Source organism: Oncorhynchus masou, chromosome 8 (assembly GCF_036934945.1).
Source record: "Oncorhynchus masou masou isolate Uvic2021 chromosome 8, UVic_Omas_1.1, whole genome shotgun sequence".
Taxonomy (NCBI): domain Eukaryota; kingdom Metazoa; phylum Chordata; class Actinopteri; order Salmoniformes; family Salmonidae; genus Oncorhynchus; species Oncorhynchus masou.
Window position 1 is genome coordinate 11,216,799 of NC_088219.1, and position 136,163 is coordinate 11,352,961.

Genomic DNA, 136,163 nt, shown 5'->3' on the forward strand with positions numbered 1-136,163 from the left:
CACTGAGGATCGGACGGATAGAGAGGGGTAGGGGGGAGATGGTAGAGGGGGAGAGACGTGAGAGGAGGGATTGGGAGTGAGGAGAAAGGCAGAGAGGAGAGGGGGGGAGAGGAGTTTAACAGAGGTGAGAGGAGAGATGGGGAGACGAGAGAAACAGAGGTGAGAGGAGGAGAGATGGGGAGAGGAGAGAAACAGGTGAGAGGAGGAGAGATTAGGAGAGGAGAGAAACAGGTGAGAGGAGGAGAGATGGGGAGAAGAGAGAAACAGGTGAGAGGAGGAGAGATGGGGAGAGGAGAGAAACAGATGAGGGGGAGAAGAGAGGGGAAAGAGGAATGAAACAGAGGTGAGAGGAGGGTTGGGGACTGAAGGGGTGTGGAGTGATGGGAGAGAGGAAAGAGGGAAATAGAGTGGGAGAGAGATGGAGAAGTGACAGGTGTAATGGAAGATGGGCAGGGGGAGGAGAGGACCTTGACTTTCACTATACTAACCTTACCTAAAATAATGTCTTCTATCTAGGAGGTTAAAAGACACTGTAGCATGTAGACCGTATTTTTGCAGCATATTGTCCCAGTATACAACACAAGACAGACAGGTACACAACACAAGACAGACAGGTACACAACACAAGACAGACAGGTACACAACACAAGACAGACAGGTACACAATACACAAGACAGACAGGTACACAACACAAGACACAACACAAGACAGACAGGTACACAACACAAGACAGACAGGTACACAACACAAGACAGACAGGTACACAACACAAGACAGACAGGTGAACAACACAAGACAGACAGGTACACAACACAAGACAGACAGGTACACAACAAAAGACAGACAGGTACACAACACAAGACAGACAGGTACACAACACAAGACAGACAGGTGAACAACACAAGACAGACAGGTACACAACACAAGACAGACAGGTACACAACAAAAGACAGACAGGTACACAACACAAGACAGACAGGTACACAACACAAGACAGACAGGTACACAATACAAGACAGACAGGTACACAACAAAAGACAGACAGGTATACAACACAAGACAGACAGGTGAACAAGACAGACAGGTGAACAACACAAGACAGACAGGTACACAACACAAGACAGACAGGTACACAACAAAAGACAGACAGGTATACAACACAAGACAGACAGGTACACAACAAAAGACAGACATATACAACAAGACAGACAGGTGAACAACACAAGACAGACAGGTACACAACACAGACAGACAACACACAACACAAGACAGACAGGTACACAACACAAGACAGACAGGTATACAACACAAGACAGACAGGTACAAAACACAACACAAGACAGACAGGTATACAACACAACACAAGACAGACAGGTACACAACACAAGACAGACAGGTACACAACACAACACAAGACAGACAGGTACACAACACAAGACAGACAGGTACACAACACAAGACAGACAGGTATACAACACAAGACAGACAGGTATACAATACAAGACAGACAGGTATACAACACAAGACAGACAGGTACACAACACAAGACAGACAGGTACACAACACAAGACAGACAGGTACACAACACAAGACAGACAGGTACACAACACAAGACAGACAGGTATACAACACAAGACAGACAGGTATAAAACACAACACAAGACAGACAGGTACACAACACAACACAAGACAGACAGGTACACAACACAAGACAGACAGGTACACAACACAAGACAGACAGGTACACAACACAAGACAGACAGGTACACAACACAAGACAGACAGGTACACAACACAAGACAGACAGGTATACAACACAAGACAGACAGGTATACAACACAACACAAGACAGACAGGTACACAACACAACACAAGACAGACAGGTACACAACACAAGACAGACAGGTACACAACACAAGACAGACAGGTACACAACACAAGACAGACAGGTACACAACACATTTACATTTACATTACATTTAAGTCATTTGGCAGACGAGCTCTTATCACCTTATGACATCCACAAGACAGACAGGTACACAACACAAGACAGACAGGTACACAACACAAGACATCCACAAGACAGACAGGTACACAACACAAGACAGACAGGTACACAACACAAGACAGACAGGTACACAACACAAGACAGACAGGTACACAACATCCACAAGACAGACAGGTACACAACACAAGACAGACAGGTACACAACACAAGACAGACAGGTACACAACACAAGACAGACAGGTACACAACACAACACAAGACAGATATGTACACAACACAAGACAGACAGGTACACAACACAAGACAGACAGGTACACAACACATTTACATTTACATTACATTTAAGTCATTTGGCAGACGCTCTTATCCAGAGCGACTTACAAATTGGTGAATTCACCTTATGACATCCACAAGACAGACAGGTACACAACACAAGACAGACAGGTACACAACACAAGACAGACAGGTACACAACACAAGACAGACAGGTACACAACACAAGACAGACAGGTACACAACACAAGACAGACAGGTACACAACACAACACAAGACAGATATGTACACAACACAAGACAGACAGGTGCACAAGACAGACAGGTATACAGTTAAATAAAGGTTAAATATAAAGTGAATAAATAAACACAATACAAGAATACAGCCAGTATACAGCGATAGAATGATAGAACGAGCTGATAAAAGGCTGTTAAAAATGTGACTAACACCGTACCCCACAGTAAACCTCCCCAGTACAGTAGCTGTGTGTATTCCAGGGGAGAGACGAGTAAACAGCAGGGGCACACGGTGATAACAGGAGGGGACGAGGATGAGGGTTCTCTCTCTCTGCACTAAATCACTTCCTACTACAGAGGCGCTGGCAGACCGTGAGCTGGGAGAGTAATGCAGCTTTAACTGTGTGTCCCCCTCCCCCCTCTACTCCCCTGCCTCACCATCTCTCTTTCCCATCCACCTCTTCTCTCCCTATTCTCCCTCCTTCCCTCCACTTCCTCTCTCCCTATTCTCCCTCCTTCCTCCCTCTCCCTATTCTCCCTCCTTCCCTCCCCCTCCTCTCTCCCCTATCCCTCCACCTCCTCTCTCCCTATTCTCCCTCCTTCCCTCCCCTCCTCTCCCTCCCTCCTCCCCCACCACCTCTCCCTATTCTCCCTCCTTCCCTCCCCTTCCTCTCCTCCCTCCCTCCCCCTCCTCTCTCCCTCCTTCCATCCACCTCCTCTCTCCCTATTCTCCCTCCTTCCCCCTTTCTATCATCCCACGCCCCAGTGTTTTGTGTCCTTGCTGTGTTTGGGCTTATCACTGTGGTGATGGAGTTGTCAAGGTATGGGATTGATGGTTCCTTCCTACTGGCCCAGAGAGGAGCTGCACAGAATAACTACAGTATCGCTGAGAGAAAAAGAGAGGGAAAGAGAGAGGAAGACAAAGATTGGATAGCGGTTGGATAGTGGTTTGTTAGTGGTTGGATAGTGGATGGTTAGTGGTTGGTTAGAGTCTGTTTGTGGTGGTTGGTTAGTGTCTGTTTGTAGTGGTTGGTTACTGGTTGGATAGTGAATGTTTAGTGGTTGGGTCCCTCTGTTTGTGGTGGTTGGTTACTGGTTGGATAGTGAATGTTTAGTGGTTGGTTAGTGTCTGTTTGTGGTGGTTGGTTAGTGTCTGTTTGTGGTGGTTGGTTAGTGTCTGTTTGTAGTGGTTGGTTAGTGTCTCTGTTTGTAGTGGTTGGTTAGTGTCTGTTTGTGGTGGTTGGTTAGAGTCTGTTTGTGGTGGTTGGTTAGTGTCTGTTTGTAGTGGTTGGTTACTGGTTGGATAGTGAATGTTTAGTGGTTGGGTAGAGTCTGTTTGTGGTGGTTGGTTACTGGTTGGATAGTGAATGTTTAGTGGTTGGGTAGAGTCTGTTTGTGGTGGTTGGTTAGTGTCTGTTTGTAGTGGTTGGTTAGTGTCTGTTTGTGGTGGTTGGTTAGTGTCTGTTTGTAGTGGTTGGTTAATGTCTGTTTGTGGTGGTTGGTTAGTGTCTGTTTATAGTGGTTGGTTAGTGGTTGGATAGTGGATGTTTAGTGGTTGTTTAGAGTCTGTTTGTAGTGGTTGGTTAGTGTCTGTTTGTAGTGGTTGGTTAGTGTCTGTTTGTGGTGGTTGGTTAGTGTCTGTTTGTGGTGGTTGGTTAGTGTCTGTTTGTGGTGGTTGGTTAGTGTCTGTTTGTGGTGGTTGGTTAGTGTCTGTTTGTAGTGGTTGGTTAGTGTCTGTTTGTGGTGGTTGGTTACTGTCTGTTTGTGGTGGTTGGATAGTGGATGTTTAGTGGTTGGTTAGTGGTTAGACAGTGTCTGTTGGATGCGTGCCCTTTTCGTTTTATGAGGAGATACATGAACTGTGTTTGGGATTATAACAGCACAAACATGTACCTGTTTGGATACACAGATACATAGATCACATAGATATACACAGATTTCTGAGTGGATATTGGCCTGACACATCTACTGCACACAATTTGTTTTGACATTTTTTGGAAGATTTAGGCTTTCTGATAATGTATCAAGAATCATCTAAAAAAACATTTGCCTCACCCAGAATTGTTTTTGATGCATCAGGGCAACGCTGTGCCATAAGCGTACTTAAACATATGTTCAGAACATTTATTAAGGGGAAAATAGTAGAAACATTATTCATCGCTGTCGCTGTCCTTACCATCATTACTTTGTTTAAAGAGATTACGTGACACAAAAAATATGTACTTCTGTAGGAACATATAAAGAAACATATTTAATAAGTTTTGAACATATTTTGTTTTAATACATATTTAAAACATGTAGTTGTATTTTTGTTGCCTCATGGCACCGGTTGTGCAGTTTGGCTACTTTTCAAGGCAATATCATGATCAATGAAAAGCATGTCATTTGACATAAAATGATAGCCTTGCCAACATATACACTGACATTCACAGGCAATGCACACAGGGGCATTATGTGGGTGAAAGAATCTCTCTCCTTCTCCCTGATACTGTTCAGACCAGTGTAGACGACTAATAGACACATTGTGATCTGATTGTGATCAGATCTTATAAGTGTAAACAGACACGATCAGGTCAAGATCATTATGAAGGACCCATGTTAGAGGCAGGCATAAACAGGACTTCTGTTTCCCCACCTGTTTCAGTAATGAGGCAGACAGATGGACCCAGTTCAGTGCTCGTGCTGAGGACTTTTTATTGGTGAAAGTATGGCGCCAAACTGTGTATAGTTTCAACAGCTATGTACATCTACTACGTACAGACAAAATAACAACCCAGACGATAACTGGACAGGGAACATAAATTACACAATAACTGAAGATAAATCTAATTAAGATGGGGCTCAATAAACTCAAAAATATAGCAACTTGTCCCCTCTTTCTCTTGCACAATAAACATATCCAGGAAATAACCCAACATCAACATCAATATTTACGTTTCAACTAATAGAGTAAGACCCTGCATTAAGCAGAAATATACTGGGTTACTATTTATCTCACACTTGGGTCTTGGCCACCTTGACACTACACAATTACCCAGGATAAATCACACTTCAGACCGCAGACCTGGTTTGACACCCCAGCCTGGTCTCATAGACTAGACGTATCATAGTAAATGTAAATCCGGGACACTCAAATTAGTATGATATGTTACTTTGGTATGGTTACATAAGACAGAAGGTTACTTAAGGTAAAAAGGAAAGTAGGGTGGTTGGTTGGGGTGGATGGGTCGGCATGTAATGTGAACGTCTAGCAACCCAGAGGTTGTGTGTTTGAATCTCATCATGGAGAACTTCAGCATTTTAGCTCATTTGCAACTACTACCTACTTTTTTTGGCAACAATTTAGCATGCTAGTTAACCCTTCCCCTAACCTTAACCTCTAATCCTAACCCCGAGCCTAGGCAATGTTTGCCACCAAACCTAGCTAACATTATCCACAACAAATTTGAATTCATAACTTATACACTTTGAAAATTCGTAACACTGTATGAATTGCAATTCCTAACATATAATACAAATTGTAATTCGTAAACATGATGGACATACACAAATGAATACATACCATTAGAAAATTAAAACGCAACATATCATACTATTTGGAGTGTCCCGTGTTTACGTTTACTATGTTACATCTACCCCTGAGTCCATGGTTGGACATCAGGAAGAAATAGTTCGGCTCTTCAATAAACAAGGATTAAACGGGTACATTTTTTAATTAAACAAATATATATTTTTTACATAGAGATAACATTACCAAATGGTAACACTGATAAGAAAGAGTAAGCTTGCGGAGCCTCAATGGTTTGGTGCTCCCAAACCTTTTGGTATGTCGGAGTCTGAAAACAACCCTGAACCCGTTTTCTCTCTTTACAGACTAACATCAGCAGTACCTAAGGATGTGGATAGACACATATTATGCAATAAATAAATGTACTTTCTCATAAACCAATAAACCAATTCCAGTGTCTGGTAATTAAAGTCAGGAACAAGGCAGAGTACTGACCCAGCTCTGTGACACCACCACCTCACTCTCTCTCTCTACATCAACCCCTGCCCTCTCTCCTTCTCTCCCCATCCACTCTCCCTCCTCTCTCCTCTATCAGGGCATGCCACTCCCCCTAGATGAACTCAAGAGTATAATGTTATTTGTACACGTTATCATACAACTATTCATTTGGATAAGCTCTACGTCATAGTGAGCTATATTATGAGTTTAGTTCCAATACATTCTGTTAAGATGTGACTTGATCAGCATGTGACTTGATCTGACACTTAGCCCAGTGGTGACCCCTCATTCAGGGCAGGTGGGGTCCACCTGTTTTCCCCTGCCTTCTGTGGTGGTGGGGCAAGCCAGCAGAAAATACAGAGTGTTGCGCCCCTTGGCTCATTGTTCTGCCAGTCATGGGGACACTACATCACTGCAAAGTCTAAGGGTAGAGCTTGGGTTCTTCCAAAAGAGTTACATTAGAAGTGCCCATTCAAGAAGGCTCAAGGTCATTGGTAGGAGACAGGAGCAGGAATACATAATAGTTTGTTTTATTTCTCCACCCAAAATAAAGTACGTCAAGAAAACGATGGGGGCGAAGCCCAAAACAAACACATATATACTGTTACGCACGCCTCTATGAAGAGGGAACGCAACACCCTGCTACAACTCAACTCTCCGTGAAGTGAAAGAGGTATAAGGATGACAACAGGCAGAATGTGGTACCGTTTACAAGGACTTTATTCCTTTACACGGTAATATGGGGAAAAGGGGCTGGAAAGAACCAAAGCAAGTAAATCTTAAAGCCCCTTCTCTCCTACCTGCCTAACCAATACTTACCTACCCTACCCTCTCCTATCTTACCTGCCTAACCAATACTTACCTACCCTCTCCTATCTTACCTGCCTACCCACTACTTACCTACTTTAGCACCACCTGGTGCCCTAACCAAAATACAGGGGGTGGTCCGCCCAGGTCTTACCTTGTGTGCCTAGACAGTGAATATGCTACGGGTATATGTATGCCCGCGGGTCTCTTGCCTAAGCACTCCCTAGGTGCCTTCCACCTTCCCCCCTGGGAACAAATGAAACAGGAGAACAAATCATTTCTCAAACAAACTAAGAAACAAAGGACATCAAATAAGCTCTATCTGAGCAACAAACTCACAGAACATACCAATGTACCAACAACTAACATAGTAAATTATCCACAGCCATCAGCCTTCTGGTCTCAGCAATGATTCTCTATCACATTCAATCTCTCTGCAATGACCTCCCAGCAATGACTCTCTCCTGAACAGAACACTGGCTTTTATATAGCTTCAGAATGAATGTGTAACTGGAGACAGCTGTGTCTTGACGTGGTTGGTTACGGGGTCAGTTCTCCAATTAGCCATGGAGTCGACCAATCAGCTGCTTGAGGTATTTCAGGAAGCCATTTCCTGAAATAAACACATGCAAATACACAAACTACAACACATAAACTGGGGAACGTAACAATACACATGTATATATATATATATGGTTGTATATATATATAAATAACACAGTGATGTAACCAAAACAAATGAGTGAGGTGTCTAATAACAAGTGCACAAAAACACGTAGCATGAAAGCCAAATCAACAGTGTACAGGTACTCACAAGACCAACGGACATGGGACAATAATTGACAAGGACAATGGGGAACAGAGGGCACATATATACACATACTAATCTGGGGGAATGGCAACCAGGTGTGCGTAATGAGACAAGATAGTCCGGGGTTGGTGGTAATGAACCCAATTCAGTGACGCCTAGAAGGCCGGTGACGTAGACCTCTGGAGCTGGTGAACGGAATGAGCAGCAGTACCGGGGGGATCCGTGACAATATGCCCCCTTTATTTATCCTACGGTTCTGACTTAGTGTACAGGGAGAACCCTGTAAGAACGGCCCATGTTCTGAATTCTGTCGCTGTTCCATTCTGAACAAATAGTTATATCGACCGAGTCCGTCTTAGCTCACTCATTAATGTCTTAATCGAAATTAATAGATTGCCTGTTATCCACTCGTATCCCCTTATGCCATAGTTTGTACATCTCAATTGTCAGTGGAAACCCCCTTTGTTAAAGGCTCCGCTGATAACCAGGTGATGCAGTGGTAAGATGTTGGGACTCTGCTGTTGGGACAGCTTTATGTAGGCCCTAACAGTTTGTGGGCACCGTTTGTCACCGTTATTGTGCAATTCATGTGCTGTTAAGTTTAGTGTTGTGTAGTGGCTTTGCTGGCATGCATCCCACTTTTTGTTGTCTGTCTGTCTGTCTGTCTGTCTGTCTGTCTGTCTGTCTGTCTGTCTGTCTGTCTGTCTGTCTGTCTGTCTGTCTGTCTGTCTGTGGAGAGAATGAAACAGGGATTAGATCATTTAAATGACAGGTCAGGATGTGTTTGGTATTGATTACATAACAAGGTAATCAGAGTGTCAGCCAGGCTTCAGCCCCGAACCATTCACACCAATTAACAATGTGTTTATGTCACTCAGTGAAATGAGAGAGTGCCGAGGTACCGCTCTCTCTCCCCATCTGTCTTCCATTATATCAAGCAGTTCAGAGGGGAAGCAGAGAGACGATAACATGACAGAGAGAGAGAGAGAGAGAGAGAGAGAGAGAGAGAGAGAGAGAGAGAGAGAGAGAGAGAGAGAGAGAGATGTGTGTGTGCACGCTTTCTCCTCTAAGTAGTAAAGCAAATAGCCAAGCTGGAACAACTGTTTCTGTAGCATGAGGCAGCTTGACGTACACACCCTGGACAGGATAATAGTCTATCGCAGGGCCTTATAGCCCCAATCTATCTCCCTATCTCTGAGTGCCAAGCAGAGACGCAGAGGGGTCCCATTTGTTCAGTGGTGTGATTTGGTATGACTTGGCCAGGAATCCAACCTTCCAATCTCAGACACTTTAATCACAAGATCACCGAGTTGGATCTCCTATAAACATTTCTATAATTGTTTAATGACAATTATAGAAAAGTGTCTGAAGAGGACTGTCTGAAGATGAATGGCTGAAGAGGACTCACTGAAGAGGCCTGCCTGAAGAGGAGTGTCTGAAGAGGCCTGCCTGAAGTGGAGTGTCTAAAGAGGCCTGCCAGAAGTGGAGTGTCTAAAGAGGCCTGCCAGAAGTGGAGTGTCTAAAGAGGAGTGTCTGAAGAGGAGTGTCTGTAGAGGAGTGTCTAAAGAGGAGTGTCTGAAGAGGAGTGTCTGAAGAGGCCTGTCTGAAGAGGCCTGTCTGAAGAGGAGTGTCTAAAGAGGAGTGTCTGAAGAGGAGTGTCTGAAGAGGAGTGTCTAAAGAGGAGTGTCTGAAGAGGAGTGTCTGAAGAGGCCTGTCTGAAGAGGAGTGTCTAAAGAGGCCTGTCTGAAGAGGCCTGCCTGAAGAGGAGTGTCTAAAGAGGCCTGCCAGAAGTGGAGTGTCTAAAGAGGCCTGCCTGAAGTGGAGTGTCTAAAGAGGCCTGCCAGAAGTGGAGTGTCTAAAGAGGAGTGTCTGAAGAGGAGTGTCTGTAGAGGAGTGTCTAAAGAGGAGTGTCTGTAGAGGAGTGTCTAAAGAGGAGTGTCTGAAGAGGAGTGTCTGAAGAGGTCTGAAGAGGAGTGTCTGAAGAGGAGTGTCTGAAGAGGACTGAAGAGGAGTGTCTGAAGAGGAGTGTCTGAAGAGGAGTGTCTGAAGAGGAGTGTCTGAAGAGGAGTGTCTGAAGAGGAGTGTCTGAAGAGGACTGAAGAGGAGTGTCTGAAGAGGAGTGTCTGTAGAGGAGTGTCTGAAGAGGAGTGTCTGAAGAGGAGTGTCTGAAGAGGACTGAAGAGGAGTGTCTGAAGAGGACTGAAGAGGAGTGTCTGAAGAGGAGTGTCTGAAGAGGAGTGTCTGAAGAGGAGTGTCTGAAGAGGAGTGTCTGAAGAGGAGTGTCTGAAGAGGAGTGTCTGTAGAGGAGTGTCTGAAGAGGAGTGTCTGAAGAGGAGTGTCTGAAGAGGAGTGTCTGAAGAGGACTGAAGAGGAGTGTCTGAAGAGGCCTGTCTGAAGAGGAGTGTCTGAAGAGTAGTGTCTGAAGAGGAGTGTCTGAAGAGGAGTGTCTGAAGAGGAGTGTCTGAAGAGGAGTGTCTGAAGAGGAGTGTCTGAAGAGGAGTGTCTGAAGAGGAGTGTCTGAAGAGGAGTGTCTGACGAGGCCTGTCTGAAGAGGAGTGTCTGAAGAGGAGTGTCTGAAGAGGAGTGTCTGAAGAGGAGTGTCTGAAGAGGAGTGTCTGAAGAGGAGTGTCTGAAGAGGAGTGTCTGACGAGGCCTGTCTGAAGAGGAGTGTCTGAAGAGGAGTGTCTGAAGAGGAGTGTCTGAAGAGGCCTGCCTGAAGAGGCCTGCCTGAAGAGGAGTGTCTGAAGAGGAGTGTCTGAAGAGGAGTGTCTGTAGAGGAGTGTCTGAAGAGGAGTGTCTGTAGAGGAGTGTCTGAAGAGGAGTGTCTTAAGATGATTGGCTGAAGAGGAGGAGTGTCTGAAAAGGATGCAAATTTATTACTTAAAAATCATACAATGTTTCTGGATTTTTGTTTTAGATTCCGTCTCTCACAGTTGAAGTGTACCTTGAAGTGTACCTATGATAAAAACAACACAACCTCTAGTCCGCACAACACAACCTCCAGTCCACACAACACAACCTCTAGTCCACACAACACAACCTCTAGTCCACACAACCCAACCTCTAGTCTACACAACACATCCTCTAGTCCAAACAACCTCTAGTCCACACAACACAACCTGTAGTCCACACAACACAACCTCTAGTCCACACAACACAACCTCTAGTCCACACAACACAACCTCTAGTCCACACAACACAACCTCTAGTCCACACAACCCAACCTCTAGTCTACACAACACCTATTCTAGTCCAAACAACCTCTAGTCCACACAACACAACCTCTTGTCCACACAACACAACCTCTAGTCCACACAACACAACCTCTAGTCCACACAACACAACCTCTAGTCCACACAACACAACCTCTAGTCCACACAACACAACCTCTAGTCTACACAACACATCCTCTAGTCCAAACAACCTCTAGTCCACACAACACAACCTGTAGTCCACACAACACAACCTCTAGTCCACACAACACAACCTCTAGTCCACACAACACAACCTCTAGTCCACACAACACAACCTCTAGTCCACACAACCCAACCTCTAGTCTACACAACACCTATTCTAGTCCAAACAACCTCTAGTCCACACAACACAACCTCTAGTCCACACAACACAACCTCTAGTCCACACAACACAACCTCTAGTCCACACAACCCAACCTCTAGTCCACACAACCCAACCTCTAGTCTACACAACACCTATTCTAGTCCAAACAACCTCTAGTCCACACAACACAACCCCTAGTCCACACAACACAACCTCTAGTCCACACAACACAACCTCAAGTCCACACAACACAACCTCAAGTCCACACACCACAACCTCTAGTCCACACAACACATCCTCTAGTCCAAACAACCTATAGTCCACACAACACAACCTCTAGTCCACACAACACAACCTCTAGTCCACATACCACAACCTCTAGTCCAAACAACACAATCTCTAGTCCACACAACACAACCTCTATTCTACACAACACAACCTCTAGTCCAAACAACACAACCTTTAGTACACACAACACAACCTCTATTCTACACAACACAACCTCTAGTCCACACAACACAACCTCTAGTCCACACAACACAACCTCTATTCTACACAACACAACCTCTAGTCCACACACCACAACCTCTAGTCCACACACCACAACCTCTAGTCTACACAACACATCCTCTAGTCCAAACAACCTCTAGTCCACACAACACAACCTCTAGTCCACACAACACAACCTCTAGTCCACACAACACAACCTCAAGTCCACACACCACAACCTCTAGTCCACACAACACATCCTCTAGTCCAAACAACCTCTAGTCCACACAACACAACCTCTAGTCCACACAACACAACCTCTAGTCCACACAACACAACCTCTAGTCCACATACCACAACCTCTAGTCCAAACAACACAATCTCTAGTCCACACAACACAACTTCTATTCTACACAACACAACCTATATTCTACACAACACAACCTCTAGTCCAAACAACACAACCTTTAGTCCACACAACACAACCTCTATTCTACACAACACAACCTCTAGTCCACACAACACAACCTCTAGTCCACACAACACAACCTCTATTCTACACACCACAACCTCTAGTCCACAAACCACAACCTCTAGTCCACACAACACAACCTCTAATCCACACAACACAACCTCTAGTCCACACAACACAACCTCTAGTCCAAACAACACAACCTCTAATCCACATACCACAGCCTCTAGTCCACACAACACAACCTCTAGTCTACACAACACAACCTCTAATCCACATACCACAGTCTCTAGTCCACACAACACAACCTCTAGTCTACACAACACAAATTATAGTCAACATCAATGCCACCTTATAGGCTGTCAAGACACCACTTCCTGTCCCACATTATTGACCAACACCAGTAACTGCCACCTGTTCAGAGAAGAATGAAGATTTGAGGTTGTACAGTATCCATCCATCCCAAGGGCTATTGATCTATTCAAAGCTGCCAGAGCATGGTGACAGATACAGGTTCAAGTGTGTGTTTACAAGCGTGTGGTGACGCAAACCGTGGTCTGTTTTATCTGACCTGCAGCTCAATAAGATCCAGCAGTCTGATACACACACACACACACACACACACACACACACACACACACACACACACTGTGTCTTCAGCTGACAGAACCGCAGAGGAACAATATGTCTCCACTTAGTTTTTGGTATTTTATTAGGATCCCCATTAGCTGTTGTGAAAGCAGGAGCTGCTCTTCCTGGGGTCAACACAAAACATGAAACATAATACAGAACAATAACGAACAAGAACAGAACAAAAACAATATATTTAAAAAAGGCACACGTAGCCTTCATATCAACTGGGGTGACCCTGTGTTTAATATTATTAACGGGTGGTTAAACACACTGTTATTTTTTTTAAATGTCTTTGTACTGTTGTTTTATTTCTTTACACACACACACACACACACACACACACACACACACACACACACACACACACACACACACACACACACACACACACACACACACACACACACACACACACACACACACACACACACACACACACACACACACAGTGAGATCAATATCTAATTTCACACCGCCACCACCTTCATTAGGTCTGCCAAGTGACAAAGTGTGTGACCTCCAACTCCAATCAGTATGTGTGTGTGTGTGTGTGTGTGTGTGTGTGTGTGTGTGTCAGTTCGGTGTGTTACTCCCTCTGTGCTGGATTTGCATCACAATGACAAAGTGTCTCTGCCAGAGAGTCTGCTGCACTCTGCAACAACAACCATCCTCATCCACTCCCAGATACCCCCTCTATACTCCTCCTCTAAAGCTTCCTTTAAATTAACACCACACACACTCCTCATATGATGAGGTCGCATACACCCCCCCACCACCACCACCACCACCACACACACACACACACGCAACACCTCAGTTAAAGTGCCACATCTTCTCTCTGTGTTGCAGGTCTCTTTCTGGAGTCACACAGGTACTCTTTCTGTTTGTGTGTGCGCGCGTGCGTGCTTGTGCGTGTGTGTGTATGTGTATGTGTGTGTGTGTGTGTGTGTGTGTGTGTGTGTGTGTGTGTGTATATGTGTGTGTGTGTTTGTGTGCGTGTGTGTGTGTGTGTGTGTGTATGTGTATGTGTGTGTATGTGTTTGTGTGAGACACACATCTATGTGTCATGTCTTTCACCTTGAAGAGTCTGATCTATCCTTCATGCTTCACTGCTCACACAACCTGCCTGATACACGTTGAAGATAATGTGGTTTGATTCCAATATGAAATGTAACAGTTTTTAAATCCGCCCTGGAATCTCCCAGTCACTGGGCTGTTCAGTCCAATAGAAAGCTGCCATCTGCCAATACGTGAAAAGAATGTTTTGCTAAGAGATGGCAACACAGGATGTCTCTGGACGAACGCACGCATGCGCACACGTACACAGACACGCACACAAAGCCCTGTAGATGCTTAATACCATGTGCTGTCAATCACTCAGTCCAGCCAACCAGGAGAGAATATGACAGATAGTGTAGAGAACTCCCATTGGACAACTAGACTGATCCGGCACATTGACCCTGTCACTCACGTCTCTCAACATAGGCTGTGTATAACACACACACACACACACACACACACACACACACACACACACACACACACACACACACACACACACACACACACACACACACAGGTGCTGTAACGCATGCTTAAGTCCAGGTACAAATAGAAATACACTGTCAGACACATTGTTCTCTCTCTCTGTTCTCTCTCTCTCTGTTCTCTCTCTCTCTCTGTTCTCTCTCTATCTTTCTCACTGTTCTCTCTCACACACACTGTTCTCTCTCTGTCTCTCTGTTCTCTCTCCCTCTCTCACTGATCTCTCTCTCACATACTGTGCTCTCTCTCTCACTGTTCTCTCTCTCTCTCATACTGTTCTCTCTCTCTCTCATGCTCTCTTACTGTTCTCTCTCACACACACTGTTCTCTCTCACACACACTGTTCGCTCTCTCTCTCTCTCTCGCTGTTCTCTCTCTCTCACTGTTCTCTCTCTCTTTCTCACTGTTCTTTCTCTCTCTCTCACTGTTCTCTCTCTCACACACTATTCTCTCTCCCTTACTGTTCTCTCTCTCATACTGTTGTCTCTCTCACACACTGTTCTCTCACACTGTTCTCCCTCTCTCTTACTGTTCTCTCTCTCCCACTGTTCTCTCTTATTGTTCTTTCTCTCTCACACTGTTCTCTCTCTCACTGTTCTCTCTCTCTCTCTCAATTTTAAAAATTCAATTCAATTCACTTTATTGGCATGACGTAACAATGTACATATTGCCAAAGCTTCTTTTGGATATTTCCAATATAAAAATAAATAAAAATGAGAATCAAATTGTCAACGGGACAACAGTAACAAAAATAACAAAGTGTCAAAATAACCAGACATTCAACAATAACAATAAGTATAGAGTAGAGGACATGTGCAGGTTGATTGGTCTGTCAGACACTGTCCCTCATCTTATGGTAGGCAGGAATGTACTCTCTCTCTCTCTCTCTCTCTCTCTCTCAATTCAATTCAACGGCTTTATTGGCATGGGAAACATGTGTTAACATTGCCAAAGCAAGTGAGGTAGATAATATATAAAGTGAATATATAAAGTGAAATAAACAATAAAAATTAACAGTAAACATTACACATACAGAAGTTTCAAAACAATAAAGACATTACAAATGTCATATTATATATACAGTGTTTTTACAATGTACAAATGGTTAAAGAACACAAGATAAAATAAATAAGCATAAATATAGGTTGTATTTACAATGGTGTTTGTTCTTCACTGGTTGCCCTTTTCTCGTGGCAACAGGTCACAAATCTTGCTGCTGTGATGGCACACTGGAATTTCACCCAGTAGATTTGGGAGTTTATCAAAATTGGAATTGTTTTTGAATTCTTTGTGGATCTGTGTAATCTGAGGGAAATATGTCTCTCTAATATGGTCATACATTGGGCAGGAGGTTAGGAAGTGCAGCTCAGTTTCCACCTCATTTTGTGGGCAGTGAGCACATAGCCTGTCTTCTCTTGAGAGCCATGTCTGCCTACGGCGGCCTTTCTCAATGGCAAGGCTATGCTCACTGAGTCTGTACATAGTCAAAGCTTTCCTTAATTTTGGGTCGGTCACAGTGGTCAGGTATTCTGCCGCTGTGTACTCTCTGTGTAGGGCCAAATAGCATTCTAGTTTGCTCTGTTTTTTTGTTAATTCTTTCCAATGTGTCAAGTAATTATCTTTTTGTTTTCTCATGATTTGGTTGAGTCTAATTGTGCTGCTGTCCTGGGGCTCTGTAGGGTGTGTTTGTGTTTGTGAACAGAGCCCCAGGACCAGCTTGCTTAGGGGACTCTTCTCCAGGTTCATCTCTCTGTAGGTGATGGCTTTGTTATGGAAGGTTTGGGAATCGCTTCCTTTTAGGTGGTTATAGAATTTAACGGCTCTTTTCTGGATTTTGATAATTAGTGGATATCGGCCTAATTCTGCTCTGCATGCATTATTTGGTGTTCTACGTTGTACACGGAGGATATTTTTGCAGAATTCTGCGTGCAGAGTCTCAATTTGATGTTTGTCCCATTTTGTGAAGTCTTGGTTGGTGAGCGGACCCCAGACCTCACAACAATAAAGGGCAATGGGCTCTATGACTGATTCAAGTATTTTTAGCCAAATCCTAATTGGTATGTTGAAATTTATGTTCCTTTTGATGGCATAGAATGCCCTTCTTGCCTTGTCTCTCAGATCGTTCACAGCTTTGTGGAAGTTACCTGTGGCGCTGATGTTTAGGCCAAGGTATGTATAGTTTTTTGTGTGCTCTAGGGCAACTGTGTCTAGATGGAATTTGTATTTGTGGTCCTGGTGACTGGATCTTTTTTGGAACACCATTATTTTGGTCTTACTGAGATTTACTGTCAGGGCCCAGGTCTGACAGAATCTGTGCATAAGATCTAGGTGCTGCTGTAGGCCCTCCTTGGTTGGTGACAGAAGCACCAGATCATCAGCAAACTGCAGACATTTGACTTCGGATTCTAGTAGGGTGAGGCCGGGTGCTGCAGACTTTTCTAGTGCCCATGCCAATTCGTTAATATATATGTTGAAGAGGGTGGGGCTTAAGCTGCATCCCTGTCTCACCCCACAACCCTGTGTGAAGAAATGTGTGTTTTTTGCCAATTTTAACCGCACACTTGCTGTTTGTGTACATGGATTTTATAATGTCGTATGTTTTACCCCCAACACCACTTTCCATCAGTTTGTATAGCAGAACTTCTTGCCAAATTGAGTTGAAGGCTTTTTTGAAATCAACAAAGCATGAGAAGACTTTGCCTTTGTTTTGGTTTGTTTGGTTGTCAATTAGGGTGTGCAGGGTGAATACATGGTCTGTTGTACGGTAATTTGGTAAAAAGCCAATTTGACATTTCCTCAGTACATTGTTTTCATTGAGGAAATGTACGAGTCTGCTGTTAATGATAATGCAGAGGATTTTCCCAAGGTTACTATTGACGCATATTCCACGGTAGTTATGGGGGTCAAATTTGTCTCCACTTTTGTGGATTGGGGTGATCAGTCCTTGGTTCCAAATATTGGGGAAGATGCCAGAGCGAAGTATGATGTTAAAGAGTTTTAGTATCGCCAATTGGAATTTGTTGTCTGTATATTTGATCATTTCATTGAGGATACCATCAACACCACAGGCCTTTTTGAGTTGGAGGGTTTTTATTTTGTCCCGTCACTCATTCAATATAGTTGGAGAATCCAGTGGGTTCTGGTAGTCTTTAATAGTTGATTCTAAGATCTGTATTTGATCATGTATATGTTTTTGCTCTTTATTCTTTGTTATAGAGCCAAAAAGATTGGAGAAGTGGTTTACACATACATCTCCATTTTGGATAGATAATTCTTTGTGTTGTTGTTTGTTTAGTTTTTTTCCAATTTTCCCAGAAGTGGTTAGAGTCTATTGATTCTTCAATTACATTGAGCTGATTTCTGACGTGCTGCTCCTTCTTTTTCCGTAGTGTGTTTCTGTATTGTTTTAGTGATTCACCATAGTGAAGGAGTCGACTCAGGTTGTCCGGGTCTCTATGTTTTTGGTTGGACAGGTTTCTCAATTTCTTTCTTAGATTTTTGCATTCTTCATCAAACTATTTGTCATTGTTGTTAATTTTCTTCGGTTTTCTATTTGAGATTTTTAGATTTGATAGGGAAGCTGAAAGGTCAAATATACTGTTAACTTCTTGAAACTCCCCATACCGGATCCGGGTTTGTGACTAAAGCCTCAGGCTCATTAGCATAACGCAACGTTAACGATTTCTGAAAATCGCAAATAAAATGAAAATAATGCGTCTGCTCTCAAGCTTAGCCTTTTCTTAACAACACTGTCATCTCAGATTTTCAAAATATGCTTTTGAACCATAGAAATTGACTAATTTGTGTAAGAGAATGCAAAGCTAGCATAGCATTTTGAGTAGCATTTAGCACGCAACATTTTCACAAAAACCAGATAACCAAATAAATAAAATCATTTACCTTTGAAGAGCTTCTGATGTTTTCAATGAGGAGACTCTCAGTTACATACCAAATGCGCAGTTTTTCCTGAAAGCGTCTGTGTGTAGGAGAAATTGTTCCGTTTTCTACATTGCGTCTGGCTACCGAAACGAACCGAAAATTCAGTCACCTACAACGTAAAACTTTTTCCGGATTAACTACATAATATCGACCGAAACATGGCAAACGTTGTTTGGAATCAATCCTCAAGGTGTTTTTTCACATATCTCTTCATTGATATGCAGTTCGTGGAAGCTTGCTTTCCTCTCTGTATCCCATGGAAAAATACTGGCAGGTGACTTTTGCGCACCAATTTCGGCGCAGGACACCGGGCGGACACCTGGTAAATGTGGTCTCTTATGGTCAATCTTCCAATGATCTGCCTACAAATACGTCACAATGCTGCAGACACCTTGGGGAAACGACAGAAAGGGCAGGCTCATTCCTCTCGCATTCACAGCCATATAAGGAGACATTGGAAAACAGAGCCTCAAAAATCCTGCTCATTTCCTGGATGCCATCTCATCTTGGTTTTGCCTGAAGCTCACGTTCTAGGGCACGCACAGAGAATATCTTGGTAGTTCTGGACACGTCAGAGTGTTTTCTTTCGAAAGCTATCAATTATATGCATAGTCGAGCATCTTTTTGTGTCAAAATATCTTGTTTAAAACGGGAACGTTTTTCATCCAAAAATGAAATAGCGCCCCCATGGATGTAAGAGGTTAAGATTTTCTACTGCCAAGTTTACACCTTCACTATTACAGTGGAACGTTTTACCCAGGAAATTGTCTAAAAGGGATTGAATTTGTTTTTGCCTAATTGTTTTTTGGTAGGTTTCCAAACTGCATTCCTTCCATCTATAGCATTTCTTAATGTTACTCAGTTCCTTTGGCTTTGATGCCTCATGATTGAGTATTGCTTTGTTTAAGTAGACTGTGATTTTGCTGTGGTCTGATAGGGGTGTCAGTGGGCTGACTGTGAACGCTCTGAGAGACTCTGGGTTGAGGTCAGTGATAAAGTAGTCTGCACTACTACTGCCAAGAGATGAGCTATAGGTTAACCTACCATAGGAGTCCCCTCGAAGCCTACCATTGACTATGTACATATGTGGGAGGGAATGCTGTCACCTCCAGGCAGGTGTTTGTCCCCCTGTGTGCTGAGGGTGTCAGGTTCTTGTCCGGTTCTGGCATTTAGGTCGCCACAGACTAATACATGTCCCTGGGCCTGGAAATGATTGATTTCCCCCTCCAGGATGGAGAAGCTGTCTTCATTAAAGTATGGGGATTCTAGTGGGGGGATATAGGTAGCACACAGGAGGACATTTTTCTCTGTTAGGATAATATCATTTTGAATTTCTAGCCAAATGTAGAATGTTCCTGTTTTGATTAATTTAATGGAGTGAGTTAGGTCTGCTCTATTCCAAATTAGCATACCCCCTGAGTCCCTTCCCTGTTTCACACCTGGTAGTTTGGTGGATGGGACTACCAGCTCTCTGTAACCTAGAGGGCAACCAGTGGGTCCATCTCCTCTATACCAGGTTTCTTGCAGGATGACAATGTCTGTATTACCGATTTCTTTGGTGAAGTCCGGGTTCCTGCTCTTTAGGCCAAAGGCAGATGACCTCAGGCCTTGGATATTCCAGGATGATATAGTGAAGGCGTTTTGTTCCATAGAGTGTCCAATGTTGTTGGTCGTGCTTTGGCCTCAGGCCAGTAAGTGTGAGCAGAGCCTGCTGAGCATCTGGTACATGCCATTGGCTTGGGCAAGTGTGAGAGTGGGGGTTGGGACTGTTTGCCCGCTCACTACCTGGGCGTATGTGTGGCTTCCATGTTGAGGCCTTCTTTGCGGGGGTGTGGTGCATGGGGTGGGCAGGATTGGCATAGGTCTGATCTGAGGGGGCCTACATGGGGTGTGGGCATGGTTGACGTGGGGGGGGGGTGTTGATTGGTTGGGGTGGGGGTGTGGATGTGTCTGGGGGTGCTGTGGTCTGGATGTAATTCCTCTTGGTGTGGGTCCTCTATGTGTAGGTCCTTTAGAGTTCGGGCAAAGGTGGGCACTGCTGCCTTGTAGAGGTGGACCTGGTCATAGAGACACTGTATTCTCTCCCACTGTTCTCTCTTGCACTGTATTCTCCCTCACACTGTATTCTCTCTCACACTGTATTGTCTCTCTCACACTGTATTCTCTCCCTCACACTGTATTCTCTCCCTCACACTGTATTCTCTCTCTCACACTGTATTCTCTCTCTCACTGTATCCTCTCCCTCACACTGTATTCTCTCCCTCACACTGTATTCTCTCCCTCACACTGTATTCTCTCTCTCACACTGTATTCTCTCTCTCTGAATGTTGTCTCTCACACTGTATTCTATCTCTCACACTGTTCTCTCTCTCACACTGTTCTCTCTCTCACACTGTTCTCTCTCTCACACTGTTCTCTCTCTCACACTGTTCTCTCTCTCACACTGTATTCTCTCTCACACTGTTCTCTCTCTCTCACACTGTTCTCTCTCTCTCACACTGTTCTCTCTCTCACACTGTTCTCTCTCTCACACTGTATTGTCTCTCTCACACTGTATTCTCTCTCACACTGTATTCTCTCTCTCACACTGTATTCTCTCTCACACTGTATTCTCTCCCTCACTGTTCAGAGAGGGCCAGAGGAGGCCAGTGGGGGCTCAGGGTACCGGGGGGGGTCGTGTCAGTATTCTCAGCAATTATGTTTGGATGTATGAATAACCAGGCAACCACTTTCAGCATTTCATTTGCAGCTACAGTTGCAGTCGCAAGTTTACATACACTTATGTTGGAGTCATTAAAACTTGTTTTTCAACCACTCCACAAATTTCTTGTGAACAAACTATAGTTTTGGCAAGTCAGTTAGGACATCTACATCATTTTCCCAACAATTGTTTACAGACAGATTATTTCACTCATAACTCACTGTATCACAATTCCAGTCTGTCAGAAGTTTACATACACTAAGTTGACTGTGCATTTAAACAGCTTAGAAAATTCCAGAAAATGATGTCATGGCTTTAGAAGCTTCTGATAGGCTAATTGACATAATTTGAGTCAATTGGAGGTGTACCTGTGGATGTATTTCAAGGCCTACATTCAAACTCAGTGGCTCTTTGCTTGATATCATGGGAAAATCAAAATAAATCAGACAAAAATTGTAGAACTCCACAAGTCTGGTTCATCCTTGGGAGCAATTGAAAAAATGACTGAAGGTACCACGTTCATCTGTACAAACAATAGTATGCAAGTATAAACACCATGGGACCACGCAGCCGTCATACTGCTCAGGAGGGAGACGCATTCTGTCTCCTAGAGATGAACATACTTTGGTGCGAGAAGTGAAAATCAATCCCAGAACAACAGCAAAGGACCTTGTGAAGATGCTGGAGGAAACAGGTACAAAAGTATCTATATCCACAGTAAAATGAGTCCTATACCGACATAACCTGAAAGGCCGCTCAGCAAGGAAGAAGCCTCTGCTCCAAAACCGCCATAAAAAGCCATATTACGGTTTGCAACTGCACATGGTGGCAAAGATCGTCCTCTGGTCTGATGAAACAAAAATAGAACTGTTTGGCCATAATGACCATGGTAATGCTTGGAGGAAAAAGAGGGAGGCTTGCAAGCCGAAGAACACCATCCCAGCCGTGAAGCACGGGGGTGGCAGCATCATGTTGTGTGGGTGCTTTGCTGCAGGAGGGTCTGGTGCACTTCACAAAATAGATGGCATCATGAGGTAGGAAAATGATGTGGATATATTGAAGCAACATCTCAAGACATCAGTCAGGAAGTTAAAGCTTGGTCGCAAATGGGTCTTCCACATGGACAATGACCCCAAGCATACTTCCAAAGTTGTGGCAAAATGGCTTAAGGAAAACAAAGTCAAGGTATTGGAGTGGCCATCACAAAGCCCTGATCTCAATCCTATAGAAAATTGGTGGGCAGAACTGAAAAAGTGTGTGCAAGCAAGGAGGCCTACAAACCTGACTCTGTTACACCAGCTCTGTCAGGAGGAATGGGCCAAAATTCACCCAACTTATTGTGGGAAGCTTGTGGAAGGCTACCTGAAACATTTGACCCAAGTGAAACGATTTAAAGGCAATGCTACCTAATACTAATTGAGTAAATGCTAAAAGTAGTAACCCAGTTATTCATGCATGCAAACAAAAATACTGAATAGCAGTTTGGTAGGAAATGATACAACAGTGAGATGTAGCCTACTACAGTGAGATGCAGCATACTACAGTGAGATACAGCCTACTACAGTGAGATACAGCCTACAGCCTGCTACAGAGATGTTACAGCCTACTACAGTGAGATACAGCCTACTACAGTGAGATACAGCCTACAGCCTGCTACAGAGATGTTACAGCCTACTACAGTGAGATACAGCCTACTACAGTGAGATACAGAATACTACATTGAGATACAGCCGACTACAGTGAGATGCGACCTACTACAGGGAGATACATCCCACAACAGTGAGATGAAGCCTACTACAGTGAGATGCAGCATACTATAGTGAGATGCAACCTACTACAGGGAGATACAGCCTATAATAGTGAGTTGTAGCCTACTACAGTGAGATGTAGCCTACTACAGTGAGATACAGCCTACTACAGTGTGATACAGCCTACTACAGTGAGATACAGCCTACATTCTACTACAGTAAGTCACAGCAAACTACACTGAGATACAGCCTACAACACTGAGATGCTGCTTACAGCCTGCTACAGTGAGATTCAGCCCACAGCCTACAGCCTACTAGAGTGAGATACAGCCTACTACAGTGAGATACAGCCTAATAAAGTGAAATACAGACTACAGTCTACTACTAGTGAGGTACAGCCCACAGCCTACTAGAGTGAAATATAGTCTACTACAGTGAGATACAGACTACAGTTTACTACAGTGAGATACAGCCTACTACAGTGAGATACAGCCGACGACAGTGAGATACAGCCTACAGCCGACAGTCTACTAAAGTGACATACAGCCCACAGCCTACTAGAGTGAGATACAGACTACTACAGTGACATATAGCCTACTGTAGTGAGATACAGCCTGTAGCCTACTGCAGTGAGATACAGCCTATAGTCTACTACAGTGAGATACAGCCTAAAGTCTACTACAGTGAGATACAGCCTGCAGTCTACGACAGTGAGATACAGCCTGCAGTCTACGACAGTGAGATACAGTCTACTACAGTGAGATACAGTCTACTACAGTGACATGCAGCCTACAGCCTACTACAGTGAGATGAAGCCTATGGCCTATGACAGTGAGATACAGCCTCCCAAAGTGAGATACAGCCAACAGACTAATACAGTGAGATACAGCCTACAACTTACTACAGTGAGATACAGCCTACTACAGTGAGACAGCCTAATACAGTTAAATACAGCCTATAGCCTACTGCATTGAGATACAGTCTCCTACAGTGAGATACAGTCTACTACAGTGTGATTCAGCCTACTACAGTGAGACACAGTCTAAAACAGTGCGATACAGCCTACTACAATGAGATGCAGCCTACAGCCTACTATAGTGAGATACAGCCAACAGCCTACTACAGTGAGATACAGCCTACTATAGTGAGATACAGCCTACAGCATAATACAGTGAGATAAAGCCTACTATAGTGAGATACAGCCTTCTACAGTGTGATTCAGCCTAGTACAGTGAGACACAGTCTAAAACAGTGCGATACAGCCTACTACAATGAGATGCAGCCTACAGCCTACTATAGTGAGATACAGCCAACAGCCTACTACAGTGAGATACAGCCTACTATAGTGAGATACAGCCTACTATAGTGAGATACAGCCTACAGCATACTACAGTGAGATACAGCCTACTACAGTGAGATTCAGCCTACTACAGTGAGATACACCCTACTACAGTGCGATACAGCCTGCAGCCTGCTACAGTGAGATACAGCCTGTAAGATACAGCCTCCTACAGTGAAATACAGTCTACTACAGTGAGATGCAGCCTACAGTCTACTACAGTGAGATGCAGCCTACAGTCTACTACAGGGAGATACAGCCTACTATAAAGGAGATTAGCACTTGGATGTTGTATATAAATACTGGAGTGATGTAGGATTGTTAATACAGCCTGCAGCCTACTACAGTGAGATACAGCCTACTATAGTGAGATAAAGCATACTACAGTGAGATAAAGCATACTACAGTGAGATACAGACTACCATAGTGAGATAAAAGCCTACTACAGTGAGATACAGCATATAGTCTTCTACAGTGAGATACAGTCTAAAGCCTACTACAGTGAGATACAGCCTACTTCAGTGAGATACAGCCTACTACAGTGAGATAAACCCTACAGCCTTCTACATTGACATACAGTCTACTACAGTGAGATACAGTCTTATACAGTGAGTTACAGCCTACTACAGTGAGATACAGCATAAAGCCTACTACAGTGAGATACAGCCAACTACAGTGAGATACAGCCCAGTACAGTGAGATACAGCCCAGTACAGTGAGATACAGTCTAATACAGTGAGTTACTGCCTACAACAGTGAGATACAGTCTACTACAGTGAGATACAGCCTACTACAGTGAGATACAGCCTTGAACAGTGAGATACGGCCTTCTGCCTTCTACATTGAGATACAGCCTACTACAGTGAGATACAGCCTACTACAGTGAGATAAAGCCTACGACAGTGAGATACAGCCAATTACAGTGAGATACAGCCTAGAACAGTGAGATACAGCCTGCAGCCTACTACAGTGAGATACAGCCTCCTACAGTGAAATACAGTCTACTACAGTGAGATGCAGCCTACAGTCGACTACAGTGAGATACAGCTTACTCCGGTGAGATACAGCCTACTACAGTGAGATACAGCCTACTATAGTGAGATACAGCCTACTCAGTGAGATACAGCCGCCTACAGTGAAATACAGTCTACTACAGTGAGATACAGCCTAGTCTACTACAGTGAGATGCAGCCTATTTCCTACTACAGTGAGATACATCCTACAGCCTAATACAGTGAGATACAGCCTACTACAGTGAGATACAGCCTACAGCCTAGTACAGTGAGATACAGCCTAGTACAGTGAGAAACAGCCTACTATATTGAGATACAGCCTACTACAGTGAGATACAGCCTACAGCCTAGTACAGTGAGATACAACCTAACATACAGAGATACAGCCTACTACAGTGAGATACAGCCTACTACAGTGAGATAAAGCATACTACAGTGAGATACAGCCTACAGCCTACTACAGTCAGATACAGTCAACTACAGTTAGAAAAATCTACTAAAGTGATATACAGCCTACAGTCTACTACATTGAGATGCAGCCTACAGCCTACTACAGTGAATTACAGCCTACTACAGTGAGATACAGTCTACTACAGTGAGATACAGTCTACTACAGTAAGATACAGCCTACTACAGTGAGATAAAGCCTACTACAGTGAGATGCAGCCTCCTCCAGTGAAATACAGTGTACTACAGGGAGATACAGCCTACTATAAAGAAGATTAGCACTTGGATGTTGGAAAGAAATACTGGAGTGATGTAGGATTGTTAATACAGCCTGCAGCCTACTACAGTGAGATACAGCCTACTTCAGTGAGATACAGCCTACGACAGTGAGATACAGCCTACAGTCTACTACAGTGAGTTACAGCCTAGTACAGTGAGATACAGCCTACAGCCTAGTACAGTGAGATACAGCCTAGTACAGTGAGAAACAGCCTACTATATTGAGATACAGCCTACTACAGTGAGATACAGCCTACAGCCTAGTACAGTGAGATAAAGCCTAATATACAGAGATACAGCCTACTACAGTGAGATACAGCCTACTACAGTGAGATACAGCCTACTACTTTGAGATAAAGCATAATACAGTGAGATAAAGCCTACTATAGGGAGATAAAGGCTACTACAGTGAGATACAGCCTACTACAGTGAGATAAAGCCTACTACAGTGAGATAAAGCCTACTACAGTGAGATGCAGCCTCCTCCAGTGAAATACAGTCTACTACAGGGAGATACAGCCTACTATAAAGAAGATTAGCACTTGGATGTTGGAAAGAAATACTGGAGTGATGTAGGAGTGTTAATACAGCCTGCAGCCTACTACAGTGAGATACAGCCTACTTCAGTGAGATACAGCCTACGACAGTGAGATAAAGCCTACTACAGTGAGATACAGCCTACTACAGTGAGATAAAGCATAATACAGTGAGATAAAGCCTACTATAGGGAGATAAAGGCTACTACAGTGAGATACAGCCTACTACAGTGAGATAAAGCCTACTACAGTGAGATAAAGCCTACTACAGTGAGATGCAGCCTCCTCCAGTGAAATACAGCCTACTATAAAGAAGATTAGCACTTGGATGTTGGAAAGAAATACTGGAGTGATGAAGGATTGTTAATACAGCCTGCAGCCTACTACAGTGAGATACAGCCTACTTCAGTGAGATACAGCCTACGACAGTGAGATACAGCCTACTACAGTGAGATACAGCCTACAGTCTACTACAGTGAGATACAGCCTACTACAGTGAGACACAGCCTACAGCCTACTACAGTGAGTTACAGCCTACTACAGTGAGATACAGCCTACTACAGTGAGATACAGCCTACAGCCTACTACAGTGAGATACAGCCTACTACAGTGAGATACAGCCTACAGCCTACTACAGTGAGTTACAGCCTACTACAGTGAGATACAGCCTACAGCCTACTACAGTGAGATACAGCCTACAGCCTACTACAGTGAGATACTGTAACGGATTTCCTCCTCTTCGTCTGAGGAGGAGTAAGAATCGGACCAAAGCGCAGCGTGGTAAGTGTTCATGATGATTTTTAATTCAAACTCAGAACACTAAACAGAAAATAACAACGTGAATATACAAAACCGAAACAGTACCGTGTGGCCAAAACACTCACACGGAAACAAACACCCACAAACCAAAAGTGAAACCCAGGCTACCTAAGTATGATTCTCAATCAGAGACAACTAACGACACCTGCCTCTGATTGAGAACCATACTAGGCCGAACACGAAAAACAAACATAAGACTGCCCACCCCAACTTACGGCCTGACCATACTAAAACAAAGAATAAAATAACAGAACTATGGTCAGAACGTGACAGATACAGTCTACTACAGTGAGTTACAGCCTACTACAGTGAGATACAGTCTACTAAAGTGAAATACAGCCTACTACATTGAGAAACAGCCTACTGCAGTGAGATACAGCCTACTACAGTGAAATACAGCCTACTACATTGAGAAACAGCCTACTGCAGTGAGATACAGCCTACTACAGTGAGATACAGCCTACTACAGTGAGAAACAGCCGACTGCAGTGAGAAACAGCCTACTACATTGAGAAACAGCCTACTGCAGTGAGATACAGCCTACTACAGTGAAATACAGCCTACTACATTGAGAAACAGCCTACTGCAGTGAGATACAGCCTACTACAGTGAGATACAGCCTACTACAGTGAGAAACAGCCGACTGCAGTGAGAAACAGCCTACTGCAGTGAGAAACAGCCGACTGCAGTGAGATACAGCCTACTACATTGAGAAACAGCCTACTGCAGTGAGATACAGCCTACTACAGTGAGAAACAGCCTACTACATTGAGAAACAGCCTGCTGCAGTGAGATACAGCCTACTACAGTGAGATACAGCCTACTACAGTGAGATACAGCCTAATACAGTGAGATAGCCTACAGCCTACTACAGTGAGATACTTCCATGCACAGCTGTATTGACAAACAAATAGGCCTGTCAGCACCATGAACAGCACCCTACACACTAAAGCAAGGTTTTGAAAAAACCAACAACAACATTCAGCTAAATTGTTTTAATTTTGCCTTTTAAAAAGACTTGCAGCTTCCATGAACTTCCTGAGTAAATCGATCATTCCATTCGCCATGAAGATCCCCCCTCAAATGCCAGTTGGATTAGTTGAGAAACTGTACACCTGCTCATCAAACATCTCATTTCAAAATCATGGGCATTAATATGGTGTTGTTCACCCCTTTGAAGCTATAACAGCCTCCACTCTTCTTGGAAGGCTTTCCACTAGATGTTGGAACATTGCTCTAGGGACTTGCTTCCATTCAGCCACAAGAGCATTAGTGAGGTTGGGCACTGATGTTGGGCGATCAGATCTGGCTCACAGTCATCATTCCAATTCATCCCTAAGGTGTACGATGGGGTTGAGGTCAGGGATCTGTGGAGACAAGTCAAGTTCTTCCACACCGATCTCGACAAACTATTTCTGTATGGACCTCACTTTGTGCATGGGAACATTGTCATGCTGAAACATGAAAGAGCCTTCCCCAAACTGTTGCCACAAAGTTGGAAGCATACAATCGTCTTGAACGTCATTGTATGCCGTTGCTTTATGATTTACATTCACTGGAACTAAGGGTCCTAACCCGAACCATGAAAAACATCCCCAGACCATTATTCCTACTCCACCAAACTTTACAGTTGGCAGGTAGCGTTCTTTTGGCATCTGCCAAGCCCAGATTAGTCCGACGGACTGCCAGATGGTGAAGCATGATTCATCACTCCAGAAAACAAGTTTCCACTGCTCCAGAGTCCAATGGTAGCAAGCTTTACACCACTCCAGCGGATGCTTGGCATTGAGCATGGTGATCTTAGGCGTGTGTGCGGCTGCTCAGCCATGGAAAGTGATTTCATGAAGCTCCTGACAAACTGTTCTTGTGTTGTCGTTGCTTCCAGAGGTAGTTTGGAACTCAGTAGTGAGTGTTACAACCAAGGACAGAAGATTGTTTTGGGCTACACACTTCAGCACTCGGTGGTCCCGTTCTGTGAGCTTGTGTGGCCTACCACTTTGCGGCTGAGTCGTTGTAGCTCCTAGACATTTCTACTTCACACTAACAGCACTTACAGTTGACTGGGGGCAACTCTAGCAGGGCAGAAATTTGACAACTGACTTGTTGGAAAAGTGGCCTCCTATGACGGTACCACGTTGAAAGTCACTGAGCTCTTCAGTAAGGCCATTCTACTACCAAGGTTGGTCTATGGAGATTGCATGGCTGTGTGTTGGATTTGATACACCTGTCAGCAACAGGTGTGGCTGAAATAGCTGAATCCACTAGTTTGAAGGGATGTCCACATACTACTGTATATAGTGTAGGTCCATTGACTGTGCACAGTGCATATTAGCGAGTTGGACAATCAAGAAACTGGAGTTTGTCTAGCCCCCCCCCCAAAAAAACAAAACAACAACATTTAAACAAAACAAAAAAATTATATATACTGCATTTTTTTTTTTTACTCAAACCACCCACGGGCCAGATTGGACCCCTTTGTTTTGGGTTGTATGTTTGACACCCCTGGTTTAGGGGTCCTCCCTAAACAGAGAAAAGCAGGAATCCACCAAAGGTGCTTAGGTCATAGATTGCCATGCATGAGGGAAGGCTCACATGCGCCTGATCCCCTGTCTCCAGCTGTAGAGCAACTGCATTAGATGGATACTCAAAACCAGCGTTTTCCTTCCCTTCTACATTAAACATTATTTTCTGGTTATTCTTGGACATGTTAGCATCACCATGGAGACTGCACAAGTTAAATCTGATGTGGTAGTCTCCTCTCACTGGTGCTGTCAAGAAACCTGCAACGTAGAGAAAAGTAAAGAAATCTCCACCGTCAGTCTCTTACAGACACTGAAGTAACCTAGTAATATACTGCAGCAACAACCTGCCATATGCGGGGTTCAAACCCTATGGCACCACAGCACCACCGTTTGGACAAAATGGACTTGTTTCCCTTGGATGAGCTACTTCTGTACTCCTTAACATGCCTGCCAAACAGGGGCCTCCCGAGTGGTCTAAGGCACTGCATCACAGTTGCTAGCTCTGCCACTAGATCCTGGTTCGAGTCCAGGCTCTGTCGCAGTCGGCCGCGACCGGGAGACCCATGGGACGCGCACAGCTGTCTGGGTTAGGGGAGGGTTTGGCAGGGATGTCCTTGTCCCATTGCGCACTAGCGACTCCTGTGGTGGGCTGGGCGCATGCACGCTGACACGGTCTCCAGGTGTATGGTGCTTCCTCCGACACATTGGTGTGGCTGGCTTCCGGGTTAAGCGGGCATTGTGTCAAGAAGCAGCGGCTTGGTTGGGTTGTGTTTTGGATGACGCATGCCTCTCCGTACGGGAGTTGCAGTGATGAGACTATAACTATAACTGTTACAATTGGATACAGAGAAAAAGGGGTAGAAGTTTAAACAAAATGTTTTTATTTAAAAACATGCCTGCCAAATATCACAACTCAAAATAAAACAGATCATGAAATACACTTTTGATGGATATTTTTCTTATGTTGACTACTTTAAAACTGGATCTTCTCCAGAACCATTGGATCGATTGGCACCACATTCGGTTTATAGCAACTATGGACCCACGTCTTTAAAGCACATTATTTTCCCAGACTATTGTTCAAACAACATGGCAGCTGTAAGCCATTGAGCTTGCATGCATGTTTTTTCCTGTCCAACAGCGCCACCATGGGGTCAAACACAATCATACTCTACAGGTTCGCTAGACTCACATCCCGGAGCACGTGTGCCAAAGTCTATGACTGAGTCAAACAGATTAAGATATCTAAATATGTGTTTGGGAATAAATGTTGTTCTAATATGAATAACCATGTCTGATTTATATTAATTTATGTGCCAGGTCACACCCACTTTAATATTTTTTTGACCATAGCTGCCATGTTATTTGAGGTACTAGCTTGGAAAATATTGCGTTTAGAGACCTTGGTCCATAGATGTTATGTAGTGCATTCAGAAAGTATTCAGACCCTTCGACTTTTTCCACATTTTGTTACATTACAGCCTTATTCTAAAATTGATTCAATTGTTGTTTTTTCCCTCATCAATCTACACACAAAATGATGACAAAACAAACAGAAATACCTTATTTACATAAGTATTCAGACCCTTTGCTATGAGACTCAAAACTGTTTCCATTGATCATCTTTGAGGTGTTTCTACAACTTGATTGGAGTCCACCTGTGATAAATTCAATTGATTGGACATGATTTGGAAAGGCACACACCTGTATATATAAGGTCACACAGTTGACAGAGCATGTCAGAGCAAAAACCAAGCCATGAGTTTGAAGGAATAGTCTGTAGAGCTCTGAGACATGATTGTGTTCCCAAGAACACATTAAAGAATCTCAAATCTAAAATATATTTTGATTTGTTTAACACTTTTTTGGTTATTACACAATTCCATATTTCTATTTCATAGTTTTGTAGAAAATAGTAAAAAATAAAGAAAAACCTTCATTCTTAAATGACAAGCCAAAAAACTAGGCTAAATAATAGCTAACGGCAACAAATACAATTGGGTTTCTCTCAGCATTGATGCTTGAACCCCTAAATATTCTCCTCGTGCCAGCATGTGGCCAGTGTAGTGTAGTGATGTTGCCGATGTTGGTGAAGAAGTTACTGTACTTCAGAGTAGTGTCAGTGTTGAAGGGCCCGTATCAGTCAAATCAGTATAGAATGCCACCTTTGGTCTCTCTGTGAACACAAAATAGTAAACGTCTTATGATTTGTACTGGCAACTATGTTAGCATGAAGCACACAACCTGCACCATATACTAAAGGAACTAGTTCAATCTACATAGTAAGCACATGAGGAAGGACTCAAGGCCTATTCTGAGAGAAAACAGCAATATGGTGAAGGATGGTGTTGTGTTGAGTGCATGTATATATTACCTGCATTCACACTCTTCAGCTCATCCCCCTGGCTCTCATTAGCATTCAGTCGGTTGTCCAGGACTGACAGTGCTGCTGTTCGGGGTGGAATAATGGGAATCATTTTTGTAAATTCATTTTAAGGCTTTTAGAATGAATCAAATTCACTTTTTGTAATTTTAGTGCACAGTCGTTTTTTAATCGTGTTGTCTGAATGCATTGGAAATACACTGAAAACATCCAAAATACATAATCAATACAACTTAAGTCCACAATGTGAAGTAAAAAAATGTTGACATTGTGGATAAAGAGGAACTGGACCCAGTGATTTAGCCTAGTTTTTTGGCTTGTTCCTCAAGAAATGCTGTTAGCCATGACAGGAGCCAAAGGTGAGTTGACTTGTGGGTGTGGTTTGATGTGTGTATTCCATCTGTCAGAACATTGCCTGCAGCTGTTTCCCCACAATCAATCACAACAACAACAAAAACTCCTGCAGGTTGAGTTCAGTAACTACAGGAAGATGTAGTGCGAGATGCCGGAAAAACTTTGAATTGGTTCGTAGCCGACAGAGTAACTTTGTAAAACATGTCAGAGTGGTCATACCTTCCTGTGTGGTGGTTATGGGGTTACCATGGTAACATGTCAGAGTGGTCATACCTTCCTGTGTGGTGGTTATGGGGTTACCATGGTAACATGCCAGAGTGGTCATACCTTCCTGTGTGGTGGTTATGGGGTTACCATGGTAACATATCAGAGTGATCATACCTTCCTGTGGGGTGGTAATGGGGTTACCATGGTAACATGCCAGAGTGGTCATACCTTCCTGTGTGGTGGTTATGGGGTTACCATGGTAACATATCAGAGTGATCATACCTTCCTGTGTGGTGATAATGGGGTTACCATGGTAACATGCCAGAGTGGTCATACCTTCCTGTGTGGTGGTAATGGGGTTACCATGGTAACATGCAAGAGTGGTCATACCTTCCTGTGTGGTGGTTATGGGGTTACCATGGTAACATATCAGAGTGATCATACCTTCCTGTGTGGTGGTAATGGGGTTACCATGGTAACATGCCAGAGTGGTCATACCTTCCTGTGTGGTGGTAATGGGGTTACCATGGTAACATGTCAGAGTGGTCATACCTCCCTGTGTGGTGGTAATGGGGTTACCATGGTAACATATCGGAGTGGTCATACCTTCCTGTGTGTTGGTTATGGGGTAACCATGGTAATATGTCAGAGTGTTCATACATTCCTGTGTGGTGTACCATGTACAACAGGAGTTCCCTGATCCTGATGCAGAATACTGTTATGGGATTTTTATGAATAATGACTAAATTATGTATACATTTAACTTAGAAATATAACTAAACAGAATACTACTCTGTTACTGTATGAATGTATGAATCTTATTATAATCATAATACTGAATATAAGGTGTATAGTTTTAGTCAAGAATTAGAACAAGGACTTTCTGTTCCTTGTTAGAAACGAATGGAGGTATCGTCAGACCGTCTGGAATACTGTGTTCCTTAAAGGACATTCTGTCCCTAAACAGGGAGGGGAGAGACCTTGGGCTTGTAGTAGATTGTTTAACAGGTGGCAGACAATGTGAGAAGGCTTGTGAACTATATTGCCATTGTAACTGAGAAGAGGGGCATTTATGACAAAATGTGAGGTATATAAACCAATGTACATGGTATTATGACCAGAACGTTCCGTTAATAAACATTTAACTATTGTACTATTGTAGACTGAGCCTCTGTCTATCTTCATTTCTATCAGTATCCTACAAATCCTGATATAGCAGACTGAGTAGGTTAATTGAATTGGTTAATGAACACAATAACTAAATTCTCATGACAAATACACAGCCTCCCCATATTGTCTGATATCATTCAATTCAATAATGAAAAAAATACAATAAGTTGTGTCTATTAAAAATGTTATGCCGTGTACCAGTTAGAGACATCAGTATCAAGCTTGTCTGTCAGTCTGGACTTCATCACATCGTCTTGCAAGTCTCCAAGTGCTGGCACCATCGAAGCATCTGTAGACATACACAGTCACTGTTCTATTACCAATGGCAGTGAGGGTAGGTGATATCTGACAAACAAACATATACCATGTTTAAAGTTTGAACAGGTCAGACGAAACCTACCTAATTCTGGGTCTCCCCATGGACAACCGTTGGTGAGCAGGAAAGAGGTGAGACTGGAGGTAAGGTCTTTGCCAGCACCCCATTGATGAGCATAGCAGCATACATCAGCTCCTGGCCCCTCATCAAAGATACTGGTCACACACACACACACACACACACACACACACACACACACACACACACACACACACACACACACACACACACACACACACACACACACACACACACACACACACACACACACCTAGCCTGGTGAACCCAGCTTGATCGTTTACCATTCTAGTGAAATGCTAAACACAGCGATCAAGCTGGGTCCACCAGGCTACGTCATGAGAGTGAATTGGGACCAAACTGAAAACTGTTTCAACCTTTGACCAGGTCAAATGACACCAACCTGATTCAAGTGTCATTCCTGTTCCATTTCTAGGAATGCCCACAGCGAGGGCATGTCTGCGTAATGCTGAGGGTCCCCTTGCTGGTCAATTCGACCATGAAGGCCTGATTCATGCAGACTCCTCTGAACAGTTGATGTTGAGATGTGTCTGTTACTTAAACTCTGTGAGGCATTTATTTGGGCTGCAATTTCTGAGGCTGGTAACTCTAATGAACTTATCCCCTGCAGCTGAGGTAACTCTGGGACTTCCTTTCCTGTGGGGGTCCTCACGAGAATCAGTTTCATCATAGCGCTTGATGGTTTTTGCAACTGCACTTGAAGAAACTTTCAAAGTTCTTGACATCTTCCGTATTGACTGACCTTCATGTCTTAAAATAATGATCGACTGTCGTTTCTCTGCTTATTTGAGCTGTTATTGCCATAATATGGACTTGGTCATTTCCCAAATAGGGCTATCTTCTGTATACCACCCCTACCTTGTCACAACACAACTGATTGGCTCAAATGCATTAAGAAGGAAAGAAATTCCACAAATGAACTTTTAACAAGACACACCTGGTAATTGGAATGCATTCCAGGTGACTACCCCATGAAGCTGGCTGGGAGAATGCCAAGACTGTGCAAAGCTGTCATCAAGGCAAAGGGTAGCTCCTTTGAAGAATCTTAAATTGAAAATACATTTTGATTTGTTTAACACTTTTTTGGTTACTACATGATTCCATATTTCTACTTCATAGTTTTGTAGAAAATAGTAAAAAATAAAGAAAAACCCTGGAATGAATAGGTGTATCCAAACATTTGACTGGTACTGTAAATATATTTTTTAATACCTTAAAGATCAAAAATATGCTGCTCAACAGATTTCATGTATATGGCTGCCAGCCACCGTTGTGCTACAACCATATAATTATAGTGCAGGGGGAACTGGGGAGAGAGGGTTGGGGGCTAAGGAGGACAGGGAAGGGGGAACAATTTATAGAGAGGGTCTTCTGGGTGGGGAGTGACCAAAGGGTGGGCTCCCCTGTGTGGCCTTTTTATTTAACATCCATAGGCTTATCAACACAAAAGATAACAATTACATTTTTGAAAAACAACGGCAACACTCGCTATTCTCTCATTGAATTGGCAAGGCCTTAATATTTCTATCACGTCTTCCAGCCGTCTTGATATTCTAGCAAGAAACCATATGGATGTAGAAATGCTCCAAGGACAAACACCTGTTCTAAAAAGACACACATAGAATAGAGAACAAGTTGTACAAAAGGGCTGCTTTTTCATCAGCCTAAAAAAAACTAAGTGTATAACGATACATAAGAAACTCAAAATCACCACCCTTGGTAAAGACGAAGACCAAGAAGGCAGAATCCCTTTCTTTAAATGTATCCATAATGGAAATAAAATGGCCTTTATTTATGTGTAAACTCCAAATTAATCTGATCCTATGTTTATTCTGTGGACAACATATTGTTATAATTAACTGAATTTCAACTGGTTATAGGACAGACATGAATGCCATTCTGGACATGCGGGACAGATCTAATAAGACCAATTACAATCTAAGGCTCTCCAACATATACAGTACTATACTCTCTGATTAAAACCTCATTGATGCCTGGCGAGCTCATAACCCCAAAGCAAAAGGGGACACGTTCTATTCAAACAGGCACTAATCATTACCCCCAATCATTTTCGTACCATCTACTCCTCATACGAGCCTCTGATCATCATACTTATTACTGCCAGATATCAAACCCTGGTCCTCCAGTACCCCCAACAGTACACAGTTTCCCAACCCTGGTCCTCCAGTACCCCCAACAGTACACAGTTTCCCAACCCTGGTCCTCCAGTAATCCCAACAGTACACAGTTTCCCAACCCTGGTCCTCCAGTACCACCAACACTACACAGTTTGCCAACCCTGGTCCTCCAGTACCCCCAACACTACACAGTTTACCAACCCTGGTCCTGCAGTACCCCCAACACTACACAGTTTACCAACCCTGGTCCTCCAGTACCCCCAACACTACACAGTTTACCAAGCCTGGTCCTCCAACACCCCCAACACTACACAGTTTGCCAACCCTGGTCCACTACACAGTTTCCCACCAACCCCCAGTAACACTACACAGTTTACCAACCCTGGTCCTCCAGTACCCCCAACACTACACAGTTTACCAACCCTGGTCCTCCAGTACCCCCAACACTACACAGTTTACCAACCCTGGTCCTCCAGTACCCCCAACACTACACAGTTTACCAACCCTGGTCCTCCAGTAACCCCAACACTACACAGTTTCCCAACCCTGGTCCTCCAGTAACCCCAACACTTCAGTTTCCCAACCCTAGTCCTCCAGTAACCCCAACACTTCACAGTTTCCCAACCCTAGTCCTCCAGTAACCCCAACAGCACACAAGTTTCGTTGTAGCCCTTGACAAACACACCTCATTCAACTCATTGAGGGTCTGATGATTAGTTACAATACAACTGTGCACCGTTGGGGGTACTGGAGGACCCAGGTTGGGAAACAGTCCTAAAAGAGCCACAAGATGGAGCTTTAATGATACCTTACTATAAAATCATACTTTCTGTGAACAATTTTAAACTGAATTGAATGAATTCATAATGATTAACAAAAATTCAGTTGATGATTCTCTTATTTTATGGGACACCATTAAGTGTTTTATTCAAAACCATATGCAGATACTTTTTTCAAAGAGACAGCAAGGAGTCATCATGTCAGGTAGTCCTGAGGCATAGTCCTAGGGCTCAGGTCCTCCGAGAGAGAGAGAGAAAGAAAGAGAGAATTAGAGAGAGCACACTTAAATTCACATAGGACACCGAATAGGACAGGAGAAGTACTCCAGATATAACAAACTGACCCTCGCCCCCCGACACATAAACTACTGCAGCATAAATACTGGAGGCTGAGACAGGAAGGGTCAGAAGACACTGTGGCCCCATCCGAGGACACCCCCGGACAGGGACAAACAGGAAGGATATAACCCCACCCACTTTGCCAAAGCACAGCCCCCACACCACTAGAGGGATATCTTCAACCACCAACTTACTACCAACAATGCTATCCATTGAGTTAGACTCAACCATTGTAATTCACCCAGTCGTCTACTGGCTAAAAGCTTAGCAGTAATGATCAATTAGCGGATATTGCATCTTTTGAATCTGAAATCAGGCGAGTTTCTATCAGAACCCAAATTAAATCAACCAAAGTCTCCTGTTTCTATAAAGAACTGTACACCTCTGATTGTAAATCCACACCAAGCAATAGAGTACTTTTTAAATTATAGAAGAACTCCTCTTCTCTCAACTTAGGAAGCCGGCTTGCTGGGAGCCCATGGATAACATGAAGAACGGCAAATCACCTGGTTGTGAGAGTATTACTTATTAAATCCACTGTTCATCATTTCAACTAACACAGCCGTTCAAAAAGGTTCATTTGGAAGGGATGTGAATAAAGCATGAATTTCGCTTTCATTTAAAAAAGGGATGACACCCATTGCTCTCACAATCGTCCTCCATCTTTGATAAACACAGATTAACTGTTTTCAAAAAATGTATGTTGTCCCGTCTCGAAACCTACCCAAATTGGTACTTCTGGACCAGAGGTGGTTTGTTAAAAAACTATTATCCTCAGATAACCTGCGTCGTCTTTTACATATCTGACATGCTTCATCAGAAACCAACGCTCCATGGGCAGCTCTCTCTCTGGAAGCAGAAAACGCTATTGATAAACTAGAACAGTCATACCTTTGGTCAGTTTTGAAACATATTGGACTTGGCTCCAATTTCATTAATGATTCTTCCACCCCTGAATGAATATATAGAGCAATTTGGTGTCTCCTATTGCCCTGGAAGAAGTGGTCTCCACTGATATATCTCAAACTATGTAATGTGGTGTCTCCCATTGCCCTGGAAGAGGTGGTCTTCACTGATAAATCCTTAATGTGATTGCCCTGGAAGAGGTGGTCTTCACTGATAAATCTCTTAATGTGAACTACGCTTTCATCACATTATTGCTCACACAAATTCTATTTGGCGCAAAATTGAAAAACAATGTAGCTGGGAATCAAAATGGCATGCTCATACTCCAATTCTTCACAATAATGCTTTCTAATCTGGATGGCAGCCTTTTGCATCCCCCCCAATGGTCCAAATGTGGAATCCGTAACCTTGCCGATATCATGGACACTAATGGTTTGAGAACATTCCAAGATTTGAAAGACACATACACATTACCAGGCAACTCCTTTTGTCTCTGTATTTACAACTTGGGTCAGCTATGTTGCAACACTCACTAGAGTTCCAAAATGCCTCTGGAAGCAACGTCAGCACAAGATCTGTTCGTCGGGAGATTCATGGAATGGGATTCCATGGCCAAGCAGCCGCACACAAACCTAAGATCACCATGTGCAATGTGAAGCGTCGGCTGGAATGGTGTAAAGCTCGCCGCCATTGGACTCTGGAGCAGTGGAAGCGCGTTCTCTGGAGTGATGAATCACGCATCACCATCTGGCAGTCCGACATAAATCTGGAATTGGCGGATGCCAGGAGAACAATACCCACCCTAATGCATAGTGCCAACTGTAAAGTTTGGTGTAGGAGGAATAATGGTCTGGGGCTGTTTTTCATGGTTCGGGCTAGGTCCCTTAGTTCCAGTGACAGGCTCTTTCCTGTTTCAGAAATGGTTTGTTGAGATTGTTGAGGAAGAACTTGACTGGCCTGCACAGAACCCTAACCTCAACAAACACCTTTGGGATGAATTGGAATGCCAACAGGGAGCCAGGCCTAGTCGGCAAACAGCAGTGCCCGACCTCACGAATGCTCTTGTGGCTGAATGGATGCAAGTACCCGCAGCAATGTTCCAACATCTAGTGGAAAGCCTTCCCAGAAGAGGAGAGGCTGTTACAGCAGCAAAGGGTGGGGACCAACTCCACATTATTTCCCATGATTTTGGAATGAGACATTTGACAAGCAGGTACATTCAAACAAACATGTACATTCATATCCATACTCTACCTGCATTCTCCCTCTCCTCCCTGTTTCTATTGGTAAGAATCATGTCTTTCTTCTCATCCAGCAAGAATAGCTGGATCTCTTCTCCCATCTAGTGGCACAGTGCAGTCAGACCATCCCAAATAGAACTCTACCCCTTGGCCGTAACCCATTGATATAAGCAGTGTAGTAGTGGTGGTGATTTGCACCAGTTATTTTTTTTTCACTTTACAGATCTGCAAACATTGAAGTGTTTCACACTCAATTTGAGTGTGAAATACCAAATATCAGCAAAACACATGTATCATGAATCTAACTTGTTAGATTAGAGTTGTACAGTTTAAGCACAAAAATGTTTAAAGTACTTCACAAATATTTGATTGATGGATGCGGTCCTCTCCTGCTTCATTTGGACTCGCACTTCCTTCCACTTTCATCATTGGTGACAACACTTCATCCCCAAAAATCAATCTGTCTTTGGTGTGGCTGCCAAGGGTGCAGCAGGTAGCCTTGCAGTTAGAGGTGGAGGGTTGCTAGTTTGAATCCCGGGTCTGCCGCGGAAATAATCTGGCGCAAAGTGAGCTGCCTGCCGTTCTGCCATTGGGTCAAGGCACTTCCCCACCCCCCCACAATAACAGCTCTGCACACCCTCTCCTAAAACCTGTAGGTATGGGTCTTTCAAAGGGGTTGATAAAGACAGAAGTAAAATGCCAGTTGGACCTAAAAATCGGTCTTCTCAAATGTATTCCAAACATCAACACAAGAGTTGTACAACTTCAAGACTGTAACCATCAAGAACTATGACAAAACAAGCAATGCTAATGTATATTTGTTTTAATAAGCAACAGCCAAGCCCTTTGACAGCATTGATTCTCTTATGACAAAAAAAAACAGCACTCAAAACACTTCATCTCGGAAATCAGACATTGTGACTCGCTTTTGTTTGGCATGTCCCTACCTGGCTATGTCTTAATAGTGTTAACTAGCTTCCTTCCCTTGTGTCCTTTCCTCTATGGCCACTGATCTGGCAGGGCATGATAGGTGACCGCAACACGGAGGAAACCTCTACACGGAGGAAACCTCTACACGGAGGAAACCTCTACACGGAGGAAACCTCTACACGGAGGAAACCTCTACACGGAGGAAACCTCTACACGGAGGAAACCTCTACACCTCTATAAATTGACGAGCGGCAATGAAGGAACGGAATCAAGGTTGTGAAGAAGAAAAACACAGTCCAGTGTAGTGTTTTACAAGGTCAGCCATAGTAGTACGGCACCCCTGGAGCTCAAGGGCACATCGACAAATGTTTCACCTTGTCGGCTCAGGTACTCGAATCAGCGACCTCTTCGGCCGGTTACTGGCCTAACTAACCGCAAGGTTACTTGACGCGCTCTAAAAAGGAAAGGAGGCAACGACAGAGTGTTGCGAGACAGCCATATAGTGTCTGTGTCCCAAATGGCGCTCTACTCCCCCTTGTATAGAGCACTACTTTTGACCCGAGCCTGATGCTGGCCCGGGTCAAACGTAGTGCATTATATAGGGAATAGGGTGCCACTTGGGACAGATATGGGTGATTACAGTAAACCTATAGATATGAAACAGTTCTGAGGTCATCTATTAAAACAAACAGTTAAAAACAAACTGACGTGACACTTAAGCCCTTTAAAGCCGATGAACACATGAAAGAGGAGGAGTGCGAGAGAGGGAAAGGAGGATACGGGGGAGAGGATGGAAAAGGTCAACAACAGTAAGATAAACAACAAACGGAGTTAACACTATAAAACCCAACAACACTATTCTACACACATACATAGGTATAACCATCAGAAATGAAAAACACATGTACACAACAGTTATGCTGAGAGCGCGTGTGTGATATCCTGACATCCAAAACAACTCCATTTAGATTCAAACCTGACATCGGTTAGAGGAAACTTCTGTAAAACAGATCTAACAATAATTTATTTATGTTACAATAAAAATGAATAATAAATGTAGGGTTTAAATGTGATATTGACACATGGTTTGAATACATGGCTGTGTGTCTCTGTACGTGCAGGCGTCTGCACCCACAAAATGCCAAACCAAACCCCAACCTTGAAAATTTTGCATAATCTGCCAAGCAGTGTTCTGTTAGTTAGGATATCTGACCATTTAAGACATGGTTCCCATTCAAAAAACACAGCAAAGGTTGGGTCCAGACCATTTAGGCATTATAATCTTATTATAGTCTGTTATTTTCAGATCATTTCTGTGAAATGGAATTGACCTCAACCCTTAACCATGAGTTATTACATCTAAAATCTACTTCCTTCACAAGCACAAACCACCTTCTCTCTCCCTCTTCTCCTCCTCCATATACATAATGTCTTCCCTACTTTTCTAGATAGAACCTTCCTCTGAGCTAAGCACTAACAAGATGTCGTAGAAATCAGAAGAGAAGTGGGCTTGTCTGCCTGCTAAACCCACCCCAGAGGTGTTGGAGCTAAACCCACCCCAGAGGTGTTTGACAATCCAGGCAGGTCATTGTCCCAAATGTCACCATAAATGAACTAAATAGGGCACTGGTCAAAGGCAGTGCACTAAATAGGGAGTAGGGTGCCTTTTGGGATGCTCCATAACAGGAACTAGTGAACAAGGGATTGCATATTTAATATTCGTAACGTGAAGAAAACGCTTTAAAAAGCAAAGTTAAAGGCACGTCAACAGTCTAAAATACTAAAAACATAAAAACCGTTGAAATGACAGTTTGAATTGACAATGGTTAGGAGGCATAATGTGATGCAGGACACATGTTGCTCTGGAGACGATCAGTTCGACCATGCTACAACAAAACGACTCAGTAAAGTAAGACATTATTCAGCGAAGGCAAGGTATCACACCTGAAGCCTGGTAGCTTGACAGACATGATCCTGGTCGCTGCGAGAGTATATTCTCCTAAAGGCACACTGTAGTGTAGAGTCAGTCATATAGGATAAACTACCTCAGTCAAATCTCTATCACACACTACCAGGCATCCCTTTAAAAACCAAACATTGAAGTAAAATACATCCACAGAACATGCACACAGCACCGTCTGTGATAATATACACCCACAGGCAGTGTGACTAGGGCTGCATCAAATAAAACAGAACGGAGAACTTGTAGAGTTGTGGTGTGTGTCATCTGAGGAATACAAATCTTTTCAAAGCACAGTCCTTTCTGGAGTGTCACTGGGAGTGTGTGTGTGTGTGTCAGTGGGCTCCTTTTGTCAGGCACAAAACATAGATAGATGAAGTAGACATATCTTGGTATTAAGGAACAAGAGTCACAACCAATGTCCCGCCTCCCTGCGTGTCTTCCAATGGCATTTAGCCTACCCCCTGTTTCATCCAATGGCAGTTGGATCACACTTCCTCAAAAAAAGCCATCTGAGCCATGTAGGCAGAGTTTCTCTGAAAGAACAAAGAACAAAAATGTTTGAGAAAGGGAAAAATACTCCTCATAAAGAGGGCCCTGAGTTTTTCCTGGTCAGGTCATGTGGTCAAAATAGCATTTGAAAGGTATGGAGTTGGTTTTCTGTTGCCTCGGTTACACTAAACTGTAAAGATGAAATTAGTGTCTTAACAAACAAAAAAAGACTGCAGTGTTTAACAAACTCAATTCAGTAGTTTTGTGGTAAGTAACACCATCTAGTACTGTCTTCGTCATATCAAGGGTTCAACTGTCTCCGGGTTTAGATATGTTGCTGGTCGCTAGGAGACCGTAACAGAGGTCTCTTATCAACGGGACTAAAAACAACATTCTAACTGGTCAGGGGGAACAGCTGACAGAGATACTGCATGTTCACATTTATAACAAACAAAAAAACACCACACAATTTTGTTTAGGGGGAAGGAGATCAACTAACATTACTATGGGGCATGTAGGGTGGTTCTAACATTACTATGGGGCATGTAGGGTGGTTCTAATATTACTATGGGGCATGTAGAGAGGTTCTAATATTACTATGGGGCATGTAGGGTGGTTCTAACATTACTATGGGGCATGTAGGGTGGTTCTTACATTACTATGGGGCATGTAGGGTGGTTCTTACATTACTATGGGGCATGTAGGGTGGTTCTAACATTACTATGGGGCATGTAGAGAGGTTCTAATATTACTATGGGACATGTAGGGGGTGGTTCTAACATTACTATGGGGCATGTAGGGTGGTTCTTACATTACTATGGGGCATGCAGAGAGGTTCTAATATTACTATGGGGCATGCAGAGAGGTTCTAATATTACTATGGGGCATGTAGAGAGGTTCTAATATTACTATGGGGCATGCAGGGTGGTTCTAATATTACTATGGGGCATGTAGAGAGGTTCTAATATTACTATGGGGCATGCAGAGAGGTTCTAATATTACTATGGGGCATGCAGGGTGGTTCTAACATTACTATGGGGCATGTAGAGAGGTTCTAATATTACTATGGGGCATGTAGGGTGGTTCTTACATTACTATGGGGCATGTAGGGTGGTTCTAATATCACTATGGGGCATGTAGGGTGGTTCTAATATTACTATGGGGCATGTAGGGGGTGGTTCTAATATTACTATGGGGCATGTAGGGGGTGGTTCTAATATTACTATGGGGCATGTAGGGTGGTTCTAATATTACTATGGGGCATGTAGGGTGGTTCTTACATTACTATGGGGCATGTAGGGTGGTTCTAATATTACTATGGGGCATGTAGGGTGGTTCTAACATTACTATGGGGCATGTAGGGTGGTTCTAATATTACTATGGGGCATGTAGGGTGGTTCTAATATTACTATGGGGCATGTAGGGTGGTTCTAATATTACTATGGGGCATGTAGGGTGGTTCTTACATTACTATGGGGCATGTAGGGTGGTTCTAATATTACTATGGGGCATGTAGGGTGGTTCTTACATTACTATGGGGCATGTAGGGTGGTTCTAATATTACTATGGGGCATGTAGGGTGGTTCTAATATTACTATGGGGCATGTAGGGTGGTTCTAATATTACTATGGGGCATGTAGGGTGGTTCTAATATTACTATGGGGCATGTAGGGGGTGGTTCTAATATTACTATGGGGCATGTAGGGTGGTTCTAATATTACTATGGGGCATGTAGGGAGGTTCTAATATTACTATGGGGCATGTAGGGTGGTTCTAATATTACTATGGGGCATGTAGGGTGGTTCTAATATTACTATGGGGCATGTAGGGTGGTTCTAATATTACTATGGGGCATGTAGGGTGGTTCTAATATTACTATGGGGCATGTAGGGTGGTTCTAATATTACTATGGGGCATGTAGGGTGGTTCTTACATTACTATGGGGCATGTAGGGTGGTTCTTACATTACTATGGGGCATGTAGGGTGGTTCTAATATTACTATGGGGCATGTAGGGTGGTTCTTACATTACTATGGGGCATGTAGGGTGGTTCTTACATTACTATGGGGCATGTAGGGTGGTTCTTACATTACTATGGGGCATGTAGGGTGGTTCTTACATTACTATGGGGCATGTAGGGTGGTTCTTACATTACTATGGGGCATGTAGAGAGGTTCTTACATTACTATGGGGCATGTAGGGTGGTTCTTACATTACTATGGGGCATGTAGGGTGGTTCTAATATTACTATGGGGCATGTAGGGTGGTTCTAATATTACTATGGGGCATGTAGGGTGGTTCTTACATTACTATGGGGCATGTAGGGTGGTTCTAATATTACTATGGGGCATGTAGGGAGGTTCTAATATTACTATGGGGCATGTAGGGTGGTTCTAATATTACTATGGGGCATGTAGGGTGGTTCTAATATTACTATGGGGCATGTAGGGTGGTTCTAACATTACTATGGGGCATGTAGGGGGTGGTTCTAACATTACTATGGGGCATGTAGGGTGGTTCTTATATTACTATGGGGCATGTAGGGTGGTTCAAATATTACTATGGAGGCATGTAGAGGGTGGTTCTAATATTACTATGGGGCATGTAGGGTGGTTCTAATATTACTATGGGGCATGTAGGGTGGTTCTAATATTACTATGGGGCATGTAGGGTGGTTCTAACATTACTATGGGGCATGTAGGGTGGTTCTTACATTACTATGGGGCATGTAGGGTGGTTCAAATATTACTATGGGGCATGTAGAGAGGTTCTAATATTACTATGGGGCATGTAGGGTGGTTCTTACATTACTATGGGGCATGTAGGGTGGTTCAGGGGGGTAGCCGCGGGCCTCGTTGCGGAGACTGTAGACCCCAGCCTGCTGCTGCTGCTCCTCCAACTTCAGAGACTCAATCTCAGACTTCAGCTCCTTCAGCTGGTCCTGCAGGTGTTTACTCTTCTCCACGTACTCTAGTCTGGGGGGGGGGGGGTGAGATAGCCTTCACCTATCAGTTTTGTTTACTCAGCTTCGCAAGGTCATGAGAAAAGGGAACAACTTTTTGGAATTAAATGTCCCAAATGGCACCCTATTACCTATGTAGTGCCCTACTTCTGACGACAGACCCCGGTCAAAATTAGTGCACTATTGAGGGAATATGATGCCATTTGGAATTGAACCCAGCTCACCTCTCCCTCTCTATCTCCATTGACAGTCTCTTCATATCAGAATCTTTAAAGTCGATGCGCATTGATCCGGATCCCAGAGCTAGGTCTCCTCCCTCTGGGGGAGGAGGGGGGGTGGAGTAGGCCGCTATGAGCTGGAACACACACAGAGAAAGAACAAGAGGAGCCAGTTATAGAGGCCAGGAAAAAGGGAGGATGTGGTTTTGATAACCTCTGTGGTGTGGTGTGTACTGGGTATGTTGTATTAGCTGTGATTGTAGTAGTGGTGAGCTCTAAAATGATGGTTCTGGACCGGGTAAGATGTCTTGGTTAAGGTTATAGTTTTCTGACATCTAGTCATGTTTAAGGTTACAGTTTTCTGACATCTAGCCATGGTTAAGGTTACAGCTTTCTGACCTCTAGTCATGGTTAAGGTTACAGTTTTCTGACCTCTAGTCATGGTTAAGGTTACAGTTTTCTGACCTCTAGTCATGGTTAAGGTTACAGTTTTCTGACATCTAGTCATGGTTAATGTTATAATTTTATGACATCTAGTCATGGTTAAGGTTATAGTTTTCTGTACCGGATAAGATGTCTTGGTGATCTCCAGGAGTTTCTGCTTGGCTCTCCTCTCAGCATCCTTGGCCTCTGTAAGGTCCTGCTTCAGATGGTCCGCCTCCTTCGACCTGCAGAGAGGAACCGCTACTTACTGTGCATTGACTAGTCAGCGATGCACAAAATATACAGCAGAGCTGGGCTGACCTTTATAACCAAGAGCGGAAAGTGGGTGTTTAAACTTCTCCGCTGTTTCGGTCCTGCAGCTATCACATTAGTGCATAATAAAGCGCACCGTGAGCAGACACTGAGTGCATTGTCTTAGGTTAAGCTCATCTGCAATCTCTACCATTCCTCCTGCTTAAGATCATCTGCAATCCCTGCCATTCCTCCTGCTGCTCGTGGCTACATTTGACCTTTACAACCACTTATCCTCTAAACTAAAACACTAATAATAATAACATGAACACTGACAGTAATATCTGTACCTCCTCTCTGACTGCTCCACCAGTTTGACGGCCAGCTGCTCTGCCTCTCTCATCTTCTGCTCCATCAGTCTCTTCTCCTCCTTGGTCTTGAGGGCGGTAGCCTCTATCCTCTGTCTCTCCTGCTCCGCCTCGGCAGCCTTGTGGGCCAACAGCTTGGCTTCCTCCTCGGCGATCTGGGCCTTCTCCGCCAGCAGATCTGCGGTCTCCTCTGAACGCAACTACAAACAGACACAACACCTTCATAAGCAGACATAACACTTATAAACGGTTCATATACATTCTTAAGGAGACCCCGCTCTCATGGAGCAGACGCCATCCTTACCAGCGCCTCATTGGCCAGCCGTGCCTCGTCCTGCAGCTGGAACAGCCGTCTCTCCATCTCCTCCTTCGCTCGCTCTGCCTCCTCCCTCATTTGCTTCTCCCGTGCAAGGATCTGACGCTCCACCTGCAGATGAACAGGCAGTTCAGCCAATCAGAGAACAGAAAATATTACTCGCAACCAATCAGAAAGCTCTGCCTGCCCTTGATAGGCAGAACAGCCAATCAGAGAACAGACTGAGTAGCAACTGACATGAACTGTGTGCTATGTCCACAACATAGTATCTTCTCACTGAAAAATACTGGCAGCTAAGTCTATACAGAAACACTGTATATCTTTAAAAACGACACAAATGCAGGGGTGTGGTAGAGTGTCTGTGGATGTGTTGAGAGCGGACCTTCTTGCGAGCCTTCTCCTCCTTGGCCTGAGACTTCATCTGCTGAACCTCGATGGAGTCCACCTTCCTCCTCCTCATGAACAGGTCATGGTTCCCAATGCACAGCTGCAGGATCTGATCACACACACAGGCGCAGGCAAACACACATGGGTTAAAATGGACTATACCAGATAAGAGTTTAAAACAGGCACCAACTCTGACGTCCTACAAACAACAACCTACCAGTTTGTTGACTCTCAGTTGGGAGGAGTAGAATTTGAAAACATCCTTCTTCTTGTCCAGAGGTTTTATTGTGAACTGTACCAGGGGTGAGGACAAAGTTAACAACACGTTATCATCTGTGTAGTAGATGGTAGCCATTAGCGTCGGGAAACCAAACCGCTGAGATCAGGTTTACTTCACGTAAAACATAAAAGTGAGCTTGTGAGAGCAGGCCGGTTTAATGTGGCTAGTAATCCTTAACACGGCAGGGTAGCCTAGTGGTTAGAGTGTTGGACTAGTAACCGAAAGGTTGCAAGTTCGAATCCCCGAGCTGACAAGGTACAAATCTGTCGTTCTGCCCCTGAACAGGCAGTTAACCCACTGTTCCTAGGCCGTCATTGAAAATAAGAATTTGTTCTTAACTGACTTGCCTAGTAAAATATAAGGTAAAAAAAAAAAAAAAACAAGAGATACATTTTTAATTGGATGAAAATTAATTAAATAAATAAATAATAGCAGATTCACCGTGGTTACCTCCTTCTCGCTGTAGGAGATGTTACGGATGCCGCTCCAGGGGAAAGACTTGTTGGGGTTCAGTTTGCTGTTGGGGCTGTAAATATGAAGGCCCTGGGCATCGACACCCAGTAGCAGGTCTGTGTCTCGTTTATTTTGCTGTGGAGAAATGACAATATAAAACATTTACACATGTACTATTCATATATAAACTCATGCATGTCTGTGCCATAATTCATTTGCTGTGGAGATATTATAGTATATATATAACATTCATACATGTACTATTAAGACACTGAAAAATATATAAACGCTACATGTACCTGCTGGTCCCATAATAATAAAGCTAACATACGGAAATGTTTTAAGATGTTTTTATTTCACCTTTATTTAACCAGGTTAAAGTTGAGTTGAGAATAAGTACTCATTTACAATTGCGACCTGGCCAAGATAAAGCAAAGCAGTTCGACACATACAACAACACAGAGTTACACATGGAGTAAAACAAATAGTAGAAAAATAAGTCTATATAGGATGTGAGCAAATGAGGTGAGATAGGGGAGGTAAAGGCAAAAAATGGCTTTGGTGGCGAAGTAATTACAAAATAGCAAGTAAAACCCTGGAATGGTAGATTTGCAGTGGAAGAATGTGCAAAGTACAAATAAAAATAATGGGGTGCAAAGGAGCAAAATAAATACAGTAGGGGGAAGAGGTAGTTGTTTGGGCTAAATTATAGATGTGACCTAGTGAGGGAGATAAGTGTTTCCAGTTTCAGAGATGTTTGTAGTTCGTTCCAGTCATTGGCAGCAGAGAACTGGAAGGAGAGGCGGCCAAAGGTAGAATTGGTTTTGGGGGTTACCAGAGAGATATACCTGTGCTGGAGTGCGTGCTACTGGTGGGTGCTGCTATGGTGATCAGCGAGCTGAGATAAGGGGTGACTTTACCTAGCAGGGTCTTGTAGATGACCTGGAGCCAGTGGGTTTGGCAATGGACATGAAGCGAGGGCCAGCCAACGAGAGCGTACAGGTCGCAATGGTGGGTAGTATATGGGGCTTTGGTAATAAAACGGATGGCACTGTGATAGACTGTATCCAATTTATTGAGTACAGTGTTGGAGGCTATTTTGTAAATGACATCACCGAAGTCTAGGATCGGTAGGATGGTGAGTTTTACGAGGGTATGTTTAGCGGCATGAGTGAAGGATGCTTTATTGCGAAATAGGAAGCCAATTCTAGATTTCATTTTGGATTGGAGATGCTTAATGTGAGCCTGAAAGGAGAGTTTACAATCTAACCAGACACCTAAGTATTTGTAGTTGTCCACATATTCTCAGAACCGTCCAGAGTAGTGATGCTGGACGGGCGGGCATGTGCAGGCAGCGATCGGTTGAAGACAATGCATTTAGTTTTACTTGTATTTAAGAGCAGTTGGAGGCCATGGAAGGAGAGTTGTATGGCATTGAAGCTCGTCTGGAGGGTTGTTAAGAAAGTGTACAAAGAAGAGACAGAAGAATAAAGAATGGTGTCGTCTGCATAGAGGTGGATCAGAGATTCACCAGCAGCAAGAGCGACATCATTGATGTATACAGAGAAGAGTCAGCCCAAGAATTGAACCCTGTGGCACCCCCATAGAGACAGCCAGGCCCTCCGATTTGACACACTGAACTCTATCAGAGAAGTAGTTGGTGAACCAGGCGAGGCAATCATTTGTGAAACCAAGGCTATCGAGTCTGCTGATGAGGGTGTGGTGATTGACAGAGTTGAAAGCCTTGACCAGGTCGATGAAGATGGCTGCACAGTATTGTATTTTATCAATGACGGCTTATGATATCGTTTAGGACCTTGAGCGTGGCTGAGGTTCACCCATGACCAGCTCGGAAACCAGATTGCATAGCAGAGAAGGTACGGTTGGATTCGAAAATGGTCGGTAATCGGTTTGTTGACTTGGCTTTTGAAGACCTTAGAAAGGCAGGGTAGGATAGATATAGGTCTGTAGCAGAGTGTCCCCCCCTTTGAAGAGGGGGATGACCGCAGCTGCTTTCCAATCTTTGGGAATCTCAGATGACACAAAAGAGAGGTTGAACAGGCTAGTAATAGGGGTTGCAACAATTTCGGCAGATCATTTTAGAAAGAAATGGTCCAGATTGTCCAGTCCGGCTGATTTGTAGGGGTCCAGATTTTGCAGCTCTTTCAGAACATCAGCTGACTGGATTTGGGAGAAGGAAAAATGGGGAAGGCTTGGGCGAGTTGCTCTGGGGGGTACAGTGCAGTTGACCGGGGTAGGGGTAGCCAGGTGGAAAGCATGGCCAGCCGTAGAAAAATGCTTATTGAATTTCTCAATTATAGTGGATTTATCGGTGGTGACAGTGTTTCCTATCCTCAGTGCAGTGGGCAGCTGGGAGGAGGTGTTCTTATTCTCCATGGACTTTACAATGTCCCAGAACTTTTTTGAGTTTGTGGTGCAGGAAGCAAATTTCTGCTTGAAAAAGTTAGCCTTGGCTTTTCTAACTGCCTGTGTATATTGGTTTCTAACTTACCTGAAAAATGGCATATCACGGGGGCTGTTCAATGCTAATGCAGAACGCCATAGGATGTTTTTGTGTTGGTTAAGGGCAGTCAGGTCTGGAGAGAACCAAGGGCTATATCTGTTCCTGGTTTTAAAGTTCTTGAATGGGGCATGTTTATTTGACATGGTGAGGAAGGCATAAAAAAAACATTAAAAAAACCTCATCCTCTACTGACGGGATGAGGTCAATATCATTCCAGGATACGAGGGCCAGGTCGATCAGAAAGGCCTGCTCGCTGAAGTGTTTCAGGGAGCGTTTGACAGTGATGAGTGGAGGTCGTTTGACCGCTGACCCATTACGGATGCAGGCAATGAGGCAGTGATCGCTGAGATCTTGGTTGAAGACAGTAGAGGTGTATTTAGAGGGCAAGTTGGTCAGGATGATATCTATGAGGGCGCCCGTGTTAACGGCTTTGGGGTGGTACCTGGTAGGTTCATTGATAATTTGTGTGAGATTGAGGGCATCAAGCTTAGATTGTAGGATGGCTGGGGTGTTAAGCATGTTCCAGTTTAGGTCACTTAGCAGCACAAGCTCTGAAGATAGATGGGGGGCAATCAGTTCACATATGGTGTCCAGAGCACAGCTGGGGGCAGAGGGTGGGCTATAGCAGGCGGCAACGGTGAGAGACTTGTTTTTAGAGAGTTGGATTTTTAAAAGTACGTCATACCAAGGATTGTTTAGCTATTTGATGTAGAATTTTAGGACCCCTTAAGGTATAAAAAACAAATATGTAAACATTTTTTGATGAAACATTGAATTTGGCCTTATTGCTACTAGCCCACAGAAACGCATTGAATATCAGATTCACTTCATAAAACAACAGATAGATAGAAAAAACACAGATTTGTACATTGGACTACCAGATGGTGAAGTGTGATTCATCACTTCAGAGAATGCATTTCCACTGCTCCTGAGTCCAATGGCGGAGAGCTTTACACCACTCCAGCCGATGCTTAGTATTGTGTATGGTGATCTTAGGCTTCTGTGCGGCTGCTCGGACATGGAAAACCATTTCATGAAGCTCCCAAAGAACAACTCTTGTGCTGACGTTGCCTCCAGAGGCAGTTTGGAACTCTGTAGTGAGGGTTGCAACCGAGGACAGATGACATTTACGCGGTACTCGCTTCAGCACTCGGCGGTCTTGCTCTGTGAGTTGTGTGGTCTACCACTTCGCGGCTGAGCCGTTGTTGCTCCTAGACGTTTCCACTTCACAGTAACAGCCCTCACAGTTGACCGGGGCAGCTCTAGTAGGGTAGAAATGTGACAAAATGACCTGTTGGAAAGGTGGCATACTATGACAGTGCTATGTTGAAAGTCACTGAGCTCTTCAGTAAGGCCATTATACTGCCGATGTTTGTCTATGGAGATTGTATGGCGGTGTGCTCGGTTTTATACACCTGTCAGCAAAGGGAGCGGCTGAAATAGCTAAATCCACTAATTTGAAGGCGTGTCCACATACTTTTGTATATCCAGTTGACTTCCATTAATTTGGAAGTACGTGTTCATGTGAGACTCAGCTTTTCACAGAGGGGACATATTAGTGTGTAGCTCAAACTGTTCAGACGCTACAGACAGAAGTTGACAGAAGAGGCTGTACCGACTTCAGACGAGTCCCGTGATGCTTGTAGGGGTCGTAGAGCAACACTGAGAACACCATTGTGTTCTTAAGACTCAACTTTCAACAGAGGGGACAAAATAGTTCAGGGTCATTATTTACAAAAAATGGGTCTCGAATCAACTACTTCTATTGGAAGTATTTTAAAATATTGTGTCTCAATGTCCTATTAATAGGGTAATACTTAAAAGTATTTTCAAAATACATGGGTTAAATACACGGGAGTCTATTACAGTCAGTGTATGAGTATTTGCAAATACTTTCCAAGTGTATTTCCAAATACATTACAATAGTCAACTACAATTACAATAGTCAACTACTTGTTGACTAAAAACACATCTTAATAGTTATTTCCAAATGTGTCAAAGTAATTGTAATACCATAGATAGTATTCGAACCCAGGTCTGACGGAGTGCGTACATCAATACAAACCTTTGTTCGAGGGGATGGGTGAGCGAGGATAATGTAGAAGAGATAACTGGTATAATGCTCCCAAAGTGTAGTTTAATCAGACAAGGCTTCGACCCTAAACGGCATCTTTATCCAATAATTGGGGGTCAAACAGTAAAAAAACATATGACTGTAAAATACCTTCAACTGTATTGGGCTGCTGACGGTTGTAATCGGGCTGCTGACGGTTGACTTGTTAATTGTTTACTCCATGTGTAACTCTGTGTTGTCTGTTCACACTGCTATGCTTTATCTTGCTGCGGTTGTAGGTCGGGTTGTAAATGAGAACGGTTGTTCAGGCTGCTGACGGTTAATCGCCTACCTGGTTAAACAAAGCTGCTGACGGTTGTAATAAATAAAAAAATAATAAATGTAATCGGCTGCTGCTGTAAATCGGGCTTATTGTAATCGGGCTGCTGACGGTTGTAAATCGGTGCTGACGGTTTAATCGGGCTGCTGACGGTTGTAAATCGGGCTGGGCTGCTGACGGTTGTAATCGGGCTGCTGGGCTGCTGAATCGGTTTGTAATCGGGCTGCTGAAGGTTGTCATCGGGCTGCTGACGGTTGTAATCGGGCTGCTGACGGTTGTAATCGGGCTGCTGCTTGTAATCGGGCTGGTTGTAATCGGGCTGCTGAAGGTTGTAAATCGGGCTGCTGACGGTTGTAATCGGGCTGCTGACGGTTGTAATCGGGCTGCTGACGGTTGTAATCGGGCTGCTGACGGTTGTAAATCGGGCTGCTGACGGTTGTAAATCGGGCTGCTGACGGTTGTAATCGGGCTGCTGACGGTTGTAAATCGGGCTGCTGACGGTTGTAATCGGGCTGCTGACGGTTGTAATCGGGCTGCTGACGGTTGTAATAAATTGTAAATCGGGCTGCTGAAGGCTGGGTTCTTATGTCAGGCTTAAATTGTAATACAGGCTGTGTTGTTTGGCTTTATTGACAAAGTTCCTGCTGAAGATAAATAAAGGTCTAAATTAGTTTGGGTTTGCATTGTACACTGCTGGCGATTGCCGGGCTGCTGAGCAATTGCACCTGCTCCGGTTGTATGTGACAAAATGACGGTTGTTTATCGGGCTGCTAAATTCAATCAAGGATGGGCAACTCCAGTCCTGCTCCTGGTTGTGATTGGGCTGCTGGCGGTTGTAAATCAGTGCTAGGTAAAACGGGCTGATTAAACTGTATTCTAAACTGGCTGGGCCAATCAGGCTGTGAGTTGCCTCGGGCTGCATTCCTGTTATACAAATCGGGCTGCAGAGGTTGTAACAAACTGCTGTTTGATTGGAAGGTATAAGAAACGTGGTGGAAACTCCGTGCCGTCCCAATCGGGCTTATTTTAAATTTGTGGGAAGTAGTGAGCGGTGTACACTTCAGGCTGAAAGGATATATTATCGGGCTGCTGACGGTTGTAAATCAGGTGTTTGACTCGGGCTGCTGACTCACAGTTGATCGGGCTGCTGACTTACATGTCGGGCTGCTGAAGGTTGTAATCTACTGGTAGTTGTGTCGGGCTGCTGAGGTTGTAATCGGGCTGCTGAGGTTATCCATCGGGCTGCTGGCGGTTGTAATCGGGCTGCTGGCGGTTGTAAACACATGCTGAATCAATAGAAACACTGTCTCTGGCCCAGCTGCTGACGGTTGTCAATGGGTCATGTTTCTCCCTGATACAGAACTAATCTGACTGTCTGGTAATTGTATATTGGGCTGCTGGCGGTTCTCAAATCGGGCTGCTGACGTAACCCCGGGCTGCTGACGGTTTTTTGCTGATAGAAAATCAGGCTGCCAGATTCTATCAATCAACTAATCATAAAGCCGGGCTTGACAAGTTGAATCAGGGCTGCTGAAGGTTGTAATCGGGCTGCTGAAGGTTGTGCAGATGGTGATGCGGTTGAATTTGCTGACGGTTGTAATCGGGCTGCTGAAATCGGGCTGCTGACAAATCAGGCTGCTGACGGTTGAAATCGGGCTGCTGTCAGTTGTAAATAACATTTCGGGCTGCTGAAGGTTCCAAAATGTGGTGTGCGGTTGTAATCGGGCTGGTGCGGTTTGTCGGGCTGCTGGCAACAAGAATGTCGGGCTGCTGGGGTTGTACATCGGGGACTGAGCTGGTTGTAACTCTCTGCTTCTTATAAGTGCTAGACGGTTATCAGCTGCTGTCTTACCTGGCTGCTGCCTCTGTGCTGCTGCGGTTGTACCAGGCTGTGATCTTCTCCTCCCACATGTTGCAGTCATCGGGCTGCTGGCGGTTGTAACCTGGCTGCTGAAACAAACAAATCGGGCTGCTGACATGATCTCGGGCTGCACATCAAAATCGACCACACACACAAAATAACTGATTGTAATCGGGCTGCTGACGGTTGTAAATCGGGCTGCTGAAGGCTGCGTTCTTATGTTCTTAAATGTAATACAGGCTGTGTGTTTGGCTTTATTGACAAAGTTCCTACGAAGATAAATAAAGGTCTAAATTAGTTTGTGTTTGCATAGTACACTGACGATGTGCCCGTGAGCAATGCACTTGACACTATTTTAGCACCAGTGGGGCCGCATGGCTGACCCTGTAAAAACAACATTTCACTGCACCTATCCGGTGTATGTGACAAAATATATTGTTTAAATTCAACAAGGATGGGCAACTCCAGTCCTACTCCTGGTCTGATTGGTGTCACACATGTTCCCCCAGTCCTAGGTAAAACAGCTGATTAAACTAACTATTCTAAACTGGCTGGGCCAATCAGGCCAGTGAGTTGCCTGCAGCCCATTCCTGTTACACAAATCACCAGAGGGTAACAAACTACTGTTTGATTGGAAGGTATAAGAAACGTGGTGGAAACTCCGTCCGTCCCAATCCAATTATTTTAAATTTGTGGGAAGTAGTGAACGAGTGTACACTTCAGGAGAAAGGATATATTATTGGGACGCAACCAAAGTAAGAGAGAAGTGTTTGACTAAAGGAGTGACTCACAGTGATGGCAAAGTAGCTGACTCCATACATGTCCAGGTCCTGAGCTATCTTCAGGTAGTCCATCTCAGCCTCATCCCTGTGAACAGCACACATACCAAACACATCAATCATTAGACAACACTGTCTCTGGCCCAGCAACACAAGTCAATGGGTCATGTTTCTCCCATAGATACAGAACAACATCTGACTCGTCTGGTAATGGTAGATATTGCTCTATAGCTGGTTTTCAACTCCGGTGCTCCAGTAACCCCAACAGTACACATTTTTGCCATAGAACCACACAAGCACACCAGATTCTATCAATCAACTAATCATAAAGCCCTTGACAAGTTGAATCAGGGCCACGTTCAGCAGCCAAACATTATCGAACTTTGCAGATAGAAATGCCATGAATGGAGCAGACATGAGTCCTTATTCTACATGTCAGAGATACATGTTAGTTCTACATAACATTTCTATCTGAACGTTCCAAAATGTGGTGTGCTGCTGAATGCTCCCCAGGTGCATTTGTCCGGGGCTACAACAAGAATGTGAACCGCTGGGAGAACATCAGGACCAGAGTTGAGAAACTCTCTGCTTCTCTATAAGTAGTAGATGCGTCAGCTGGTCTCACCTGGCGATGCCTCTGTGCTCTGCCCAGGCTGTGATCTTCCCTCCCACATGTCTGCAGTCATCTGGTACTGCATCAATACCTGAAATGGAAACAAACAAATAACAACATGATCTCACTCACATCAAAAGACGACCACACACACACAAATAACATGATCACGCACGCACACCCACTTATTTTTCCATAGTGGTACTACTTACTCTTTTAGGTAGGAGCTCATCCTGGGCTAAGAACCCCGGCTTGTGAAAGTTTGGTTCATAGTCCCCATACTGTATGAGAGAGAAAAAGACATTCATGTAAATGACAGCTTTCGAAATCTACATCTGGAAAAGTCTTGAAAACACAGCCCCATATATTAATATATCAACACAAGATATTCACACTGAAAAGGCATTTTCTTACCTTGGCTTGAACAGCGTACGACGCCAACAGGACAGAGGCTTCGGGAGAACAGAAAATTTCCTCGTCTAATATTTGCTTTTTCACCTGGAGGGTGAATTAGACATTAGCCCAACCCGTTCTCAGCAAAGACACTGGGTAGTCTGAGAACAGTTGGCATGACAAGACTCCTCAGGACAATTAAGCTACAGTAATCAAGCCAGAACATAAAAGAGCTGAATCCCAACTTGATATGGCAGCATTGCATGGTTTGGGCCTTGAACTTTGCGACCTTTTGCCACATTTCAGGCTTCAAACATAAAGATGTAAAACTGTATTTTTTTTGTGAAGAATCAACAACAAGTGGGACACAGTCATGAAGTGGAACGACATTTATTGGATATGTAAAACTTTTTTAACAAATCAAAAACTGAAAAATTGGGCGTGCAAAATTATTCAGCCCCCTTAAGTTAATACTTTGTAGCGCCACCTTTTGCTGCGATTACAGCTGTAAGTCGCTACAATGTCTCTATCAGTTTTGCACATCGAGAGACTGAATTTTTTCCATTCCTCCTTGCAAAACAGCTCGAGCTCAGTGAGGTTGGATGGAGAGCATTTGTGAGCAGTTTTCAGTTCTTTCACAGATTCTCGATTGGATTCAGGTCTGGACTTTGACTTGGCTGTTTAACACATGGATATGTTTATTTTTGAACCAATCCATTGTAGATTTTGCTCGATGTTTTGGATCATTGTCTTGTTGGAAGACAAATCTCCGTCCCAGTCTCAGGTCTTTTGCAGACTCCATCAGGTTTTCTTCAGAATGGTCCTGTATTTGGCTGAATCCATTTTCCCATCACTTTTAACCATCTTCCCTGTCCCTGCTGAAGAAAAGCAGGCCCAAATATGCCAATACCATGTTTGATAGTGGGTATGGTGTGTTCAGGGTGATGGGCTTGTTGATTCTTCACAAAAAACGTTTTGCATTGTTGCCATAGTTTTATATCTTTATGCTTGAAGCCTGAAATGTGGCAAAAGGTCGCAAAGTTCAAGGGGGGCGAATACTTTCGCAAGGCACTGTATATACACTAGAGGTTGACAGATTAATCGGCAGCGCCGATTAAGTTTTCATAAATCGGTAATCTGCCTTTTTGGACGCCGATTACATTGCAATCCACGAGGACACTGCGTGGTAGGCTGACCATCTGCTACGCGTGTGAACCTGCCACGCGAGTGCAGCGTCAAAAGGACCTTGTGGCTGCAAGGAGCCAAGGTAAGTTGCTATCTAGCATTATCTTATAAAAAAACAATCATCCTTCACATAATCACTAGTTAAATACACATGGTTGATAATATTACTGGGTTAACTAGCTTGTTCTGCATTGCATATAATCAATGCGGTGCCTGTTAATTGATCATCGAATCACAGCCCACTTCAACTGTAGCAAAAGCGCATTGCCGAAAAAAGCACAATCATTGCACAAAATGTACCCAACCATAAACATCAATCCCTTTCTTAAAAATCAATACACAGAAGTATATATTTTTTAAACCTGCAAATTTAGTTAAAAGAAATTCATGTTAGCATACAATATTAAATAGGGAAATTGTGTCACGTCTCTTGCGTTCAGTGCAAACAGAGTCAGGGTATATGTAACAGCTTGGGCCGCCTGGCTCGTTGTGAACTAATTTCCCAGAATTTTATATAATTATGACATAACATTGAAGGTTGTGCAATGTAACAGCAATATTTAGGCTTAGGGTTGCCAGCCGTTCGATGAAACACGGAACAGCTCCATATTTCAATGAAAGAATAAACGTTTTGTTTTCTAAATGATAGTTTCCGGATTGACCATATTAAATGACCAAAGGCTCGTATTTCTGTGTGTTATTATATTATAATTAAGTCTATGATTTGATAGTTGATAGAGCAGTCTGACTGAGCAGTGGTAGGCAGCAGCAGGCTCGTAAGCATTCATTCAAACAGCACTTCATCAAATCAAATCAAATTTTATTTGTCACATACACATGGTTAGCAGATGTTAATGCAAGTGTAGCGAAATGCTTGTGCTTCTAGTTCCGACAATGCAGTAATAACCAACAAGTAATCTAACTAACAATTCCTAAACTACTGTCTTATACACAGTGTAAGGGGATAAAGAATATGTACATAAGGATATATGAATGAGTGATGGTACAGAGCAGCATAGGCAAGATACAGTAGATGGTATCGAGTACAGTATATACATATGAGATGAGTATGTAAACAAAGTAGCATAGTTAAAGTGACTAGTGTTACATGTATTACATAAGGATGCAGTCGATGATATAGAGTACAGTATATACATATGTATGCATATGGGATGAATAATGTAGGGTAAGTAACATTATATAAGGTAGCATTGTTTAAAGTGGCTAGTGATATATTTACATCATTTCCCATCAATTCCCATTATTAAAGTGGCTGGAGTTGAGTCAGTGTCAGTGTGTTGGCAGCAGCCACTCAATGTTAGTGGTGGCTGTTTAACAGTCTGATGGCCTTGAGATAGAAGCTGTTTTTCAGTCTCTCGGTCCCAGCTTTGATGCACCTGTACTGACCTCGCCTTCTGGATGGTAGCGGGGTGAACAGGCAGTGGCTCGGGTGGTTGATGTCCTTGATGATCTTTATGGCCTTCCTGTAACATTGGGTGGTGTAGGTGTCCTGGAGGGCAGGTAGTTTGCCCCCGGTGATGCGTTGTGCAGACCTCACTACCCTCTGGAGAGCCTTACGGTTGAGGGCGGAGCAGTTGCCGTACCAGGCGGTGATACAGCCCGCCAGGATGCTCTCGATTGTGCATCTGTAGAAGTTTGTGAGTGCTTTTGGTGACCGTGAGTGCTTCTGGTGTTTGCCAGCAGCTCTTAGCAATGCTTGATGCACTGTGCTGTTTATGACTTCATGCCTATCAACTCCCGAGATTAGGCTGGCAATACTAAAGTGCCTATAAGAGCATCCAATAGTCAAAGGTATATGAAATACAAATGGTATAGAGAGAACCAGTCGATGCGTCATAATTCCTATAATAACTACAACCTAAAAGGAACCGACTAACCCATGTTCAACTGCTGTTCACATGGAACCCTTCTCCACTTCGACCTTCAAAGTTCTCGTTTGAATATTTGCTCACTTTCTAAAATTATCCGCCGCAATTGTTGCAACCCCCTAGCCTGTTCAGCCTCTCTTTCGTATCATCTGAGATCCCGAAAGATTGGAAAGCTGCTTCAGTCATCCCCCTCTTCAAAGGGGGAGACACTTGTCGTGACGTTGTATTAGTTCATGTGACGACAGTTGCTCATCGCATGATTAAAAGTTCCTAATTGTGCGATTAACTGAATCAAGCAATTATTAACTCATGAACCTGGGGCACCATGGGAAAACTAGTTTTTATTGAGTTTCTATTTCCCAAATTAACTCAAAGAATATCAGAATATCGATTTTACAACAGTCGCTAATTAATCAGTTACTTCTACAGTCTCGTTCTGAACGTCACATAATCCGGGAATCTGCACGGACCCGGGTCTCACCAATGAGTTCGTACCACACCAATCTGCATGGACCCGGGTCACACCAATGAGTTCGTACCACACCGATCTTCGTTGAATATTTATTTACTAGAAAGCTAAAATGATGATAAAAGATACACAAAACCTATTCTAGGCTATTGATTAGAACTTAGTATAACAGGCCACACTATGGCGCATGTCACCCAAAATGGGGATTTAAAAGAGAGAAAAGGAGAAAGTACGAGATAAATATACATTTGGGTGAATTTGTCAGCTATGCTTATTCAAACCCTAACCTTGCCCCAAACTGCCGCTCTTATGGGTCAGAAGATAATGATGTAATTACGTGGGGAAGGTCTCCGTGGATTCTCCGCGTGGACCGCTCAATGATGCACTTCTCTGGCGCACCTCTCTGGTCGTCCTCACGATGTCAGTGTCCTTTTGGCTTAGGAGTCTGTTCCCTCGCCCTTGTTCTGGAAGGGCTCTTCTGAGGACAGACAGCTCTGTAGCTCAGAGCTCACAGCGTAGGAATGAAACAGTGTAGATACCACGATTCGATGGGAAGTGGAAGCTAGGTGGTTCGACCTGAATTCACCCGCTTAGACACAGTTAGTCATCCGTAGCTTGGGTAAAAAAAGATTTCTTTGTCTTCAAACTTGTGTTGTGTTTTGGGTTCGTTGACTTTTTAGACCTCGGCTGCAGCTTGGGTCACTTAGTCTTATCTGTAAATTCTTTACTCACAGGTTGTATACCTTTGTGTCAGAGGTGGGCGTAACCGCCTTTAGGGCAATTCTCTGGACGTACCTAGTTAAGAGCAAGGTCTAGATTTTACTCAAATCCAATTTTAGACAACTAACTTCACATTTCATCTTTACCAAAACCTTCTCTTTGATTTGGACATTTTCCATACAACGTATAAACATCAAACATATACTAGGTAATTGTTGACGTTACAATGTTTTCGTAATAACGTCATCTATTAATAACAAAACAAAAATGACATTTTCATATTCCATCTATCGGGCCACCATTGTGGCTGACGGAAACCATTGTTCCAAAGTCCCTTTATTTCATGTTTAATGTTCTGAGGCTGGTTCTCCACAGTAAAAGGACAAAAGAAAGTTGTCTGTGGCCTAAGATTTACCATGGGCGTGAGGGGTCATAAAACACCCACATCTTCAGACCCCTAGATCTCTCCTCCCCTGTTGGTGTTGAGAGATAATCTGTAGGGTTGTGGTCTCCTGTAACCTGGCCTGATCAGGACAGTCATGACAGACTTTAGACTCAAACTGTTACAGACCTACAGTGCCTTGCGAAAGTATTCGGCCCCCTTGAACTTTGCGACCTTTTGCCACATTTCAGGCTTCAAACAAAGATATAAAACTGTATTTTTTGTGAAGAATCAACAACAAGTGGGACACAATCATGAAGTGGAACGACATTTATTGTATATTTAAAACTTTTTTAACAAATCAAAAACTGAAAAATTGGGCGTGCAAAATTATTCAGCCCCCTTAAGTTAATACTTTGTAGCGCCACCTTTTGCTGCGATTACAGCTGTAAGTCGCTTGGGGTATATCTCTATCAGTTTTGCACATCGAGAGACTGAATTTTTTCCCATTCCTCCTTGCACTCAGTGCACATTCATCTTCTGCACATCTGTCACTCCTGTGTTAATGCTAAATTGTCATTATTTTGCCACTATGGCCTATTTATTGCCTTACCTGCCTAATCTTAATACATTCGCACACACTGTATATAGGTTTTTCTATACGTTTGCTTATCCCATGTGTAATTCTGTGTTTGTGTCGCGCTGCTTTGCTTTATCTTGGCCAGGTAGCAGTTGGAATTGAGAACTTACTCTCAACTGGCCTACCTGGTTAAATAAAAAAATACAACTTCTTAACTGGGGTATGAAAACACCAGCTTTCATATGTTGTCATGTTCTGAGCTAGGAACTTAAAGGTTAGCTTTTTTTTTACATGGCATACAGTGGGGCAAAAAAGTATTTAGTCAGCCACCAATTGTGCAAGTTATTTTCCACCATAATTTGCAAATAAATATATTCAAAATCCTACAATGTGATTTTCTGGATTTTTTTCCTTCTCATTTTGTCTGTCATAGTTGAAGTTTACCTATGATGAAAATTATAGGCCTCTCATCTTTTTAAATGGGAGAACTTGCACAATTGGTGGCTGACTAAATCCTTTTTTGCCCCACTGTATATTGCACTTTTACTTCCTTCTCCAACACTGTTTTTGCATTACTTAAACCAAATTGAACATGTTTAATTATTTATTTGAGACTAAATAGATTTGATTGATGCATTATATTAAGTTACAATAAGTGTTTATTGTTCATTCAGTATTGCTGCAATTGTCATTATTACATACACACAGACATATACGCTATATATATATATACACACACATATATATATATATATATACATACACACACCATCTTTCCTTCCCTGTGGTCTGTGTGTGTATGTATGTATGTATGTATGTATTTACACACACACACACACACACACACACACACACACACACAAAAATCATCCGATTAATCGGGATCAGCTTTTTTGGTCCTCCAATAATCGGTATCGGTGTTGAAAAATCATAATCGGTCGACCTCTAATATATACAAAAATAATCGACATCAAAGCATTGTTAGATTTTTGGATTCCCTAACAAGAGTTTAAATACAGTTGTTTTACCTGCAGAAAGAAGAGGTGTTGTGTGATTTCCTGCACCAGCTCCTCTTCTACCTTCTCTGGGAAGAACTTGGCCAGGAAGTGAAATGTTATCGGTGAGTCTTTAGGGACCTCTTGATCCAAGACCTGCATACACACAAAAAAAATCAATACTGTTAGGTAATGACACATCTTATTTTTTTCCATTATCTTGCTTTCTCTCCATCTTTCCTTCCCTATCTCCCTTGCCCCCACCCCCCATCTCCTATCAAGACCCTGCCCCTCCTCCTCTTGCCCTACTCCCCTCTTCTCTCACTCACCCGTTTCTCTGTCTTCAGCCATGCACAGGTGTCCTTCACTGTGTACCGGAGCCCAAAGAACCAGGTTTCCCTCAGACCCACTGTCCGACACACCAGATCAAACAGATCCTTCCCTTTCCATTTCACCTGAGAGATTTTTTTTTTTTTGGGGGGGGGGGGGCAGAGGAAACAGAGAATATTTGCATTAATAATTATTTGTTTTTGTTTTCTAACATGACCATGATGAGGGATGAAGGGGAGAGCGAGAGCATTCAAGACTACTATTTCAGCTACTGTTTCTGTTTGTTGTACACAAAAACATGTAATGTCATTACAATAAGGCTAAAGTACATTACCTCACAACTGAACTCCATTTCAGCATCCATAGTGATGACTTTGACCTTAAAAGTCTTTGGTTGTTTCTTTTTTAATCCTAAAATCGACATTTTGGAGGACTTGGAGATTGGTGAGATACCTGTAGAAGGGGAAAACACCACCAAATACATGTTGATGGAATAATGAATGACAACTTCATGGTTTTGCTAGCCCAGATTTAGGCCCACATCCCCAGAATTTGGTTCTGGTTTCCAAGATTATCCTGTCTTGATCGCTACAATAACTAATTTATTGTGTTGTGAATATTTTATATCAATATATAATAAGCAAAAGATGCCCACTCTTAAACAAAGTATAGAAAATGGTCTAGCGTAGCTAGTTAAATGTGATGTTAGATTCAACGTTACCCTCTTGTTGTGACCATCCTCCATCAGCATCTAACGTAGCTACTGTTAGCTAGCTAACGTTAGTTAGCAAACATTATTTCTCACTCACAGTTTGTCCCAGCTTTATAGAGTTCATTAACTACAGGGTGTCAACATTGCTATTCCTTCAAATATAGTTATTCACAACATGTATGTGTTTTAGCTATTTGTTTACACATGCGCAAAGTAAGGTAGCCTGTGTTTGGTCTAGCTGAACTAGCTAGTAAATTAGCAAAATGGCTTTGTAACTGTAGTCAGAAGAAACGATTAAAAACGTCTAAACCATTTTTTGGTGTCATATCTGCTAGCTTTAGAAAAAGTGCATTCAAATGTAGCTCACGGGGGGGGGGGGGGGTCACTCACGTTACTAGACTAGGCCGAGTCCCAGGAATAAACTGCTCCACTCCTGCCGTCCAAGAGTCAAAAGGAAAGGCTGAGATTTGTCTGGGAAAGCCACCGAACCTTTCGGAGCTGGCTACAATAACACGAACAAGTTTTACGCCACGAAAGCGGACCAAAACAGGTTGTGGGACGGGCGAAACGTTCTCCAAACATCCATAATGACAAAATATATATATTTTTTTCTTCACCGAAGGAGCTTTTAAAAGCGAACGGTAAATACCGATTACTAGCTAGCTAAACGATCATAATATAGGGACGTGAATTACAACGCAGCTACCGATGAATTCCCGAATACGCGTCCACTGGCAGAGATCCGTTAGAGGAGATGGGAATCCTATCAACGCCACACTGTGCGGGCATTTCCCCTGCATCCTCAATGGACTACGCGGTGCACTCTGGGGGGCAAGCTTGAGTTTTTCCTTCGAGGAGACCATGGGAGTCAATTGCGTGCTGGCGCGATAACCCAACATAAGCATGAATTTCGTGAACAAAGAAGTACATCATTACAAATATATTTTTCGAGATGTGAGAAAACTAACTTGTTTTCTGTAATATCGTATCGTGTTAGAATCGCTAAAATAGTACTTTCGAGGAAAATAGGCAGGTTTATCGACTTATAGGTTTATCGACTTATACCGACTGAGAAGGGGTTATGTTAGCAACTGCGTGACGCACCTTGACAACGTGAACGCGATTGGCCCAACAGTCTGTTTGCTGTGTGGTATACGTTTGTCTATTCAATGCCCAATTCAATTCCTATCTCCTTTCACTAATGTCTCTAGTACTTGGAATGCGATTCCTATCTCCTCCCTTTCTCTAATGTCTCTAGTATTTGAACTTGGTGGTCACTAGTTACCACAGCCACAAACCTCGCCCATTTCTACAATTTTCTTCCTAAAATTTGGATTTTAGACCTAACCTTATCCAGACGGTTAACCGTATGCCTAACAATAACTCTTAATTAACACCCCAAATCACATTTTTTGTTTTTATATATTTTACTATATAGTTGAAACACTTGTTGGACTCCCGTTTGCATTGCGTGTGTGCGTCACAGCTGTGTCACCCCAAAGTCATTCCAGTTTTCTAGTGTAGCTAGCTAAGTAATCTGGTAAGTAAAAAACACATGAGTGATAACAGTAAATACAATTATATGCATGGTTAGTCTTGCGCCATTTAATGACCTCAGATAGCCTACACCAGTACAGACGCGGGCTGTTTCCTCATATGTCCTCATGCCTTTGACATGCTTAGTTGTAGCCTTTGATGTTGTATGTGCTGATCATGCATTGTGGGAATCAATCAACGACTTCACTAATCTATGGAACAGGCAGTTTTTAAGCCTCAAATTGAAACAGTTGTTTTGAAATTAACAATAAAACGTTTCAGAGCGTTCGGTTCGGCTGCTGGGGGGCAAGGAGACCCCCCAGTTCCGATAAAACCTTTGGCAAATACGTGCTGTTTTGGTTTTAATACCGTCAACTCTTGAAGATCATAGTCAGAAATACACATTTCCGATTATTCCACATTTAGCTCTATCATCAGAGTTATACAGCAAATAGCTAAGTGCATGATTTTCATGACGAGTAAAAAGTAATTTAGCAGATACGTGTGATATCATCCATTTGGCATGTACTGTAACGTTAGCTAGCTATCTATGCAAACGTCTAATTTACTGTAGCTTGCTTTTTCAGATTTGGCTTTTGGAAAGTCCTCAACCTCGTTGTCAGTCTGACTACTGCCATCACCACTATTTGATGGCAAGCAAATCAAACAATATTTGGCCATCTAGTTTTACCACTGAAAATGAACCTGTTTAACTAGCGACATTGACGTAGTCGTCTATTACCTATCTTGCCAATTTGACTGACGTGGTCCATCAATCAATGTTGTCTATCCTGTCTGTCAGCGGCAATCGTGATTTAAACACTATTAAAAACAACGTTATAAAGGTGGTTACATTAGCTAACTTCTCTAGGTAGGCAGGTCTACGTTGGTTAGAGAAAAAAGTGCATAAGGTCTACTTACCACTATATGTTAAGCTAACTGTACAAAGTTTATACCGGTAGCTTGCAAAGTAAACATGTCAGCCAAGGGACATTTAGAAATTTGCTGGGTGGGGGGTCAAAGTCTTTTCTTTTTTGCAGTGGGGAGATAAAAAATAGACATATAATGGACACAGGAGGGGAGTGCATCTCCCCCATTCTGCAGGTTTTACTATATAATGTCTTCCAGATGGCCACATTTTCTCATCTGCTTGCGCCTCCCATATAAAGGTGTTTGGTATTTCCACACTCTTACTATACAACAGATCAGTATTGTCTACCAGTCAACTGTCTATCCTGCCCTCTGTCCATGGTGACTGCAGTAGTAGGTGGATCATATATCCATTTCTATTAGTAACATGGCCAAATACAACAGGTGTAGTAGACCTTACAGTGAAATTCTTACTTATGAGCCACTAACCAACAATGCAGTTAAAAAAAAAATGGATAAGAATAATCAATAAAAGTAACTTAATTAAAGAGCAGCATTAAAATAACAATAGTGAGATTATATACAGGGGAGTACTGGTACAAAGTCAATGTGCGGGGGCACTGGTTAGTTGAGGTAATATGTACATGTAGGTAGAGTTATTAAAGTGACTGCATAGATGATAACAGAGGAGCAACTGTGTAAAAGAGGGGGAGGGGACAATGCAAATAGTCTAGGTAGCAATTTGATTAGATGTTCAGGAGTCTTATGGCTTGGGTGTAGGAGCTGTTTAGAAGCCTCTTGGACCTAGACTTGGCGTTTTGGTACCGCTTGCCATGCGGTAGCAGAGAGAACAGTCTATGACTAGGGTGGCTGGAGTCTTTGACAGTTTTTAGGGCCTTCCTCTGACACCGCCTGGTATAGAGGTCCTGGATGACAGGAAGCTTGGCCCCAGTCATGTACTGGGCCGTTCGCACTACCCTCTGTAGTGCCTTGCGGTCGGAGGCTGAGCTGTTGCCATACCAGGCAGTGATGCGACCATGCTCTCGATGGTGCAGCTGTAGAACCTTTTGAGGATCCATGCCAAATCTTTTCAGTCTCCTGAGGGTGAGGGTTAGTTTTGTCGTGCCCTCTTCACGACTGTCATGGTGTGCTTGGACCATGTTAGTTTGTTGGTGATGTGTACACCAAGGAACTTGAAGCTCTCAACCTACTCCTCTGCAGCCCTGTCGATGAGAATGGGATTGTGCTCTGTCCTCTGGGGGCGGCCCATCAGGAAGTCCAGGATCCAGTTGCAGAGGGAGGTATTTATTCCCAGGGTCCTTAGCTTAGCTATGTGGGCACTATGGTGTTGAATGCTGAGCTGTAGTCAATGAACAGCATTCTCACATAGGTGTTCATTTTGTCCAGGTGGGAAAGGGCAGTGTGGAGTGCAATAGAGAGAGCATCATCTGTTGGGGAGGTATGTAAATTGTAGTGGGTCTAGGGTAGAGGTTGACCGATTATGATTTTTCAACGCCGGTACCGATTATTGGAGGACAAAAAAAAGCAGATACCGATTAATCGGCCAATTTTTAAAATGTATTTGTAATAATGACAATTACAACAATACTGAATGAACACTTATTTTAACTTAATATAATACATCAATAAAATCAATTTAGCCTCAAATAATGAAACATGTTCAATTTGGTTTAAATAATACAAAAACAAAGAGTTGGACAAGATAGTAAAAGTGCAGTATGTGCTATGTAAAGAAAGCTAACGTTTCAGTTCCTTGCTCAGAACATGAGAACATATGAAAGCTGGTGGTTCCTTTTAACATGAGTCTTTAATATTCCCAGGTAAGAAGTTTTAGGTTGTAGTTATTATAGGAATTATAGAACTATTTCTCTCTATACCATTTGTATTTCATATACCTTTGACTATTGGATGTTCTTATAGGCACTTTAGTATTGCCAGTGTAACAGTATAGCTTCCGTACCTGTCCTCGCTCCTACCTGGGCTCGAACCAGGAACACAACAACAACAACAACCCTCGAAGCAGCGTTCCCCGCTAACTAGCTAGCCATTTCACATCACATTGTTACACCAGCCTAATCTCAGGAGTTGATAGGCTGAAGTCATAAACCGCAGAGCTGCTGGTAAAACGCACGAAAGTGCTGTTTGAATGAATGCTTATGATCCTGCTGGTGCCTACCATCGCTCAGTCAGACTGCTCTATCAAATGTTAAATCATAGACTTAACTATAACATAATAACACGCAGAAATGCGAGCCTTAGGTCATTAATATGGTTGAATCTGGAAACTATCATCTCGAAAACAAGACGTTTATTCTTTCAGTGAAATGCGGAACTGTTCCGTATTTTATCTAACGGGTGGCATCCATCAGTCTAAATATTCCTGTTACATTGCACAACCTTCAATGTTATGTCATAATTACGTAAACTTCTGGCAAATTAGTTCGCAACGAGCCAGTCGGCCCAAACTGTTGCATATACCCTGACTCTGCGTGCAATGAACGCAAGAGAAGTGACACAATATCACCTGGTTAATATTGCCTGCTAACCTGGATTTCTTTTAGCTAAAATGCAGGTTTAAAAATATATACTTCTGTGTAGTGATTTTTAAGAAAGGTATTGGTGTTTATGGTTAGGTACACGTTAGAGTAACGACAGTCCTTTTTCGCGAATGCGCACTGCATCGATTATATGCAATGCAGGACACGCTAGATAAACTAGTAATATCATCAACCATGTGTAGTCAATCTAGCGATTATGATTGATTAAGTTTAATGTTAGCTAGAAACTTATCTTGGCTTCTTACTGCATCCGCGTAACAGGCGGGCTCCTCGTGAGGCAGATGGTTAGAGCGTTGGACTAGTTATTAACCGTAAGGTTGCAAGATTGAATCCCTGAGCTGACAAGGTGAAAATCTGTCGTTCTGCCCCTGAACGAGGCAGTTAACCCACCGTTCCTAGGCCATCATTGAAAATAAGAATGTGTTCTTAACTGACTTGCCTAGTTAAATAAAGATGAAATAAAGGTGTAAAAAAAAAAAATTGGGCAAAATCGGCAAAATCGATTTCCAATTGTTATGAAAACTTGAAATCAGCCCTAATTAATCACCCATTCTGATTAATCGGGTGACCTCTAGTCTAGGGTTTCTGGGATAATGGTGTTTATTTGAGACATTCCCATCCTTTCAAAGCACTTCATGGCTACAGACATGAGTGCTACGGGTCAGTAGTCATTTGGGCAGGTTACCTTAGTGCCTGTGCCCAAGAACACTATGGTGGTCTGCTTAAAACATGTTGGTATTACAAACTCGGACAGGGAGAGGTTGAAAATGTCAGTGGAGACACTTGCTAGTTGGTCAGCGCATGCTCACAATACACGTCCTAGTAATCCATCTGGCCCCGCGGCCTTGTGAATGTTGACCTCTTTAAAGGTGTTACATCGGCTGCGGAGAGTGTGATCACACAATCTTCCGGGAAACAGCTGGTGCTCTCATGCATGTTTCAGTGTTATTTGCCTCGAAGCGAACATAGAAGTAGTTTAGCTCGTCTGGTAGGCTCGTGTCACTGGGCAGTTCTCGGCTGTGCTTCTCTTTGTAGTCTGTAATGCTTTGCAAGCCTTGCCACATCCGACGAGCTTCAGAGCATGCGTGGTATGATTCGATCTTAGTCTACCCGTTAAACTGTCTATCCTGCCCTCTATCCATAGTGACAATAGTGGTAGTTGGATCATTTGTCCAGATCTGCAATAGGTTAACTGACAATCATACCACACATAAAACAATTCAAATCTGCACCAATTTTCTATATAAATCCACAAGATAGAGGAGTAGCTGATAGGCAGCGGAGAGGCCAGGTGCGTCATGGAGCATAAAAAAGCATTTTGTTTTTTTTTATTTTACTTGGCCAGTCAGTTAAGAACACATTCTTATTTTCAATGACGGCCTAGGAACAGTGGGTTAACTGCCTGTTCAGGGGCAGAACGACAGATTTGTACCTTGTCAGCTGAGGGATTTGAACTTGCAGTCTTCCGGTTACTAGTACAATGCTCTAACCACTAGGCTCCCCTGCCGTGAAGACATGCAGTTCAAATCTGCCCTATTGATCTTGTTGATGGATAATAAAATGATCCTACCTAGACTATCCTACAACGCCATAATCAATGAATAATTGCATTATTATTTTCAAATAAGTACAGTTCTACTATAGGCCGTAAACTGCAGTGAAACTGTTTGTTGAGTAATGACTCAAAAGCCCTGTATTTTGAATGTTTCATTCCATTTAGGTCAGTTGTGGGTCTACTCTGATTACAGAAAGGCCCAGTAGCAGGCTAGTCTGGCTGTATTTTTACTTCTGATACTGATGCGCTGTCTGTTGCCGATCATCATTCTCCTAAGTCGTCACATAGGCCTATGCCGCTGTGTTCTTGGGGACCTTCAATGCTGCAGAATTGTTTCTGTACCCTTCCCCAGATCTGTGCCTCGACACAATCCTGTTTCGGAGCTCTACGGACAATTCCTTCAACCTCGTGGTTTGGTTTTTGCTCTGACATGCACTGTCAATTGTGGGACCTTATATATACAGGTGTGTGCCTTTCCAAATCATGTCCAATCAATGGAATTTACCACAGGTGGATCAAGTTGTAGGAACATCTCAAGGATGATCAATGGAAACAGGATGCGCCTGAGATCAATTTCACATCTCTTAGCAAAAGGTCTGAATACTTTTATTTTATTTTTTATCTAAAACTGTTTTGTCATTATGGGGTATTGTGTGTAAATTGCTGAGAGAAAATATATATTTAGTAAATTTTAGAATAAGGCTGTAACGTAACAAAATGTAGATAAAGTCAAGGGGTCTAAATACTTTCTGAAGCAAATTTGCAAATTTAATTTAATTATAGATATAGCATCAAAATGTAGACAATGTGATTTCCCCCTAGCTGATCATTGTCTGCAGCCTTCTCTGATCGTAGTGTAATGAGACAGGCAGAGATAGTGAGCTCGTCCATGGTGGTTGGCGAACCCTAAATCTTCTGGCCTTTTAGCCTTGCATGTCATCGACTGTGCCACAAAACCATGCTAAAGTGGTAAGGTCAATATCCCCATTTATAAACAGTTATTGTTATTTATGCTGGTAATAATTATTTTTGAGTTATTTTTAATAGGTGGAGGGTCAAATGAAAATATATGTAACTTTGGGGATGGGGTTGAATGTTTGTTTTTTTCGACACCTCGAGTTGGACCAGCCGAACGCTCTGCACCTTATTGTGAGGTTTTATTGACAACGACCTATTTTGATAGCCCTGACATAAGAAGGTCAATCCAATCGTTACGTTTGGTGTCTTGGGCCAAGGGTAGTATTCTGAATGAATGACATTGATTCCAGAATTTTCTCCCACCAAAAGGATTGACAAGAATCTAGAATGTCACATAGAACATTTGAGGACGTGAAGGACGTCATTCTATCAGCCCACAAAAACACAGAGGCCGGGGACAAAGTCAGCTTCTACAACACCTGGGCAGAGAACTATGACCAGGTAGGATCATTACTGTAGTCTACATGTCAAAATGCACCCTATTTCCCATATACGGTAGTGAATGACTTGTTATGACCTGAGGTCTAAGTGACATTGGTCAAAATATGTATGGTGCACTAAAGGGTGGGACAAGGGTGTCATTTGAGATTTGCCTAAAGTCCAACTACTTGTCAATGTAATGCTTTAGGCCTACTGCTCCACTACTACTCCGCGTTCTGTGAGCTTGTGTGACCTACCCCTTTGCGGCTGAGCCGTTGTTGCTCCTAGACATATCCACTTTACAATAACAGCACTTACAGTTGACTGGGGCAGCTCTAGCAGGACAGAAATTATACACGCTGACTTGTTGGAAAGGTGGCATCCTATGACAGTGCCACGTTGAAAGTCACTGAGCTCTGCAGTAAGGCCATTCTACTGCCAATGTTTGTCTATGAAGATTGCATGGCCATGTGCTCGACTTTATACACCTGTCAGCAACGGGTGTGGCTGAAATAGCTGAATCCACTAATTTGAAGCGGTGTCCACATACTTTTGTGTATGTTTTGTGTATGTTTACCACATCACCGAAGCTACCAACTCGTTCTCCACTGACGAAACACCATCACAGGTGGAAGCTAGTAGACCTACTGATGCATCCCCCCAGTCCAGACTGACCTCACTGCTCTGGCCCGGCAATGACAGTGGCCTCCTCTAATTCCTCCCATCAAGAATAGTTTGGTATTTGGTATTTTATTAGGATCCCCATTTAGCTGTTGCAGAAGCAGCAGCTGCTCTTCCTGGGGTCCACACAAAACATGAAACATACTACAGAATTGCATAATACAGAACATCATTAAACAAGAACAGCTCAAGGACAGAATTACATATATATTTTTAAAAGGCACACGTAGCCTACATATCAATGCATATACACAAACTATCTAGGTCAAATAGTGCCTCAGTTTCAGTGCCTCTAGTGAGAGTGCCAGCCATCCTCCTCTCCCAGAAAACCAGGATAATGACTGCAAGGTACCCAGGTGGAGCTCATGAGTGACCTACAAGTGATGGGACGGATGGCCCCGACCGCGTCGTGTAATTTAATAGGCTACCAGCTAAATACGATATATAGCTATAGATAGGCTAATCGGCTAGACTGCATTGTCTGCATAATGGAACATGCCCTAGTTAGCTATTGTTTTGACAGTGGACTGATTGTATTACTTGGCATTAATAGACTGGTTTTATGCAGCACAAACTTCACAAAATTCATTTTACAATCTGCAATGTTTGAATTTCCCACTTTTAATGACTAAACAAGTAGTGTAGCTAAATACATTATTGCCGCCCGACAGCATTCAACATAGCAGCATTGCGACACCGTAGGCCTATAGCTTCATGAAACATCAACGAAAATGACAACCTAATAAAAATTTGCATGTATAAATTAAAGCAAAGCTATAGGCTAACATGTATCCGTTAAAGCACGGCTAAGCACGGCAATTTCAGAACTCTGGACAGCAATCGGATAGTCAACACTTTGAGTGGCTGGCGCATTAGATGTATGTGTTTTGTTTTTAGGGACTGGGCTACTCCAGTGTCTACTGTGTATAACTGTGTGTATGTTAACTCCACCGCAGGACGTGGGTCTTCTGGACTATCGTGCGCCGAGTCTGGCGGCAAACTGCCTGTCCCCCTGTTTCCATGGCGACCGGGTGACAGCAGTGATTCTGGACGTGGCCTGTGGCACTGGATTGGTTGCAGCACAGGTGAGTCTCACTAAATCACACCCCTGACACCTATGGTAAAATGTCAGGTAGCTTTAACACAGTTTTGCACAGTACACAGGATGGCGTGTAGCTTTGGGGTGACTGATGACATCTGTGATTTTGTCTGTCTGATATGCAGCTGAAGAGGATGGGCTTCAGGCATTTTGTGGGCGTTGATGGGAGCAAAGGCATGTTGGAACTGGCCAATAAGACGGGCCTCTACCAGGACCTCAAGCAATGCATGCTGGGAGACGAACCACTTCCTGTCCAAGCTGGTACCACTAAACTTTGAACTTTGCATAACTGATCATGTTCATAATAGTCAGCAAATATCAGTCTGTCTGAAACAATCAGACATTACTAGACCATTAGATTTATTTTGACTTGAATACTGGCAGATTTTCATGCTTTACCCTGGGAGATTACAATACAAATATGCAGGGAGATTAGATTAGAAAATGCTTTACCCTGGGAGATTACATTACAAACATGCAGGGAGATTAGATTAGACATGCTTTACCCTGGGAGATTACATTACAAACATGCAGGGAGGTTAGATTAGACATGCTTTACCCTGGGAGATTACATTACAAACATGCAGGGAGATTAGATTAGACATGCTTTATCCTGGGAGATTACATTACAAACATGCAGGGAGATTAGATTAGACATGCTTTACCCTGGGAGATTACATTACAAACATGCAGGGAGATTAGATTAGACATGCTTTATCCTGGGAGATTACATTACAAACATGCAGGGAGATTAGATTAGACATGCTTTACCCTGGGAGATTACATTACAAACAAATGCATGGAAAGAAAAGCAACTTGGTGAAAAAGAGTTTACTCCAATTTCTCACTGTCTCCTCTTCACCCTCTGTCTCTTTCCCCCTCCTCACCCTCCCTCTCTATTCCCCCTCTCCATTCCCCCCTCTATATTCCTTCTCCCCCTCTCTATCTTCTTCCCCTCTCTAATCCCTTTCCCCCCTCTCTATTCTCCATCTGCTTCCTCATCCCCTGTAACTCGTCGTCCTCTTCCTCTACCCTCCTGCAGGGCAGTTTGATGTGGTAGTGATTGTTGGGGCGCTAAGTGACGGCCAGGTGCCAGTGAGAGTCATCAGAGAGCTGTGCCAGGCCACCAAACCAGGTCACATGACTGTTTTTTAATTGGACAAAACATACAGTACATAATAACTTTAGAAAGCGGGTAGTTTGGGATCTGAAAGCTGTGGTATGTCAAACAATATACCACTGGTATGATGCAAAATTACTTGTTTACTCTTCTAGTTGCGTTGTTAACCAGGTTTTTGGTATATGGCCAACATAACACAACTAAGGGCTGTATAAGAATGGCCATATTCCACACCTCCTCGAGCATTATTGCTTAAGTATACTATTCAGTAATAATACTGAAATACATACACTTGTTCTATATACACTACAGTTCAAAAGTTTGGGGTCACTTAGAAATTTCCTTGTTTTTGAAAGAAAAGCAAACATTTTTGAGACTGGTGTTTTGTGGGTACTGTTTAATGAAGCTGCCAGTTGAGGACTTGTGAGGCGTCTGTTTCTCAAACTAGACACTCTAATGTACTTGTCTTCTTGCTCAGTTGTCCTCTTGCTCACAGTGCCGTACGAGATCTTCAGTTTCTTGGCAATTTCTTGCATGGAATAGCCTTCATTTCTCAGTTTCTGGCCATTTTGAGCCTGTAATCGAACCCACAAATACTGATGCTCCAGATACTCAACTAGTCTAAAGAAGAACAGTTTTATTGCTTCTTTAATCAGAACAACCATTTTCAGCTGTGCTAACATAATTGCAAAAGGGTTTTCTAATGAGCAATTAGCCTTTTAAAATGATATAACTTGGATTAGCTAACACAACGTGCCATTGGAACACAGGAGTGATGGTTGCTGATAATGGGCCTCTCTACGCCTATGTAGAGATTCCATTAAAAATCAGACGTATCCAGCTACAATAGTCATTTCCAACATTAACAATGTCTACATTGTATTTCTGATCAATTAGATGTAATTTTAATGGACAAAAAACGTGCTTTTCTTTCAAAACAAAGACATTTCTAAGTGACCAGCCAGATAGTGTATTTATAAACAGAAAGAGAAAGAAACAAACTCCCCATGCCTCATTTTTACCCCTTCCAGGTGGTTACGTCTGCATGACAACCAGAGGTAACCATGACAACCTGGAGTACAAGGCAGCGCTGGAGCATGAGCTGGAGCTGATGGAGGGGGCGGGGCTCTGGGGTCACGTGGCGATCACAGAGGTGGAGGACTGGGAGAAAGCCGCAGCGGAGCCGGAGAAGGGCTACATACCTGGAGTGGTGTATGTTTACAGGAAGTCATCACAGTGACATTATCACAAACACTTGTACATGTTTGATTTGCCAAAATAATTTCCATGTAAATAATTTGTCCATGTAAATGGACAATAAAGTATATTGTATCGTGTCACATTGACCTCATCACAGTAACAGACCTGTAACAACCCTATACAGTAACACCTGTACAGTAACACCCCTATACAGTAACACACCTGTACAGGCCATAACAGTGACATCACAGTAACACCCCAGTACAGTAACACCTGTACAGTAACACAGTAACACCTGTACAGTAACAGTAACACACCTGTACAGGCCATAACAGTGACAGCACAGTAACACCCCTGTATAGTAACACACCTGTACAGTAACACACCTGTACAGTAACACCCCTATACAGTAACACCTGTACAGTAACACCTGTACAGTAACACCCCTATACAGTAACACCTGTACAGTAACACCCCAGTACAGTAACACACCTGTACAGGCCATAACAGTGACATCACAGTAACACCCCTGTACAGTAACACCTGTACAGTAACACCCCAGTACAGTAACAAACCTGTACAGGCCATAACAGTGACAGCACAGTAATACCCCTGTACAGTAACACCTGTACAGTAACACCCCAGTACAGTAACAAACCTGTACAGGCCATAACAGTGACATCACAGTAACACCCCTGTATAGTAACACACCTGTACAGTCTGTGACAGTGGCGCCCTACATTGTCATTGAGCGGCCATCTTTGAAGGCAGCTACTATTCCAAAGATAAAGATGCCTAGAAAATGCTTATCCAATAGAAATCCCCTCAAACACGCTTGTAGACAATGTTATGGCGACGTTAGCTAGTGAAGATCATCCACAGAAAAGTTAAATCAGGTCTAGCGTTCGTGTTGCTCCGAACTGCGCCATTTTAGCTAGTGGCCATTACAGAATGTCTATATACCAAATATTGAATGAATCTGAGTGGCGGTTCATGAGAAGAAGAATTTTAAAGTAATTTAGCATTAGCTTTATGCTAGCCCTTTTTTTGTCAAACTTCAACGACCAGTGTTGTCTTTGGAGATATCAACAACAAACTTATTTAATTATGATCAATCATGTACGAGTTGTATTTGATAGTTTGACTGATATAACAAAATAGCCTGGATTTATAGGCATCGAAGTTTGTGAGAAGTTGTCGTCAGACAAGCCAGTTGTAGCTTCAGAAGTTATAGTAGAGTCTTCGTCAGACAAGCCAGTTGTAGCTTCAGAAGTTATAGTAGAGTCTTCGTCAGACAAGCCAGCTGTAGCTTCAGAAGTTGTAGTAGAGTCTTCGTCAGACAAGCCAGTTGTAGCTTCAGAAGTTGTAGTAGAGTCTTCGTCAGACAAGCCAGCTGTAGCTTCAGAAGTTGTAGTAGAGTCTTCGTCAGACAAGCCAGCTGTACCTTCAGAAGTTATAGTAGAGTCTTCGTCAGACAAGCCAGTTGTAGCTTCAGAAGTTGCTCAAGTAAAGTTGCATGAGTAATGCAGAGTAATTCTGGAGGTGGACACGGTGACATGTAGATGCAAGTCAGACAATTTTGTATCCCCAAAATGCAACATACATTGAAAGTTGGTGATCAATGGAATCGGGGTAAGAGCATTTCTTTGTATCGTTATTGAAAACGTTTCTTGAACTATTTGTAATCGTATACTGTCTATGTTTTTTTCCATTTTTTTTTTCATAAGGTAGTAATTTATGAGCCTTGAACTGTTGCAATCATCATGTATGTCAATTGTCTTTATTGGTGTTTAAACTCAACCAAATAAAATAAAATGTTTTTATAAAGCCCTTTTTACATCAGCTGATGTCACAAAGTGCTTATACTGAAACCCAGCCTAAAACCCCAAACAGCAAGCAATGTAGAAGCATGGTGGCTAGGAAAAACTCCCTAGAAAGGCAGGAACCTAGGAAGAAACCTAGAGAGGAACCAGGCTCTGAGTGGTGGCCAGTCCTCTTCTGGCTGTGCCAGGTGGAGATTATAACAGTACATGGCCAAGATGTTCAAACGTTCATAGATGACCAGCAGGGTCAAATAATAATAATCACAGTGGTTGTAGAGGGTTCAACAGGTCAGCACCTCAGGTGTAAATGTCAGTTGGCTTTTCATAGCCGATCATTCAGAGTTAGCAATAGCAGGTGCGGTAGAGAGAGTTAAAAACAACAGGTCCGGGACAAGGTAGCACGTCCGGTGAACAGGTCAGGGTTCCATAGCTGCAGGTAGAACAGTTGGAACTGGAGCAGCAGCACTACCAGGTGGACCGGGGGCAGCCAGGAGTAATCAGGCCAGGTATTCTTGAGGCATGGTCCTAGGGTTCAGGTCCTCCGGGAGGGAGAGGGAAAGAGAGAATTAGAGGGAGCACTCAATGTGTGTTGCACCTCACTGTTGGTAACGCAATTGGAGATGCCAAAGTGGAAAAGTCCACCCACACACTGGAATAAGTTCCCGTTGGCAGAGAGAAATTGGCGAAGCAAGAGGTTTTACCCCCGGCCAAAATCTGTCCACGACAATAAGCCCACTAAATGAGGTCAATGAGTTTCAAATTTGGTCTACAAAAAAATAGAATTGCTTTTTTGCTATGTGAGGCTTATTTTATCAAATATACGTTTTGTAGTGGTTAGGTTGTTACGCAACTTTTCCCCCAAAAACTTTATATTGGAGTTGTTCCTGTTGTCATAGAGCTAAATAGAGGACTGATCATGGATATAACCCATTTTAGCATGGACATTGCCATTGAGGGCTTCCACCATTTTTTAAATTAGTCAACTGGGTGGGATTCTGGGCAGCAGGGAGCCTAGCGGTGAAGAGTGTTGGGCCAGTAACCGAAATGTCGCTGGTTAGAATCCCAGAGCCAACTTGGTGATAAACCAAGTCGATGTGCCCTTGAGCAAGGCACTTAACCCTAATTGCTCCTGTTAGTCGCTCTGGATAAGAGCATCTGCTAAACAACTCAAATGTAAATGTATACAAAAAATATATAAAAAACGCAACATGCAACAATTTCAAAGATCTCACTGAGCTACATTTGAAATAAGGAAATCGGTCAATTGAAATAAATTCATTAGGTCCTAATCTATGGATTTCACATGACTGGGAATACAGATATGCATCTGTTGGTCACTGATTCCTTTAAAAAAAGTAGGGGTGTGGATCAGGAAACCAGTCATTATCTGGTGTGATCACCATTTGCCTCATGCAGCGTGACACATCTCCTTCACATAGATCAGGCTGTTGATTGTGGCCTGTGGAATGTTGTCCCACTCCTCTTCAATGGCTGTGCAAAGTTGCTGGACATTGGCGGGAACTGGAATAAGCTGTCGTACACGTCAATCCAGAGCATCCCAAATATGCTCAATGGGTGACGTGTCTGATGAGTGTGCAGGCCATGGAAGAACTGGGTTCCAGGAATTGTGTGCAGATCCCTCCGTAATGGGGCCGTGCATTATCATGCTGAAACATGAGGTGATGGCGGCAGATCAATTGGCCTCAGGATCTCAGGATGTCACTGATGTGCAAGGCACATAAAATTAAGTGACGAGTTAGAATGGATTTACAGAGCAACAGAGAACCTCACATAAACCTCTGTGCTGCACCTCAACAACTGCATGTGGTTCTGTCATAGGTTGACTAACCTAATGTAGCAGGCGTAGTAAGTCACCTGTATTTTTCAGGGGAAAAGGAAGGTAGTTTGAAAATACTATATCCCTGAAAACAGGTAAGATCTGCTTTCTGCCAACGCCACTAAGGATGTTGGTTGACAGGAGGAAATGGAGCCAATGGGGCTAATGCAGCTATTTGAAGCTAATGGTCCACAACACATACATAGATAGAAAGACGACTCATCTCTATTTCAAAGAAGTTAATTTTCTTATTTTTTTGTGTATGAAGAAAAGCATAAAGCTAGTATTGATGATTTACCACCACCTGCAGTGCTGGAGTCCTGAACCAAATCTTGTCATTAATTTATTGTGGCCACGAGCTCACAGTGATATAGCGTAAAGCCATAACAAACCAAGACGATGCTCTGATCCCAACCCATAGGAATCCTCACCCAATTGACTACTTTCATATCATGAATGTTAATTGTGGTGTCTTCATTGGTGTTTAAATTCAACTTGCCAGTTACCAGCTCAATCCTTCAAACTCCATGTGTATTGCAACTCTATTTGACGTGCCACCGCAAAAATAGTCCACCTACACATTGGCAGAAGTTCCCTGAACAAACATGTTCAAACCTGTGGGCTAATGTGGGTGAAGTATTCAAAGGGGCCACACCCCTTGAATGTTTCTTGAAGCAGTGTGAACGGCCTCCCATAAACCCTTTGTACAGCTGCTGTACCTCGACATCTAGACTTCCGGAACGATCCCTCTCCTGGGCCAAGCACAACCTCTGAATAGCTTTCTACCGTGTTCGTATCCTTCCTGACTAATCAGACAGTCAGAGGACTGAGAAGGATGTAGAATGGCAGCTCCAACTACAACATTTGAAGATGTGACGGACTCCCTTCTGTCAGCTAGCAATATTGTTAAGGTCGGGGATACAGTCAACTTCTACAACACCTGGGCAGACAACTATGATCAGGTAGTGAAATGATTCTAATTCATGTACTCTTATTGTACAGACTTCTTATAGATGACTGCTTACTGTGATCACTATGGCTTTTAAAATGAACCTCTTGGGCTGACGAGGTCAATTGTAAACAAGCAATTGTGTGTATAACCGAAACATACTACATGTGGGCTGTTGACTGTATATTCAATAACAGGATCATGCACTTCTGGACTTTTACGGGCCGAATAGTGTCTGCAAAATGCCTGTCCTGTTTCCATGGTGACGGGGAGACAGCTATGCTTCTGGACTTGGCCTGTGATACCGGAATTATTATTATTTTTTTACCTTTATTTAACTAGGCAAGTCAGTTAAAGAACAAATTCTTATTTTCAATGACGGCCTAGGAACAGTGGGTTAACTGCCTGTTCAGGGGCAGAACAACAGATTTGTACCTTGTCAGCTCGTGGATTCAAACTTGCAACCTTTTGCTTACCAGTCCAACGCTCTAACCACTAGGCTACCCTGCCGCATCACTGGTAAAACGCAAAACCACACTCACTGTGTTAGGACAGGAGGGTGGTTGACAACACCTCAATTCAAACATATCTTCTTCCCACGAGCTGAGTAACTTGTATTGCAGCTTTGAAGTGAGTGATGACGTCTGTGATTTTGTGTCTGTCTGATATGCAGCTGAAGAAAATGGCGGTAGAAATCAAAAGAAAACTCACGTCTCTCTCTCTCTGGCAACGGTCATCAAAATTGTTTTTAAAAAGGTTTTTAAAAAGGTTTTTAAAAACAATTATAGTAAATACAACGGTTGGACAATGTATGAAGATACTCCAAACTTTAAGAATTGTTTAAATCCATCAGACATTGAGTAAATTATAGCACATAAAACACGTGATCCCTCTGTCTTCCATAAATACTCGCTATAACATGGAGATATGGCCGTGTGGGAACACTAAACCCTAACCCTATAAAGGTGTGTATCAATTGAACCTTTTGATTTTTTTCAAATGTTTTTCTCGCTGATATGAAAGATAAGGTCCTTATGCTTCCACAACCGTACCGCAAGCGATGCGTGTTCATGTTCAAGCCCAGTGTCGGTGATCTAAACAGAACTCCCCCCGTACAGAAGATGCCTTCGTCCAATGACCTCAGAGTCACGATCAAGGGCTAGGACTGATAATGAATTGAGTTCAGTGATTTAGCGGAGAATTCAGGTTTTCAATGTATTGTCAAATACAAATGTTTCTTAGAATGCACTCATGTACAGTATTGTCTAATGGTATCAGGTATATATTTTTTTTAAAGTTTTAAAATAAAGAAAATGTTGTTTAATTTGCATAAATACACTAGGTGTAAGTTAAATAAAGGGAGGAACAAGGCTGTAACCACTGAAAAACATGCTCTTTTGTCGGCCTGCCTGTTCTGTCTAGACTGCCTCTTTAATTACTGTTGTTACTTTCTGTTGCACAATTCAACACGTGTGTCAACAGCAGGATACTCTCAGTCACCATGGAGACCAAAGTCACCTTTAAGATACAATATGAAACAAATAAAATACAGCACAACACATATTGAACATATTTTTTTTCTCTAAAAGTTTGGTTATTTATTAAAAACAAAAACCAGAAATACCTTATTTACATACAGCACCAGTCAAAAGTTTGGACACACCTACTCATTCCAGGGTTTTTCTTTATTTTTACTATTTTCTACATTGTCTACATTGACAAATAGTGAAGACATCACAACTATAAAATAACACATGTGGAATCATGTAGTAACCAAAACAGTGTTAAACAAATCAAAATATATTTGAGATTCTTCAAAGTAGCCACACTTTGGCTTAATGCACACTCTTGGCATTGCAAGTATGGCTCGTTCACCTGATCACCAATTGTTATTACAGCATTACCAAGAGTCTAGATGAGATGTACAACATAAATATACCGTGCAGACATCAAGATCTTCTGAATGTCCAGATGAAAACCATCAGAAGATCTGACATTCTTGTCTCATGGCCTGATTACTACCTAAGCTGGGCTGTCACGCCAAGGGGACGGATTGTAGAACTCACTATATACTGTATATTCTGTGTCACTGCCATCTCTTTCCTGCCAAGTCATGCAGCGGGATCACTCCATGGCCTGTGGAGTACAGAGGCTGAGCCTGATTTCTTTTTTTGGTCTGGTTTTTGGACATCAAGGACCACCATACCTGGGAAGTCACACGTGTTGATGGCAACATTGTCAAAGCACGGAGCTTTTGGAAGACCTGTGGAATAGAAAACTCCAGAGAACTTTGTACAGAATGTGTTTTTGAGAAAAATTAGATTTGTACTACTTTGTAAACCAGTTAATGTACTAACCAGCAAGTCAGTTGAAAATACTTCACCAAAACCCTATTTACTTTTCTCTGAGTTTCAATTAGTTAGACTGCTTTATGTGTTTTAGTCTCTTATATTGATATATAATTTATCAAATATGGAGTACTTGTTTTTAATTTCCTTCCATGAATTCCAATATTTTGTGGCTGTTACTTTTTGTCAGTTTAAAATCTACCCAATCTGTCAGATGGTCCTTATCCATAAATGTAACAACACTGCCCAAGATTTTTTTTAAATCATCGATGTTATTAGATTTAAATCATATGGTGTTGCTTTAAGTCATCTCTTCTGTCCTTTATTTCTCGTTAAAATATTTTAAAAAGTAGCTGAATGTCATAACATCATTCTGGTGCACTATGTTTGAATTAATTTGTAATTTAGTGTCTTTCCAATTTTACGTTGTTAATGTCTAAAAATGTATCTCATCTCTCAAAAGACCACAACAACAACATTCTTTAAAGTCTACATCAGATAAGTGAATACAGTTGATACTGTATAGAGGACATATCATATCATACCTTCTTCTAGGGGTGGTTTAAAATATATAGTGTTTTTTTATCCCTTCTGACTAGGGTTGCAAAAATCCGGTAACTTTCCTAAAACGTCCAGGTTTTCCAAAAATTCTGGTTGGAGGGTTCCCGGTTTCCTCCTTATTCCCTCTTGATTCCAGGAATCCACTAGACAGGTCGCAATTGTAAATGAGAACTTGTTCTCAACTTGCCTACCTGGTTAATTAAAGGTGAAATAAAAATAAAATAAATAAAAAGCCAGGATCTCTGGAATACCTGGGAATTTTGAGAAAGTGAATTTTGCAACACTACCTTTTTGACACTAAAATCCAAACTCTATGTGAAAACAACATTCTGTTTTGCCTTATCTCAAATTCATGTTTGTCAATGAAGGGGTAGCTCACCCAAATTACTAAATTACTTGTTTCCTTACCATGAAAGCAATATATGGACAAGGTGACACCACAAGTGGTTCCAAACATTTATTAATATTGTACATTCAGTCCTTGGGGCCTGAGGGTTTTCTCCTGCTCATTAATATATACCCTTTAGTCAATGAGAGTTACTGTGTTTACTGTGTTCATGTACAAACCCATCCAGACACCAGAGGGAGCTCAAACCTGCATTGTCATCCTAATTTGGCAAAACAGAGCTTGTGTTTGTTACATTCGGTTTAGTAGGCTAGAAGCATGTAGGCCGACAGTACATTTGATCCTCACCTCATGGTAGAGATATACTTGTTCAGGGTAAACAAGAAAACATCCGTATTTTAATAAACAAAACCCAGACGTCACATGTCCATGATCTGGTGAAACTCACATTTGAATCCTTCACGAACATCACGGTGTGCATCCCAAATTGCAACCTATTCCCTATGAGCCCTGGTCAAAAGTAGTGCACTGTATAGGCAATAGGGTGCCATTCGGAACACCCAATTGTATCGCTCCCAAACACAATGCAAACCATTGGTGTGAGCTCAGCCTCAACTCACTCTCTGTCAAACTGGTTTGTCCCGGCTGGGGCTTTCCATAGCGTAGCTGGTCACATACTAATTCATATTGAACTAATTCTGAGTTTTGTCACGTAAAAGAGCTACATAAAAAGGAAATGGTATTTTTAAATGTGTCAAAATGATGCTACGAAAACAAAACTGCAGAACCAAGAAGCTTCATATAAACACTAATCAATAGTCTTACTGTATATGTCTGGTCATTGTTAAAGGGACTGAAAACATATTCACATCAAGGGAAGTAGACTTTTCTTTACATACATTATTACAGCAACAACACATGGAACAGCTTTTACATGTCATAAACAAACCCAACTAATAAAGAGAAAACCTTTCAGTGCCAGTTATATCCTTCAGCAGATATTCACATGTCTAATATCACTTTTCACACACAAAACAAATAAACAAGTAAACAAGGCAGAGTTAATGTCCATATTTTCCATAAACCATGCTCTCTCTCTCTCTCTCTCTCTCTCTGTGTGTGTGTGTGTGTGTGTGTGTGTGTGTGTGTGTGTGTGTGTGTGTGTGTGTGTGTGTGTGTGTGTGTGTGTGTGTGTGTGTGTGTGTGTGTGTGTGTGTGTGTGTGTGTGTGTGTGTGCGTGTGTGTGTGCGTGTGTGTGTGTGGTCTCAGAGATAGGTCTTAGTTGGGTTTAAGGATTCATCCTCGCTGGGTTGAGACTTGTCTGCCAAACTCTCCTGAGACTCCAGTCTTTTCAACTGAGACTTTGTAGACGGTGCCTTACTCCCCCCAGACCCCGGCATGTAGTCCTGCTCTACCATACCTAGCCCGTACTCCTCCCAGGGAGGCCTCGTTTTCACCACTTCCCAGGGCTGAGACTTGGCAGATGCTGCCTGGCTGCTGTGAGACCTGGTAAAGGCCATTTTGCCGTTGGCCTGGGACTTTGTGGACGGTCCCCTGCTGTGCTGGGAGGCTGCTGCCTGGCTGGAGGCGGCTCCGTTGGAAGAGCGAACCACCAGGTAGCGAACAGAGGAGCTCTTATCCTCATCGTGGGCCCTGAGGGGGCAGGAGGAGCTGATGAACAGCCCCCCTCCCAGGATGAGAAGGATGGATGCCCCCCAGCCGATGTATAGACACGCCCCAATCTCCCTCCGCTGGGCATCGGTGGCGGAGCTGTAGAACCCCTGCACCACCGCCCCAGCAGCCCACGAAGTGGGGATCAGGCACAGCACCCCCGTGGCGATCAACACCGCTCCCGCTGTCACGGCAACCCGTTCTTTGACCCCGCCACCTTGCTCGTCCAAAACCGAGTGCACTTCCCCCCGACGAAGGCCAGTAGGAGCCCGGCGGTGCCCGTGGCGATGGCGAGGACGGTGAGTGCTCTGGCGGCTTGGAGGTCGGAGGACAGGGCCAGGAGGGAGTCGTATGGTTTACACTGCATCTGGCCCGTACTCTCGACCACGCAGCTCATCCAGATACCCTCCCAGATGGTCTGAGACGTGATGATGGTGGCTCCAATGAAGGCCGTGACCCTCCACATGGGCAGGATGCAGGTCAGGATGACCCCCACCCAGCCCAGCAGGCTCAGGGCGCTGCCCAGCATCTGAATCCCCAGAGAGACCATGTTAGAGGGGGCAGAGGAGAGAACACACTGTCTCTCTAGCTGCTTGCTGGTTGTTGTCAGTCAGAGTCCTTAGAAAGTGTGACGTTTGCACACCTCTGTCTCTCACAGTCCCTATCTACTCTATTGGCAATCCCTTTGGATTGTTCAGGGTCTGTGAGCCCTGAGCTGAAACACTCTTTATTCACTTCCCGTTTCCTCCAGTCTTTCAGTCCTTTAATGGTTGACAGTGTCTTTTTTTTCAGCTGACCCTTCTTCAGTTTCAGCCTCTTCTCTCCCTCCGCTAAGCTTCTTTTATGTATAGTGGGTCACCAGAGATGACAGAGATCCCAGATTGCTGCCTTGCCCACCTGTTACAGGCCTATGTTCCTGCGTACAGTTCCTACCTGCCTACCTCTGGGTCTATCTGTGTCTCTATACCTGTTCTGCTACACCTGACTCTCTTTACCTCTCTCTTTCTGCCTCTCTATTTTTTTCTATTTTTCTCCCTCCTCCTCTATCAGTCTTTCTGTCCTCTCTTCCTCCCTCCCTCCCTCCTCTCAAACTCTCTCTGTGAATGGTGGCGTCAGTATTGTCTTCGCTCTCTCCTGAGTATCCACCTAGGTGACAGTGAGCAGGTGTATATACCACACCTCCCTCGGGGGGAGGGGAGGGGGGTGAGACATATGCCTGTGACATCATCTTCTAGCCCAGCAGGGCCATGTTCAGTTGAAACACATTCTCGAATGTTGCAGATAGAAATTCCATGAATAGAGCCAACGTTATTTAACATGTCAGAGAGGCATGTTTGTTCTACATAGCCAATTTCTATCTGAACGTTCCAAAAAGTTGCATCCTGCTGAACTCGCCCCAGGTTCTTCTCTGGGCAATTAGGGTGCGGTATGATGCAAAGCATTATGGGTTGTGGACATTGATGGAAGTTTAACAAATGCTTTAGACTAAGATAGTAGTTTATTCAGGCAATGTTCCTTAGTTGATGCCCTCATGAATATCCTAAGCATCGTAACGTTTCTGATTTTGGTTTGGGTTTAATTTGATACAACAATTATTACAATATGTGAGGGACAGACAGAATGTGTGTCAGTTGCGTGTGTGTATGTGTGGTGTACATGTATGTGTGTTTGAAGGGACACATTGAGCAGAGTGTGACAGGCAGAGGAGGGATGTGACGGGGAGGAGGGATTAGTGTAACAGGATCGTCTGAAAGAAAAAGCTTTTTGTTCAAACAAAAAAAACATAATCTAGAAAAAACTGTTTGTAACCATACTCCACCACTCCCAGACTTCAGAAACCCTTCCCTTTTCTTGTGGAGTTGTGAAGGAGGCTTTGTGTGGCCAAGGGGTGTTTCAGATTCCATGCTGTCAGTTATGAGATTAGAAAGGACCAAGGGGACTGGTGCTGTGAATTACTATAATTTAAAGTGTTATGGTGCAAATAATCTGACTGCTGCTGATGGTGATTCAGACAGTATGTCTTGTTTTTAAAGCTGCACTGTGGAACTTTTTGGGCGACCTGACCAAATTCACATAGAAATGTGAGTTAAAGATATGTCATTCTCATTGAAAGCAAGTCTAAGAAGCGCTATATAGATCTGTTTCTATGTGCGCTATTTCTATGCGTCCCTTAAGTTTATTTTTTGCATCTTTTACTTTCAGTTTTGCACACCAGCTTCAAACAGCTGAAAATACAATGTTTAGATGGTACAACTATTCTCTACACTAGGTGCTGCTTGTTTTGTCACATAACTGGAAATTGCACCTTTAAGTGTGTGTGTGTGCGTGCTCTTATCTGGTAAATCTATGATGTTGACACTGAAAACAGTATCCTGCTTGTTGCCAGTGCAAGGGACAGATGGAAATGCAGGCTGTGTAGAGTGTAATGTAAGGGGGGAGGGGCTGGTCCAACTCAAGGTGTCATAATAAAAAAATGCACCCCCCCCAAAGTAAAACATTATCACATGACCCTCCCCGTTTACTGTAAAATACATTGAACACAAAATAAAGTTAATGAGCACAAATGACAACGGTAGTGACCCTGTGTTTATAAACGTTGATATTGGCTTTGCCACGAAAGCATGCTTTTCAAATCAAACCAAATGTTATTTATCACATACACATGTTTAGTAGATGTTATTGCGGCTGTGGCGAAATGCTTGTAGGACAAAGTTGCTTTGGAGCAAGAAGCAGAGCTGACTATCTGTCGGCACCATCTTGCCAGTTTCTTGCTGTTGTGGCGATGCCACGCAGGGCTACGGGCCAGAAGGCTGACGGTTCGTTTGACCACCACAGACCAGCTCACTTTCCCTGCCTGTTTTCAGTTAGGGGGAAATCAGATTTTCAACATTTTGATGCCATATTTATAATTATATATGCAACAGATTTTCAACATTTTGATGCCATATTTATAATTATATATGCAACAGATTTTCCACCAACAGGTTTCCGTGCCAATACACCACACAACCAATAAACTAATTATACTGACTTTGAGCACTTCAATATCATGGTCTGTGTTTTCAACACCACAATAATAAACTGTCAATGTCGACAAACAGATAATCCACCCGTCCCTTCTCCAGGGATGGCCCCATTTTGGTCAACTGAGATTTATTTAGTCAAGCAGTCACAAATATATATATTCTTTTCATGGTACACAAGACACCAGTCTGATTAGCGCCTGTCTCAGTGGACTAATCCATTGCAGATGCTGTGGGGGTGGCACAGCCAGTTTAGATTTGACTTCACACAATCACATCACATCAAGCTAAACATCATTGACAGGGATAAAAATGGGTCCTTTCCTAAATTGGCCATGAATGGTTTTACTTAATTCTCTGTACTGGCCAATGTTTATAACCAACCATACATTGTGCCGCTGGCCTGAGAGGATGGAAGTTCAATATGTAGCTAGATGTAGTAGGCTAATGTTAACTAGCTGGCTAATTGTTGCCCATGAAATGAAGTTGAAAGGAAGTTGCCAGTGTTATGCAATGGAACGATCTAAATGTAAAAGGGGGCAACGATTAAATTGAACACCCTCCCCCTCATAGAATTAACACAAAATAATGTTTATGAGCACAAATATCAAATGCGACACTGTGTTTATAAAAGTTGATATTGATTTTGCCACTTCAGCCTACTTTTGTGGCACAATCGATGCCACGCAGGGCTACGGGCCAGAAGGATGAGGGTTTGCCGACCACCACAGACGAGCTGACTCTTCCTGCCTCTTTCATTACACTACGATCAATGAGCCAGGTAGCCTAGGACAACTAAAACTCAAAGTGTGTACTGTATGACAGAGTCATAGACCGTTTCAGCAACATGAGAGGAGGATGGCATTGGAGCTTCTCTACAAGTAGGGGGAGACACATGTTTTTCTACTTCCACACACACACACACGCACGCACGCACGCACGCACGCACACACGCACACACACACACACACACACACACACACACACACAAACACACACACACGCGCACACACACACGCACGCATACAGAAATCAGTTCCATGGACAGCCACATGATATTTAGCTGACGTTGATTGTACTAATTGTTTTTGGAATCTTTTAGTCGTCACTGTATTAGACAGAGGTGATTTGATGATGTTGAAATGTTAACGCAGCTCCTGTTTTCTTTGCGACTTGCGGACTGCACCCAAAACCGATATTTTGGTATTTGTTTCATTAGTCCATTGTTGACAGTACCAAAATGTTGTGCTTGTCAGAATCAAGTTTTCATGATATGTAACTTTCAAAATACAGAAATCATGTGTATTTAATCATTAGGATCATCTGAGACAAAATGCATCATAGCGGATGATTTCTGTATTTTGGGTAGAGTTTTACTTTAACTTGATTGACCGTGCTGTAGGTCATCTAACTGATTGTTACATGCAATATGCTTTGTGGACTTAACCAGACAGATGTTGCTCTCCAGTTTTGTGATGAAACAAAGGTGTGGTTGAATTTATTCTGCCACTGTGTCTTCTTATTGTCTCGGCCTCAGACCTATATATCACTGTGTCTTCTTATTGTCTCAGCCTCAGACCTATATATCACTGTGTCTTCTTATTGTCTCGGCCTCAGACCTATATATCACTGTGTCTTCTTATTGTCTCGGCCTCAGACCTATATATCACTGTATCTTCTTATTGTCTTCGTCTCGCCTCAGACCTATATACTCACTGTGACCTCACTTCTTCTTATTGTCTCGGCCTCAGACCTATATATCACTGTGTCTTCTTATTGTCTCGGCCTCAGACCTATATATCACGGTGTCAAGGCATATGAACTAACAGGTTATAGAGCAAATCATGCAATTATTACAACACACAGGTTGTAATATGGCTTTTTAAAAATCCTGTCATGACCTACACCTGTCTTGGCTTCCCCAATGATTTCACCTACGCACCATTACTATGGCACAGTAAATCACTCTAAGATGTGCTGCTGAAATTGTATATGGTTATATTATGTAAGAACAATGGTGCAACTATGGTTATAAAATGACTGGTTTTCCCGAAATTCCGGTAAACATGTTCCAAACGGTCAGAAATATAATAACATTGTAATGTGAAGGACCGACCTCTGAAGAGAATAGCTACCCCTGAGTGCTTGTTTTAGTTTTCACCTGACCAATGAAATCAGAGGATGTCGGAGGAAGGTCTGACATCAGAGTTTCCAGAAGCTCCTGGGCAGAGGTCACAGGTGGTCTTGTCTCAGTACCATCTGACTGCTGTTAGCTGGTTGATTATCTCTGGTCGATCTCAGGTGGCTGGGCTGGATGGTTGGGCGCAGAAGTCATGCAGGTCTCCTTTTTATCAACTGTGATGAGGGTTGGGTGAGCTCTCCAATCTGCTTGACCTTCGCTGGTTGTTGCAAGGCTGGCGGGTCTGGGCTGTATGTCGTTAGCAGAAGTTCCGGGCGCACTCTGTTGGTCTGGTTCATCCTGGTGAGGGGCTTGGTGGTTGTGGGGGAGGAGGTTGGTTGCTCTCAGGTGGAGCGTCTGGCCTGTAGAGGTCATGCTGTCTTGTTCTGTTGGCATATTTTAGATTTATTTTATTTAACAAGGCAAGTCAGTTAAGAACAAATTCTTACTTACAATGACAGTCTACCCGGCATGGACGGGGGCTGGGATAATATATATATATATACAGTGCCTTGCGAAAGTTTTCGTCCCCCTTGAACTTTGTGACCTTTTGCCATCAAAGGATGTCCTATACTTCTATTAAAGTAAGCTAAATCAACAAATGAAACCAGACACTTTATCCTTTCAAACCCTTCACTCTGCATTGTACAATCTAAAATACACACACATACACAAGGGATCTGTAGACTCGGAGGTAAATACATCTGTCAATGTGTATCCATTGTTTCCATAGTTCTTACCACAATCAGGTTGCATTGACCTGTTCTGAACCAACTGTCCCTGGGACATCAACTAGTCAAAATACAAAACCTGTTGTTTAACAAATACAATAGGGCCTTCAAAAAGATTGATCTACTTTTTATCTGTGGGTATTGCTGTATTAAAGATGTTGTCTCCCCTGAGGGGCGTCCCTATTGTGGCTGGTTAATTTAATTTAATTATTGACGAAGCCTCTGATTTAACATGGCAATGATATTTTGCTGTTTCAAAAGCATAGAAAATGCCCCAGTCTTTGTCTGAGGCTTTATTTCCCAGATCCTTTAGACAGTCATACGCATCAGAGAACTTGGTAGTGGCCATTCCATCCGTCCTCTTGGTTATGAGGGCCCAGCAGGGCGCGCCTTCTCCGATTTACCATCTACAGTTGAAGTTGGAAGTTTACATACACCTTAGCCAAATACATTTAAACTCAGTATTTCAGAGTTACTGACATTTAATCCTAGTAAGAACTCAGTTAGGATCACCACTTTATTTTAAGAATGTGAAATGTCAGAACAATAGTTAAGAGTGATTTATTTCAGCTTTTTTTACTTTCATCACATTCCCAGTGGGTCAAAAGTTTGCATACACTCAATTAGTGTTTGGTAGCATTGCCTTTAAATTGTTTAACTTGGGTCAAATGTTTTGGGTAGCCTTTCACAAGCTTCCCACAATAAGTTGGGTGAAGTTTGGCCCATTCCTCCTGACAGAGCTGGTGTAACTGAGTCGGGTTTGTAGGCCTCCTTGCTCGCACACACTTTTTCAGTTCTGCCCACAAATCTTCTACAGAATTGAGATCAGGGCTTTGTGATGGCCACTCCAATACCTTGACTTTGTTTTCCTTAAGCCATTTTGCCACAACTTTGGAAGTATGCTTGGGGTCATTGTCCATGTGGAAGACCCATTTGCAACCAAGCTTTAACTTCCTGACTGATGTCTTGAGCTGTTGCTTCAATATATCCACATAATTTACCTCTTCATGATGCATCTATTTTGTGAAGTGCACCAGTCCCTCCTGCAGCAAAGCACCCCCACAACATGATGCTGCCAGCCCCGTGCTTCACGGTTTGGATGGTATTCTTCGGATTGCAAGCCTCCCCCTTTTTCCTCCAAACATAACGATGGTCTTTATGGTCAAAAAGTTCTATTTTTGTATCATCAGACCAGAGGACATTTCTCCAAAAAGTACGATCTTTGTCCCCATGAGCAGTTGCAAACCGTAGTCTGGCTTTTTTTATGGCGGTTTTGAAGCAGTGGCTTCTTCTTGCTGAGCGGCCTTTCAGGTTATGTCGACATAGGACTCGTTTTACTGTGGGTGAAGATACTTTTCTATCTGTTTCCTCCAACATCTTCACAAGGTCCTTTGCTGTTGTTCTGGGATTGATTTGCATTTTTCTAACCAAAGTACGTCCATCTCTAGGAGACAGAACGCGTCTCCTTCCTGAGTGGCATGACGGCTGTGTGATCCCATGGTGTTTATACTTGCGCACTATTGTTTGTACAGATGAACGTTGTACCTTCAACAAAGGGTATATAACAAAGTATTGAGATAAACTTTTGTTATTGACCAAATACTTATTTTCCACCATAATTTGAAAATAAATTAATTACAAATGTGATGTCCTACAATGTGATTTTCTGATTTTTTTTTCTCATTTTGTCTGTCATTGTTGAAGTGTACCTATGATAAAAATTACAGGCCTCTCTCATCTTTTTAAGTGGGAGAACTTGCACAATTGGTGGTTGACTAAATACTTTTTTACCCCACTGTAGCTGAAAAGAGAGAACAGTAACTTATTAGTTCAGGCTCATGTTTTATCTATTGATACTACATTCTCGTCACTGCTCATATACATATATAATACTGGATTAAATAATGATGTAGTAATAACTGCTTACTGTACCTCTCCACTGATCTCCACAGTGACCTGCTCAAAGGGTTCCAGGACTCTGCACACCTCCTCCACCACCTCCCATTCCTCTTGGGTCAGAGCATCAACAGGTGCATTGACAGCGGCCAGGGTAGAGATGATGACATCCCCATCTAGTTTTGTGTAGACTTTTTTCAGCACCTACTGTGCTCCTGTGGAAGTATTCCACAGCTGCTTTCACTTTGTCCACAGTCGGCTTCATCACCTTCAGAGCATCTCTTACAGTCAGGTTGATTGTGTGGGCAAGACATGGATGATGGGTCCATTTTAACATGTTCATGGCTTTGGTTATGTTAGCTGCATTGTCGCTAACACAACAGACCACTTTTCCATTTACTTACCATTCTCTGGCCACTCTCAACTGTTCCTCTGCCAAGTTCTCTGAGGTGTGTTTGTCACTGAAATCAAAGCATTCCAGAAGACAGCTAAACATCAAACCATCTTCAATGAAGTGACATATAACTGACATGTAAGAAGTGGTTACCCTTGATGTCCAGCAGTCAGTGGTAAGGCAAACTGCAGTAGTTTTTTGGACTCTTTGCCGCACTGAAGCCTGTGTGCTCTCGTACAGTTGTGGAATAAGTGATTTTGAAAGGGTTTTGCTGCTTGGAATTATGTACATTGGATTTAGACTATTGCTATAATTTCTAAATCCTCTGTCCTCCACGATCGAAAATGGCTGGAAATCGGTGGCAATTGTTTTAGCCAATGCAATATCAATTTAGGCTGGTTTTGCTACAGACATAGACTTTTGCATAAACTGGTCCATAGAAGACTGCGTTGCTGTGGGTCGTGGAGTAGGTCTACTTGACTGAGTGGATACATCTCCACCACTATCACTAGCAGGCCTACTTGACTGAGTGGATACATCTCCACCACTATCACTAGCAGGCCTACTTGACTGAGTGGATACATCTCCACCACTATCACTAGTAGGCCTACTTGATTGAGTGGATACATCTCCACCACTATCACTAGCAGGCCTACTTGACTGAGTGGATACATCTCCACCACTATCACTAGCAGGTCTACTTGACTGAGTGGATACATCTCCACCACTATCACTAGTAGGCCTTGACTGAGTGGATACATCTCCACCACTATCACTACTTGACTGAGTGGATACATCTCCACCACTATCACTAGCAGGCCTACTTGACTGAGTGGATACATCTCCACCACTATCACTAGCAGGCCTACTTGACTGAGTGGATACATCTCCACCACTATCACTAGCAGGCCTACTTGACTGAGTGGATACATCTCCACCACTATCACTAGCAGGCCTACTTGACTGAGTAGTCTCCCCCTCTCTGTTTCTACTTCTTCATCTCCCCCTCTGTTTCTACTTCTTCATCTCCCTCTCTGTTTCTACCTCTTCCTCTTCTTCATCTCCCCCTCTCTCTGTGTGTTGATTTGTAGCATTCCCTCTGAAGTAGGTCACATTGTCACATCTCTTAGTAACATACCTGTTCGCACAGATTCCTTCATGCACAACTATTTGAGTGCAGCACTGCCCAACCAGTTGTTTTCGGTGCGTCACACTACACACACTTTCGGTGTGTGACACACATACATACACATTGTGCTATTCCCCTCAGGAAAACAAACAGTCATTATGAGGTCAAGTTTAAAAAAGGATCCAACAATACTTTGAAATATAATTGTTTATTAAAACGTTTACTTGGAATAATAGAATACTTAATATATTGTTTTTTAAATATGTCTTAGGATGTGGATAATATAGGATAATATTAATAATAATAATATATGCTGGTATTGAGTGATAAAAACAAAACAAATCCATGTGACCTTTGGAAGGCGACATACAAAAACAGAAAACAATGTTAATCGAACAGTTAAATCCAACCTTCCCTGATTCATGAACGTGCCAGTTGTTTTACAACTAAAATTCCAGAAAGAGTCCAAAAACATGCTTTCAAATTAATAATAACAGTGTCTTCAAAAGTGAGTGGAATTCTGTTTTTACGATGTTTGATTGTAGACTTGAGGCCTTAGAAAAGGATTTGACTACTTGACTAAATGAGTTGCGCAGTAACTGACATCACATTTTACACTAACTAGAAAAGTACATACTTTAGCCAACACACTGTCAACCCACTCATACATCTTATATTTCACTTTGGTACCACAGTCGAACATGACAGTAAAAGCAAAGAACTCCATCAGCAAATTCACACGAGAGAGAAAGCATCAGTAACAACAGCACAGTGAACAACCTGGAGAGTCCCATTTTCAACACCACCACCTCCCAGTCCTCTCACCCAGGCAAGCTATCCATCCCCTCATCCCTTGGTGCTGGTCTGTGGTGGTGTGGTCTGTGGTGTGTCTAACCCTCTAGACGTAGGCCTTGCTGCTGTCAGCCACGGAACGAGCAGCCTTGGAGTACTCGACATTGTGGTTCTCATCTTTGGGGGGGCAGGAGCAGCAGAGGAGCGCCCCGCCCAGGATCATCAGCCCTGCCGACCCCAGCCGATGTAGAGTGAGGCTCCCAGCTCCCTCCTCTGGGCCTCGACCAAAAGGGGGTTGTAGAAGTCTCGGATGATGGTGTTGGCCGACCAGCAGACAGGGACCAGAACCAGAAGGGCAGCAATGAGGAAGACGACTCCGCTAGCGATGGCTACCTTGGCCTTGGACCTCTCGTTATCCACGAAGTTGGTGCACTTCCCGCCGGCGATGCCCAGCAGGATGGCAAACACGCCGGCAATTATGGCGATTATGATCAGAGCCCTGGCGGCCTGCAGGTCCTGAGGTAAGGCCAGGAGGGAGTCGTAGACCTTACACTGCATCTGTCCCGTGCTCTGGGTCACACAGTTCATCCATAACCCTTCCCAGACGGTCTGGGCTGTAATGATGTTGGCTCCGATGAAAGCTGTCACCTTCCACATGGGCAGAGCACAGATGATGATGCTTCCCAGCCAGCCGATGATCGCCAGGGCCGTACCCAGCATCTGTAACCCAGCTGACACCATCCTGATGGAGCCCTGGTAGAATGGATGGATTGAGTTGATGGAGGGAGAGAGAGAGACAGGAGAGTATAGTCTGAACAGGGTAGTTGTTGACAATGAAGAACTCACCTACTCTACGTCTCTGACTTATAGGGTTTACCATGAAAAGTGACGGAATAGGGTGGAGTTTTTCTCTCTCATCAACCAAGTGAAACTGGTTTCCTAAGGTATGTCACCTGACCCGAAACTCTTCTATTGTTTATACATCTGTTTCTGTCCCAATCACTGATTCCGAAACTTCATGTTTGAAAATTAAGCAATTTCTGATTTTTGTAATTAACACTATTATTTCAATAGAACATATTGAGTTGTTTTACATTGAAAGACATTGATCTAATTAGTAGTTTTGTTTATTTTGAAGCATCTTCCCTCAAAAGAAGGCAGTCCCACCTTATGATATCACTACCGAAACACACAGGCACACTCAGGCACACTCAAATCAAATCAAATCAAATCAAATTTTTATTTGTCACATACACATGGTTAGCAGATGTTAATGCGAGTGTAGCGAAATGCTTGTGCTTCTAGTTCCGACAATGCAGTAATAACCAACAAGTAATCTAACTAACAATTCCTAAACTACTGTCTTATACACAGTGTAAGGGGATAAAGAATATGTACATAAGGATATATGAATAAGTGATGGTACAGAGCAGCATAGGCAAGATATGGTAGATGGTATCGAGTACAGTATATACATATGAGATGAGTATGTAAACAAAGTGGCATAGTTAAAGTGGCTAGTGATACATGTATTACATAAGGATGCAGTCGATGATATAGAGTACAGTATATACATATGCATATGAGTTGAATAATGTAGGGTAAGTAACATTATATAAGGTAGCATTGTTTAAAGTGGCTAGTGATATATTTACATCATTTTCCATCAATTCCCATTATTAAAGTGGCTGGAGTTGAGTCAGTGTCAGTGTGTTGGCAGCAGCCACTCAATGTTAGTGGTGGCTGTTTAACAGTCTGATGGCCTTGAGATAGAAGCTGTTTTTCAGTCTCTCGGTCCCAGCTTTGATGCACCTGTACTGACCTCGCCTTCTGGATGATAACGGGGTGAGCAGGCAGTGGCTCGGGTGGTTGATGTCCTTGATGATCTTTTTGGCCATCCTGTGACATCGGGTGCTGTACTTGACATGCTGTATGTTGGAAGATATGTGTGCTGAAAGTTTTGGAAAAATAGGATACAAATTAGATTTTTTTTCCAAACCTCAATTTGCACAGCTTCTGTGGAATTGTAAACTGTGTGTACAAAACCCTAAGAACACCTTCCTACTATTGGGTTGAACCAAGGTTAAAAATAATTTTTTAACCAGTCTCCTCCCATTCATCTACAACAAGGATCATCAACAATATTCTGATTTTGTCACGCCCTGACCTTAGAGAGCCGTTTTATTTCTCTATTTGGTTAGGTCAGGGTGTGATGTGGGGTGGGCATTCTATGTTTTGTACTTCTGTGTGTTTGGCCGAGTGTGGTTCCCAATCAGAGGCAGCTGTCAATCGATGTCTCTGATTGGGAATCATACTAGTTGTCTTTGTTAGTGGCCTGTATAGCCCTAGTAAGCTTCACGGTCGTTTTTTGTTGTTTCTTGTTTTGTTGGCCACATTTAAAATAAAGTCAAATGTACACTCACCACGCTGCACCTTGGTCCGATCATTTCCCTGACGACGTTCGTGACAGAACTACCCACCACAACCGGCGTGGCCGGGAGGAGCAGTGTTTTCTGGAGGAATAGACATGGGAGGAGATCTTGGAAGGCAAGGGACCCTGGGCAAAGGCTGGAGAGTATCGGTGTCCAAGGGAGGAGATAGAGGCGGAGAAAGCAGAGCGGCGACAGTATGAGGAGATGGCACAGCGGAGCACAAGAGGCAGCCACAAGAGGCAGTGCACACAAGGAGACTGGCTGAGTCAGGTTGGAGACCTGAGCCAACTCCCCGTGCTTACCATGGGGAGCGTGTGACTGGTCAGGCAGTGCGCACTCATAGCCCGGTGCTCTATATTCCAGCTCCCCGCATCGGCCGGGCTAGTGGGTATTCAGCCAGGACGGATGGTGCTAGAGTGGGTATCCAGCCAGGACGGATGCTGCTAGAGTGGGTATTCAGCCAGTGGTGCTAGGGTATTCAGCCAGGACGGATGGTGCTAGAGTGGGTATCCAGCCAGGACGGATGGTGCTAGAGTGGGTATCCAGCCAGGACGGATGGTGCTAGAGTGGGTATTCAGCCAGGACGGATGGTGCTAGAGTGGGTATCCAGCCAGGACGGATGGTGCTAGATTCAGCCAGGACGGATGGTGCTATCCAGCCAGGACGGATGGTGCTAGAGTGGGTATCCAGCCAGGACGGATGGTGCTAGAGTGGGTATTCAGCCAGGACGGATGGTGCTAGATCCAGTGGGTATTCCAGCCAGGACGGATGGTGCCCAGCCAGGACGGATGGTGCTAGCACAGGACGGATGGTGCTGGCAGCCAGGACGGATGGTGCCACACATCTGCATCATCTCTATGGCCAAGAATATCCTGCGCCGGCTCTGCGCACTGTGTCTCCGGTGCGCCTGCACAGCCCAGTGCGTCCTGTGTTAGCGCCCCGCATTCCCTTGCGTCCCTTGCCTTCAAAGATCTCCTCCGGAGAGGGTCCCCTAAATGTACATAGGAACATACATACAGATTTTTCTATATTTTGTTGTATTACAAAGTGAGATATTTGTCATTTTTGGTCAATGATCTACACAAAGTGCTCTCATGTCAAAGTGGTAGAAAAATTCCAACATTTATAACAAATTCATGAAAAATAAAACATTTAATATATATCTTGATTAGATAAGTATTGACCCCCCTGAGGCAATACATCTTAGAAACCGCTTTGGCAGCGATTACAGCTGTGAGATCTTTGCACACCTGAATTGTACAATATTTGCCCATTATTATTTTTTAAATTCTGCAAGCGCTGTCAAGTTGGTTATTGATCATTGCCATTGCCAAGTATTGCCATAGATGTTCAAGCCGATTTAAGTCAAAACTGTAACTAGGCTACTCAGAAACATTCAAAGTCATCTTGGTAAGCAACTCTAGTGTAGATTTTTTTGCATCAGTGTCCATCTTTGCGAGGCATTGAAAAACCTCCCTGGTCTTTGTGGTTGAATCCATGCTTGACATTCAATACTCTAAAGTGGGTCGCGACGTGTGTTATATAAATATAATAATCATGTAACCAAGCATTACTAGTTAGTCAATACTCTGGTTGAGCCAGTGGTCCTCAGACAACTCTTGCCCAGGTGTCCTCAGCCAAGCTTAGAGCCTTCATGCAAGGACATATGGCTGCCATCACTCAAAATATACTCCCCTGCAAACTACAAAGAACATCCTGCAACACTAACGAGCTTAGAGTGCCAAACTATTACACTGACATTGAACCCTGCATGCATTCCTGCATAAACAGGAAACACCTTAGCCTAACGCTGATACTGCCAGCTTCCCTTATCTCCCGCCTCCTTGACACAGACATTTCATGAGCACGAACACTCACACTCTACCCCCCTCTACTGGTCGGGTGCCTAGAGCAGAAGACTCTGCTGTGCACCAATGGGGCTCCTGCTTTGGCTAAGAGCAGGCCCGCCTCCAACTCTTCGGGACCAGTCAGAAAATGACACAACGAGAATCCACCTACATTATTCTGTGTATAACTTCCTCTGCAAACTCTGTCTAAGCAGCCTAATTACCTGACTCCTTGCAGAGCCATATGCTTAGGTCCGTGCACGCTTAACTGCAGGACAAGATATCTCTGACTTTAAATAAACTGCCTTTTTCATACACCTGATTCCACTCTGTCCAGCGTCGTCGATTTGGTCTCCCTCTCCAGTATGTAAACACTAACAAATGTCAGTGTAAATGTAGAATTATTTCATTAATTACTGGAATTGATTTGGCCAAGTGCAACTGCGGTCTCTGTTCAGGGTGCTCTCTGCTTAACAGCGGTCTCTGCTCAGTTAGCAGCGGTCTCTGCTCAGTTTGGCAGCTGTGCGAGAGGGAGATGCCTGTGTACTTTGCTGTTAACCGCATCTTTTTTATGCAGTTTTCTTGAAGATCACTCTAAGACACACGCTGCAGCGCTGTCGTTCAGCAGCAGATAATGTGCTGTGAGCCACTGACTTGTCATTCCCACTCGCCATCACTCACCGCTGTCATCAAATGGACTCATGCTAGCAACAAGTTCTGACTGACTGACTCTTTTGTCATGAAATGCAAATGCACCGATCAGTTTCTCTCTCTTTCATACTAACTTTGAGAAATAACGAGGTGCGCTCACAATGTGTTTTGCGCGGGGAAGTGCTAGGTAATGATTCAATCCAAATGAACAAATTAATATAACGACACGTCCTGACGAAACATCTACAGCATAATGGTAAACCCAGGGAGTTCTTTCAGAACAGGGCAGAATGCTTCTGGAAACAGTGCTTCTGGAAACAGTGAGTCAGTAAAGTAAGTCAGCTAGCAAGGCATTGTTGTCATTTTAATAACAGGTGATGGTAAGCAGAAATAAAGGAGGACTATCTTTCGTAGTATATGTGAGTTTCTCTTCCAAACAATCCCCTGGCCTTTACACAGCTAGTAGCTAACGTTAGCCAAAGTAAGCTAGCTAGCTTCTGTCATCAAGGCAACAGGTGGCTACTTTGAAGAATCTCAAATATTAAATATATTTGACTTGTTTGACACTTTTTTGGTTACTACATGATTCCATATGTGTTATTTAGTAGTTATGTCTTCAATAGTATTCTACAATGTAAAAAATATTAAAAATAAAGAAAAACCCTTGAATGAGTAGGTGTGTCCAAACTTGACTGGTGCTGTATAATTATGACATTGAATGTCAACACTGCCCTTAATTTATATAAATATCATAATATTTACGCAAAATAAATAAAAACTAAAATTGTACCTTCTTAAATGTGTCATTTTGTGTCTACACTTCATACAATCAGACAAATGCTCAGTCATGTAGGAAAGCAGTTTATTGATAATGTTGTTCATCACGACTCATCATTACAATCATTATTCGTTTCCTTAACATAATCTATATCAGATATAGGTTTTGATCAAAGACAAAGTGCATTTTATTACTTCTGATCTAACCTGACCTAGCCTGATGTAACCTGACCTAGTCTGATCTAACCTGAACAAGTCTGTTCTATTCTGATCTAACCTGAATCTGATCTAACCTAACATGAGTCTAATCTATCCTGAGTCTTATATAACATGAGTCGGACCTAGTCTGATCTACCCTGATTCTGATCTATCCTGACCTAGTCTGATCTAACTTGACCTATTCTGATCTAACCTGAGTATGATCTCCATCACGTACAGTCATATACTGTATCTCAGGGGTACCGTCTCACCTTACCCTGCATGATTTTGCAGGGATTCAGTCGTATAGCAGTGTATCTGTTTACTCTGTTTAAAACTCTCTGATTAGGCTGGTGAATAAAGAGCTGTCCAGCAGATACCAGTCTCTCATTGTCAAGCATTTTTTTTTTTTACATTTTTTTTTTTTTTACAATCAATTAAGAAACATGTTAAAACATCACTCAGAACTACTCCTCTATCTTTCCTCCACAAACAGCCATGATGGAACACTCTGCCTCTCTGATGCTGCAAACCCCTGTCTGGGGTGATGGAGGAGGTTGCATCCAAAATGGAATCCTATGTCCTATATAGTACGCTACTTTTGACCAGGGCCCTTAAGGCTCAGTTCAAAAGTAGTGCACTATTTTGGGTATAGGGTCCCATTTGGGATGCAATCACTGCACCTGTCCTGTGAATTTCACCATACAGTTACTACACAGTTAATCTACAGGCCTCACCTACATCTCCACACAAGAAAATAATCTAGGTGGGAGCAATTTGGACTAAATCATCCCAGACTTAGGCATGTCTTTAGGGGAGTGAGGAGAGAATGTGTTATCCTCTCTCTTCCTCAAACATACAATGTTTTAAGCCCTCTCTCTCCTCCCTTCCTCCCCTTATCCATTCCTTCCCTCATCCATCCAGGACAAGGCCAGCATTTGATATCCTCTCTTCTCTCTTTTGGCATCCATAACGAATGTCCTCCTCTCCCTCCTCAGCACCTGTACGTGCTGCAGAGCATCCCCCCTCCAATCATGAGCAGAGCTCCAGACACCCACCCCACGTAGATGGATGCCCCCAGCTCCCCTCTCCTCTCCTGGGTGGCCAGAGGGTTGTAGAAGCCCTGGATGATGGTGTGAGCGAACCAGCTTACAGGGATAACACACAACACCCCCGCTGCCATGAACACCGCGCCTGCCGCAATGCCAACCTTCGACTTGGCCAGCCAGTCGTCATGGAGGAAGTTGGTGCAGCGTGCCCCAACTACAGTCAGCCCGATGGCGAGCACACTGACCCCAATGGAGACGCAGATGAGAGCCCTGGACGCCTGCAGGTTCTGGGGCAAGGCCAGGAGGGAGTCGTAGGCTTTACACTGCATGTGGCCCGTGCTCTGGATCACACAGTTCATCCATAACCCTTCCCAGAACACCTGGGCAGTGACAATGTTGGCTCCGACAAAGGCTGTTACCTTCCACATGGGCAGGGCACAGATCACGATGGTCCCCGTGAACCCGATGAAGGCCAGGACAAAGGCAAGGATCTGTCGGCTCATTGTTCTTCCACGGAATAGTTGAAAGTGTCCAATCAGGGGTTCTGGAAGTATTGTAATGGCCACGTTGTCGTTAGCTTGTTGGATCTGATGTGGGGTTGACTTCGCATAGTTTGTATTTCCTACACTACAAAATGAGACTGGTCTTGGAAAAAGGCCTGATAGTTCAGATGCGGACAAGTCAAATTCTCCATTCTATCTATAAAAGTCCATGAATCCAAACGTTGCAGCTAATCCAAGGCAGCTGTGAGAGCAGAGCATTGTATCCCCTTTGTCCTCTTTGAAACTAACAATGATTACAAGTCCACAAGTTGCATCTAAGCCAAGGCAGCCGTGAGAGGGTTGCTGTATTTGTCGAATGAGAGCACATTTCCTTGTGTCAGTAACACTGGAGGCATTGTGAAAGGAAATAGAACAGGGAGGGGATTGAGCTAGTTTGTGTCTCAGGTTACTGGCTTGTCCTGATTCTCCAGTATGGGAATGTGTGAGGGTGGACAGTGGTTACCATGGAAATACACTGAACAAAAATATAAATGCAACATGTAAAGTGTTGGTCCCATATTTCATGAGGTGAAATTAAAGATCCCAGAAATGTTCCATACACACAAAAAGCTTATTTCTCTAAAATGTGCAGAAATTAGTTTACATCCCTGTTAATGAGCCTTTCAACTTTTGTCAAGATAATCCATCCACCTGACAGGTGTGGCATATCAAGGATCTGATTAAACAGTATTACACAGGTGCACCTTGTGCTTGAGACAAAAGGCCACTCAGTACATCCAGCTGGCCTCACAACTGCAGACCACATATGGTGTTGTGTAGGTGAGCGGTTTGCTGATGTTAACGAGAACAGAGTGCCCCATGGTGGTGGTGGTATGGGCAGATATAAGCTACAGACAACACAATTTCATATTGATGGCAATTTGAATGCAGAAATATTGTGACGGGATCCTGAGGCCCATTGTCGTGTCATTCATCGGCCGCCATCACCTCCTGTTTCAGCATAATGCACAGCCCCATGTCACAAGGACCTGTACACAATTCCTGGAAGCTGAAAATGTCCCAATTCTTCAATACTCACACATTCCACATGTTTGAGATGCTCTTAATTGACGTGTACGGACAGCAGTCCAGTTCTCTGCAATATCCAGCAACTTCACGTAAAGGAAATGCCACACGACACAAATGGTCACACCAAATACTGACTGGTTTTCTGATCCATGCCCCTCTTTAAAAGGCATGTGACCAGATGCCTATCAGTATTCCCAGTTGTGAACTCCATAGACTAGGGCCCAAGTCAATGTGCCCATTGACTGTCCTTGTAACTCAGTAAAATCTTTATTTTGTGGTCTAGGCTATTGAAGTTAATTTCAATTAATAATTTGCCGTTGGTTCTGTACAAATGACTCCCCATAGAGAACCGTTATGGTTTACCTACTTAAATATTTATGCTTCAGGGGAATATGCAGGGGTCAAATCAAAGTTTGTCAAGTGCGCCGAAGACAACAGGTGTAAACCTTAGTGAAATGCTTACAGGCTTTAACCAATGGTGCGTTTGTGTAGGTAAGTAAAGATAAAAACAGTAGAAAGACAAAAAAGAATAGCAAGGCTATAGACAGACACCTGTTAGTCAGGCTTATTGAGGTAGTATGTACATGTAGGTATTGTTAAAGTGACACTGCATTAAAGTGACTGCATACATGATGAGCAGAGTAGCAGAAGTGTAGAGGGGTTAGAGAGTCCTGCTCACTATATGTACAAGTAGGACATGGAATTGAAAAAGCCATTAAAGGAAACCTTGGAGTAATTATGGTTAATTGCCTTGCTCAGGGGCAGATGAGTAGTTTAGCCCAATATTGGAACTGACCTGCAAGAGATTGTGAACACAGTTTAAACTCCAGTCTACACCATAGCCTGCTTGAACCAAAACATGAATTCAACGAGAATAAAGTACAAAGATTTATTAAAGCATTAAAACATGTCATGAAAAACACAATTCTAATCCCCACTCGAATTTCCATGGTGCCCTGCAGTTAAGCGAAGAAATTCACATTCATACATCAGTCTCCATTTAAGACAACTTCAGGATTCCGTCTTGTCAGACGTAGGCCGCACCACTGGCGGCAGAGCGCGGGGCGGAATATTTGGCAGAGTACCCACCCTCCTTGCGCTGGGGGCACTGGCAGCAGAGAAGTGCGCCCCCGATGAGCATCAGGCCAGCAGAGCCCCATCCGATGAACAGCGACGCGCCCAGCTCTCTCCTCTGCGAGTCAGTGAGAAGCGGGTTGTAGAAGTCCCTGATGACGGTGTTGGCAGACCAAGACACCGGGATCAGACAGAGGATGCCGGCGACCTGGAAGAACACACCGGATGCGATGGCCACCTTGGACTTGGCCGCCTCGTCGTTGATGCAGTTTGTGCACTTCCCCCCAGCAATGGAGAGCAGAATGCCGATCACAGCCACGAGGATGGAGATGACGACCAGAGCCCTGGCGGCCTGGAGGTCCTGAGGTAATGCCAGCATGGAGTCATAGACCTTACACTGCATCTGGCCCGTGCTCTGGAGCACACAGTTCATCCACAGGCCCTCCCAGAAGATCTGCGCGGTTACGATGTTATTGCCGATGAAAGCAGTCACCTTCCACATGGGGAGCGCGCAGATTATGATGTCACCGATCCAACCGATGATAGCCAGGGCAATGCCCAGAATCTGGAGACCAGCGGAGGCCATTGCGTTCTATCTACTCAAACACGCGTAAACCAGGCAGGACTAGTGTTTAGCAGTGGGAATGCTAGCTATTTTGGTTAAGATACAGACTCCAACCTTTATACCCACCTACCATGGTATGGTTACTAATTGGGACGATTGAAAGCACCTGTTTGTTGGCCGACACACACCCACCGAACTAATAAGCGTGCCCAAACGACCCATATGTTATGCTGCATGCTGCGTTCACACGCTAGTCGGTCTAGGAAACTCAGAAATGTCCGAAATGGTTGTAGTTATACACGTGCCGCGCTCAACCAGTTAGCACACGTGTCAAACTCATTCCATGGATGGCCGAGTGTCTGCGGGTTTTCCCTTCACCCTTAATTGATGAATTAAGGTAACTGATTAGTAAGTAACTCCCCTCACCTGGCAATTGAAAGTTTAAAAAACAAAAACCTGCAGCCACTCGGCCCACTGTGGAATGAGTTTGACACCCCTGAGCTAGCAATTCGGAAATGTCCGAGTATCCTAGTTCCGACTAGCCTGTGAATGAGGCATCGTTCCCCTTTCCGCGGCAAAGTGCTGAACATAGACTACGCAATTTACTGTCATTGATACCAGCTGTCAGTCTATTAGTCCCAGTCCGTTCATGAGCAGCATGTTAACTATACGCAGTTGTATCCACTGATCTCCAAATAACCCGAATGGCTAAGCTTTCTGTGCGTAAAACCTGTGCGTCAGTTTGGAGAGTATTGAAAGTTCGCCACGCATGGGCTGTTGGATTCTAATGGATGCTCATGAGTGAGCTGTTGGTTTCTGTGATAAATTATAATTTTAACATCCAACAACGGAAATCAAATTCCCACGTGGAACGAGTAAACTAAAATGTTCCACTTGCTTACTTGGTTGTAGTTCCGAGTTTCCTAGTTCCGACTAGTATTTGAACGCAGCAAAAGTCCCTGATATAATACGTCTCCTTCACACCGCCATTCTTTCTTTCATTCTCTATATCACGCGACTGGCGAAAAGCTTTTCAAAAGTAATATATAAGCCTACAAAGCAATGCTGTTTTAGATCTCAAATTTAATGTGATCAGCCTATTTAACTTTTTTGAGCTCTTGGTTGTTTCCTATTTTGTGTTTTTATTTCGTTTACTTCACATTTAATTGGGAATGTATATTTTATTCGATAACAACATCATTCTTTACTGCATCCTGTTAAAGGCCTTTGCTGAGTTTCGACCATCTGGTCTGGCTCCAAAGTTAGTGTCCATCGCAGTGCATGGTAGTAAAAAACATCATTTGTGATAACAGTGTCCTAATTATTTAATGTTAAAAAAAAATCACGTTCATGGTTTTGGATGTAAAAATACATAGAATTTGTGCAATCGTGCAAATATAAAAATACATTGTGTAACATTTTATTATTTTAGTTATGTGTAATTATTCTCACCTGCTCGCTGAATAATTTTAAAAAGGCTCAGATAGTGGCTGGTTAACTAATCAGCCATAGATGACACCCAGTCTGTGTATTGGCCTGTAAGCAGCCACGAAACCCCTATCTTGTGTTTCACACACACCTCTCCACCTGTGGCATTGGGTAGGACAATTCAAAACTGGAGGGACCATTAGAAGCCAAAACCCGCACAAATAAACTTTTGCACAAGAATCTTCGCGACAAGTTTATTTCATAATTGAGTAGCCTACTTTTGGAGCGGTCTATTTTTCAGCTGTGAAATTATAATAATTTAAATGTGTTGCATATCTCTTGGCAACGGCCCAAGACACATTCCTATGTAGGTTATTTTTCCAGGATTTTGTACAGAGCTGGGCACATTGAGGGGCTTCCTGTGTGGGAAGAACATTCCTGAACTCCAGGACAGCGTGATAGATGTGTGGATCTCTTAATAACGGAGCCAAAGCCCACCCGGGGATGGAGGGGGCTCGGTTGGCTCTCTATATAACCTTATTCTGCTTTAGGGGTCACACACTCGGGAGATCCATATAGGAGTAGCAGTAGCTGGCAACCATGGTATCTTTGGGGCTGCAGATTTCCCGGTGCTGGGCTGGGTGGGGAACATCATCTGCATCCTCCCCATGTGGAAAGTCTCGGCCTTCATCGGAAACAACATTGTGGTGGCGCAGACCATCTGGGAGGCTCTGTGGATGACGTGCTTGGTGCAGAGCACAGGCCATATGCAGTGTAAGGTCTACGACTCACCGCTCTCCTTGCCTCCGGACCTCCAAGCCGCCCGGGCCATGGTAGTCATCGCTATCCTCTTGGCCCTGTTCGGGCTCCTGCTCTCGGTTGTCAGGGGGAAATGCACCACCTGCGTCGGGGACCAGTCGGCCAAGGCCCTGGTGGCCATCACTGCCGGGTGTTCTTCCTTGTGGCTGGGGCGCTCCACAACTCCCTGGTACCCGACTCACAGAGGAGAGAGCTGGGCGCGTCCCTGTACTTCGGATGGGGCGTGTCAGGACCGCTCCTGATCGGGGGCGCGCTCCTTTGCTGTCAGTGCACGGTCGAGGGGAGACCTATAATGGAGCGAAGTACATCGCGCCCAAGTCCTCTGCGTCGGGATATAATGTTTAAGAGTTTGTAAACTAAATATATATATATATAAATATATAGGGAAAGGGTTTTTCGTTTTTTTTTTCGTTTTGTGAATTGTTTGTGCTACTAATTTCTTTGACTACTCTTTTTTTTGGAACGTGGGTTTCAAAATAGATGTGTGCTTTAGCCCATAAGTTCTCAAACTGTGGGTGAAAGTCGTACTAGTAGAATACACAATGTGCAATTTCGAAATCAGTTCCTCCTCATGTTAGGCAATTCATACCTTTGAACAGGGCTCTCCAACTCTGTTCCTGGAGAATTACCCTCCTGTAGGTTTCCCCCTCCAACCGCAGTTGTAACTAACCTGATTCAGCTTTTCAACCAGCTAACTATTAGAATCAGGTGTGCTAGATGGAGGATGGATTGAAAACCTACAGGACGGTAGCTCTCCAGGAACAGGGTTGGACAGCCCTGAGAGTTATTTATAGCTTTTCAGAAATGTCCACATCAACTAGCTCATCTCAGCTAACGTTTTTAATTTGGCTGTTTTAAGCCCATAGATATTGTTGTATTTTTTTTGTCACTCAAATATCAAATGAATACACATTAGACATGGCAAAATATATATTAGCTTTAAAATGGCAACATTTTCTTTGCACCCTATGAAAAAATGTGTAGAACTGCAGGTAATAAGCTTTAAACCTGCAAAATGATATCCACCAACAAGAGGGGTGTGAACAGTTTGTGTCATGAACTGTGCTTGTGCCCTTAGAAATAGACGTGGCGAGTGCGCAGGGGGCGCGGGATGTTCCCCAATGCTGGAAGGGTGGACTGAGTGAAAAAGTTTAGGAACCTCTGCCTATGTATTGTTATAGCATATAGCCTAGTTTACTCTATAGCCTATATTTTGTATTTTGTTTAGCTTGCGCATTTAGAATGGTTATCGATTACATCAGAATAATAATTGAATAATAATTTCATACTGTTTTGAATTTTGACTGAGTTTTGCTCGAACTGTATACAGACAACGTCGTGTTTTGGGGGGGATTTGCCCAGATTTCTATCCCTTTTGGGACATTAGCCTACTTTTCCGTAAAATCTGCAAGGACATTGCAAAACAGAAGCACTTCAGAAAACTAAAGGCACTTTTGCTCTTAGAGTGTCGTTATTTAATATATTGTTTTAAATCTATATTTTTCTCAACGAATTTTGAAAACTGAATCATTAGTGATGCTCAGCACAGAAATTATGTTAATATTCCTTTTCAGAAACCCGTCTTGAGGTAAACTGGGCGGGGGAATATTTATATATATATATTTGGACATTTATTTTCACCTGAAAAGGAACTGGTGTGATGTGCGGTCTGTTGCCTACTGTATGTGAAAAGAGGCGCGCTCTCTGTTGCCATTAAACAGACATGGCTAGAAAGGATCCATCTTTTTTAATGTCAGTGGATTTTTGTTGTTGTTGCATTTTAGCTAACCCTAACCCTTTTCCTAACAACCTAATTTTCCTAACCGTCTAAGTTAGTTCTCCTAACCTGCTGCGTAAGTTCTCCTAACCTGCTGCGAAAATTCAAATCAGACGTCAATTTGACAAAAAGCTGGATTCCTCGTCATTGTGTTTCCAGGCGCGCTCAAACGGATTGTCTCGAGGTGTCGCCGAAATCTGTTGCATTCAGGTTTTTTTCTGTAAAATACTGTCACCCCACGAGGACAGTCAATTTAAAGATGTCGAACAGCCTGACAGCGAAAAATGCACTTGCCAATAGAAATTCCTCTTAATCAATCAATCTAGGTCTATGCGTCTACTTTGCGCAACTCGAATGAACAGAGAACAACAACGTAATTTAAACCATATGCTAAATATTTATATTCAAACAAACATTTATTTTCGTTTTAAAATCTACTTTTATTTAAAATGTGAATATTTGTGAAATGAAGGGGGAAAATGCACATACTGAAAAGCATACAAAAGAGAGTACTCTTATAATAGGATACAGACAGAATGTAACATTACATTTGAGCAGAAAAAATAAATGTTGTCACAGGAGGACATCAATGTAAAAACATTACAGTCACCTAGCAACATTCAGAATATAGAAATATATCAAGCGGAGCAGACCCAACATCATATCATGTCATAAGATATAATATATACTTAGAACATAGAGCTGGCAATATGTAGAATAGACCAAACTTAGTGTCATCTGCAAAAGAGCATCGGACAACTCAATAAGAGCATCAATATTTCATCTGTAACACTGAACACCTCATCCTGCTCCTATATCCCCAGTCCCATCTTCCAAAAGCACCTGAACCCCTCCCCTTACTAGCTCTGACTTTGCTGATAGCTGCTTTATTGAGGAAAAGTGTACATACTATGCCTGTGATATGTGGTTGTCCCACCAAGCGGTCTGAAGATGAATGGACTAACTGTAAGTCACTCTGGATAAGAGCGTCTGCTAAATGACTAAAATGTCAAATGTAAAAAATGTAGAATGTCCCCATATCCACCAGAGACTCTACTCCTCACTCACACATAGTTCATGGATGGAGATGTGGTCCGGATGGGGGCGAACTTAGCCGCCACATATGGCCTGCCCATGTTGCCCTCCTTGGGGGGGCAGTTGCAGCAGAGCAGACCCCCTCCCAACAGCAGCAGCCCTGCGGAGCCCCAGCCGATGTACAGAGACGCCCCCAGCTCCCTCCTCTGGGCCTCTATCACCAAGGGGTTATAGAAGTCTCTGATCAGGGTATTGGCCGACCATGACACAGGGATGAAGATGAGGAGGCCACAGATGATGAAGATGATCCCGGCGATGATGCAGGCTTTGGCTTTGGCAGCCTCGTCCTCCATGCAGTTGGTGCATTTCCCCCCGACGATGGCCATCAAGACGCCGCAGACGCCTACAATCACTGCCACGATGACCATAGCTCTGGCGGCCTGGAGGTCCTGGGGTAAGGCCAGCATGGAGTCATAGACCTTACACTGCATCTGGCCCGTGCTCTGAACCACGCAGTTCATCCATAACCCTTCCCAGATGACCTGAGCGGTGACGATGTTGGCTCCGACAAAGGCAGTGACCCTCCACATGGGCATGGCACAAGTGAGGATGGTCCCCAGCCAGCCAATCATGGCCAGCATTACTCCCATAATCTGGAGGCCCTGGGAAGCCATGGCTGAAGTATACAAAGATCGAAGTTCAAGGTATACTAGTGCCGCTGGTTACTACGGCTGGTACGCTGAATCTACTGCTGCTGTTGTACAGATGATCGATTTACACCCCTGCACACATTTAGCCTCTACACGGTTATTTGTCAATGATTCGATCAAGTCGAACTGCTTCTGTCTAGACAATGCTGCACAGTCTCGAACACGGAAAGGTTGCAATGGAGGCTCTCCTCTCTTCTTCTTCTGCCTCTTATTCCTTCAGACTGACCACTGGTGGTCTTCTTCCTTCTCCCTGATAGCCTGAGTTCTGGGATGACGAGGAGTAAACAGGATCTTATTATATAGATCACACTTTTGGAGGGAGGTAGGGAGGGAGGGTGGGGTTTGGGTTTCTATGCTCCCGAACAATAGAGGAACGACGACACTGGATATCCCTGGGCCTTGTTTCCTGCTCTTTGTGTGTTTTGTTCTGGTGATAATGAGCTTTACTGAAGGATCTCAAGCAACGTTCCCAAACACAGGACAATGTCTCTCTCTCCAACCCCCACCTGAACACACACACACACAGTATTAACTTCAGTATGTTATTTCCAAGACTGTCTTTACAGTGAGTGACATCCAACTGTGGATCCTGCCTAAAGACTGAAATTCAGTGGTGTAAAGTGCTTAAGTAAAAGTTGTTGTTTGGGGTATCTGTACTTTACTATTTATATTTTTAACAACTTTACTCCACTACATTCCTAAAGAAAATATGTCAATTTTACACCCATACATTTCTCCTGACACCAAAAAGTACTTGTTACATTTCGAATGCTCAGGCAGGACGGAATTATGGTCCAATTCAAGCACTTATCAATAATAACGCATCATCCCTACTGCCTCTAATCTGGCGGAATCACTAAACACAAATACTGCAATTGTAAATAGTGCCCCTGGCTGTCCGTAAAAATAAAATAAACAACTAATTATAATTGTCTGTAAATAATAGTAACAATTGTGCAGTCTGGTCTTCTTAAGATAAGGAATTTGATGTATAGCATTTACTTTTACTCAAATATGACAATTGAATACTTTATTCACCACTGTACCACCGATACTTGTGTTTTACTGGGTAACTTTTGCTTTTACTTGAATCATTTTCTATTAAGGTATCTTTACTTTTACTCCACTGCTGAAATGTAAATGTATTGAGTACCTCATGAGACCAGAATGTTATACCTCCTCAGTGCAGTAGGAGGCAATGAATACATGCATTTGAGTAGTTTTACAATTCCACCTGAAAATGATATTTGGGGATTTGTTTCAATAGTTCACTGTTGACGTAGTCCAAAATGTTTTGTTTGTCAGCACTCAAGTTTACAAGTTATATAACTTTCAAAATATGATTTCTTTATTTTGAAAGTTACATATCTTGAAAACTTGAGTGCTGACAAACAAAACCGTTTGAGACTACGTCATTAATGGACAAATAAAAAAAAAAATAGCAAAGGATTGTTTTTGGGTGGAATTGTCCTTTAAGGAGGAAATACACCTGTGGCCTGTCTGAAGGGTCAAGAAGACCAACTGGTGTATTTTGTCACAAAATGGACACTACTCTTGGTATTATGTAGCGTATGATTTAATGGCAGAATAATGTTCTCGACTGTCCAACTTAGATTTTTTATTTGGTATTGAAAATCTGCACTTTTTGTTATAAAAGTGAACTAAAACAGGGAATACCTATTCACTTTTGGAGTCTGGGGATAGGAAAGGAGCACTCACTTTTACTCTGCAAGAAAAGTCCTCATACACCGGCTGTATGTAATAACACTTAAGATTTTCTGGGCTAACAATATAAGAAATAATACATAAAAAAACAAAATACTGCAAAGTTTCCTAAGGAATAGAAGCGAGGCGGCACTCCCTGGCGGCGCCATCTTGTTTATACCATGCAACGCAACTTATCTTAGGTTATAACTGAAGCTGGAGACTCTTACCTCCGTCACAAGTTATGTTATCTACAAGTCCCTGCTAGGTAAAGCCCCGCCCTATCTCAGCTCGCTGGTCACCATAGCAGCACCCACTCGTAGCACAGACTCCAGCAGGTATATCTCACTGTTCACCCCCAAAGCCAATTCCTCCTTTGGTCGCCTTTCCTTCCAGTTCTCTGCTGCCACTGACTGGAACAAACTGCAAAAATCACTGAAGCTGGAGATTCCCATCTCCCTCACTAGCTTTAAGCACCAGTTGTCAGTGCAGCTCACAGATCACTGCGCCTGTACATAGCTCATCTGTAAATAGCCCATCCAATCTACCTCATCCCCATACTGTATTTATTTATTTATCTTGCTCCTTTGCACCCCAGTATCTCAACTTGCAGTTTCATCTTCTGCACATCCTACCATTCCAGTGTTTAATTGCTATTTTGTAATTAATTTGCCACCATAGCCTATTTATTGCCTTACCTCTCTTATCCTACCGCATTTACACATGCTGTATATAGATTTTTCTACTGTATTATTGATTGTATGTTTGTTTATTCCATATGTAACTCTGTGTTGTTGTTTGTGTCGACATGCTTTGCTTTATCTTGGCCAGGTTGCAGTTGTAAATGAGAACTTGTTCGCAACAAGCCTACCTGGTTAAATAAAGGTGAAATAAAAATAAAAACTAATAGCCAGTAATTTAGGGCCTGATTCAGACTTGGGAAGTGCTTTCCTTCACATGCCTTTCCTATGTACAGTGCCTTGCGAAAGTATTCGGCCCCCTTGAACTTTGCGACCTTCTGCCACATTTCAGGCTTCAAACATAAAGATATAAAACTGTATTTTTTTGTGAAGAATCAACAACAAGTGGGACACAATCATGAAGTGGAACGACATTTATTGGATATTTCAAACTTTTTTTTTCTGAAAAATTGGGCGTGCAAAATTATTCAGCCCCTTTACTTTCAGTGCAGCAAACTCTCTCCAGAAGTTCAGTGAGGATCTCTGAATGATCCAATGTTGAACTAAATGACTAATGATGATAAATATAATCCACCTGTGTGTAATCAAGTCTCCGTATAAATGCACCTGCACTGTGATAGTCTCAGAGGTCCGTTAAAAGCGCAGAGAGCATCATGAAGAACAAGGAACACACCAGGCAGGTCTGAGATACTGTTGTGAAGAAGTTTAAAGCCGGATTTGGATACAAAAAGATTCCCCAAGCTTTAAACATCCCAAGGAGGACTGTGCAAGCGATAATGTTGAAATGGAAGGAGTATCAGACCACTGCAAATCTACCAAGACCTGGCCGTCCCTCTAAACTTTCAGCTCATACAAGGAGAAGACTGATCAGAGATGCAGCCAAGAGGCCCCTGATCACTCTGGATGAACTGCAGATATCTAAAGCTGAGGTGGGAGACTCTGTCCATAGGACAACAATCAGTCGTATATTGCACAAATCTGGCCTTTATGGAAGAGTGGCAAGAAGAAAGCCATTTCTTAAAGATATCCATAAAAAGTGTTGTTTAAAGTTTGCCACAAGCCACCTGGGAGACACACCAAACATGTGGAAGAAGGTGCTCTGATCAGATGAAACCAAAATTTTTGGCAACAGTGCAAAACGTTATGTTTGGCGTAAAAGCAACACAGCTCATCAACCACAACACACCATCCCCACTGTCAAACATGGTGGTGGCAGCATCATGGTTTGGGCCTGCTTTTCTTCAGCAGGGACAGGGAAGATGGTTAAAATTGATGGGAAGATGGATCGAGCCAAATATAGGACCATTCTGGAAGAAAACCTGATGGAGTCTGCAAAAGACCTGAGACTGGGACGGAGATTTGTCTTCCAACAAAACAATAATCCAAAACATAAAGTAAAATCTACAATGGAATGGTTAAAAAATAAACATATCCAGGTGTTAGAATGGCCAAGTCAAAGTCCAGACCTGAATCCAATCGAGAATCTGTGGAAAGAACTGAAAACTGCTGTTCACAAATGCTCTCCATCCAACCTCACTGAGCTCGAGCTGTTTTGCAAGGAGGAATGGGAAAAAATTTCAGTCTCTTGATGTGCAAAACTGATAGAGACATACCCCAAGCGACTTACAGCTGTAATCGCAGCAAATGGTGGCGCTACAAATTATTAACTTAAGGGGGATGAATAATTTTGTACGCCCAATTTTTCAGTTTTGGATTTGTTAAAAAAGTTTGAAATATCCAATAAATGTTGTTCAGACTCGGTCAGCTGAGCAATCTGATTGGCCAGTGGTAGACTTAGAGTACACTTGATTTCCTCCCCGGGCCCACCGGGAAGGCAGAGTTTGTTCCATCAGACACGTGAAATGGCAACAGTTTGCCTATCCGGCGCGCAGGGCAGCTGAATTGGCTGCATCTACCACCAACATCCCGAGTCTAATAAGAAAATAAATAAAAAATAGGAACACAAGGCTTTATCCTTGGGTTTTTTACAGAAATGTTTGGCGATTGACAAGTCGATCGTGATCGACTCGAGTTTATTTCTGTGACCACTGCACTAGAATATATGGCTGAGTAAGAACTTAAACATGAAGTCACTCATAAAAACAGCAGCTCTTTGTTGTAGAGAATATATGGAGAGACCGTTCAGAAAATTAGAGATCAATGAAAGAAAGCCATGCAAATACACATCTCATTTTCAGCACCAATTGGTAGATTTAAAAATACTCTGATCTTGTATATTATTTAGGTTAGGAAAGTAATTTTGAATTATAATTTAAAAAAAGGGTTTGTATAGCTTTTATGTACAACATATATTGATGGATCAATTGAAGTTGCCAAATTCAATTGTTCAATCTATGAAATATTGGAAGGTGAGAAAAGTGTACAATAGGGGTTAAACAGCTAAATCTATCCTAATAATCTTCACTAATCATGTAATCATGTGATGAAAATAGTCCAGTGGTTTTAAACTGTGGGCCAGGCTCCAGGTTTAAAACAGCAAAGTATGGGTTCCATAATGATTAAAATAGGCTGCATGTCCCAAATTGTTGCACAACTTGTAATACGTTAGCCTGATATAATCCACTATTGCTAGCAATCCTGAGGAACAATCAGAAGAACGAGACAGAGCAAAGAAAGGTAAACTAATGATGTAATGGAGTGATACAAAATGTAAGGAAACTAACACTAAAGTGACAGTTATAAATGTAAGGAAACTAACACTAAAGTGACAGTTATAAATGTAAGGAATGATATATCACGAACGATATATCAATGAAGAGATATGTGAAAAACACCTTGAGGATTGATTCTAAACAGCGTTTGCCGTGTTTCAGTCGATATTATGGAGTTAATTTGGAAAAAAGTTCGCCGTTTTGATGACTGAATTTTCGTTTTTTTTTTGGTACCCAAACGTGATGTACAAAACGGAGCGATTTCTCCTACACAAAGAATCTTTCAGGAAAAACTGAACATTTGCTATGTAACTGAGTCTCCTCATTGAAAACATCCGAAGTTCTTCAAAGGTAAATTATTTTATTTGAATGCTTTTCTGGTTTTTGTGAAAATGTTGCCCGCTAAATGCTACGCTAGCTATCAATACTCTTACACAAATGCTTGTTTTGCTATGGTTCAAAAGCATATTTTGAAAATCTGAGATGACAGTGTTGTTAAGAAAAGGCTAAGCTTGAGAGCTAGCACATTTATTTCATTTCATTTGCGATTTTCATAAATCGTTAACGTTGCGTTATGGTAATGAGCCTGAGGCTGTATTCACAATACCGGGTCGGGTATGGGTACGATCAAGAAGTTTTTAAGAAAATATTTACTAAATATACTAAAGGAAAAAAAATGTAATTATTCAAAGAACAACAATAAAATAACAATAACGAGGCTATATACAATGAGTACCAGTACCGAGTCAATGTGCAGGGGTACAGGTTAGTAGTGTTAATTGAGGTAATATGTACATGTAAAACAATTGTGACTATGCATAGATAATTAACAGTGAGTAGCAGCAGGGTCAATGCAAACAGTCTCGATGGTCATTTGATTAGCTGATCAGCAGTCTTATGGCTTGGGGTAGAAGCTGTTAAGTAGCCTTTTGGACCTAGACTTGGCACTCCGGTACCGCTTGCTGTGCGGTAGCAGAGAGAACAGTCTGACTTGGGTAGGAATTCCCCCCTTAGATAGTACAACTGCAGGGAAAAATACCTGAGAAATATTTTGTTTTATGGACATAGTTTAATATTTACTTGCTATTTAGTTGAATTAGTTATTGCATCTGATAGAAATAAAGTGCTGAAATACTTCTCATCTTGAATATGGTGTTGATGAAATGCCATCAAAACATAAATTCAAATACATAGGGAAGATATTTATTTACAGTTTCAGAACTATCTACTGTAACTCATACACTTTAAGAAAAGCTACACATGACAATATTAACAATAACATGTACACACACACACACACACACACACACACACACACACACACACACACACACACACACACACACACACACACACACACACACACACACACACACACACACACACACACACACACACGCAGCCAAACCAGCCCAGGACAATGTTGCAGACTGCATGGGGTTGTTTTTAAGGAATTCAGTTCCTTCTTCAGGTCTAAGTCGAGAATATACAGGTTCAGACAATATTTATGCAAATACTTATGGGCTAGAATCCTCTTGTTCTAAAGTATATTTTATACCTAGCTTCAGCTGTAGTTCACTTTCAACTGTAACTTCCGGGGACTCTTTAGTCACTGTGGTCCTCCTCTTTGCTCATCACCTTCAAATATCCTCATTATCAAACCTTCCTAATACAGCAGCACCATAGTGCCAGAATAGAGTCAATTTATACACAGCTGGATCTCAGCTACAGACAGACAGACAGACAGACCTCGCTCTCTTCTCTTCCACTCTTGCTCTTCCATTCTTCTCTCTCTCCCTCTCTTCCTTTCTCAGACGTAGTCTTTTCCAGAGGCTGGCCCCAAGGTTTCAGAGCGAGGGGACTTGTTGTACCTGGCGGTGTAGGATCCCTCGTCCTTCTCGGGGCAGTTGAAGCAGAGCAGGCCTCCTCCAATCAGCAGCAGGGCAGCTGCCCCCCAACCCATATAGAGCGCGCCCCCCAGCTCCCTCTTCTTAGCGCTTATCAGGTGCGGGTTGTAGAAGTCCTGGATGATGCTGTGGGCCGTCCAGCAGACAGGGATCAGACACAGAACCCCGGCAATGATGAACACCACCCCAGACGCCACGCCCACTTTAGCCTTGGATGCCTCGTCCTCCACGCAGTTGGTGCACTTTCCCCTGGCTACAGCCAATAGGATGGCGATGATGCCGGAGAGGATGGCGATGACAGTCATGGCTCTGGCAGCCTGGAGGTCCTGAGGTAAGGCCAGCATGGAGTCATATATCTTACACTGCATCTGGCCCGTGCTCTGAACCACGCATCTCATCCAGATACCCTCCCAGATGACCTGAGAGGTGATGATGTTGCTGTCAATGAAGGCGGAGACCCTCCACATGGGCATGGCGCATTCGATGATAGTCCCGATCCAGCCTATGACCCCCATGGCTGTGCCCAGCATCTGTAACCCAGCTGACACCATATTGGATCTGGTTGGCGTTGGTTTCTCTGTTTGTCTGCGTGTCTGAGTGAAACTGGATGGCCTTTTGTCTTCGTCTGTGTCTCCTCTCTCTCTATGTAGCGTAGAGGTTCTTTGTGTTCTCTCTGTGTAATCTGAATACAGTGGGTGGTCGTCTCCATGTGCTGCTCTAGGTCTGAGTCCGAATGGGGGAGGACTACCAAGAGTACAGGTACTTATAACCTCCACCTCAGGGTGGAGGGAGGGGAGGAGGAAGGAGAGAAGGGGCCATGCTTGAGATCACCTAACAGCAAACCTGCTCTATTGTCTCGCTCTCTCTCCAACTTTCCTCCTTCCCCTCTCCTAGTTCAATCACTTTCCTCCTCTCTCTCTCTGACAACAATAGTATGTACAATTTAATCTATAATTCAATTCCTATAGCATCATAAGACAATATAGTCAACAGTATCCCCTGACAAAAAAAAACATGTCAAATTTGCAGTTTCACATGTGAAAATCTGTTTTCACATGTTGAGTTTAAATTTCACATGTGAAACCATATTTTCACATCTATTAAATTTAGAGTTCACATGTTAACATCACATTTTGTAATGACTCTCGTGGGTTGAAGAAGGAGACCAAGATGCATCGTGGTTTTTAATAAACTGAACACCGCAACAAAATAACAAAGTAGAAAAACGAAAGCGCACAGTTCTGTCAGGCAACAGAACAGCTAAACAGAAAATAACTCCCCACAAAACACAAACGGAAAATCACAACTTATATATGATCTCCAATCAGAGACAACGATAGACAGCTGCCTCTGATTGGGAACTACACTCGGCAAAAACAACAAAGAAATAGAAAACATAGATTCTCCCACTGGAGTCACACCCTGACCTAACCAAACATAGAGAATAAATAAGGATCTCTAAGGTCAGGGAGTGAGACATTTTCACAAGTGAGGAGAATAACATGTTTTCACCGTACGTGAATATCTCACATTCACATTTGGAATTGCAAGTTCACGTAAAAAAAATATTTACATGTGAAAATCAATCACATGTGAAAATCAAATTTGCAGGTTCACATGTAAGAAAACACATGTTTGTTTTTCACATGTGAATTTGCAATTACAAATGTGAAAGTGAGTTTTTCAAATGTGACAGTTTTTCCACATATGAAACTGCAAATTTAATTATTTAATGTGATTGCTTTTCTCATGTGAACTTGCAATTCCACGTCACTCCCACTTTAGCCAAGGATGCCTCGTTTAAACACCTCGTCTAAATCTGATTTACAGTTTCACTTTCAAGAAAACTCCACATGGGGTTGAGTTAATGTTATTCTCCTCACATGTGAAAAGAGGGTGGTAACATGTTGCAGTAGAAATGTTTCCACCAGTGGAATTAGGTTGACCACATCTGAAAAGCCCAAATGCAGGACAAGGGAGTGCTTTTACGGGACATTCGTGGAGCACAGTGGACAGAAAACATTTTTGGGGGCAGGTTAGTGATTACGTTCAAATGGTGAAATAGTTCTGCTGTATGAAGGTCACTGCCTGTCAATGTACCCATTGATTTTTTTTAAAGAACGTAAGGTCAAATGGGTCATGACCTTAGTTCAACTGTTGTCAGAACTCAAAACATAAGATTGCTTTACGCCAATGTTTCGCCAGAGAACGTGTGGTGAGACCGCATTTGCCCCAGTAATTTTCAACCCACTTTCAAAGCAGCAGCACCGACTAGGACAGTTACCTCTCAGCGCATTTTTGCGTTCCGTTTCAACATTTACCTGCTCGCAGTCTACCATTGAAATCCATTGAAGACTACAACGCAGAAAAGTTGCGCTATTTGTATTTGAGCAATATGATTTGTCGTTCATTCAAGCTCCACTATACTCCCACGATACACAACTTCTCGAGCACAAGAGCAGAAGTTGATAGCTATGTGTATGTGTGTATCACTGTAAATGTAACAGTTTTGAAATTGTAATAAGAATGTTGTACTGCAGGAAATCAGTAGGAATGAGGATTCTTTGACAAATTAAAAGTTTGCTCACACAACAGTAAATCAGTGACTGTTAGAGAGAGAGAGGGGGGGGGGGTTCTTCCTAGATAGTGGAGGGCTTTAAGACTGCCCAAATGTGCCTAATTTGTTTATTAATAACTTTTCCTGTTCAAAAATTGTGCACTCTCCTCAAACAATAGCATGGTGTTATTTCACTGTAATAGCTACTGTAAATTGGACAGTGCAGTTAGATTAACAAGAATTGAAGCATTCTGCCAATATCAAATATGTCCTGGGAAATTGTCTTGTTACTTACAACCTCATGCTATTTACATTAGCCTACGTTAGCTCAACCTCATGCTATTTACATTAGCCTACGTTAGCTCAACCTCATGCTATTTACATTAGCCTACGTTAGCTCAACCTCATGCTATTTACATTAGCCTACGTTAGCTCAACCTCATGCTATTTACATTGGCCTACGTTAGCTCAACCTCATGCTATTTACATTAGCCTACGTTAGCTCAACCTCATGCTATTTACATTAGTCTACGTTAGCTCAACCTCATGCTATTTACATTAGCCTACGTTAGCTCAACCTCATGCTATTTACATTAGCCTACGTTAGCTCAACGTCCGGTGGAAGAGACACCGATCCCGAAGAAGCTAATACAACATTTTGAACAGTAATGCAATGCCAATATCATCAGTCTAACACAATCTAAATTGCACCTGGGCTGGAAAAATACATTGTGGCCGTTCTCTTGCATTTCAAAGATGATGGTAAAAAAAAATAATCCATAAACTTCCAAGTGTTTCTTTTCAAATGGTGCCAAGAATATGCATATCCTTTCATTAGGGCCTGAGCTACAGGCAGTTAGATTTGGGTATGTTAATTTCAGGTGAAAATTGAGAGAGAGAGAGATTAGTATAACCTTCCAAATAAACGACTGCCTTTCACTGCCTCTCTGTCTATCTACACACACAGAAGGTCAGTAGAAATAGAGCAGTTGTTTACTCTCTATGGGGAGGTGTGTAAAGGGCAGATCAACACACAGAGAGTCAGTGTATAGCCAAATACATTTCCTTAAACCCCATGGATCCTGCTGAGGAATATGAGACACCAACACCATGGATCCTGCTGAGGATCATGAGACCCAACACCATGGATCCTGCTGAGGATCATGAGACCCAACACCATGGATCCTGCTGAGGAATATGAGACACCAACACCATGGATCCTGCTGAGGATCATGAGACCCAACACTAACTACACTGAACAAAAATATAAACGCAACCTGTAAAGTGTTTCTCTTTTGCCAAGACAATCCCAAAAACCTGACAGGTGTGGCATAATTAATTAAATAATTAATAATAATTAATTAAACAGCATGATCATTACACAGGTGCACCTTGTGCTGGGGGACAATAAAAGGCCACTCTAAAATGTGCAATTTTGTCACACAATGACACAGATGTCTCAAGTTGTGAGGGCGCTTGCAATTGGAATGCTGACGGCAGGAACGTCGACCAGCTCCGTTTACAGAGAATTTAATGTTCATTTCTCTGCAATAATTCTCCTCTGACTTCGTTTTAGAGAATTTGGTAGTACGTCCAACACAAACGCAGACCACGTGTAACCACGCCAGACCAGGACCTCCACATCTTCACCTGCGGGATCGTCAGAGGGGGGAGGGCAAGGGTGCTGAGGAGTATTTATGTCTGTAATAAAGCACTTTTTTGGGGAAAAACTCATTCTGATTGGCTATGCCCTCCCAGCCCCCCCCCTTGGCTGCGTCCCTGCCCAGTCATGTGAAATCCGTAGATTAGGACTTGGCTGATAAATTGGCTGATATCCTTATATAAACTGTAACTGAGCAAGATATTTGAAATTGTCGCATTTTGCTTTTATATTTTTGTTCAGTATACTTCATAAGATCCCTGGGTGACCCTACTGTAAATAAAAGTGCTTGGAAAAACTTACTAATTTCTACTGAAATTGACTTCACAAACCAGACCAGAACAAAAGTAATTCCTCACTACTCAGACACAGACACTAACGAGGAACTAGGTGGAAATGAGGAGCCTGAGGAGATCAACCCAACGTCAGAATTACCATCAAATATGAGGAAGAGGTCATAGTTACGTCTGCAGCTGTGACCAAATGGGGGGGGGCATAAACAGACCAAGTTATTTTGCCCTAGTTATATATGAATGAAGCAGAAGTGAAGTTGACATTTTATGGTAAATATGTCAGACTGGTGTCTGCATGCGATAAGAGATGTCAGGTGTAAACTAGACCTAGGGTTTGCAGGACAGACACAAAGAGGAAGTGAAGGGTATGAAAACAAGAAGTAACTGGCATGCAGCTGTCCAGGGGCCCTTGCCGACTGTTTCTGACTGTTGTTTTTACCCAAATGTGTTGGCCAAAGCTTTATAGGGCATTTATATATTTCATAATTGGCTGAAAAAAATAATTTAAACATAAAAGAAAGATGTATTTTAATTGTGTGATGTTAATAATAATTCTATCAGTTAATTTACAGGTGAAATGTCAGTTTTGGAGTGTAGGGATTCCCCTCGAAGACATTTTGAAATGGGCTCCCAAATCTCTAAATCCACCCAGCTTACATGGGTGATGATAGAATCCTATATTTGACCCACTAACATCTGGTTATAAACTCAGACAATCTACCTACCACTTACACAATGATAAGAACTTGGCCCTGTCCAGAAACAACCCCGGGGTGGGAAGAAGAACGAGGTTCCACCAAATGAAGTTAGGAGACAGCACAAGAGTTGCTATTTAATAAGAGTTGCATTTTATTGTAAATAATAATGGAAAAGCAGTTTACCTATAAAAACATCCCACTTCAACCCCAGCCCTTAGACAGCATGCTTACATCTCTCTCTCAAGTGGGAGTCTATTCTGTGCATCACTGAGTCACCAAATGGCAATACTTTTTGTATGGCCATTTTGAGTAAGTCTTACTGATTCAAAGAACAACATCAGTCCTGAAAAGCACCAGTGTGGATGCAGGCTTTTATTCCAGCCAGGCAGTAACACACCTGATTCAACTGATTTCTAAGTGTAGCTATTATATATCACCATATTCCTTATGACTATACTGCATGTATTGCTTACAACCTATTGCTTACAGTGGTAGAATGGCTAAGATAAATTCAGGTTGTGTAAGACATGACTTAGGGAATCAGAGTCAGTTTTCAACTCAGGTTTTTGTTTCATGAAGCAGCAACAGCAGCAGAGTATAGTTCCTCCTATCAGAAGCAGTGAAGCAGCCCATCTGTTTAAATTCAGCTGAGAACATAAGGTTATTACTCCGCAGGAAATTCTCATTGTCAGAGTTTTGTGTCAAGTCAAGGACAACCAAGAAGATCAAGATCAGGTGGATGAGACCGGCCAGGATGAAGAATATTCCTCCAAAGATAATCACTTCAGCTGTAGACTTATTCATATCCCCCTTATTCATATCCCCCTTATTCATATCCCCCTTATTCATATCCCCCTTATTCATATCCCCCTTATTCATATCCCCCTTATTCATATCCCCCTTATTCATATCCCCCTTATTCATATCCCTCTGGGTACAGTTGGTGCACTTTGTTCCTGAGATGGAGAATATCATCCCTAGCAACCCTAGAATAATGGAGAAGTAGGTGTTGATCTGAACCAGACTGACCTCTCTGTGCTGTGGAAAGTCCATCACTCCCAATGTAAACAAAGCACAGGGCACTATAGAGCCTATCCATCCTATGACTCCCATAGTGATGCCCATGATCTCCATGCCCTTCAACATGCTGGCTCCCTGCGAGCGACTCTTGAGTGTGAGTGTGAAACAAATCATTTTAAGGTTCGATCCATGGACTGAAATGAACTATACAATAGACTAAATAGATTAATGATAACAGTTTCATAAAAATGGTTGAAATAATTATACACTATGATATATGTTTCAGTCAGAAGGTCCCAGTAACTGACTGTAGGCTTGTGGTTAACGTGGTGAACATAAACAGGAAATGCACAGCAGCAACCAGGAAACACTTTGCTGTCAGATACGTTTTTAATTTGAACATCTTTAACAGGATTACACAATCAACCTCTGATTCAATTCTTCTTAAATTCATCCCATTTTAAAGAAGCATAAAGAGAAGTATCAATACTGGTATAGAACATCAGAAAGGAAACAGTGAGAATATGTCCCTTCATTGCAGTCTCCTCAGGAACTCCCAGTCTAAATTAACTGAATATTTGAACACAATATGTCATAAACTCCTCTTTGACGTGTTAAAGACAAGGTGGAACAATGACAATGTTGCTTTCACACCTATCTGGTCCTTTCCGACTTTTTAACATTGAACAGAAAGGATAGAGGCCGTTTTATCATAGAATTACATATAGAATCACAATTATATTCTCTCAATTTTTTTCTTTAAAAGAAAGTACAGCCTCTCTGTGAAAGCAGTAGCAGCAGCAGCTGCACCAGACTATGAGCCGAACACAATATGACAAACTCCTATATGACCTGTTGAAGACATAGCTGTTAGCGGGAGGTTGATTGAGTCATTGTTGAGTCTGGCTGGTTCCTCTTGTAGATGCAGCAGCAGAGTATAGTTCCTCCTATCAGGAGTATGGAGACGGACCACCTAGAAAAATGACAGTAGACATAACAGTACATTTCCTCAGTGAAAACAATGTACTGAGCAAATGACCATATGACAGAACACGTATAAACCATGCACACCCTAATTGACAAACCAAAGGCAAAGCCTTCTCAAGCTTAGTTGATTTCAAAAATGTTTTTGACTCAGTTTGGCATGAGGGTCTGCTATTCAAATTGATGGAAAGTGATGTTGGGTTAAAAACACAGGACATTATAAAATCAATGTACACAAACAACAAGTATGTGGTTAAAATGAACAAAAACACACACATTTCTTTCCACATGGCTGGAGGTTGAGACAGGGATGTAGCTTAAGCCCTACCCTCTTCAACATATATATCAACGAATTGGCGAGGGCAGTAGAACAGTCTGCAGCACCTGACCTCACCCTACTAGAATCTGAAGTCAAATGTCTACAGTTTGCTGATGATCTGGTGCTTCTGTCCACAGGAGGGCCTACAGCAGCACCTAGATATTCTGCACAGATTCTGTCAAACCTGGGCCCTGACAGTTAATCTCAGTGAGACAAAAAAAGTATGTTCCAAAAAAGGTCTAGTTGCAGGACTACAAATATACAATCCATCTAGACACCATTGCCTTAGAGCACACAAAAACATTATACTTACCTCGGCCTAAATATCAGCGCCACCTGTTACTTCCACAAAGTGGTGACCTGGCCAGTAGATACAGGGACATGGAGAGAGTTCAGTAATGACTCAGTTCACAGTAGAATCCAGGAGACACAGGGACATGGAGTTCAGTAACGACTCAGTTCACAGCAGCAACCAGTAGACACAGGGACATGGAGAGTTTAGTGATGACTCAGTTCACAGCAGCATTCAGTAGATACAGGGACATGGAGAGAGTTCAGTAATGACTTAATTCACAGCAGCATCCAGTAGACACAGGGACATGGAGAGAGTTCAGTAATGACTCAATTCACAGCAGCATCCAGTAGACACAGGGACATGGAGTTCAGTAATGACTCAGTTCACAGCAGCATCCAGTAGACACAGGGACACGGAAAGTTCAGTAATGACTCAGTTCACAGCAGCATCCAGTAGACACAGGGACATGGAGAGAGTTCAGTAATGACTCAGTTCACAGCAGCATCCAGTAGATACAGGGACATGGAGAGAGTTCAGTAATGACTCAGTTCACAGCAGCATCCAGTAGATACAGGGACATGGAGAGAGTTCAGTAACGACTCAGTTCACAGCAGCATCCAGTAGACACAGGGACATGGAGAAAGTTCAGTAACGACTCAGTTCACAGCATCATTCAGTAGACACGGGGACATGGAAAGTTCAGTAATGACTCAGTTCACAGCAGCATCCAGTAGACACAGGGACATGGAGAGAGTTCAGTAATGACTCAGTTCAAAGCAGCATCAAGTAGAAGAGTTCATATTCTTCTTGAAGGAATGGCTCTCAAATTTCATGCACACATTTGTTTACATCCCTGTTAGTGAGCATGTCTCATTTGCCAAGACAATTCAAAAAACCTAACAGGTGTGGCATATCAAGGAGCTAATTAAACAACATGATCCTTACAAAGGCCACTCTAAGATGTGCAGTTTTGTCACACAACACAATGTCACAGATGTCTCAAGTTGAGTGAGGGTGCAATTAGCATGCTAACTGCAAGAATGTTCACCAGAGCTGTTTCCAGAGAACTGAATGGTCATTTCTCTACCCCTGCCCAGTCATGTGAAATCCATAGATTAGGACCTCATGAATGTATTTAAATTGACTGATATCCTTATATGAACTGTAATTCAGAAAAATATTTGAAATTGTTGCGTTTATCTGTTTAGTATATTTCATAAGATCCCTGGGTGACCCTACTGTAAAAAAGGTGCTCTAGAAAAATAAAACACTTCATGTCGTTCATCCCTGACTATTTCATTTCTACTGAAATTGGCTTTACTAACAAAAGCAGAGCAAAACTGTCCTTGTAATTCCTCACTACTCAGACACCAAATAGGAACTAGGTAGAAATGGGGAGCCTGGGGAGATCAACCCAATGTCAGAATTACCATCAAATATGAGGAAGAGGTCATAGTTATGTCTGCAGCTGTGGAAAAAAACAGTTAGGTTTAAATCTAAATAAGTTGGTATAAACAGAGGTCAATTTCCTTTGCCCTTTCACAGGAAACCAGCATTCTAAGTGAATGAAGCAGAAGTTGGCATTATATGCTAAATCATTCAGGCTGGTGTCTGCATTCGATAAGAGATGTAAGGTGTAAACTAGGCCTAGGGAAGCATGACAGACACAAAGAGGAAATTAAGGGTGTGAAAACAAGTTTTTTTGCACGCAGTTGTCAAGCAGTGTAACGGCTGTTTGAAGAAGAGGACCAAGGTGCAGCGTGGTACGTGTTCATGATTTTTAATAAAACTGAACACTAGAACAAAAAAATAACAAAGTGGCACAAACTTAACAGTTCTGTCTGGTGCAGGCACACAAAACAGAAAATAACTACCCACAAAACACAGTTGGGAAAAGGCTACCTAAGTATGGTTCTGATTGAGAACCACACCAGGCCAAACACACAGAAATAGAAAACATAGAACACAAAACATAGAATGCCCACCCCAACTCATGCCCTGAGCGAACCAACATAGAGACATAAAAAGGATCTCTCAGCTCAAGGCGTGACAAACGGCCCTTACCGACTGATTCCGACTGTTGTTTTAATCAAAATGTCTTACCAAAATCTTTATAGGGTGTTAACATTTCATAATTACTTGAAATAAAATAAAATAAAAACGCACATGAGAGACGTATTTCAAATTATGGGCCGATGACTATTATAGCAGTTCATTTACAGGGGAAATGTCTGTTTTGGAGTGTAGGGAATACCCTCGAAGGCATTTTAAAATGGGCTCCCCAATTGCTAAATCCACCCCAGCATACATGGGTGATGAGAGAATCTAACATTTGACCCACTAACATCTGGTTGTCAACTCAAATAACCTGTGTATTACTTACACCATGATAAGACCTTGGCCCTGTCCAGAAACAACCCCGGGGTGGGAGGAAGAACGAGGTTCCACCAAATGAAGTTAGGAGACAGCACAAGAGTTGCAATTTAGTAAGAGTTGCATTTTATTGTAAATAATAATGGAAAAGCAGTTTACCTATAAAAACATCCCACTTCAACCCCAGCCCTTAGACAGCATGCTTACATCTCTCTCTCAAGTGGGAGTCTATTCCGTGCATCACTGAGTCACCACATGGCAATACTTTTTGTATGGCCATTTTGAGTAAGTCTTACTGATTCAAAGAACAACATCAGTCCTGAAAAGCACCAGTGTGGATGCAGGCTTTTATTCCAGCCAGGCAGTAACACACCTGATTCAACTGATTTCTAAGTGTAGCTATTATATATCACCATATTCCTTATGACTATACTGCATGTATTGCTTACAACCTATTGCTTACAGTGGTAGAATGGCTAAGATAAATTCAGGTTGTGTAAGACATGACTTAGGGAATCAGAGTCAGTTTTCAACTCAAGTTTTTGTTTCATGAAGCTGCAACAGCAGCAGAGTATAGTTCCTCCTATCAGAAGCAGTGAAGCAGCCCATCTGTTAAATTCAGCTGAGAACATAAGGTTATTACTCCGCAGGAAATTCTCATTGTCAGAGTTTTGTGTCAAGTCAAGGACAACCAAGAAGATCAAGATCAGGTGGATGAGACCGGCCAGGATGAAGAATATTCCTCCAAAGATAATCACTTCAGCTGTAGACTTATTCATATCCCCCTTATTCATATCCCCCTTATTCATATCCCCCTTATTCATATCCCTCTGGGTACAGTTGGTGCACTTTGTTCCTGAGATGGAGAATATCATCCCTAGCAACCCTAGAATAATGGAGAAGTAGGTGATGATCTGAACCAGACTGACCTCTCTGTACTGTGGAAAGTCCATCACTCCCGATGTAAACAAAGCACAGGGCACTATAGAGCCTATCCATCCTATGACTCCCATAGTGATGCCCATGATCTCCATGCCCTTCAACATGCTGGCTCCCTGCGAGCGACTCTTGAGTGTGAGTGTGAAACAAATCATTTTAAGGTTCGATCCATGGACTGAAATGAACTATACAATAGACTAAATAGATTAATGATAACAGTTTCATAAAAATGGTTGAAATAATTATACACTATGATATATGTTTCAGTCAGAAGGTCCCAGTAACTGACTGTAGGCTTGTGGTTAACGTGGTGAACATAAACAGGAAATGCACAGCAGCAACCAGGAAACACTTTGCTGTCAGATACGTTTTTAATTTGAACATCTTTAACAGGATTACACAATCAACCTCTGATTCAATTCTTCTTAAATTCATCCCATTTTAAAGAAGCATAAAGAGAAGTATCAATACTGGTATAGAACATCAGAAAGGAAACAGTGAGAATATGTCCCTTCATTGCAGTCTCCTCAGGAACTCCCAGTCTAAATTAACTGAATATTTGAACACAATATGTCATAAACTCCTCTTTGACGTGTTAAAGACAAGGTGGAACAATGACAATGTTGCTTTCACACCTATCTGGTCCTTTCCGACTTTTTAACATTGAACAGAAAGGATAGAGGCCGTTTTATCATAGAATTACATATAGAATCACAATTATATTCTCTCAATTTTTTTCTTTAAAAGAAAGTACAGCCTCTCTGTGAAAGCAGTAGCAGCAGCAGCTGCACCAGACTATGAGCCGAACACAATATGACAAACTCCTATATGACCTGTTGAAGACATAGCTGTTAGCGGGAGGTTGATTGAGTCATTGTTGAGTCTGGCTGGTTCCTCTTGTAGATGCAGCAGCAGAGTATAGTTCCTCCTATCAGGAGTATGGAGACGGACCACCTAGAAAAATGACAGTAGACATAACAGTACATTTCCTCAGTGAAAACAATGTACTGAGCAAATGACCATATGACAGAACACGTATAAACCATGCACACCCTAATTGACAAACCAAAGGCAAAGCCTTCTCAAGCTTAGTTGATTTCAAAAATGTTTTTGACTCAGTTTGGCATGAGGGTCTGCTATTCAAATTGATGGAAAGTGATGTTGGGTTAAAAACACAGGACATTATAAAATCAATGTACACAAACAACAAGTATGTGGTTAAAATGAACAAAAACACACACATTTCTTTCCACATGGCTGGAGGTTGAGACAGGGATGTAGCTTAAGCCCTACCCTCTTCAACATATATATCAACGAATTGGCGAGGGCAGTATAACAGTCTGCAGCACCTGACCTCACCCTACTAGAATCTGAAGTCAAATGTCTACAGTTTGCTGATGATCTGGTGCTTCTGTCCACAGGAGGGCCTACAGCAGCACCTAGATATTCTGCACAGATTCTGTCAAACCTGGGCCCTGACAGTTAATCTCAGTGAGACAAAAAAAGTATGTTCCAAAAAAGGTCTAGTTGCAGGACTACAAATATACAATCCATCTAGACACCATTGCCTTAGAGCACACAAAAACATTATACTTACCTCGGCCTAAATATCAGCGCCACCTGTTACTTCCACAAAGTGGTGACCTGGCCAGTAGATACAGGGACATGGAGAGAGTTCAGTAATGACTCAGTTCACAGTAGAATCCAGTAGACACAGGGACATGGAGTTCAGTAACGACTCAGTTCACAGCAGCAACCAGTAGACACAGGGACATGGAGAGTTTAGTGATGACTCAGTTCACAGCAGCATTCAGTAGATACAGGGACATGGAGAGAGTTCAGTAATGACTTAATTCACAGCAGCATCCAGTAGACACAGGGACATGGAGTTCAGTAATGACTCAGTTCACAGCAGCATCCAGTAGACACAGGGACACGGAAAGTTCAGTAATGACTCAGTTCACAGCAGCATCCAGTAGACACAGGGACATGGAGAGAGTTCAGTAATGACTCAGTTCACAGCAGCATCCAGTAGATACAGGGACATGGAGAGAGTTCAGTAATGACTCAGTTCACAGCAGCATCCAGTAGATACAGGGACATGGAGAGAGTTCAGTAACGACTCAGTTCACAGCAGCATCCAGTAGACACAGGGACATGGAGAAAGTTCAGTAACGACTCAGTTCACAGCATCATTCAGTAGACACGGGGACATGGAAAGTTCAGTAATGACTCAGTTCACAGCAGCATCCAGTAGACACAGGGACATGGAGAGAGTTCAGTAATGACTCAGTTCAAAGCAGCATCAAGTAGAAGAGTTCATATTCTTCTTGAAGGAATGGCTCTCAAATTTCATGCACACATTTGTTTACATCCCTGTTAGTGAGCATGTCTCATTTGCCAAGACAATTCAAAAAACCTAACAGGTGTGGCATATCAAGGAGCTAATTAAACAACATGATCCTTACAAAGGCCACTCTAAGATGTGCAGTTTTGTCACACAACACAATGTCACAGATGTCTCAAGTTGAGGGAGGGTGCAATTAGCATTGCTAACTGCAAGAATGTTCACCAGAGCTGTTTCCAGAGAACTGAATGGTCATTTCTCTACCCCTGCCCAGTCATGTGAAATCCATAGATTAGGACCTCATGAATGTATTTAAATTGACTGATATCCTTATATGAACTGTAATTCAGAAAAATATTTGAAATTGTTGCGTTTATCTGTTTAGTATATTTCATAAGATCCCTGGGTGACCCTACTGTAAAAAAGGTGCTCTAGAAAAAATAAAACACTTCATGTCGTTCATCCCTGACTATTTCATTTCTACTGAAATTGGCTTTACTAACAAAAGCAGAGCAAAACTGTCCTTGTAATTCCTCACTACTCAGACACCAAATAGGAACTAGGTAGAAATGGGGAGCCTGGGGAGATCAACCCAATGTCAGAATTACCATCAAATATGAGGAAGAGGTCATAGTTATGTCTGCAGCTGTGGAAAAAAACAGTTAGGTTTAAATCTAAATAAGTTGGTATAAACAGAGGTCAATTTCCTTTGCCCTTTCACAGGAAACCAGCATTCTAAGTGAATGAAGCAGAAGTTGGCATTATATGCTAAATCATTCAGGCTGGTGTCTGCATTCGATAAGAGATGTAAGGTGTAAACTAGGCCTAGGGAAGCATGACAGACACAAGAGGAAATTAAGGGTGTGAAAACAAGTTTTTTTGCACGCAGTTGTCAAGCAGTGTAACGGCTGTTTGAAGAAGAGGACCAAGGTGCAGCGTGGTACGTGTTCATGATTGTTAATAAAACTGAACACTAGAACAAAAAAATAACAAAGTGGCACAAACTTAACAGTTCTGTCTGGTGCAGGCACACAAAACAGAAAATAACTACCCACAAAACACAGTTGGGAAAAGGCTACCTAAGTATGGTTCTGATTGAGAACCACACCAGGCCAAACACACAGAAATAGAAAACATAGAACACAAAACATAGAATGCCCACCCCAACTCATGCCCTGAGCGAACCAACATAGAGACATAAAAAGGATCTCTCAGCTCAAGGCGTGACAAACGGCCCTTACTGACTGATTCCGACTGTTGTTTTAATCAAAATGTCTTACCAAAATCTTTATAGGGTGTTAACATTTCATAATTACTTGAAATAAAATAAAATAAAAACGCACATGAGAGACGTATTTCAAATTATGGGCCGATGACTATTATAGCAGTTCATTTACAGGGGAAATGTCTGTTTTGGAGTGTAGGGAATACCCTCGAAGGCATTTTAAAATGGGCTCCCCAATTGCTAAATCCACCCCAGCATACATGGGTGATGAGAGAATCTAACATTTGACCCACTAACATCTGGTTGTCAACTCAAATAACCTGCGTATTACTTACACCATGATAAGACCTTGGCCCTGTCCAGAAACAACTACGGGGTGGGAGGAAGAACGAGGTTCCACCAAATGAAGTTAGGAGACAGCACAAGAGTTGCAATTTAATAAGAGTTGCATTTTATTGTAAATAATAATGGAAAAGCAGTTTACCTATAAAAACATCCCACTTCAACCCCTGCCCTTAGACAGCATGCTTACATCTCTCTCTCAAGTGGGAGTCTATTCTGTGCATCACTGAGTCACCACATGGCAATACTTTTTGTATGGCCATTTTGAGTAAGTCTTACTGATTCAAAGAACAACATCAGTCCTGAAAAGCACCAGTGTGGATGCAGGCTTTTATTCCAGCCAGGCAGTAACACACCTGATTCAACTGATTACTAAGTGTAGCATTTATAAATCACCATATTCCTTATGACTATACTGCATGTATTGCTTACAACCTATTGCTTACAGTGGTAGAATGGCTAAGATAAATTCAGGTTGTGTAAGACATGACTTAGGGAATCAGAGTCAGTTTTCAACTCAGGTTTTTGTTTCATGAAGCTGCAACAGCAGCAGAGTATAGTTCCTCCTATCAGAAGCAGTGAAGCAGCCCATCTGTTAAATTCAGCTGAGAACGTAAAGTTATTACTCCGCAGGAAGTTCTCAGGGTCCGAGTTTTGTGTCAAGTCAAGGACAACCAAGAAGATCAAGATCAGGTGGATGAGACCAGCCAGGATGAAGAATATTCCTCCAAAGATAATCACTTCAGCTGTAGACTTATTCATATCCCCCTTATTCATATCCCCCTTATTCATATCCCCCTTATTCATATCCCCTTATTCATATCCCCCTTATTCATATCCCCCTTATTCATATCCCCCTTATTCATATCCCCCTTATTCATATCCCTCTGGGTACAGTTGGTGCACTTTGTTCCTGAGATGGAGAATATCATCCCTAGCAACCCTAGAATAATGGAGAAGTAGGTGATGATCTGAACCAGACTGACCTCTCTGTACTGTGGAAAGTCCATCACTCCCGATGTAAACAAAGCACAGGGCACTATAGAGCCTATCCATCCTATGACTCCCATAGTGATGCCCATGATCTCCATGCCCTTCAACATGCTGGCTCCCTGCGGCGACTCTTGAGTGTGAGTGTGAAACAAATCATTTTAGGTTCGATCCATGGACTGAAATGAACTATACAATAGACTAAATAGATTAATGATAACAGTTTCATAAAAATGGTTGAAATAATTATACACTATGATATATGTTTCAGTCAGAAGGTCCCAGTAACTGACTGTAGGCTTGTGGTTAACGTGGTGAACATAAACAGGAAATGCACAGCAGCAACCAGGAAACACTTTGCTGTCAGATACGTTTTTAATTTGAACATCTTTAACAGGATTACACAATCAACCTCTGATTCAATTCTTCTTAAATTCATCCCATTTTAAAGAAGCATAAAGAGAAGTATCAATACTGGTATAGAACATCAGAAAGGAAACAGTGAG

General features: G+C 42.9%; 4 protein-coding genes and 2 pseudogenes across 8 annotated transcripts; 2 read left to right on the forward strand and 4 right to left on the reverse strand.

The window, feature by feature from the left end:
• Positions 1–40,920: 40,920 nt before the first annotated feature.
• Positions 40,921–65,988, reverse strand: nf2b (NF2, moesin-ezrin-radixin like (MERLIN) tumor suppressor b). The gene is given in 18 exon segments (XM_064971440.1): positions 40,921–43,541; positions 46,304–46,472; positions 46,684–46,814; positions 47,243–47,345; positions 47,703–47,920; positions 48,025–48,147; positions 48,419–48,532; positions 48,641–48,715; positions 49,154–49,291; positions 56,726–56,801; positions 57,339–57,378; positions 57,381–57,417; positions 57,539–57,607; positions 57,741–57,824; positions 63,973–64,095; positions 64,269–64,394; positions 64,604–64,722; positions 65,372–65,988. Coding segments are annotated over 17 exon segments (1,764 nt in total). The 5' UTR covers positions 64,694–64,722; positions 65,372–65,988; the 3' UTR covers positions 40,921–43,493.
• Positions 65,989–66,239: 251 nt separating this feature from the next.
• mettl27 (methyltransferase like 27) lies at positions 66,240–77,300 on the forward strand. 4 transcript variants are annotated; one of them, XM_064971443.1, is made up of 7 exons: positions 66,240–66,521; positions 72,032–72,115; positions 72,809–72,940; positions 74,557–74,685; positions 74,825–74,960; positions 75,742–75,834; positions 76,851–77,059. In XM_064971443.1, exons 3-7 carry the CDS (start codon positions 72,827–72,829, stop codon positions 77,057–77,059), a joined length of 681 nt encoding a protein of 226 aa, XP_064827515.1. In that variant the 5' UTR covers positions 66,240–66,521; positions 72,032–72,115; positions 72,809–72,826. The 4 variants fall into 4 exon arrangements, with proteins under 4 accessions (XP_064827515.1, XP_064827513.1, XP_064827514.1 ...); XM_064971441.1 differs by lacking the exon at positions 72,032–72,115 and having other exon boundaries at positions 76,851–77,300; XM_064971442.1 differs by lacking the exon at positions 66,240–66,521 and having other exon boundaries at positions 71,394–72,115.
• Positions 77,301–84,981: 7,681 nt separating this feature from the next.
• On the reverse strand, positions 84,982–97,589 carry LOC135543742 (uncharacterized; annotated as a pseudogene).
• A 4,884-nt stretch (positions 97,590–102,473) lies between these two features.
• LOC135544076 (claudin-like protein ZF-A89) lies at positions 102,474–106,898 on the reverse strand. Of its 2 annotated transcripts, none has more exons than XR_010456299.1 (2): positions 102,683–104,530; positions 102,474–102,652 (listed from the first exon to the last, which is right to left on the reverse strand). XR_010456299.1 is itself a non-coding variant. In XM_064971446.1 (2 exons), exons 1-2 carry the CDS (start codon positions 106,881–106,883, stop codon positions 103,598–103,600), a joined length of 1,053 nt encoding a protein of 350 aa, XP_064827518.1. In that variant the 5' UTR covers positions 106,884–106,898; the 3' UTR covers positions 102,474–103,597. The 2 variants fall into 2 exon arrangements, 1 of the variants encoding a protein (XP_064827518.1); XM_064971446.1 differs by adding an exon at positions 106,393–106,898 and having other exon boundaries at positions 102,474–104,159.
• Positions 106,899–108,890: 1,992 nt separating this feature from the next.
• On the forward strand, positions 108,891–109,454 carry LOC135543743 (claudin-4-like; annotated as a pseudogene).
• A 1,835-nt stretch (positions 109,455–111,289) lies between these two features.
• Positions 111,290–120,251, reverse strand: LOC135544078 (claudin-4-like). Its single transcript, XM_064971447.1, has 2 exons — positions 119,683–120,251; positions 111,290–112,597 (listed from the first exon to the last, which is right to left on the reverse strand). Exons 1-2 carry the CDS (start codon positions 120,164–120,166, stop codon positions 111,951–111,953), a joined length of 1,131 nt encoding a protein of 376 aa, XP_064827519.1. The 5' UTR covers positions 120,167–120,251; the 3' UTR covers positions 111,290–111,950.
• Between the last annotated feature and the right edge of the window lie 15,912 nt (positions 120,252–136,163).

Coding starts and splice junctions, on each gene's coding strand:
- mettl27 (XM_064971441.1), top strand. CDS start 72,827: ATGTCACATAGAACATTTGAGGACGTGAAGGACGTCATTCTATCAGCC. Junction 72,941..74,556: donor GGGCAGAGAACTATGACCAG/GTAGGATCATTA, acceptor ACTCCACCGCAG/GACGTGGGTCTTCTGGACTA. Junction 75,835..76,850: donor GTGCCAGGCCACCAAACCAG/GTCACATGACTG, acceptor TACCCCTTCCAG/GTGGTTACGTCTGCATGACA.
- LOC135544076 (XM_064971446.1), bottom strand. CDS start 106,883: ATGGCCTCCGCTGGTCTCCAGATTCTGGGCATTGCCCTGGCTATCATC. Junction 104,160..106,392: donor AGAGAGCTGGGCGCGTCGCT/GTTCATCGGATG, acceptor ATTCCGTGGAAG/AACAATGAGCCGACAGATCC.
- LOC135544078 (XM_064971447.1), bottom strand. CDS start 120,166: ATGGTGTCAGCTGGGTTACAGATGCTGGGCACAGCCATGGGGGTCATA. Junction 112,598..119,682: donor TAAGAAGAGGGAGCTGGGGG/GCGCGCTCTATA, acceptor TGTATACTTCAG/CCATGGCTTCCCAGGGCCTC.